General features: G+C 42.6%; 1 protein-coding gene across 2 annotated transcripts; it reads right to left on the bottom strand.

Moving 5' to 3' along the window:
• Positions 1 to 4261: 4261 nt before the first annotated feature.
• FUOM (fucose mutarotase) lies at positions 4262 to 67105 on the bottom strand. Of its 2 annotated transcripts, none has more exons than XM_073596927.1 (6): positions 66935 to 67105; positions 59986 to 60054; positions 55798 to 55868; positions 51309 to 51407; positions 14765 to 14838; positions 4262 to 4398 (listed from the first exon to the last, which is right to left on the bottom strand). In XM_073596927.1, the coding sequence occupies exons 1-6, from the start codon at positions 67017 to 67019 to the stop codon at positions 4332 to 4334; spliced, it is 465 nt and encodes a 154-aa protein (XP_073453028.1). In that variant the 5' UTR covers positions 67020 to 67105; the 3' UTR covers positions 4262 to 4331. The 2 variants fall into 2 exon arrangements, with proteins under 2 accessions (XP_073453028.1, XP_073453030.1); XM_073596929.1 differs by lacking the exon at positions 4262 to 4398 and adding an exon at positions 11854 to 11881 and having other exon boundaries at positions 66935 to 67104.
• Between the last annotated feature and the right edge of the window lie 77074 nt (positions 67106 to 144179).

Below are 144179 nucleotides of genomic sequence, written 5' to 3' on the forward strand. Positions count from 1 at the left end.
TTGCTGGATAAAAATGACTCAGCAATGAGGAGGCAGTGCACACTTCATTATTAAAGTGGTGTTCCGACCGAATTTATACTTTTTAAATAAAAATACCCCTATAATACACAAGCTTAATGTATTCTAGTAAGGTTAGTCTGTAAACTAAGGTCTGTTTTGTTAGTTTATAGCAGTAGTTTGTTATTTTATAAACTTACAGCAGGCAGTGGACATCTTAAGTGTGGGCATCTGAAGCCAGACTATATTTCTTCCTGGATCTCATCCTTGCAGATCTCACACATGCTCAGTGCAGCACAAGCAGTGTAATAGGTTTCAGGTCAGGTTTCCATAGCAACGGCAGTGTCAGAGGAAGTTGCTGCCCCTTCCCGGAAGGCATTGCAAACAGGAAATGATGCGATGAGGAGGAAGTGAAAAATGAATGCAGCAGATATACAGTAGGTGCTGAGAAAATAAATTTAAACATATCCAATTCCTTTACAGTGCACAGTTTAGTGAGGGATGCTGAAGAGTTGTAAAAGTGGGTGGAACTCCACTTTAAATTAACTACTCTGCAATAATATTATTGCATGCCTAATTGCCACATTTATATTTTGTTTGATCTACCAGAGAAAGCATTGCAGAGGATGTATTTACTGTTCACAAGGTTTCATTTGGGGAATCCTCCCCTCCCCATCCTGTTTTATATTGCATGCGAATAAAGAATAACTACATTAAATGGCCAGTTATTTAATTGTAGGTCAAGACATCATCTGCTTTATTCTCTTTTTCCTGGATACTCAAAAAGTAAGATATTGTGCCATAGCTCCATACTTGAGTGTTACCACTTACCCCACCACCACCACCACCTTTTCATGCTTCAGCACTTACTGTTGCATTCTACAAAATAACTAAGAATCCAACACGGAATGGGGAACCCCCTTCATATTAGCCACAACCATTATGCAAACCCAGGAACTCAAGCACAGGCATGCCAAATATAGGGTAAATAGGGAAAAATTAAGAAATTGTCAAGCTTCATATATCTCTGTTAACTGTCTTAGGTCTACCAAAAACTGGAATGTCTCTTTGTATGAACTGACCTTTTACTTTGAAAAAAACTTTGGTTCGCTTTGAAGCAATGTATTTTCATGTATGCATACACCTGGTCTTGAAGAAAGAATCTTCTCTATTTGCAGTGAACTAGGCTTGCTGGCTATTGAACCTCCAGTAATAGATGATATTGCTGTGGCCATGGATTCACCCAGAATACACCAAGGTAAGAAAATCAGCCTTACTTAAACAGATTACAAAAGAGGAATCATATTACAGTAAAACCTTGGTTTGCGAGCATAATTCGTTCCAGAAACATGCTTGTAATCCAAAGCACTTGTATATCAAAGCAATTTTTTTACAGGGTAAAATGAGAAGAGAGGCACCTATAAGTGTAGCAATAAGTTGCTAAATGTTGCACCTTCATTAAATGTAACCATATTGCTACACTTAGAGGCTCCTCTCTTCTTTTTTATACTCAGTTGTGACATGACACTACTCTTATATCAAGACATTGCTTGTATATCAAGGCAAAATTTATTAAAACATGTTGCTTGTCTTGCAAAACGCTCTCAAACCAAGTTACTCTCAAACCAAGGTTTTACTGTACAAGACTACAAACATTATATATTGAAAAGATCAGACCATTAGTTTTTGGCTTATAAAAACCTCCCCTAATATTGTTAGTAACACCTTTTTATCAAAGTTTGCCCACCACCCACTGTGCGGCAGGGATTAAAATACAAATTTTTGTTGACAATATCAAGAATATTGTAAGTCCTACATCTTCACCCTTGCTTATAAAGAAATCAGCAAATGCTAATTAGATAAAACAGATACATTTTCTTGTTTTAAAGCCTAAGGCATGCCATACATTATACAATCTTCTTTGTTGAAGGAAAGAAAATTACTCCATTCCCCCATCAACGCAGTCAACGTTGATGGATCTCTCCTGGGGAGCTTTTGTATTTTGCAGGTGGGACGCCTTTCCCACCTGCAAAACACAATGATCATTGCTGGAGGCTATAGCTGCCGGGAGCAACCACACCAAAATAATCCGACAGACTGGTTGTACTGAAGTCGATCTATAGATCGACTTCAGTACAATCAGCCTGCCTATAGATTGGTCGAAATTCAGCGAATTTCAATTCATCTATGGCTGGCTTAAAGTGGTACTTGTTCATTTTCAGGCAATCCCCTGTCTTTCATAATGCAATGTCTCCACTGTATATGCTTTATTTAAAAAATTCCGTTCTATACCTTATTTTATAGCGCCACTCAGCGCTCACTTGACCAGCCGCCTCTCCCCTCTCTGGATCTGACAGCTACAGTTGGAGGGGCTGAGAATCCCCCGCTGATGTCAGTCAGAAGGAGAGGTGGAGAGAGGCAGCCAGTCACATGAGTGCCGCTATGAAATAAGGTATAGAGCGGCATTTGTTTAATAAAGCATATACAGTAGAGACATTGCATTATGGAAGACAGGGGATTGCCTAAAAATTAACAAGTTATTTCAGCAGGAGGGGAGGGGCGGGTACTGGTATAGGCAGACAGACGGGGGAGGGGAGTACAGAGGAGAGCTGCAGATAGCTGCGGATGATGGAGGCATGTAAACTGACCACTGTGTCAGGGCCCAGCAGCCATGATAAACCGTGGTCAGTTTACAGAGGTGAGGGCAGAACCAGGCAGGATCAGCTGAGGTATTTCAGGTGATAGAATGGGCCAAATTACAAAGCACAAGCACTGTGCTGTTATTCATGCTTTAAAGGAACAGGATCCATTTTTTTAGGGTAACAAACACTTTAAGTGTAACTAAAATAGAAAAATCAGCACAAAAGGACATAACACACAATCAGTAGGATGTGTTCCTTGTGATTCTATTATTAGAAAACCTCCTCTGTCCATGGCCTCTCTCCTTACCTGTGTAAGTCTGGTATAAAAAAAAAAATCTTCATTGGCGGTAAGATGTGAAATTCTGGGGTTCCATGCGGTTTTACTTAAAAAAAAAATCATACAACAATAAATTGTATTATTGTGTATCATTTCTTACAGCTGAAGAGGACAGAGACCATCTGCATCATTCCCATCGGAGGTTCCAGCAACAGTTTCAAAGAGAACCTTTAAGAGTGCAGGCTCGTAAAGTCCTTGATGGTCCTGAAGAAGATCGTGATCATCTGCACCATGGCTGGAGAAAGCCATGAACAGACACATGCTTTATCTGCAAATTTATCTGTCTCAATACTACAAGGGGTTATAATTAAACATATGTTTTGCATACGTTAATCCGTGCAAAGCATCAGACTGAGACATATTGCAATAAAATTATTTTATTTTTTGGGATACATTCTTTTTCTCTGCAAACCTGCTTTAGTTATTTAGCAAATAGCAGAATAAAGCAGACACTTTCTACTAAACGTATATTTTCTTCAATGTCTACATAAAATAAACCCTATTTATTTCCATATGCTGTAAGCATTAGAACACTGTGTCTAGTTCATACAATTTGGTTCTGAGCTTTTGGTATTTTTCATGCACTGCAGGCAAGTGCCGCAATAACGTAGTTACTGCTCCCATTGGGATAATCTGCATCCCATCCCATGGTGCTTCTAGTCTGATACCTTTGAAGTAAGGTGAAAGGGTTGCTATGGCAACAGATTTCCTCTGAGTGACAGCACATCCAGCCAATGCTGACCTGAACACACCGGCTCACTGGGAAGGAATGTTTGTCATTGGTTGGCCTAATGTCTAGTGTCTGGATGCACTGCCACATGTTTTCATATTACATAACAGCTAGCAGGATGTTAACCCACATACACTAGCACAGAATGCACTGATTTAAACAATACATTTCAAGTATATAAAAAATATATCATATAATTGTATGTATGACATACAATATGCTAAATTTGATGACAACTGTAGCAAAAATGTATAGCCAATATACACTAAAACATTAACACTGATTATACCTACAGATGAAGATAAATGTAATCCTATTTTCCATCAAACCAGACATAGAGTAAGAATAACTCATTACTACTCCCCAAATCAAGGCACAGTGCACTAGGCAAAGTGCAGTAACCCACAGCAACCAACCAGACTTCACTTTGCAAAAGCAAATCCAGGCCAAGATGGATTCTAAATGGTTAATAGCCGTATAGAATTTTTATTTATATTTTAATGCCCTAATAGATATAAATAACAACTAAAAACACAAGCACAATAAAAACATTGCTTCATATTTGTATAGTATATATTTAATCAAGGTTACACATACAGATATTTCAGACATAAGTACAATGTCGTCAAACCAGATCACTGGGACAAAGAACACCTTTCTTTAATATAAGGTTTCCATAGAGAGCAGTTTCTCTGCAACAGACAAAAGAATAAGAATGTAAGATAAGACAGAGTCTACCATAATCTAAATAAAAACACAAGTAGTGTCGCAATTTGTTCTTTTTTTTTTTTTTTTTTTATGTATGTATTTTTGGTGATCTTTTTGCTCATTTAGGAGCCTATAGACAACAGGTTTTATTCACTGGATCTGACAATAATCATCTATAGAAGCTTTACCCCTAGGGAACCCTTGAAATCATTTTTCAAAACGTCTCAAGGAAGTCCTGCTAAAACAATTAATTGGGAGTCAGTGGGAAGAACATTCCTTACATCGGTGGTCAGTGGGAAGGATGCCCCATTGCAGTGGAGATCAGAATGCTAAAAAAGATCATTAGTTTACTGGCGCTGGCTCTGCCAAGTGTTGATAGACGCAAAACTATAAAAGGCGCCAACAGAGAGTCAATCAACCACAGCTCAAGGAACCCCTAGAAACCTCTGGAGGAACCTTAGGGTTCCACTGAACCATGGTTATGAATAGCTGGTCTATAGGGTACAACAGACATAGATGGCTATGGATCAAATGAAGGCATATTAAATACATACTGTAGGTTAGAAAACAAAGGATGAGGTTTACCATATGGAACAAAACTTTGAGGGCCACTATTTTCTTGAAACAAAGTATGGAATTAGCATCAGCCTCAAAATCTCAGCGCTAGATTATCCACTCCAGCTCCGGAAGTTTTACCCCTCTTTCTGACCAGGCCATTTTTTGCTGTTTGGCACTGCATTATTTAACAATTGCGCAGTCATGCAATGCTTTACCCAAATGACATTTATACCATTTTTTCACACAAATAAAGCTTTTTTGGTGGTATTTGATCACCACTAGGTTTTTATTCTTTGAAAATGAAAAAAAATGCTGATAATTTTGAAAAAAAAAAATCTGTATTTTTTCTGTTCTGTTATAAAACATACCCAATAAAAAAAATGTAAAAGAAATCAAATTTTTTCATAAATTTAGGCCAATATGTATTCTGCTACATTATTTGGTATAAAAAAAACCAAAATAAGTGTATATTGATTGTAGATGCTATGCCTTTCACGCAAACCAATCTATGGTACAGTGGAGCTGCTGGTCTAAGCGGGCTTGTTACCTTCACTCTCGACACCCCTGCTTTACCGGCACTGGGTCTAGGGTTCCGTTGAGTTTACCTCTGGACGATATAAGCACCAACACTTGAATACGTTTTCAATGCTTTATTGAACCAAGTAATGAAGTAGCATGAAAGAGGCAAGAGGGAAGCTTAAATACCTTTCTTTAGGATTCTTGAGAATGTCCTTTAAAGTTGAATATTGTAATCAGATGCACTCCCCTTGTGGGACACAATCTTTGCTCGCCTGGATAGGCCTCTCTCACTTGCCTAGCAGCCAGTACGTAGCACGAACAAAAGTCTCTGCCACAGACTTGCTTGAAATAAATCGGTACAATCCTCTGCCACAGGATGTATTAAACTTTACGGTGAATGTCAGACACAGTACCTGGACCTTTAAGCCAACCCGGCAGTACTATGCTGTAAAACTACTTTAGGATACGTCCTCCAACCGAGTCACCAGGCCCCTCTCCAGACCAGCACTCTGCATGATCCTTCCATGATGGGTCCTCCCCTGGGATCTTCTCGGTTGTCCAGCTTCTTCACTCTGGATAGACAGCTCAGGACCATTCCTCGGCTGCTGTGGTAGGCCCCAGACATGCTTCTGGGCCCACCCACGCACCGCAGTGGCGCAGGCCTCCGGAACGGAGGACCACGAGGTAGCACTCTAACACATACCTGTCGGCCAGGAGGGCCAGCAGGTGGCTGAAACGAACCCCAAAACATGGCGTCTGTCCCATAAATACCCTCTCCCAGAATGCAACTCGGAGGACCACCTCCACCGAGTTGTCTCTGGGACAGAGGAGCACCCATACGCTTCGCAATGTCAGCCAAGCTGGAACAGAGGCAAATCTAACTCCCCTAACTAGCAATTTACTAAATTTACCTATCAATTGGTAGATCATAAATCTACCAGCACTACAAATATAATATATATATATATATATATATATATATATATATATATATATATATATATATATATATATATATATATATATAACACCGTATATACTCGAGTATAAGCTGAGGCACCTAATTTTACCGCAAAAAACTGGGAAAATTTATTGACTCGGTGAGAAATGTGCAGCTACTGTAAGTGGAAAAGAGGGTCAACAATGCCCATTTGCAGCCTCACTGTGCCCATTTGCATGCCTCACTGTGCCCATTTGCAGCCATAGGTCCCCCGAACTTCAAACTCGGTGGTTAAGGGTTCCTAGATGCCCCCTAGCTGCAGCCAAAGGGTCCCAAAATGACATTGCTGCAGATGGACACAGTTGACCGACTTTGGGGCCCCGTATCTCGGACCCACTTGGTGCTAGGAACCCCAAATTTGGTATGCAAACCCTAGCACTACAACATACCGGAAAATGTCAAGTACTTTTCTGCAGCAGAGAATGACATTTTCAGAACTGAATTTGGGGCCCCATATCTTGGGGCTACTTGGTGCTAGGAACCCCAGCTTTGGATATGTTGTAGTGCTAGTGCCACTGGGGTTGCACAACAAATTTGGGGTTCCTAGCACCAAATTTGGTTCGGAAAATGTCATCCTTTGCACCAGAAAAGTGCTTGACATCCTTTTTAGAGATAAACACATGGAGACAGTGACATCGCCAATCACAGTGGAGCAGCCTTGGTTCCTCCTATCCTCTCAGGCGTTACAGATGCCACAGCCTTGAATTGTCCATATGGTTTTTGGGAGACCCAATTCCCTAGGCTTGGTGAGACCAACTATTTGGTCTGTTTAGCTGGTAAGGAGCCAACCTATTCACTTTGGGTATTCCATTATCATTGGATAAAGGGACTTTTTTCTCATCACAGTGCTAATTGCAGTACTCACTGTTGAAGTTTCTTTTTCCTCCTGCGAGTTCATTGAGACTTATTTTTATTATTTATTTTTAATTATTTATCACGCATGTTATTAAATCTCACTTGTGACTATCAGATTCACAACATTGTAACTGTAAATTATATTGTTTCATGTGTTAAGTTCAACATCGTTGTCTATGTGCATATCAGTGATGTATATTTGACTAATTTTGTATCACCTAGTGATTCAACTTTCACAAACACCAGCATATTTCACATGTGTCTGCTTTAGTTTTCTTGGTTTAGTTTGTTTTCACTTTAATATTTTAATAATTTATTAATTTAACGCTGCACTATTTATTTAATTTATGATTTTGGGTCTTGTATTGCAGACTCTTGGTGCGGGCTGCTCTTATATATATTTTTTTCTATCCTTGTTTAGTTAATTTAATTTTAGAGCAGCGTTTGGCCATCAGGCCCTCTTTTTCTACATCCCTGTTTACATTGACAGAACTCTGTCCTGTCCTCCTCCATGCCAATCAGTGGGTGCCAGCGGTCAATAATTTGTTGGCACCTGCTGATCGGCTTGTGCTGTGACTAATCACAGCACAGCCAGTGCGCCAGCAGCGTGCGTGTTCACCCCCTACCCGGGATTGCTGGATCATGTACTACATACGTGATCCAGAACAGGAGAGCCTCTCTGCTGCCATACTCCAACGTGAGGCAGTCGGCAAGTGGTTATTTTTGTTCTATTCTAACATTTTCTGTGGCAGTTAAGGCAAGCATATAGTTTTGAGGAATTAATCCATTAGCTAATAGGTTGAGGGTCAAGTAAAGGTAGGGTTAAGGAGTTAATTTTGAGCGTTAGGCTGGTCGTAGATGGGACAGTTTTTTTAATCAGACAGCTGGCTGACTGGGAAAAAAAAAAATGGACAGACTTCCCCATCCACAAAAGCGAGGTGGGTGGAGGAAACTTCCCCACTGTGGTATTAGATTCTGACAGTGGGGACTCCTCCGCTTGTCAGAATACACTGCTCAGTGTTGCAGCTAATTGGCTGCAGCCTGCCGATCGAGAAAATGTTTCCAGCATTCGTGTTAGACAGAAGTCAGTCATTAGATAGACTTCTTTTGAGTGGGAACGGCAATAGATGAATCGAAACTGGTCTAGTCCATCTATGGCCAGCTTTAGTTTGGGAGTCAGTGTAAGGTGGACAAATAGTTAAGTGTTTGATTAGCTGAAGTTTTAAAAGTTAGGCTAGAGTGGGTCCTCAAAGCATTTAATTTAAGGCCAGTTCACTATTTTTCAGTCAGGGGCCAAGTGGTGGGTGAAATAGAAGAAAAATAGAAGAAAAAGAAAAACTGTTTGTAATGTGCAGCCCTACAAAATGAACACAGCCACTGTCTCCTGGCATATAAAACAAACAGCTCTCTTCTTGCACTACAAGTAACAATAGGTCCATTAATGGTTGACGATTCTGCACTTGGAGCCAATTTTGTTTTCTGACATGATTTCAAGTGAACTTGTTAATGAATGTGATATTAACACAAATTATGATTCTTGTGATGGTAATGTAACTAACCTGCCACTATGCTGAATATTAACATAAGATGAATATGGTTTTGCATCTCTTGGCTGTATACACAGGAACAGGGAGGGAATTTGAAGGGAGTTTCCTCAAAGGCTAAGTGCTTTTTCACACTACTGTATTGTGCTAGGGCGTGCAATGTATATTACATGGAATAAAATGATGCGGTTCAATTTACTCTGAATGGTACCCCAGCACACCCTTCTGATGGATGTGTTGCAGCTCAACACAAGGCAGCACAATGATGTGTGCTGCGGTGTGCTGCCAGAAAGGCTAAATGCAACTTTTTGGTGTCTTAAGCTGCCCATTCAAATGATAAGACCACCTTAATGTAATACACGTTAATGCACGTGCGCTATTAGAGCTCAAAAATGTAAATGGACCCTGAGAATTCTGCTTTCTATGCAACTAACTAGCTGTTTCCTAGAAAAGGACAGCTGTAGCTATTCTGAGTATGAGAATAAAAAAATGAATTACATTATGTGGCTATTTTACACACAAAGAATGTTTAATGGAAAGCTTTTTTAGCACTGAATTGAACTTGACTAGGTTTGATTTTTGATTCAGAATTACTTGTCGCTATTGGATTCCTTTATTTTTCAAAGTGGCATGAAGACCATTCAAGGACAACTCTCTTATACAACCATTCTGTTTTCTTTTTTTTCTCTCTTTTTAACTTCCGTCATTTTTATTTTTAGAAAGTGAGATGACAAGTCAGTTTCACATAGTAAGCCTGCAGTAAAGAATGTCGTGAGCAATGATTCTTTTTTCACAGCCAATCACAGTGATCACATAATTTTGAAGTCTGTCCCACCTCCCAGTGTTAAGACTGACTTAAAGGGCCACTGGGAGGGAGCAGTAAAGGGTTAAATACAAACCAAATGTGATTAACCTTTTCATAAACTAGAAATCATTAAACTTTACTGCATAAACAGAAACACAAGAATTTTAAGGAGAAAAGCCCTGCACCAAGACTAGTAGCTAAAAGCCAATATATTTTTTTTTAGTTTTATAATTATTTTGCCACATTATTCACATAGTAAATTTATTACTGAACTTTGTTGTTTTGAATCCTCTTAAGATAAGAGACTATGGGTTTGATTTACTAAAGGCAAATCCACTTTGCACTACAAGTACACTTGGAAGTACAGTCGCTGTAGATCTGAGGGGAAGATCTGAAATGAGGGGAAGCTCTGCTGATTTTATCATCCAATCATGAGCAAGCTAAAATGCTATTTTTTAATTTTCCTTGCATGTCCCCCCTCAGATCTACAGCGACTGCACTTCCACTTTCAGTGCTAAGTTGAAATCCACTTTGCACTGAAAGTGCACTTGGAAGTGCAGTTGATGTAGATCTGAGGGGGACATGCAAGGAAAATAAAAAAATAAGCCCTTAGTCTTTGAGGAAACTCCTTTAGTAAATGCCTTTAGTAAATAACCCCCCATATGTATATAAAATAAGAAAACCAGATCCAGACAAAAACAACTTGCTGTATATTAGTATGCTCATGTTATCAATATGAGAAAGCATATTTTAGTATAAATAAATGTTAAACGCTGCTGAGATCTGACTACAGCTTGACGTATTAAAGTAGAATTTTTTTTTTTATTTTGAATTTTAAGAACATTCCTTCAATTTTCCAATCAATAGTGGGGTCAAAACGACATTTGTTTTCGACCGTAGTGACAAGAAAATTGAAGGAGCAGAACAGAAAATGTCTCTGGAACAAACACATTATTAACCACTTGACCACTGGGCACTTAAACCCCCTTCCTAACCAGACCAATTTTCAGATTTCGGTGCTCTCACAGTTTGAATGACAATTAGTCATGCAACACTGTATCTATATGAAATTTTTGTCCTTTTTTTCACACAAATAGAGTTTTCTTTTGGTGGTATTTAATCACCGCTGGGTTTTTTATTTTTTGCGCTATAAATCAAAAAATACTGAAAATTCGGTAAGAAAAAAACTCTTTGTTTCTGTTAAAATTTATTGCAGAGTATTGGCGAGTATTGGCAGAGTATTGGCAGAGTATTGACAGAGCATTGCAGAGTATTGCAGAGTATTGCATAGTATTGCAGAGTATTACATAGTATTGCAGAGTATTGCGGAGTATTGCATAGCATGGCAGAGTATTGCATAGCATGGCAGAGTATGGCCACTGAGCAGAGCTGTGGGCTGTAGTGCCCACAGCACTGCAAACAATCTCTCCCTCTCTCCTCTCACACTGTACCGATCGGTACAGAGAGGGGAGGGAGGAACCGGCGTCGTGACATGACGCCGGTTTGTTTACTCTCTATATAACCCCTCCCCTTACTGGGAGTACCTCAGTTTTGTAGCAAAGCAATATACGTGTATTAGAAGAGGGAAGGGACCTCTGTGTCCCATGATGTACTCCAAGAAAAGGATTTTACAGGTAAGCTGTTATAAAAATCCTATTTTCTTTATCGTACATCACGGGACACAGAGCCACAGTATTTACTGTATGGGATGTCCCAGAGCAATGCTATCTGAGGGGAGGGGACACAAACAAAGTAGGGTGCAATCAGACCTGAGGACCTATACTGCTGCCTGCAGCACACTGTGCCCAAAGGCGATATCCTCATGCCTTTCTACATCTACCTGATAGAATCTGGTGAATGTATGGACTGAAGACCAAGTTGCGGCCTTGCAGATTTGAGCCACGGAGGCCTGGTGATGCACTACCCATGAAGCACTAACAGCCCTGGTGGAGTGCGCTTTGATTAAAAAAGGTGGAACTTTCCTCTTCAAACCATAAGCTTGAATAATTACTTGCCAAATCCACTTAGCAATAGTAGATTTCGACGATGCCTGACCTTTTTAGGACCTTCAGGCAACACAAACAAAACATCCGTTTTCCGAATCTGAGCAGTCGCCTCCAAATAGATTTTGACCGCTCTCACTAAATCCAGAGAATGTAGGGACTTTTCTTCCTTAGAACAGGGCTCTGGAAAAAATGAAGGCAGAACAATATCCTGGTTTAGATGAAAACCTGAAACCACCTTTGGTAGAAAGTTAGGATGAGGACGCAATACTACTCTATCCTTGTGAATGATTAAATATGGCTCTTTACAAGAAAGAGCCGCCAATTCTGATATGCTTCTTGCAGAAGAAATGGCTACCAGAAAAACTAGCTTCCTTGTCAAAAGGACCAAGGGAATATGTTGTATCGGCTCAAAAGGCTGTTTCTGTAATGCAGACAGAACTAAATTCAAGTCCCAAGGGTTCAGGGGTGCTCTAACCGGTGGATTAAGCCGTGTTACCCCCTGTATAAAGCTTTGGACCAAAGAATGCGAAGCAAGTGGACATTGAAACAATACCGATAAGGCCAAGACCTGGCCCTTGATAGTACTCAAGGCCAGTTTCATCTCTAACCCCATTTGCAGAAAGGCAAGAATTCTACCTATGACATACTTTCTGGGATGCCAACCTAAGACACTGGTGAAAAAACTGAGGTACTCCCAGTAAGGGGAGGGGTTATATAGGGAGCTAAACTTCCTGTCTAGGGTGTGCCAGTGGCCATCACCTAAAGGTTCCTATATAACCCATACAGTAAATACTGTGGCTCTGTGTCTTGTGATGTACGATAAAGAAACTTTTTTTTCCAATCTGGATGGAGCTATAACCCCTGCCAGATTTTTTTTTTGCCATTTGTTTTCCATTTGGGATATTTACCTTTGCTTCCAGTCCCATAAGCAAAACAGGAGGTGAAGGGAAATCCCTGCAAATTAAGAGAATCCCTTGGGGCCCCCCAGGTCACCAGAACTAGTATCTCCATTGGCAGATATCCCCTCTATTATACTTTTCCCAAAATTTGGGATTTTCTTTTACTTTCACTTTCAATGAGAATGGTAAACAAGACAAATAGAGAGGATGAATCTCCCCAATAAGGACACAGACAGTTAAAAAACCTTAATAGGTGTTCTAATCCATCTCCACTCTATCCAAAACCATAATAAAAGTTTTGTTTTTAGCCTCTAGCAAACCGAAAAACCTGAATAACTCTTTGTCAACATATACGTGTCATTGCTTCTATCTGGGAGGATGAATTAAGGGAATTATGTGAATTTGAGATTTCCAACATCCCACTGACATGCTGCAGATCACATACTAAGACCCCCTTTCACACTGGAGACATTTTGTAGGCGCTAAAGGGTTAAAAATAGTTAATAGTTAAAAAACCCCTCCCCTGCAGTCCCAGTGTGAAAGCCCGAGTGCTTTCACACTGGAGCGGTGCGCTTGCAGGATGTTAGAAAAAGTTCTGCAAGCAGCATCTTTGGAGCGGTTTAGAGTGGTGTATACACCTCTCCTCCAGCACCCCTGCCCATTGAAATGAATGGGCACCGCTGCCGAAGCGCCTTCAAAGCGATTCGGTAGCGGCACTTTTCAGGCCCATTTAACCCTTTCTCCAGCCGCTAGCGAGGGTAAAAAGCACCCCGCTAGCTGCCGAAAAGCGCCGCTACAACAACGGTAAAAAACTAGCGGTGCGTTACCGCTAATGCGGCTCGCTGGCAGTGTGAAAGGGGTCTTACTATACACATATATAATGGCTAAGAGGAGATTCACAATTTTAGGGAACAAAGATATACATTTCCATCCACCTTAGTATGACCAAGAGTTTCCTGTAGTCATGCAGAAGAGGGGGATTCACACCAGTGGAGTCACTAGGGTTGGTGTCACCTGGTGCAGTAAAATTTGGTGTCCCCCTCCCTCCCTCCGGGGTCACTGAGCAATCCGGGGCACTGAGCAGGCTAGCGCATCAGCACAGCTCTCCCCCCCTGTGTAATCCCCCCCGTGTAATCCCCCTAATGTAACCACCCGTGTAATCCCTCTAATCTAACCCCCCCGTGTAATCCCCCTAATGTAACCCCCTGTGTAATCCCCCTAATGTAACCCCCCCGTGTAATCCCCCTAATATAACCCTCCCCCATGTAATCCCCCTAATGTAACCCCCCCGTGTAATCCCCTTAATGTAAACCCCCCCTGTGTAATCCCTCTAATGCAACCCCCCGTGTAATCCCTCTAATGTAACCCCCCCGTGTAATCCCTCTAATGCAACCACCCCCTGTGTAATCCCTCTAATGCAACCCCCCCTGTGTAATCCCCCTAATATAACCCTCCCCTCGTGCAATCCCCCTAATATAACCCTCCCCTCGTGCAATCCCCCTAATGTAACCCCCCCCGTGCAATCCCTCTAATGTAACCCCCCCATGCAATCCCCCCAATGTAACCCACCCCACCTCCCTGTATATCTTCCCTCCCTACATTTACAGACCTCAGATCAGCGTGGCTCTGTCAACACAAATGTCCCTCCATCTAGGCTCCTCCTCCAGTTGTGGATATACTGTCAGTGTACAGGAGGAGCCTAGGCTCCGTCGGCTCTGAGCTTTGTAATTGTGATAGGCAGCCGGCACCTCTCCTCGCTGCCTGTCACAATAATAGGCGATTGCAGTGCCGGTTCCCAGAGAACATGCGGGCACCGAGCACTGGGCTATGGGACTCCAGAGCTGTCTGCCTCTGCCTCACAATTCTTTCTCCTCCTCCCTCCCCGAACATTGCGGGGAGCTAAGGAGACACAGCAACAACAGCAGAGATACCAGGAAAAAGAGGAAGAGGGGAGAGCCGTGGCACCTCTCTCAATCCAGTGCCATGCCGGGTGTCACCCTCTGATGGGTGTCACACAGGTGCGGAACCCACCCCCCATTCCCCCCTAGCGACGCTACTGGTTTACGCAACAGCCCAGCATGATTGAAGATGGTTTGCATGTCAGATACAAAGACAAGAGGTAGTTTAGAAAAACTGCTTCCTGGAGATGTCTGTGAATACTTACCCAGTGGCCACAACAGCAAAAGCATTTTTTGCTCTCTCATAAAAAGAAAATCTTTCCACTTTTTCAAGGGGAGCCTGTAAGACATAATATTACCAGATTTATGGATCACTTTTTTAAAACAGATGATAGAAACAGAAGAGTGATGTTATGATGAAACACGTAGGGCAAATTCTACGCTTGTTAGGTTACCACCCACTAGGGAACGAGGAGGCAATATCCCAGGATTACATTGTTATTACAGTGCTGTTTCTTAGTAATACCGATTTATTTTGTTTACAAACTATTTTCATTAGTGAATAGAAAAACAGTACAAGTGACCCAGAGGGTCGTAAATATAGAAGCTAGTACTAAAGAGAACAAGACACTTTCAAGAAAAACAACCAAATTAATATACAAATATAAGCCATATAGCTATAGCATCACAGTACAGTATGAGGCAGAGACAAAGCATGTCATATACCACAGAACAAAAATAAAATAAAAAATGCATGAAATAAATAGCTTAATATATGGTAATATTGATCCAACAGAAGTTATGACAAAAAAAGTTGGCGGAAGGATTCCATTTGGCATCAAAGAGGTGCATTGTATCAAATAACATATGATGTATTCATTACATCAGCAGAACATAATTCACTCTATCAATAATAATGCCGCTTACAGATGATCGGAGATTCTGACAACTAAATCCTGGATTTTTTTTTTCCGACGGATGTTGGCTCAAACTTGTCTTGCATACACACGGTTGCACAAATGTTGTCGGAAATTCTGACCGCCAAGAACACGGTGACGTACAACACATATGACGATCGAGAAAAATTAAGTTCAGCCAGTGCGGCTTTTCTGCTTGATTCCGGGCATGTGTGGAATTTTGTGCGTCGGAATTGTGTACACACGATCAGAATTTACGACAACGGATTTTGTTCTCAGAAAATTTGAGATCCAGCTCTCAAATTTTTGTTGTCGGAAATTCAACAAATGTCTGATGGAGCCTACACACGAACATTTGTTGCCGGAAATTCCGACCGTGTGTATGCTGCATAAGAGTAAATGGTACAACAGTTAACTTCCATTGAAGAGCAAGGGCAAATTTTGCAAAGCACACAGAATGTATAAGTCGTTCCTCCTGGTGTGTGGCCCCAGGAATAGAATTAAACATTCAGCACATAGAAGAGGTCAATTGAGGTGTGTGGCCCAATATCTTAGCAGCCATCTCAGTGATCTTGAGGTTGTAATACATCACATGACCAAAACGTATGATAAAGTGTCCCCCGAGAGGGGCAACCCCAAAAGCATAGAGGAATTTAGGAGTATAGAGGGATTATAACGGTGCCAGAGAAATAGAGGAATGAGTGTTCAGATAAAATTACAAAAATACTTTATTAACATATATTATCACATGTAAAAAAACAGAGCATTAAAATGATGGGTGCAGTTCACAAATAAATTGATACAGAGCAAATATAATCGAGTGAGCCTGGTGAGGAGGGCCTTCAAAACAGGTGCTCAATTCCTACATGTTTCGCCAAGACATTGGCTTCCTCAGGGAATGGTATGAGCCTGTAGCAACATTAAAGATCTCTAGATAGAAACAAAAAACACAGTAAAGGACATAATAAAGTAAAAAACAAATAATATAATACATAGAACATCAGGTGGGGTGTGTGGCGGAACTGGATCCCCAAAGTGGCCAAAAAAACCCCCATCTAAGGACGTACCTGAAGGCCAGACACCCGGGGCGAGGCTAGGCGAGGGGCACCCCAACCAAGGGCCCAGGTGGGAAATTGGAAAATACGGGTATTTATCTAAAAAAAATAAAAAATCCAAACTCAATAAAAATAAACCAAGGGAGACTGATAAATACATATATGAATGATTACATACTCACAGGTATGTAAAAAGCAGGGACAATGGTTAAAAGATGGCTTACCCAGGGTAAAAAATGCAAGTGGATCAGAGATGCCAAAGGCGCTACCCTGTACGCATATAGGAGGCATGGGATAGGATTGTATTGATTTAGACAGCAGCAGAGTTTGTCACGTCCTATAATAGAACAAGTGGTGTTAGCTGGGAGCCAAAAGAAAAAGAAGACTGAGGTAGTCAGAGGGAATGTGAAACGGATCAAACTTACCCTGTGAGTATTTCACAATAGTGGACGCAAAGAGAGGCTTCTGCGCGTGCGCCCGTAGCAGCATCCCCGGAGCCTACAAGGTCCAAGATGCACCGCGGGTGAGTGCCCGAGTCACGTGACCCGCGTCGGTGCAGCCCGTACAGGACAGTGGAAGAGCGCTGTCAATCAATCGCGAGGACAGCGATTCCATGTACCAGGGCCGGATGGTAGGCGCGGGGCAGAGTGACACAAGCACAAGCACAGGAGCCTAAACTGGCAGACACTGGATAGTGCTGCCCTGGGCGTCCATACAGTCAACAACAGTGCAAACCCGGAGGCCAAGACAAAGGGGCCACAGCCATATCAAGCAACAGAGGGGAAGGCAAATAGGCACAGCGAGGAAAAAGGGGCAAAAAGCCACCCAGGGAGAGATAGCGCGGAGGAGAGCACCCGGGCACAGACACCCCGCCAGTTCCAGCACCCTGAGGGGATGGAAGGGGAGTCCCAGGCGCACAGCCCCATGCAGGTTCAGCCACACATCCCAACAAGTACACAGAAAATAAACAGGGACCCAGTTATTAAACAAAGAAAATAGACATTTGTTTAGAGAGTAGGGACAAAAATTAAAAATATAGGATACTTAATGCGTGTATAATTATTGTTTGTATGGCATCACAGAGTTAATGAATAATGCAAAACAAAAACATAAATGGAAGCATCTTATTAAAAATAAGTACAAGTTATCCATAACCTAGTCTTACATCCATGTTTCCTGCTGGTGCACAGTCTGCGGACCCTAAAATTGCCCCCATTTTTTTAGTTCAGGCTCCGGACTCTCTCCAGAGTCTGATTCCACACTCGCAAACCCCAGCTGTCAACGGGGATCTTCCACCCTCGATGTAATTAATTTATCGTCAGTACCATTAACTCACGATCAAATCAATCAATTTTGATAAATTCCTACTTATCAAGGACATTCATCTCTTTGCATGTAAGCTACTATACAAGGTAATTTATGACAGATCTTCTTCACACCCCACCTCCGTTGAATCTAACTCTCTCATACAGGAGGTTCCCACTTTGGCTGAGATTCAGGCTTTGGAGGAGTTGATGTCGTTATGGGAGGAGGGAGACACTGATGGCGACAATATGTCTGATCTCCCCGAATCGGGCGTTGTCGCCCTCGGTGCCCCCCCCCCCTCCTTCAAACCCAAATCTCGCAACTTTCCCAATTTATCTACCAAACCCAACATTTGGGCTTTTGTTCAACAAATTACCACTGCCATTGACAATATGGAATCTGTCTCCTTTTCTCCATCCAATCTATCTCCTGCCCTTAGCAAAGCATTAAAATCTCTCCAAAACCACCAGGGGCTGGTTATTAAACCAGCCGATAAGGGTGGTAATGTGGTAGTTATGGATGTTTCCTTTTACGAACGCATGTGCCGTGACATTCTTGACAATCGTGACTGGTATAGGCCCATATCGAAGTCACTTATCAACTATTTCACTCTTGAATATAACCAACTGATCTTTTCAGCATATCAAAAGGGTACGATCGATTGCAGCACGTGGAATTTCTTAAATGTTAGGGAACCAAAAACCCCCACGTTTTACTCCCTACCCAAACTTCATAAGTTGCTGACCCATCTACCGGGTCGGCCTATTGTTTCCGGATGCCAATGCCTTACAGAACATGCAAGTGCATTGGTAGACAAGTATTTAGCCCCCCATGTTACCTCCTTGTCTTCTTGTGAAAGACACCATTCACGTTCTCCGCATCCTCGATGGGAAACACTTACCTAAGGATGTTTGGCTAGTCGCTCTAGATGTAGAGAGCTTATATAACATCATTCTTCACGATAGAGGCATTGAGGTTATAGATAAACAACTCCGTGAGAGAGGCCCTAACTTTGACGCTTATGGAGATTTTGTTCTTGAACTTTTGAAGTTCATACTGACACGTAATCATTTTATGTTTGGTTCCTCTCACTTCCTCCAGGTACAGGGTGTAGCCATGGGAACCAAATGTGCCCCCTCATACGCCAACCTGTACCTGGGGAGGTGGGAGAGAGAACTCTTCGGCATGTCTAACTCGTTCCATCTCCTGTCCAAAGTTCTATCTTGGTACAGATACATTGATGATGTGTTATTTTTTTGGTCTGGCACTCGAGAAGAACTATCTCTGTTCATGGACTTTCTGACCATGAATTCCTACAACCTCAAAATTTACCATGGAGTGCAGTCAATCTCGGATTCACTTTCTTGATCTTCAAATTAGTCTGGACCCCAATGGCAACCTCTTCGGGTAACATCATTCTTCATGCCAGTAGTGCCCATCCTAAGCCTCTCCTTAAAGAGCATTCCCTTCAGTCAGTACTTAAGACTCAAAAGAAATTGCACCCTTGAGGCTGATTTTTTTCAAGCATCACACGATCTGTATTGTAGACTTAGAGATAGAGGATATAGTCATTCTCTTCTCAAGAAAGCCTTCAACAAAGCCAAAAAATTTGATAGGAAGGACCTAATTTTCTCTGACAAGCCTCCGGACACTCAGCAGCCTGTCCGGCTGATCACCCAATATTCCAAACAACATGCCCAAATCAAGGACATTCTTAATCAATTCTGGCCTCTATTAACCACAGACCCCATCATCGCCAAATATGTTAGATCATATCCGGATATAACATATCGTAGATCTTCTTCACTGAGAGATCGATTGATAACAAGTCATCATTCTGTTGACAAACAGTCATCGATCAGTATTACTGTGACCTTTCAATGTGGCAAGTGCGATGTCTGTGCCTTTGTCTCCAACTCTAGGGAACTTGTCCTTCCCAACGGATTGACTCATACCATCAGACATCAAGTCACCTGTGCCACTGTGGGTGTGGTATACTTGGCTCTGTGCCGATGTGGTTCCTACTACATCGGCAAAACCAAGCGACCCTACCAGGTTTGCATCAGGGACCATATCTAACCCTTGTTTAAACGTACTACCACTACAGCCATTAACCGGCATATTGCTACACAGCATAATTTTGACCCACACGTTGTCAGGTTCTCTGCACTTGAGCATGTACCCTTACATGCCCGAGGCGGGAGCACTGACAACAAACTATTACAGCTTGAGACCAAGTGGATCCATATTCTACAGGCTACAAAATTTCCCGGGGCTAAATGAACATATTGGCTTCAAACCTTTTTTATAGGGTCCTTGCACCTCTCGATTGAATTATGAATAGTTTGTTAATTTCTATCTTAGTTTGTAACCCAAACATATAATTCGTGTCTCTAACCTGAGTTCCTTCCCATCTTGGGTCAGTCTTTGGTTCTTTTCTCTCTTCCCCTCCCCCTTCATTCCCCTTTTTCTCCCTTACCTTATTCTCATTCTTTCCCCCTCTTGTTCTTCTCATTTCCCATTTTCTTCTCTTTTCTCATTTCCCATTTTCTTCTCTTTTCTTCCTTCAGCCATGGAATGTTATTTTGATCTCTTTACACAACTACTTTGTATGTGTTATGGATAACTTGTACTTATTTTTAATAAGATGCTTCCATTTATGTTTTATTTTGCATTATTCATTAACTCTGTGATGCCACCCAAACAATAATTATACACGCATTGAGTATCCTATATTTTTTCATTTTTGTCCCTACTCTCTAAACAAATGTCTATTTTCTTTGTTTAATAACCGGGTCCCCGTTTATTTTCTATGTACTTGTTGGGATGTGTGGCTGAACCTGCATGGGGCTGTGCGCCTGGGACTCCCCTTCCATTCCCTCAGGGTGCTGGAACTGGCGGGGGGGTCTGTGCCCGGGCGCTCTTCTCCGCGCTCTCTCCCCCCAGGTGGCTTTTTGCCCCTTTTTCCTCGCTGTGCCTATTTGCCTTCCCCTCTGTTGCTTGGTATGGCTGTGGCCTCTTTGCCTTGGCCTCTGGGTTTGCACTATTGTTGACTGCATGGACGCCCAGGGCAGCACTATCCAGTGTCTGCCAGTTTAGGCTCCTGTGCTTGTGCTCATGCCACTCTGCCCCGTGCCTACCATCTGGCCCTGGTACATGGAATCGCTGTCCTCTCGATTGATTGACAGCGCTCTTCCACTGTCCTGTACGGGCCGCACCGACGCGGGTCACGTGACTCGGGCACTCGCCGTGGTGCATCTTGGACCTTGTAGGCTCCGGGGACGCCGCTACGGGCGCACGCGCAGAAGCCTCTCTTTGCATCCGCATACTTGATCAGCTGCGCTGATCAGGTGTGGTGGGCGTACATAGGCAGGCCTGTCCTTCTTTCCACCTGGACATGAGGAACGCCTGTCACTATTGTGGAATACTCACAGGGTAACTTTGATCCGTTTCACATTCCCTCCGACTACCTCAGTCTTCGTTTTCTTTTGGCTCCCAGCTTACACCACTTGTTCTATTATAGGACGTGACAAACTCTGCTGCTGTCTAAATCAATACAATCCTATACCATGCCTCCTATATGCGTACAGGGTAGCGCCTTTGGCATCTCTGATCCACTTGCATTTTTTACCCTGGGTAAGCCATCTTTTAACCATTGTCCCTGCTTTTTACATACCTGTGAGTATGTAATCATTCATATATGTATTTATCAGTCTCCCTTGGTTTATTTTTATTGAGTTTGGATTTTTTATTTTTTTAGATAAATACCCGTGTTTTCCAATCTGTTTTTGAGTATATCCCTCCAACTTTCTTCAGGTGCTCCTCTTGGATTATACTTACTTTAAATTGTAAGTTACTGCGGCTATGCTAGCCCTATTTATTCGATGTGGTGATAATTATCCCACTCATCTGGCTATGTTCCCATTTCTTTTCCTTTTCTTTTCTACATACACTATTTAATAGTACTATATTTGATCGCCAGGTCTTTTGTATGCCCTCTGCAGTCATAGATACGGTGTGACCCACCTGGGCCCTTGGTTGGGGTGCCCCTCGCCTGGCCTCGCCCCGGGTGTCTGGCCTTCAGGTACGTCCTTGGATGGGGGGGTTTTTGGCCACTTTGGGGATCCAGTTCCGCCACACACCCCACCTGATGTTCTATGTATTATATTATTTGTTTTTTACTTTATTATGTCCTTTACTGTGTTTTTTGTTTCCATGTAGAGATCTTTAATGTTGCTACAGGCTCATACCATTCCCTGAGGAAGCCAATGTCTTGGCGAAACATGTAGGAATTGAGCACCAGTTTTGAAGGCCCTCCTCACCAGGCTCACGCGATTATATTTGCTCTGTATCAATTTATTTGTGAACTGCACCCATCATTTTAATGCTCTGTTTTTTCACATGTGATAATATATGTTAATAAAGTATTTTTGTAATTTTATCCGAACACTCATTCCTCCTTTTCTCTGGCACCATTATAATCTCTCTATACTCCTAAATTCCTCATTGATAATCTGGGATGAGGTGCTGTACATAGTGTAGCCTTTCTAGTCATACCTCCTTCCAAAAGCATAGAGGTAATGAATTAGGGAAAATAGCATTGATATGGACAGGAGTAGAATACCATCTAGTTAAAATTTTAAAGTGGAAGTAAAGGCAAAACCTAACTATAAACATACTCTCAGCCACATTCTAAGCCTAATCAATCTAGGCCCTGTAAAGAAAAAAAAAATCACTATACTTACCTGTTCTGCAGCCACTCTGATCCAGTCTCCCACAGCACACGCTGTGTGCAGGAGAAAGCTGATATTGGCTAGGAAATGCCTGGGAGGCGACATCACCCATAGAATTATTATTATTATTGGGGCTTCTGGTATCGGCTGCTTCTCCTACACACTGAAGCCACTTCTGACAGCTCAGCCTGGGGCAGGACCAGAGCGGCTGTAGAACAGTTAATTATAGTGTTTTTTTCTTTACAGGGCTAGATAGATTAGGCTTAGAATGTGTCTGAGACTGGGTTTAGTTAGTTAGGCTTTGCCTTTACTTGCTCCATCGGACTTTTTCCATCAGAATTTCCGACACACAAAGTTTGAGAGCATGCTATAAAATTTTCCAACAACAAAATCTGATCCTTTAAATTAAATGTGTAGACAAATCCGACGGACAAAGTGCCACACATTCTCAGAATAAATTAAGAGACGAAAGCAATTGGCTATTGCCCCATTTATAGTCCCGACGTACATGTTTTACGTTACCGCGTTCGGAACAATCGGATTTTCCGACAACTTTGTGCGACCGTGTTTATGGAAGACAAGTTTGAGCTAACATCCGTCAAAAAAAATCCTTGGATTTTGTTGTCGGAATGTCCGATCAATGTCCGACCGTGTGTACGGGGCATAACAGTGAAGGATCTAGTGCATGCCCAGAGATTGTCAATAAATTCATCCCAATCCTGTGGAGTGCATTGTAGGTTGCAATCCTCTTCCATTTGCGCTTATAAGGAAGGGACTCAGGTGCTAAAGCACTAGCTAGGGAACTGTCAATGTCAGAAATTAAACCCTGTCCCCTGGGAGAAGAACCACATATACGGTCATAAAATGTTTTTGGAGATGTAGGAGTAAGGACATAAAGAAAAGCATAAAAGTGTCTAAGGCCCCTTTCACACTGGGGCAGGGGCGGCGTCGGCAGTAAAGCGCCACTATTTTTAGTGGCGCTTTACCGTCTTATTTGCGGGGTATTCGGCCGCTAGCGGGGCGCTTTTAACCCCCGCTAGTGGCCGAGAAAGGGTTAAAACCACCCGCGAAGCGCTGCTGCAGCAGCGCTTTGCTGGTGGTATAGCCATGCTGCCCCATTGATTTCAGCGGTGGAGGAGCGGTATACACACCGCTCCAAAGATGCTGCTAGCAGGACTTTTTTTTACCGTCCTGCCAGCGCACCGCTCTATTGTGAAAGCCCTCGGGCTTTCACACTGAAGAGTCAGGGTGCTTTGCAGTGTTGTAGCGCCTGCAAAGCTCCCCAGTGTGAAAGGGGTCTAATTTGAAGGTATCACAGACATTCCTGTTGAGGAATGTTCATGAATTAGCAACTTTTTTCAAACTAGATAAAAGTCAACCCATCCTGCAATGTGGCTAGTTTAACCAGGTTATGGACTTTCCCCCAAGGGAACCACTGATCAGTAGGGAAAGCTGCAGACCCTTCCGGTCACCCTTTTTTGGTGACCAGAAGGGTCACCAAAAAAGGATGTCAATGTCGAGGCTGGGGAGGCCAGATCAAACTTAAATTTATAACTGGACCAGAGGCCAGTTATAAGGGGCCAGAGGCCAGCGATTGAGAGGCCAAAGTAATGTTTTGCGCGATATAGAAGAAGAACATAAAATACAAGAAAAGTAATATAGGTTTACCATGTAGGCCTTAATCTGAAGCATTTTCGAAAATCTGTCGGCCAGAAAATAAAGGAAGGCCTAAACCCCCATGGTGTTTAGCGAGATAAAGTACTTAAAAACGTAGGGCGTTTGTCCTGCCAGATAAATCTATTAATATCAATTTGCATTTATACTGATTTCAATAAACTTTATGAGCGTCTGGCTCTTTTTTTGTCTCCCCATGTATGCTTCTTTGATCATGAAGTGACACATATTATGGATGGAAGCAGTGATACCCCTGACTTACTGCCCAAATTTGTCAGATACTCTCAAGCATTATATGGACTTCTCTATATCAGAGGGTTATACTCTTGCGGTAAGCACATATTTATTGCTTTTTTTTTACAATCTCCTTTGCTCAATTCTTCACAATTTTGATATTTACAAGCAAGATTTGTATTTTTTAACCACTAAAGGACATTGATTTAACATTATTTATTTATTTATTTATTTATTTAAACTTTTTGTTTTATTTGCATTTTGGGTGATTTGGTTACACTCATTGGTTTATTTATGAGTTTTTGATCATTTGGTGTTTCATTTGTTTTGTATTTGTTTTTTGTAATTTGCTAAAGTACTAAACTAAAGAACTAACATTAGCCTGCCAGTAAAGGGAACATATTTAGAAGACTTCTGTGTAGTTATGATTAATGATCTGTTTCTTCATTCTATATATACCAAATATTGTGTTACCCAACTGAACTTTTTTAATGTATATGTAGGAGGTAAAATCTCCTTCCACTTACACAAGATGTTTTTAAATGAGATAGAACACAATTCACTGTGTACAATACTGCAAAAAGAACTTACTGAAAACTAATGCTGGCCATACACTATACGAAAAATCGGCCAAAAAATCGTTCATATAGATACTTCGTTTTTCGGCAAGTTAATGGGCACAAATCGATAATCGTTTGTGACGTTTTTGTGGAAAAAAAACGAACGGGAAGTTTGGAAAATTTCTGCCGAACGTACCATAAATTGCAAGGTTAATGTGTTTCCCGTCCGAACTGTCTGCACTAGGTATATGTAAAAAAAACGAACATCGTTTGTGGTCACGGTCGAACGTTCGTTTTTCGAAAATGTGTTTGGCCGATTTTACGTATAGTGTATGGCCAGCATTAGAATATGTGGATATGACCTACTTCCTATAGATGGTTCTGGAAACCATCTACACCAGGTGGGAGCAACATGTGAAGCAGGTAGACACTTTTTCTGAGTGCTACCATTCTCCATTTGAAAAGCCAGCCAACATGGAAGTCTATCATGGAAGCCTAATTCCCTCTTGTGCTCCCCTATCCTCATCTCTCCTTTCAAAGCAACTTGTCAAATAATCAAATTGGAGTGGACAATATTAGAAGCAGTCTTGCACTGCACAATTTATTTCCTGACAGTAGATGGACAGTGCATTAATGTCCAACTATTCTCTAAAGTACCCTCCTACAGTCTAACCAGACAACTGTCTCAGAGAAGCAGGGGGAACTTGCATACAGTATTTTTATCAGGCTCAGCATGGCAGAGAGCAACTTGTAATATAAAACTATAGCACAAGCCTTGCTCTGTGGTTCATTGCGCACATCCTACTTACTCGGCTCTGAGTTGTGAAAACCTCCAATGGTTGTTCTGAATCTTCTAAAAATATGTCAGTATCCCCGCTATTCTAAGCAAACCGATAAATCAAAGCAGCCAGCACAGTCTGTTGATAGCCAAACATAATAATACAAAACTCCAAAAGTTGCGGCGCTTAAAATGACAAGTAATGGTGAGTCCAAAGTAGAGGAGATGAATATACCAGTCACCAACTTTAGTGCATGTATACAAAAGCACTCAGCACCACATGCATGTTATAATAACCCCAGGCACATCTTGCATATCCAGATTCAAAGCAATATTCTCCCACACAGGCCAATAGACGGTCTCCAGATAATATTTATCCTCAAACAAACTTCTCCAGGATCTCACATCAGATGTAAGGCATTCGGCGTATCGCAGTACCCAGTGAAGGAAATAAGTGACCAATAGTGAAGCCCGCAATACCATTTAAAAACAATTTTATTGTAGTAACTTACAGTTCAGATTCAAGGGTGCATGCATCACAAGGAATGATCGGCTGCAGCATTCAGCGCGCTGGTGTCAACCTGCCTGACATGTTTCATCCCAAACAGATATCATCAGAGGCGTGATGATAGGCGCCTCTGATGATATCCGTATATTCATCTCCTCTGCTTCGAACTCACCGTTACTTGTCATTTTAAGCGCCGCAGCTTTTGGATTTTTGTTCTGAATCTATATTCCAAGCACTGGTATACACTCCAAGACTTGCCATGTGTTACTTTTCATGGCAGGAAGTTCCTGTTCTTTTAACTTTAGTTTAGCCTAGAGAATAATGGGTGACACATACCATATGACTGGAAACTCCCCTCTAGTGGCTGTCACCCTAGCACACGCTCATGGGTGCCTATCCTAAAAATATGAAATCCCTTCAAAGCTATAAAGTTGCAGAGTAAGAACCTCCACTGTAAGTGTGTCATGTGATAACAGAGTTAGGTACCTGTTAACTCTTTTTCTAGGAGTCTTCAAGGGCAGCATCTGAGAGATAGGGCTCCTCCCACCTGCAAACAGGAAACAGATTTGTCCACCATTATAAAAAGTTCACTTCTACCTGCATGCCTCAGTGATATCAAAGTACTGACGGAACAACAGGTAACCTAAATACCTAGATTTTGATTTAAATTGACACTTAGGGCGAGAATGAGTGCTGCCCTGGAGGACTCCTAAAAAAAAAGAGTTACCAGATACCTAACTCTGATTTCTCAAGTCATCTTCAAGGGCAGCATCTGAGAGGATGTAGCAAGAAATACTAGGAAGGGATAAAAGCCTGGAGCACTTTCTTACCAAAAATTTCATCCTGACTGGACAGGCGGTCGATACGGTAGTACCTTACAAAGGTTTTGAAGCTCGACCATGTCGCTGCCCTGCAGACCTGCTCTGGTGTTGACTCTGTTCTTTCTGCAACCAAGGAAGCCCAGGCCCTGATAGAATGAGCTTTGATCCTGCTTGGGGGAGCAAGGTTTTGCACTTGATAGGCCAAGGTTATGGCCAGCTTGATCCATCTTGCTATTGTGCTTTTTGAAGCCTGTTTTCTTTTATTAGCCCCTGAATGTGAAACAAACAGGGTTACGATCTCCGCTACTCCTTGGTTCTCTCTAAGTAGGCTATAAAGATCTTCCTGACATCCAGTTTGGAATATGTTTCCCCTTTTCTTCTGTCCCTAGAGGCCGGTTGATAATATTTTGTGACCTATGAAAAGCCGAAGGGCCTTTAGGTAAGAAAGCCCGATCTGGAGAAAGAACTATTTTGTCTAGCTAAATTGAGCAATATGGCTCCATCGTAGGTAGTGCCTGGATCTCGCTCACTCTCCTAGCTGATACCAAGGACCCTAACAGTACAGTTTTAAGCACCCTTAAGAACCCTTTCAGGACCATAGATAGGTCCCATACTGGACACTTCTTGTTCCTTATTGGTTTTGATTTCCCAATGGAATAAAGGAACCCTTTTACGAGTGGGTTATCTGCTAACTTAATGTCGAAGGAGGAAAGGGTCACTACTTTGACCTTTAGAGTATTATGCGAGAGGTTTTTATCCGCCCCCTCCTGAAGGAAGTCTAAGACTGTGGGAACAACTCCCCGCTCCGTTCCCCCTTTTGTCTTCGCCTCAGGCAAAAAACTTTTTGCAGACTTTTTCGTATATATAGCCCTGGTGACCTTTTCCTGCTGGCCTGTATGGTGTTTGCTACCTTATTTGACAGCTCCTTTTTTGCAGCATTACCCTTTTCGCAACCAGGTGGAAAGTTTCATCAACGTGATGTTCGGGTGGCTAAATGGTCCCTGTGTTAGGAGATTTAGTATGTCTGGTAAACTCAGGTGTGGTCGTCGCACGCTCATGTTTTTGAGATGGCTGAACCAAACTTTTTGGGGCCAGTGTGGGGCAATCAGGATGACTGTTGCTGTTTCCCCCTTGATCTTTTGAATCACTCCGGGAATTAGGATGGTCGGAGGGAAGGCAAAGCATAGATGGTATGACCAGTCTTCGTTGACTATTGACGCAAACAGGTCCACCTCGGATGTCCCCCATTTTTGGGTGATCCAGATGAGAGTCACTCCGGCTCAGATAATCCGCAAAGGTTATTACTACACCCCTCAGGTTTACTGCCAAAATGGACTTTATGTTCGCTGCTGTCCAAGTCAGGATTGTATCCACCAGAGTCAGAAGAGGTGGTTTTGTTCCTCCCTGTCTGTTGACATATGCTACAGTGGTGGCATTGTCAGACTGTATTTGAACATCTTTGTCCTGTATTAATGATTGGAATGACTTCAGGGCTTGTTCCACCGCTTACAAATCTCCTATGTTTGAGAAGGCTCAGATCCACTAGGAATTCCATTTGCCTTGCGTTAGGTGCTCCTGGTCTTGGGTTAGGTAGATTTTTATTTCCTTGGAATCTATCACATAGCCGGGTACACCACCGATTGGCTTGAAACTAATTGGGACCATAGTTTTTTTTACAAGAAACCCATCTAAAATGGACATCAGAAATTAGTTTGGGATCTAAAAATTTCCACACATGGATGCACAGTTAGTCGCCTAATAAAAGATCTAGGGGGACAGCAACAGGGTTTGATAAGAACACACGATTCACATTGAAAGCAATGGAGTCGGACCAAGAAGGGCGGTATTTATTCATCAAGGGGTCCTTATTTAATACCGACTATACCTTGGTGAATGTATACTGTCCTAATACACGTTCTTCTGCTTTCCTGAAAAGGGTCTTAAATAAATTAGAGGGTTTTAGAGAGGGAAGATTAATAGTGGCGGGGGATTTTAACTTTTAGACATATGCAATTCGGTTCGTAACAAATAGATTTTCATACATTCAGGTCAATCTGAACATCCGAACAGCTGAAAGAACCAAAATACGAAAATTATGAAATTACGAATAAGCAAAACAATGAACACGCAAAAATACGAACTTAGGGACGGACAAACTTACGAAAATACGAAACTCTGAAACAGTAAAAGAAAGAAAATGTCATCTATAATGAATGATTTACATTTCGTATTTTCAATCCTTTGTCTGTTAATAATTTCGTATGTTCGTATTTTCATTCGTGTGTTCGTAAATTTGTGTTCTCGAATCGTTCTTTTGAATGGACAGTGTAAGTGTATCTTAATATGTATGTTCGTAATTTCGTATGTTAGTAATTTCGTGTTCTCGAATCGTTCTTTCGAATGGGCAGTGTATTAGTGAGTTATATATCTTACTTAATATCTTTAGCCAATCACCTTATCCTTTTGTATCTGAATTACACTGCATTCCTGAATCTTTTTAGATTCAGTTGAGGAGGAGACTAAGTCAGGTCTCGTGACTGAGGGAGTGGACTGTAGTAAGTAGAAAACCTTTTTAGAAAAGCAAGCATAGGATTATTATTCTTTATTTCCTAAGAAAGTACGAATCAACGAAAAAGGCAATCTCATAAAAGTAACAACTACTAAATTACGAGTAGTGTACCGAATAAACGAAAACTATTATCTAACAAAATTACGAATTTCAAATCAAAGAAAATTAATTACAAATCATTTCGTATCAAAGAAAATATAACTGTCACGAAAATACGAACGAGTCCGAATATGAAACCTTGCGTCTTACAAAATTACGAATCAGACTAACGGAATTACGAATCATTTCGTATCAAAGAAAATATAACTGTTCCAAAAATACAAACGAGTCCGAATATGAAACCTTGCGTCTTACGAAATTACGAATCATTAGAATAACGGAATTACAAATCATGTCGTATCAACGAAAATATATCTGTTACGAAAATACGAACAAGTCCAAATATGAAAACTCGTGTCTTACAAAATTATGAATCGTTACAAATCAATGGAAATGTAAAGAAACAAAACGAAACAAATTTGTTGTGCAGATGTCTATTAACTTTGTCTTTGACCCAGCTCTGAATACTCAACCTACCTCTCTGAGGTCAGAGGCAAAATATTTAAAGGCAATTAAACATAAACTTCATCAACAGCAGTTAGTAGAGGCATGGAGAATTTTATATCCCAGAGACAAAGATTTTACATATTATTCTTTAGTACACTTGTCATATTATAGAATTGACTATATCTTGTTAGATCATCAGCTCTTAGAAGGGTTACAAAAGACAGAAATAAAATCAATAACCCTCTCAGACCATGCTCCAGTGGAGGCAGTCTTGGGGTTAAAGGACATCCTGACTGGACAGAGGTCTTGGAGAATAGATGAATCTCTCCTACACGTTTCTAGGAAAATTGGGGATCTAGAGAAGGAAATTAACTTATTTTTTAAAGAAAATAATAGAGACAATATTGCTCTGACTGTACTCGGGGAAACGCATAAAGTTTATATGAGGGGGAGGCTGATAGCAGAGAGGGCTAAGAGGAAAAAAATATGGCAAGCCCAGAAACAATCCCTTCCACAAGAAATCCAGGCTTTGGAACAGTTACATAAAGGACTACACGAAGATCAAATAATGGCTACATTAACAGAAAAGCGAGAGGCATTGAGGGACTTGATGGAGCAAGATACTAAATGGGTATTCCAAAGGACTAAGTAAAAAGTACTATAAAAATTGGGGAACAAGCCTGGGAAATTGTTGGCAGGGGTAATTAAACATAGAAGTAATCTGAATTATATAGCAAAAATGAAAGATAAGAAGGGGGAACTAAAACATTCTACAAAAGATTTACAAAGATTTTTCAAGAATATTATCAATTGCTGATGATATACAACTTAGAAGAAATAAAATAGAGCAATATTTAGAAAAGGCAAAGTACCAGTTATATTATAAGAAGGATCTATTAAGTTGGACATAGAAATCTCAAAAGAGGAAATAGAACAGGCAATTAAAAGCACCAAAGCAGGTAAAAGCCCAGGTCCGGATGGGTATACCTCACTATACTATAAAACATTTATAGGAACTTTAGCTCCCTACTTTCAGCTATATATGAACTCTATAGGGGGAGGTGTGGAGATAAGTATACGTATACGATACGTGTGTACGAAGACCTAGGGGCCCATATAACCCTCCTAGCTAAAGAAGGTAAAGATCCAACACTGTGTGTCAGCTATAGGCCAATATCCATGATCAATGAAGATATAAAGATCTACGCGAGGATATTGGCTGAGAGGCTGAAGCCCTTTATGTCAAAATGGATAGAAAAAGATCAAGTGGGTTTTGTCCCTGGGAGGGAAGCTAGGGATAATGTAATAAGTGCATTACTTTTAATCCATGGAGCCAAAAGGGGAAATAAACCATTATTATTTCTGTCAGTAGATGCCCAAAAAGGCCTTTGACAGACTGGACTGGGAGTATATGCATTGAGACATGCTGGCATAGGTCCACGTATGTATAAACGGATAGAGGCACTATACTCCAGACCAACGGCTCAGGTACGGGTTAATGGGACCCTCTCAGGTACCTTTGCGCTCTATAGTGGTACACATCAGGGATGCCCACTTTCACCTTTACTTTTTGTCCTTTCTCTAGAACCCTTGCTAGCAACTATAAAGGCAAATCAGGAAATTAGGGGTGTGGAGGTGGCCGGACAAGAACATAAGGTTTCTGCATTTGCAGATGACATGATGTTATATGTCTCCAACCCTAGACAAACACTTCCAAATATTTTATCGAAATTTGAAAAGTATGGAGAAATTTCAAATTTAAAGACCAAAAGAAGACAGTGATATTGAATGTTTCTGTTCCCCTAGCAGAATGTAGAGATCTTAGATCTCTATATCCTTTTGCTTGGAAGCAGAAGCGGATCCATACCAGGATAATTACTTGCCTTTGTTAAATAAAATTAAGCAAGATTTGAGGGGATATCCGGCGGATAAGCGGTCTTGGTTTGGCAGGATAAATGTGATTAAGATGTTGACTTTACTGAAAGCCCTATATGTTTTTCAAACCCTCCCGATAAACATCCCAAAGGCCTACTTTAAAACTCTTAGAATATTGATTAGGAGATTTATATGGAAAAACAGGAACCCTCGCATCTCCATTGGGATATTGGTTAGACTATATTTCCAGATTTTGAGAGGTATCATGAGGCAGCAGTGCTACAAAGGACAATTGACTGGATTCAGGGTACCTCAGAAAAAATGGGTATCATTGGAAGAAAATCTAAGTGGAATATGCCTGGGTCAAATAATCTGGGTACCAAGACAATACAGGGGCCTTCCCGGGGATGCAGCTCTAAAAAAACATTTAGAGCGTGGGATAGCCTGTTTAAAAACAGGCTATCGCAATATAGCAGTCTGTTTATGCGCCTTTCGGGTACGAGCTACTTCCCACCAGGGAAGGAGAATAAGTTATACCTGAGGTGGACATTTTTGGATATTTAAAGACTAAAAGATGTTCTGAATGGGAATGCCCTCTGTTCAATATCTGAATTACCAGAGAGATACGGTGTCTCACCCTGAGATGTTTGGAGATATAGGCAACTCCAACATTTTGTGGATGCCCAAAACCCCTTTGTTCTATCAAGGGAGTTTAGCCCATGGGAAAGACTCATGAACAAGGGGGTGATAAATGGGATATCCAGTATATATGGGATGTTGATTTCCCCCCCGGGCCCTGGGCCACCATGCCTTCTTGAGAGTTGGGAACTTGAATTAAATCAAACCATATCAGAGCAAATGAAATGTAAAGTTATAGATTATATATAATAGATGCTAGGATAAAAAAAATGAATTATAAATTGTTAACTAAATGGTATTATGTCCCAGCAAAACTTCATAAGATCAACCCAACAGTATCGTTGTGTTGGAGGGAGTGCAGGCTTGAAGGAACACATGTCCATATATGGTGGCATTGTCCCCTGATTCAACCATTTTGGAGAGAAATATTGAAAATGATTAAGAAGATTAGTGGTGATGAGATCAGGCAGGATCCCTGGCAGTGTCTGTTCCACGCCACAGGCGAGACAAGGAAAAAATAGAAAGCAGCAGTGCTTCCATTTTTGTTGAATGCAGCAAAAGCCCTAATACCGAGACAATGGAAACGAAAGAAAATCCTGTTAATAAAGGATTGGTTCAGGGAAGTAGATAATACTAGATTGATGGAAGAACTAATATCTTTGCAAAATGATTCCAGACAGAGATTCTATGGAACTTGGAGAGGTCGGCTTGAGTTTAAATAATCTGGGACTTACTTAAGCTATATGAGGAATTAAGGTATTGTTAGAGGGGAGGGTTTTTTTTTCTCTTCTTACTGCACTGGGGAAGTGGAGTTTAAAGGGGGGGGTATAAATAGAATTGAGGAAGGAAGAGGGGGGGAAAGGTGCATGGAATTAGGGTGGAACTAAGGTGGAGGCCTTTTGTGCAAGCATCTCTAGGCCCACCCCCTAATCTAATTTAATGAAATATTCTATAACACTTTAGGTTCACATGGTTAAAAGGATCGGGGTAAGTGGGATGTGGGTTTTTTTTTTCTTTCGTTTCACTGCACTGGGGGAGTGGAATTTAAAGGGAAGGAAAGAAAGAGGAGATAGGCAGATTTGGGGAAGGAGGGAGGGGTGGGAGGGGGTGCACTGAATCAGGGTGGAACTAGGGTGGGGGCCTTTGTGCAACCCTCCCTAGACCCACCCCCTAATTTAATTTACTATAGAAAACAAGTGCACAATGAACAGCCATGTCCGTAAATATTAGAGAAGGAAAAGGGGTAGTACAAAGTATTACCAAAAGGGCGGACTTTTTAGGCTAAGAAACAATGGAAGAGAGACAAACTATAAACAATCAAATTTATTAATTACATAGAATAATCAAATTGAATAAAAGTATGAAAAATATAAATCTATGCTTAAGTGCAGTGAGCCCTTGTATGTCTATGCGTTTCGCCACTAGGCTTCTTCAGGACACAGCCAAAAGTTCAAAGACGGAAGCAGATAAGAGAATATGTTTTTCTATCTTGGTTTAGGATACAAAGTCATATATAGCCACGATAAGATGAGCGATATATTTAGAAGCTATGAATCAATCCAATACCGCTGAATACATAAGCAGGGGCAGATGGAAAATTAATATTCCTGGTATACAAGAGGCAAAAAAGAGGGCCAGAAGGCGTCCAGTCAAAAAAAAAATAATTGGGATTTTTGTACTTTTATGATTCACCCTAGTTCTTGCAGATAGCTGATGCTTGTCTAAAGGTTGCTCACCAGGGTTTCCGCTGAATTTGCGAAGTTTTTGTCAAGGGTAAAAGTTCAGTTTTAAGGCCATATAAAAAGATGCATATAGACTAGAGCTGCACAATTATTCGTTAAAAAATCGTGATCTGGACCCCCCTGACGATCTCTATTGCAGAGTTTGCCGATTCTTTCATATAACAAGTGGAGAGACTTATCCGCTCACTCAGCTGTCAAAAGAAAACATCCGGGCAGTCTGCCAAGTTTTTAAGAAACATTGTAACTAACTCTTCCTTCTTAGATAAAAGAGATAAACTTCTGTGTGGAAAAAAAATCCAGGCAGTCTGCCAAGTTTTTAAACAACGAGTAAATGCAGGAAGTTTAACCACTTAAAGGCTAAATCTTTTTCTGACACTTGTTTCTTAAGTTAAAATCAATATTTTTTGCTAGAAAATTACTTGTAACCCCCAAACATTATATATATTTATTTTAGCAGAGACCCTAGGGAATAAAATGTCAATTGCTGCAATATTTTATGTCACTGTATTTGCCCAGCAGTCTTTCAAATGCAATTTTTGGGGAAAAAATACACTTCAATGAATAAAAAAAACAACAAAACAGTAAAGTTAGCCCAATTTTTTTTGTTTTAATGTGAAAGATGATGTTACCCTGCGAGAATCGTGAGAGAATCTTGATCTATCTTCTAAGAAAAAAAATCTCATTTTAGCCAGAATCGTGCAGCTCTAATATAGACTATACAGTATTTGAATATAGTGCCATAGCAAAACAAGGCAGGTATAAGGTACCGAGTGATATTAAGTAATGGTAGGCTGAAACATAGGCCATACTCCTGCACATAAAATGTGCTGCAGAGTATCATGTAAATGACCTGGCTGCCTCTGCAGCCCTGGCCTGGGATCTACTATTGTATAGAACATAAACACTATGATATAATACAGTGACCCCCTGTCTTTAGTGTAGGTACGGCCTCCTTTATTGTGCCATAACATGAAGACCACCTGTACTTTAGGGATGTCTGCATAAACACAATACCAATTGCTATTGAGGAGATAGGTGATATACTGGATTTCCCTGTGATAGAGGACTGGAACCATGTCCTATAAAGCTACCAGTGTCAGGCCCAGAGAGTGTATCTGGTAATTCCTGAATGTGCAGGCTTTGATTGTCTGCTGGATGAAGCCTCTAGAGCAGGGATGTCCAAACTACGGCCCTCCAGCTGTTGCGGAACTACACTTCCCATGAGGCATTGTAAAACTCTGACATTCACAGACATGACTAGGCATGATGGGAGTTGTAGTTCCTTAACAACTGGAGGGCCATAGTTTGGACACCACTGCTCTAGAGCAAGTTCTCCTGGGCAATCCATATATAAGGACAGATACAGTGGTGCAGCACAGTGGTGTAGTGGATAGCACTCTCGCCTAGCAGTAAGAAGGGTCGGTTCGAATCCCAACCACGACGCTACCTGCCTGGAGTTTGCATGTTCTCCCTGTGCCTGCGTGGGTTTCCTCCGGGTACTCCGGTTTCCTCCCACACTCCAAAGACATGCTGGTAGGTTAATTGGCTTCTGTCCAAAATTGGCCCTAATATATGAATGTGAGTTTGGGGACCTTGGATTGTGGGCTCCTTGAGGGTGGGGATAATGAGTGTGCGATGTATGTGTGGAGCGATGCGTAAAAAATTGACGGCGCTATATGGGTACCTTAAATAAATAGGGATAATTGTAGACACGCACACTCACTCAGGTTGAACTGGATGGACTGGTGTCTTTATTCAACCTTACTATGTAACTATGTAACTTTGTACAGATACAACTTGAGTATAATCAAAGAGATGCATGCATAAAAGGAACTGGCTAGTGCTCTGTATAAATGCCCAATCATGTAGAACCTTCTGCAAAAAAGCCTATTCCCTACAGAAAGTATTTAGAAATATCACCAATATAAAGAGTAACCATCTGTGAACTTCATCTATAAAAAGGTATGGGACATCCCTTAAAAAGGTACCCTGGTCTGGCTACTGCCCAGAGGGCTGATCCTTAAACTATGCACACACACCTGTTGTCTGTGTATAAAGACAGCCAAATGCATATAGTTGGAGTTAAAGCAGTATACATATAATAAAAAAAACTCCCAAATCATGGGGCCACTTGTGTAGCTGAGGCCCATGCACAAAAGTAGATTATTAGAGGTTTCAAATAAAACAGTCACAGATAGCGAATTGACAAAAAATGACAAAAAGCCTTGATCTGCAACAAACAGAACCTGGTTGAACATCCGCAACTAGATGTCCAGTACCTATTTGTCTACTTCATGTGTATGTCATTGTTCATGTCCAAACAATATCATAAATATAAACAAAATAGCACATTGAGACATAGCATACTGCTGAACCATCAGAGAAGCCTCAGCAGCCAAGCCTCCTGGGCCCTCCATGTACAACTACCATCTGAATATATTCAAAACGTATGCAGTAGAAAGAACTGAACCCCATATTTATTCTTTTGTGTTTTATCATAATGAAGTGTTTTGTATAACGCACCATCATACAGAAACTTCTGGAGCAAAACCTGCTACGAAAAGAAGGCTATTAGAAACATCACATAGAGTAAAAGTTTGTGAAATGCGCAGACACAGTTAGCGAATTTCACATATAAATGTTCATTTGCAAATAAAGGATACCTAGTAGAACTACAGCCACTAGAGATCCTTCCCCCAATGTATCCATTTCACGTGTATGTTCATGATAGATAAAATACAGACATAGAATACTAGCATACTGGAGAACAATGAGTTGAGAGTCATGGTGTATTCATCTAAGGATACCCCCTTATCCGCAATACATTTGCATTTGATGGTTATGCCATCAAGCAGACAGTAATGCCGCTTACACACGATCTGAATTTCCGACAACAAATGTTCAATGGGAGTTGGAAATTGTTGTCGGAAATTCCAACCGTGTGTAGGCTCCATCGGACATTTTTTGTTGTAATTTCCGACAACAAAAATTTAATAGATGGTTCTCAAATTTTCCGACAACAAAATCCGTTGTCGGAAATTCCGAGCGTGTGTACACAATTCCTGTGCACAAAATTCCACGCATGCTCTGAATCAAGTACGAGACGGAAGCACTCGGTCTGGTAAAACTAGCGTTCGTAATGGAGATAGCACATTCGTCACACTGCAAATTTTTAAATCTTTTAATGCAGCACATTCTCTTCTTCTTTATAATGCTAGAATAATGAAGTTGTTTTGCTGCTGATATTCACACAGAGTTCTCACAAACTGATTTCTTTATTATTTCTCGTGATCTCATGAATAATATTTTTTATTTTTTTCGTCAGAGCTCCATAATAATGTTTAGAATTTATTTTTATAGTGATCTTTTTATATTTATTTTTTTATCCAGATCTCCTGCTTTTTTGGGTTTTTTTTTTTTTTTATACAACCCCTGGCAAAAATTATGGAATCACCAGTCCCTGAGGATGTTTCTTCAGATGTTTACTGTTGTAGAAAAAAAGAAGATCACAGACATGGCCAAAAACTAAAGGCATTTCAAATGGCAACTTTCTGGCTTTAAGAAACACTAAAAGAAATCAAGAAAAATAATTGTGGTGGCCAGTAACAGTTAGATTTATAGAACAAGCACAGGGAATAAATTATGGAATCACTCAACTCTGAGGAAAAAATTATGGAATCATGAAAAACAAACAAACAAAATAACACTCCAACAAATCACTAGTACTTTGTTGCACCACCTCTGGCTTTTATAACTGCTTTCAGTCTCTGAGGCATTGACCTAATGAGTGATAGACAGTACTCTTCATCAATCTTTTCCTCATTACCCCCTGAAATGATGCTTGGATGGCTAAGCTCCAGCCGCATAACTACTCCTTGTCTACATACAAGGATAAAGGGTTTTTCCTTTAACTTAGAGTTTGGGGCATTGGTGATATCCTGAGGTCTTAAGTTCTCTCTAATTATTCCATTGAAACTAGAAGTTTTGGAATGAGCGGCCCTGTAGCTATAGGATAAAGCCATAGTTGCTGTTTAAGACTAAAGAGAAAGCTACCTATAGCAAATCAAAATGCACGTAATAAGCCTAACAGGATCTGATATTTCAATTAAAAACCTCCTCTTCCTATTCTTTTTAAGGTCATTCTGGGGACTCAGCAGGGTCGTCCTCTCATTTGGGGGCCTTTGCGGAGCTATTTCTGAAGCCGGGGGAAACCATCATATCTGCTAGTTGGCCAATCGACGGCCACTGCTATTTTATCAAAAGTATTTTTTCTTTTTATTTAACACAAAAGTTTGCGCATGTGCACATCTTTTGCACTTGTTTTCAGTCTTAAAGGACTATCTTACTGGTATGTATGGTGGACATTGTTGGATGCGTTGCTGTGAAACGTTCCTTTTGCTCTGTATAATGCTATAATATGCAAATTGTTCTCATTTGTTTTTTCAGAATGTATCTTCCACATACATAATATTTCTCTCTGCAATACGTCTCTGAAGAAGGGACACTGTCCTGAAACATGTCAGGCTTCTAGAGAAACATGTGTCTATAGATGGAAGTATACAATAATCATATGAAAGAAAATCCAATGCATAAGCATTTTTGTAGAGATTTATGTCGAGTATATCTTATTTTTATGTTTTTTCAAAATAAATAAGATTTTTTACTTAAATGTAATCGTTCTGTTCGCCTATAAAGTCCCACTGTACTGGGGGGTACATAAGTTCCCTATCTTTAGGGTCTTTTCCTATGCATCTTCATCAATCTGGCTCCAGCCTTCTCTGATTGCTGTTGCCAAATCATCTTTGCAAGTTGGAGCCTTGTCATGGACCATTTTCTTTAACTTCCACCACAGATTTTCAATTGGATTGAGATCCGGACTGTTTGCAGACCATGACATTGACCTTATGTGTCTTTCTTCAAGGAGTTTTTTCACAGTTTTTGCTCTATGGCAAGATGCATTATCATCTTGATAAATGATTTCATCATCCCCAAACATCCTTTCAATAGATGGGATAAGAAAAGTGTCCAAAATTTCAATGTAAACCTGTGCATTTATTGAAGATTTCATGACAGCCATCTCCCCAGTGCCTTTACCTGACATGCAGCCCCATATCATAATTGACTGTGGAAATTTGCATGTTTTCTTCAGACAGTCATCTGCATAAATCTCATTGGAACGGCACCAAACAAAAGTTCCAGCATCATCACCTTGCCCAATGCAGATTCGAGATTCATCACTGAATATGACTTTCATCCAATCACCCACAGTCCACGATTGGCTTTCCTTAGCCCATTGTAACCTTGTTTTTTTGTGTTTCGGTGTTAGAGATGGCTTTCTTTTAGCTTTTCTGTATGTAAATCCCATTTCCTTTAGGCGGTTTCTTACAGTTCGGTCACAGATGTTGACCCCAGTTTCCTCCCATTTGTTCCTCATTTGTTTTGTTGTATATTTTCTGTTTTCAAGGCATAGTGCTTTTAAGTTTTCTGTCTTGACGCTTTGATGTCTTCCTTGGTCTACCAGTATGCTTGCCTTTAACCACCTTCCCATGTTGTTTGTATTTGGTCCATGTTTTAGACACAGCCGACTGTGAACAACCAACATCTTGTGCAACACTGCGTGATGATTTACCCTCTTTACCTACATACTAACAAGCAGATTTAATCTGATGCAGGTGTTAGTGTTTGTAATGAAAATTTACAGGGTGATTCCATAATTTTGTCCTCAGAATTGAGTGATTCCATAATTTATTCCCTGTGCTTGTTCTATAAATCTAACTGTTACTGGCCACCACAATTATTTTTCTTGATTTCTTTTAGTGTTTCTTAAAGCCAGAAAGTTGCCATTTGAAATCCCTTTAGTGTTTGGCCATGTCTGTGATCTTCTTTTTTTCTACAACAATAAACAACTGAAGAAACATCCTCAGGGACTGGTGATTCCATAATTTTTGCCAGGGGTTGTAGTGATCTCCATAATATTTTTTGTCGTTTTGTGTGTCAAGTTACCACAGCACCATTATTATCTTGTATTTTTTAACCTCAAGGAGGTTGGTTGGTGTTGGTGTCCCTTGTTAATTTGACATTGTATTTTAGAAATGTACCTGCCTACTCAGAAACAAACTGTCCTTTTTGAAGTAAAACACATAGGAAAGTATTTGTGGAAAAAAATAGATATTTATTAGGGGGTCTTAACAAAATAAAGAGGAAGGCAACGCTGGATAAACGGGTGAAATTGGTGAAGCCTTTGTACCCCAGGACACACATCAACTATTTTACATGCAAAATTGGTGGCCTGAGGAGTCCATATAATAGTGAGCACAATCTGGTCCAGGACTCCAAGAGATCAGGAACAGCAGCAGATGACATATATGTCCCCAGGCTGCGGTCATACAGCAGCCTGTGTCTTTTGTCAGACCAGACCATCACTCTCTTGTCTTCCTTACATGCTTCCTTCCAGGCTGTGGTTGTGGTGTTGGAGTTGTGGCAGGAGGTGGAGGAGGAGGACGATGGCCAAACTCACAAACCTGGCTTTTGCTTGTGAGTTCGTCCCTGTCACTTACTCCCGCCACCTCCTGGCTGCCATTTTCCTCAGCCTCCTCCTGGCTGAGGCTTTCCGGTGTATGGAAAAGGAGCATAGTTTAAGTTTTTTGGTCATCAATCACACGCAATTTTCAGCTCATGACTGTTAAAAGAAGGGGCGAGAACAGGGTGGTGGGACTTTAAATGAAGCATATGATGACGATAAAGTACAAATGGTGAAGTAATTGGAAGGATTTTAATAATTGTCATGAGGTACAGTCAAATATAGAACATGTAAAATATACAATACATAGCATTTATAGCATAATAATGTAAAACATAAAATGTTACAAGTTCATTGTCACATTGTATAATAGGCTATAACTTCCAAAATTTCACCAAGAAAGGTAAGGGTAGAAGTTGGTAATACATAGTAATCCTTGCACAGCCTATGACCACAAGATCCAAACCAGAAAGGGTAAAGAGGGTAAACATAATATCATGGGTACTAATTGGTAATCAAAACGTGTGGCAGCTCAACGCGTTTCGTGACTAGGCGGTCACTCGTCAGGAGCAAGCACATGATGAATCTGGGGGTAAGATTCATCATGTGCTTGCTCCTGACGAGTGACCGCCTAGTCACGAAACGCGTTGAGCTGCAACACGTTTTGATTACCAATTAGTACCCATGATATTATGTTTACCCTCTTTACCCTTTCTGGTTTGGATCTTGTGGTCATAGGCCGTGCAAGGATTACTATGTATTACCAACTTCTACCCTTACCTTTCTTGGTGAAATTTTGGAAGTTATAGCCTATTATACAATGTGACAATGAACTTGTAACATTTTATGTTTTACATTATTATGCTATAAATGCTATGTATTGTATATTTTACATGTTCTATATTTGACAGTACCTCATGACAATTATTAAAATCCTTCCAATTACTTCACCATTTGTACTTTATCGTCATCATATGCTTCATTTAAAGTCCCACCACCCTGTTCTCGCCCCTTCTTTTGATATACAATAGGGATGGAAATGTGACCTTACCAGGCCACAATTTCAATTAAAGTCCCAAGGGATGGACTATCAGCCTCACCAGGCCAGATGTCCTTAAAGTCCCTACCCCCTTGCCTTTGCTGAAAAGCTCATGACTGTTGTAAATTGAATGTTAATAAATAGAAAAGACTATCATTCTGACCCTAGCATTTTTCATTCTTGTCCCAATCATTTTTGCCCACTACTGTCTATTGATATGTAAACCACTTTGGTAAATCAGAAATTAGTGATCAATAATAACATCTAGTTAACATCATTCATTTTTGGACAAGAAATATGTTGAACAATGCCATACCAGGCTCAAGCTGGGCTCCTCCATTTCTTCCTGGCTGGAAGGCCCAGGTTGGACGTCGGAAGCCTCAGCTGGGGTGGAAGGAAGCGTTGAACGAAGAGTGGAGAGTGCTGGCCTGGGTTCACTCTGGTCTGACAGAAAATGCAGTCTGTCATAGTACCACAGCCTGGGGACATAAACGTCATCTGCTCCAGCTCCTGATCTCTGGGAATCCTGGACCTTCTTGCGCTCCCTAATATAAGTGCTCCTCAGGCCACCAATTTTGGCCTTCAAATAGGGGATGGTTGCTGTGGGGATCACCGGCTTCACGAATTCCAGCAACTGATACAGCGCTGCCTTCCTCTTTCTTTTATTATTATAAAAGGGGTGTTTTACCTGCCACAGACAGAGCAGCTCCCTGTACATATCAATGAATATGGGGATAAAGTATTGATCGTTGAAGTGATCCATTTTCTCTGCAAGACACAACACAAGACAAACCCTAATGTCAGGCTAAACTCTCCTAACCTTGTCCCAATATAGGCCTCAATCTATAAGCAGTACTGGCCACTGATGCACCAAGTTAAAATTGTACCTTCATTATCACAATCGGCGCTTCCGCTACTCCTTCCTCCGCTCACAGATCGTACGTACGACGCACGCGTGTTACGCTTTATATACACTGCGCATGCGTGAAACTCCGCCCGCCCCTGACCTTCTTTCTAGTCTCTTCCCCACCCCTTCTCTTTCGGTGCAGCGGGAGAGCACATGGCGGAGACAGAGCAGGTGCATGATAATCTCATCAAGGACAACGAAAGCCACAAACGTTCCTATCCAAGAGGAGATATAAGGCCTCAAATATGTCCTTTGTAGAGATGGTGGACATCTTGAAGAGGGCCGACTATGATGGGAAGTATGGACCGTACCCAAACCCAAATGTGAGAAAAGCCAAGATCATGACTAAAGTTGTGAAAAGTCTGCATAGTAATTTTGGGGTACGACGTTCCAAGGAGCAATTGAGGAAACACTGGTCAGACCTGAAATTGAGGGAGCACGATCAGTACAAAAGAATCAAGAGAGAGTTCTGCAAAAAAGCATTTGTCGTGTGTTCCTATTATTATTATTACTTGCATGCTGCTCCATGTGCTTTTCTTTACTGTTGTACTGTTTAAAATGGCAAGTTTCAGGTTTGTGGGCACAGTTATCGTTCGTAGTAAACATCGTTTGTTCGCCCACTAATACGATGTTTTTGGCAGATGTAGGTTAACTACATTTGGTCATGCCTATTTATATTAAAAGAAGTTTAGTACATTGTTGTCTAGATGGGTTTGTAACTAGAATGAAATGCAAACTTGATTCAATGTAAGGAGAGGACACCCGGTAGCTGTTTACACATCTGGACGCAGGGGTACTAGTGTGGGACACCAGAACAAACTTTTTAGGGTGTCCCACACAAGTGCTCCAGTGGATACTAGTGGTGTCTCCATGTGTGAAACTTGACCAAAACAGGGAAGTATTGCAGCTTTATAAAAGGGAATGAAAAATGTCTTCAACTTGGAACTCTGCCAAAAAAGACAATTGTACGACACTTCCAAGCAATGTTTCATATTCCTATTTCTGGCCTCAAATATCTGTGTGCTAAGTATACCTTTTTTTTTATTCACATAGGGGAGAAAAGACTAAGGACATCAAAGACACCAGGGACCCACAACCTCCTAAAGAAGGGGAAATCCCCACACCACAACCAGAGGATGTGGAGGAAGGAGAGGTTTACGAAGTGGGCGAAATAGTAACCATAACAGGTGAGTGTCTGAGAACACAGCTTCAGGTAATAGATGTATGCCTGCATATTTATAATACATGGTGTGTTTTTTTAAGTTTAGGTGATGTGGATGTTGTGGAAGAAGAATCTCATTTCACAAGTGCAAGTACACACGTCCTCATCAGGGAGATCATGGTGTGCAATCAGTGATGTGGATGTTGTGGAAGAAGAATCTCATTTCACAAGTGCAAGTACACACGTCCTCATCTGGGAGATCATGGTGTGCAATCGGGATTTACAGAAGATCAAAGAAGACATCAATGATGTTGAAAAAAGACTCAAAAACATCATTGATATTTTAGGCAGAATCTAAAACACACCAAAATTAGTCAATTTGTTTATATTTTTATTATTTTTCTAACTTTTTTTAAGTATATTGAAAGCCAAATTTTGAAGATGCACACAGTGTGTCAACATGTGCTATCTGCCATCACGGGATATCAATGTACATGTTTTGTGGGTGCAACCCCTTCCTCGCAACTAAAGTAGCTGAGAGGAAGGGATTGCACCCCGAAACAGGTCCATTGATCCCCTATGATGGGAGCTAGCACATGTTGACATTATGCATGGGATCAGGAGGGAAATCCCCATTTTGACTCTCAATTTGTGTGCATCTTCAAAATTTGGCTTTCACAGGGGTGACATCACCCCATCTGATGAAGGCAAGATCAACACAGTTTGGACATACTAATGTCTGATATTGCCTTTAATTTATCAAAGTTGAACTTTGTAAGTTCCTGAGTTGTGTATTGTTTTATGGTTTTAAACATGCCTGTCTAGCCCAAAAAAGGATATTTCTACTGTCAAACAAAAAAATGTTATTCCAAAAATATGTTGGTTTGTTCAAAAACCCTTTTCTAAAGCACATGTGAATGTGCACAGAGTAAAAAGTTTTCTACTCAACAATGTGTGGCTTCTTCTTTCAATGCTCAATACCAGTTTTTTGAGTAAGTTGGTGTTTACAGTGACAATGGGGGTTATTTACTAAAGGCAAATCCACTTTGCACTACAAGTGCACTTTCAGTGCAGTTTCAAGTGCACTTTTGCAGTGCATTTGTAGTGCAAAGTGCATTTTCCTTTAGGAAATAACACCTACAGCGCTTTAAAATTAGCCACAATCAGGTCATTAAAGGGGGCTCCCGGATTCTGATAAGCCCCCCGCCCTTGTCCTCATCAACATGGGAACAAGGTGCTTTGGGGTGGGGGGGCTGCCCCCCTGCCCCAAAGCACCCACCCCCCCATGTTGAGGGCATGCGGCCTGGTACGGTTCAAGAGGGGGGGCACTCGCTCATCCCCACCCCTTTTCCTGACCGGCCAGGCTGCGTGCTCAGATAAGGGTCTGGTATGGATTTGGGGGGCACCCCCACGCCATTTTTTTTCGGCGTAGGGGGTTCCCCTTAAAATCCGTACTAGACCCAAAGGCCTGGTATGCTCTTGGAGGGGGAACCCATGCCGTTTTTTTATTTAAAATTTGGCGTGGAGTTCCCCCTCAAGATTCATACCAAACACAGTGCCTGGTATTGGCGGGGATCCAAGTATGCTCTTGGAGGGGGAACCCATGCCGTTTTTTTATTTAAAATTTGGCGTGGAGTTCCCCCTCAAGATTCATACCAAACACAGTGCCTGGTATTGGCAGGGATCCAAGTTGGACGTATGTTGGCTTCAAGTCGCAGGGCAAAGTTGGATCCAAAGTAGGCAGCACAGTGGTGTATTTATTTATTTATTTCAGGCAATAGCGCCGTCAATTTACGCAGCGCTTTACATATACATTATACATTCACATCAGTCCCTACACCCTCAAGGAGCTTACAATTTAAGGTCCCTAACTCACATTCATACATACTAGGGACAATTTAGACAGGATCCAATTAACCTACCAGCATGTCTTTGGTGTAGTGGCAGCACAGTGGTGTAGTGAATAGCACTCTAGCTTAGCAGTAAAAAGGGTCGCTGGTTCGAATTCCAAGCATGACACTACATGCCTGGAGTTTGCATGTTCTCCCTGTGCCTGCGTGGGTTTCCTCCGGGTACTCCGGTTTCCTCCCACACTCCAAAGACATGCTGTTAGGTTAATTGGATTCTGTCCAAAATTGGCCCTGGCCCTGGTGTATGGGTGTGAATTGGGGACCTTGGATTGTGGACCCCTTGGGGGTGGGGTGTGGGTGTGTATGGAGCACTGTGTAGATTGATGTCGCTACATGGGTACCTTAAAATATATAGTGGATGGGCATCTTGATGGGACGCAGTGTGTGGGGATGGGGACAATTGTGGGCGCTCACTCAGGTTGAACTGGATGAACTGGTGTCTTTATTCAACCTTACTAACTATGTAAGGACAGCTGTCGTGTCGCACCAGTGTGAACCCGGCCTAAGGCTGGGTTAACACTGGTACGACATACGCTCTGACTTTGGAAGCACGTGTCGCGTGACGTGTGTAAATCAATGGTTTCCTGTGAGAGCTGTCTTAACTGGTCCGACACAAGTCGGTCCGACTTTGAAAATGCTCCCTGCACTACTTTGGTAGGACTTTGGTCCTACTTCAGCCCACTGACTATCATTGAAGTCGTATCAAAGTAGGATCCTTGTCCTAACCATCCGACTTGTGACATCCGACATGGTGATTGCAGCAGCAGTAAAAGGAATTTATGTCACACTGGGATTGTTTTCATTGGTCAAAGGACAAGTCAGACTATCACAAAGTTGGATCAAAGCAGTATCCTGTTTATTCAAATGGGAAGGATGTAGGACTGATGTCGCAGAGCAAAGTAGGATGACAGTCGTATGACTGTCGTGTAGTATCAGTGTGAACCCAGCCTAATCCTTTTAGAAATCTTTTGCCAAAGATTTTTGGCCCAGATGGCTGTCATTTTGCCCTCACAAGAAGCACATGCTTAGGGAGGGAATGCAAGCCGCTGGTCTTATCCTTTAAAAAAACAATATGATACAACATCGCTGCTACTACTAAATAGCATTATTTGCATAATGGTTTGATAGGAACAGAGGTGGCCTCAGCATGCTCTGGCTTACCCTTGGAGCTGTCCTGGCTTGCAGGCTCTGCAGGGCAGGATGGTGCAGCATCAGACATGGTCATCTTCCATTGAACATCCAACACATGCTCCGTAAAGCTTTTTTGCCCCTGCTCCAGCCCCACCCCCAACTGCCCTGTCACTAGTATGGGTGGCCACATACCTTCTGATAGTGTGCTCTGTCCCCCCTGCTGCAGAAGGTGTCTGGCTCAAAAAAAATTTAAAGAGGCTTGTTCTCAGTTTCAAAAAACGTTGCCTAAAGCAGAAGTGATGTCACTCGCTGCAACCAATCAGGATGCACACAGAAGTGACACAAGTGGAAGTGTGGCATACCACACATCTGTTCATACCTCCACCGGGATGGTGCCAGTCAGAAGTGCGTCGGAAGTGATGATGTCACCGTGACCCAGGAGCAAGCAAGACACCGCTATCTTTGTCAACCCTGTGCTCCAGACCGAACATAGCAGCTGGGAGCCAGTGCCTGGGGGAAAAAAGAGAGTAGATGCTCTTCTGCCTCCTGGCCCTGCAGCAATGAGACACTCAGGGAGCTGTCGGGCCGATGCTTACAGATGGGGAGATGGTTGCTTACCCCCAGTGGTAGCAAAACCTCAGGCAAAAAGGACGGAGTAAGCTCGGACGGGGAGGCCCTTGCAACTAGCACAGAGCCTAGAAGAAAATAACAAACTGCTTGTTGCTCCTGTTGGTCTGGAGGAAACACAAGAACTGAGGGATGCAGGTAGGAGTGAACATTTTATAATGGTGGACAAATGTGTTTCCTGTTTGCAGGTGGGAGGAGCCTTATCTCTCAAATGCTGCCCTGGAAGATGACTTGAGGAAATAGGTTTCTGTTGCATCTCTGTGTTGTTCCCCCTAGGTGTAAAGTCAAAATATTTCCCTGTCTTTGCCCAAGATCACCCGGAGGCAGTTGGGATATCTTTGTGGCATGTACAGTCATAGGTTTTGCCACATTGGTGACAGATGAGTAAACAAAGCTAGATACCAAATTATCTAACAAGATATAGTACATAAACTCTCAGAGATAAGGGCATGAGATGGTCAGACTGTGTAGTCACATCAGGTACAGTAGAAGTACAAGGCAAGAGGGCAGGTCCTTACAGATGTATTTTAGGTAACCAGCTGAAATCAAAAATTATTTTTGTAAGGAATACAGAAGTCAACTAATGATACTTTGCTTTGTAAAAAGGTAAACTATGTGGCATGTTCACCAATGCCAGGAGCATGGCGGACAAGATGGGTGAACTAGAGATACTGTTGTACGAGGAGGATTTGGATTTTGTGGGAATTTCAGAGACCTGGTTCAACAGCTCTCATGATTGGCTGGCAAACATTCAAGGGTATACCCTATACCGCAAGGATAGAGAAGGTAAAAAAGGGGAGGGGTAACTGGAGACAGATCTCCTATCACAATTTGGATTAGCAGCAAGGATGGGAAGTGTTATCATAATGGGGGATTTTAATTATCCAGACATAGACTGGGCGGAGGGAACCGCGCATTCATTTAAGGCTCGCCAGTTCCTTAATGTCTTGCAGGACAATTTTATGGGTCAGATGGTAGACGCACCAACTAGAAATAAAACATTACTGGATCTACTGATTACCAACAATACAGACCTGATCACGGATGTGGAAATACGGGGCAATTTAGGTAACAGCGATCACAGGTCAATTCGTTTCAGTATAAATCACACAAATAGGAAACATAAAGGGAATACAAAGACACTGAATTTCAAAAGAGCCAACTTCCCTAAACTACAAACCTTGCTAAAAGGCATAAATTTGGATAAAATATTAGGAAAAAAAAGAATACGGAGTAGAGATGGGTTTGCTTTAAGAGCATATAAAATAGGTTCATTAGCCAATGTATCCCATTGGGTAATAAATTTAAAAGAGCAAACCAAAGTCCCGGATGGCTTAACTCCAATGTAAAAATGCATATAAAAGCAAAGGAGAAGGTCTTCAAAAAATACAAGGTTGAGGGATCATCCTCAGCATTCAGACTTTATAAAGAATGCAACAAGAAATGTAAGGGTGCAATTAGGACAGCTAAGATAGAACATGAAAGACACATAGCGGAGGAGAGCAAAAAAAAATCCCAAGAAATTCTTTAAGTATGTAAACAGTAAAAAAGGGAGGACAGACCATATTGGCCCCATAAAGAATGAGGAAGGACATCTGGTTACAAAGGATGGGGAGATGGCGAAGGTATTGAATTTATTCTTCTCCTCAGTCTTCACGAGTGAATCGGGGGGCTTCAGTAACCAAAACTGCAGTGTTTATCCTCATGTGACAACACAGGAAGCACCTCCATGGTTAACAGAGGACAGAATTAAAATTAGACTTGAGAAACTTAACATTAATAAATCACCGGGACCAGATGGCTTGCATCCGAGGGTACTTAGGGAACTCAGTCAAGTGATTGCCAGACCGTTGTTGCTAATTTTTACAGATAGTCTACTGGCTTGCATTCGAGGGTACTTAGGGAACTCAGTCAAGTGATTGCCAGACCGTTGTTCCTAATTTTTACAGATAGTCTACTGGCTGGAATGGTCCCAGCTGATTGGAGAAAAGCCAATGTAGCACCAATATTTAAAAATAGCCCAAAATACATCCCTGGGAATTACAGACCAGTTAGCCTAACATCAATAGTATGTAAACTCTTGGAGGGGATGATAAGGGACTATATACAAGATTTTAGTAACAAGAACTGTATCATTAACAGTAATCAGCATGGATTCATGAAGAATCGTTCTTGCCAAACCAATCTATTAACGTTCTATGAGGAGGTGAGTTGCCATCTAGATAAAGGAAGGCCCATAGATGTGGTGTATCTGGATTTTGCAAAAGCATTTGACACAGTTCCCCATAAACGTTTACTGTACAAAATAAGGTCCGTTGGCATGGACCATAGGGTGAGTGCATGGATTGAAAACTGGCTACAAGGGCGAGTTCAGAGGGTGGTGATAAATGGGGAGTACTCAGAATGGTCAGGGGTGGGTAGTGGGGTTCCCCAGGGTTCTGTGCTGGGACCAATCCTATTTAATTTTTTCATAAAGGATCTGGAGGATGGGATAAACAGTTCAATCTCTGTATTTGCAGACGATACTAAGCTAAGCAGGGCAATAACTTCTCAGCAGGATGTGGAAACCTTGCAAAAAGACCTAAACAAATTAATAGGGTGGGCGACTACATGGCAAATGAGGTTCAATGTAGAAAAATGTAAAATAATGCATTTGGGTGGCAAAAATATGAATGCAATCTATACACTGGGGGGAGAACCTCTGGGGGAATCTAGGATGGAAAAGGACCTGGGGGTCCTAGTAGATGATAGGCTCAGCAATGGCATGCAATGCCAAGCTGCTGCTAACAAAGCAAACAGAATATTGGCATGCATTAAAAAGGGGATCAACTCCAGAGATAAAACGATAATTCTCCCACTCTACAAGGCTCTGGTCCGGCCGCACCTGGAGTATGCTGTCAAGTTCTGGGCACCAGTCCTCAGGAAGGATGTACTGGAAATGGAGCGAGTACAAAGAAGGGCAACAAAGCTAATAAAGGGTCTGGAGGATCTTAGTTATGAAGAAAGGTTGCAAGCACTGAACTTATTCTCTCTGGAGAAGAGACGCTTGAGAGGGGATATGATTTCAATATACAAATACCATACTGGTGACCCCACAATAGGGATAAAACTTTTTCGCAGAAGAGAGTTTAACAAGACTCGTGGCCACTCATTAAAATTAGAAGAAAAAAGGTTTAACCTTAAACTACGTAGAGGGTTCTTTACTGTAAGAGCGGCAAGGATGTGGAATTCCCTTCCACAGGCGGTGGTCTCAGCGGGGAGCATTGATAGCTTCAAGAAACTATTAGATAAGCACCTGAATGACCGCAACCTACAGGGATATATAATGTAATACTGACACATAATCACACACATAGGTTGGACTTGATGGACTTGTGTCTTTTTTCAACCTCACCTACTATGTAACTATATGTAACTATGTAACTATGTAACATTATTCACGTACTGAAAAATGGGGATCATTAATGATCCAGGCAGCTCCAATCTCAAGAAGCATGTACCAAAAAAGTTATCTTTACTTAAGGGTGACAAAACACTTGGTGGCAGTGGGTACCTCACCTCACATCCAGCTTTGCACAGCAGTTTCTTGTACTCATCCCACACTGGTACTTTCAGGCCTTTCTCTTTATCACTGTCCACAAGGTCCATCACAGCAGCCTGCCAAAAAAGAAAATGAACAACAAATCAAAGAGGCACAACATCTAAAACACAATTCATTTATGAAAGAGACTGAATGAAGAATTAACATGGTGGCCATAAACAGCCCAAATCTGCCCTCCGTTAGATAACCAATAAAACAAGTGGACAGATTTGTGGAAAAATCTGTGTTCTCCTGGTTAGTGTGGTAAGTTTTTAATAGGAAAGCAGGAGGGACTGGCAAGAACACCAGGGATTTCACATAAAGGAAGCAATACAAAGAGAACAGGATACCATTTCAAACAAGTACATGATACAGCAGGCAGGAATATGAAATGTTGGGGTAACAAACACAAACGTTGGGGCTACAACAGCAGATCACAAGGAGTTTCTCTTCTGTCAGCCAAGAACAGAAAGCTGAAGCTTCAGTGAGTACAGGTTCTCAAAGACCAGGAAAATGTAGCCTTGTCTGTTGAATCTTGATTTCTATTGAGTCACACAGATTGCGGGCCAGGGGCCATAAGAACACTTTTGATATGTGAAATAATGGGAGATTTGCAACATGAATGTGCAGCTGAAAATATGCAGAAATTATTTGATGCAATCATGTCAGGGTGGAACAGAACCTCAAAAGGAATGTTTGTGGAATGCGAAATCCATGCCATGGAGAATTGGGGCCTGTTCAACACAGGCTTCAGCTTGTATAAGAGCAGTGTGAACAACAAGCTTTTACAAAGCATTTGCAGAACTGCCAGCAAGATTTGAAGCATTTAAAGCAGCCTACAGATACATTTAAAAAGATAATCTTTTTAAATCTTAAAAAGATTTAAAACCATTACAGGTTCACTTTGATATTTTCTAACTTTCAGTTCATTTTTTCCATTTTATTTTTGACAGAATAAAAAAAATGATCTTACCTTTAATATTTTCTTCTTTTTAGTTTTTATTTTTACAGAATAAAAATGGATACTTTACATAAAAGACTAATACGTTCCTACAATTCCTCCCATATGCATAAAAAACTAAAAGTGGCTTAAATCTCAAAACTGACAAAAATAGAAGGCTATGGGTTGTTCATGGCTTGTTCCTTTAAATCTTTACCTACCCTTATAGCAGCAATCATATTAAAGCGGAGTTCAACCCAAAAGTGGAACTTCCGCTCATCTGATTCCTCCCCCCCTCCGGTGACACAGTTGGCACCTTTCAGGGGGGAGGGGGGTGCAGATACCTGTATTAGACAGGTATCTGCACCCACTTCCGGGAATAGACTCCCGCGGGAGTCACGCCCCCTCCCGCACCCCCCCCCCCCCCCCCCTCGCGCATACGCAGTAGGGAACAGGGAAGTGAAGTCGCATTGCTTCACTTCCTTATTCCCTTACAGAGAATGGCGGCGGCAGCAGCCGAGAGCCGAGCTATCGATCGGCTTCGGTTGCCGACATCGCCGGACAGCAGGACAGGTAAGTGTCCGTTTATTAAAAGTCAGCAGCTGCAGTATTTGTAGCTGCTGGCTTTTAATAATTTTTTTTCAGGTGGACTCCCTCTTTAAAGAATGTTTTAGAGTAAGATTCTGAGGTTTGTTAAATGTTACCAAAAATATAAGCAATATTGTAAGTTATTAAATTACCTTTAAAGTGGATGTAAACCTGATTCATGAAATTTGAGCTGGGCACATATATCTGCAGTGCTTTTTTATCTCTCTTCAAAGCCCTAAGTCCCATGGCTTTCTAAGGCTCTGTTCTTCAGCATGATAACTTCTGACAAGTTCTCTGACAGCTGAGATAAAACCAGCCTGAATTTTGTGTCAGGGTGGGTGCTACAGATTAGCAGAGAGCTGGTCTATTCACAGCACAACTCTGCAAGTCTCTGCCTATGTGGAGGGTGGTGTGTGCGCTTTTCCTCCAATCAGCTGTCTCACAGTGTATAGCAAGTATCCACACATACAGGGGAACCAGGAAGAGAAAATTCTAACAGGACGTGCACTTTCTAAACAGTATATAAATCTGAAGACAACAGATATACATGTAAAACTTATGTGGGGAGATTATTTTCATCTCTGTGTATCATCTGAGGCTGTTCACTTCACTGGGTATATGTGAGGGTTAACATCCACTTTAAGTCTTAATGTGTGTTCACTTTGCTTTTTCCAACTCTGTCAAAAAATTTAGACAAATTCTTCTGAGAGCGTTCGGTACACCATTTGTATACAGAAACCTGTCCTGCTTCTGTGGTTGGCTTATTGTTTTTTCCCAGAAATTTGCACACAGGTAATAATGAAGACAGGTCCTATTTTTTTCAGAACAGGGAAATATACATGTCTCAATAAAGTGTCTCAAGTCCTAACAATCTATACTGTTGCAACCCATACATTTATGTGACTACAAGGAGTCCAGTGGTAAAACACCACTGAAAAAATTTGTTATATGAGATCACCAGGTTGTAAAAGTAAATAGTCTTTATTGATCTCTCAAAACAGGCAAACACAAATAGCTTTCTTCAGCAAAAGTAAAGCAAACAGTCCATAGTCAAGGTATAGGAAAATCAAACAACAGGCTCATTGCCAGACTCTTGGTTCCACACTGGGGTTTAGGGTGCCACAAAGTTCACAGGGATTCACCAATAAGCGTTTCAGTTGTCAGAGAGTTCACACTTGTTCACAGCATGTGAACCACTCCACTGTTTCCTTCCTGCTGCTTTGCAAGGCTGCTATTGCATGTGGTTTAACCCCTTCGCCACCAGAGTCCCTGTAATGAGGGTTTGGAGGTTCTTTCCTCCAAAAACTCTCCCGGTATCCTGTACATAAACACTGCTGTTGCAGGACTACAAAGAACGAGAGCATGTTGGCTGAATAGGAACTGACAAAGAAAATAGGACAGTCTTGTAGTGCCATAATGGTACATATTTTTTAATCTAAATATTGCACCTAGAGAGTAAATATTTTTTTCAAAGCAGACAACTTTCACTTAATTTGAGAAGTTAGGTAACATTTTAGGATTTGGGCAATGGGAAGTATAACTCATACTGATGCATTGAGAGAGAGGGGTCAAAACTATCTGAAATGGGTCAAATAGCTTTGTACACTCCAGTAAAGTTTTGACCCTTTTATAAAACCATGCTAAGTTCACCAAGGGAATACAAGAGTTTGTCTTTTTTCAACTTCACCTTAACCAACCATTTTTCCATTCCATTTTGACCATACCAAAACAAGCCACATTTAGAACTTTGGAAATGTTTTCAAACATTAGAAAGGTGATAAACAAAGTATATCCAATTAGAATTGTTGGCCTTTTCAACATATTTGAATAGGTATACATTATATTTGTTCAAATGGTGCTTAGTGATAAAAGGTGCTACACTTCAAAAAAAACAAAAGCAAAATTTGTTTTCATCAATTTATACATACATTTTTGTCTATTTAGATCATGATAATGGATACAATATGTTAAAACGTTTATGTTTACGAGTAACGCGGTTAACGAGCGTTGTGAAAGACGAGCAACTTTTTTTTTTTAATTCTGACTCGGTTTGCGAGTATTGTCTTGCAAAACGAGCAGAATTCAAGCTAATGGGGTGTGCAGTACCGCATTTGGCCAGAGGTGCGGGACACTCGGAACGGTTCGGAGCCGTTCGGAAATACTCGGAAATACTCCGTTCCTGATGGTTTCCGAGCCTTTCCGTGTTCAGCCGAGCTGTCCCCGAGTATTTCCGAGGCTCTCCGGCGCCACCCCCACCTCTGGCCACATGCGGTATTGCATGTAATAGAAGTCAATGCGGAATGAATTATCTTTGTTTCCATTGACTTCTATGGGAAAACGCGCTTTGATATGTGAGTGCTTTGGATTACAAGCATTCTCCTGGAACGGATTATGTTTGTAATCCAAGGTTCCATTGTACCTATTTTTTTCATATGACTGTATATAACCAGAGTGCAGTCTCTATATCTTCCTCTATCCACAGGTTTGTGTGTTTTTTCTTCAATACTATAAAAAATTCTGCACTCTTTATTAAAAAGTTAGCCATTTGATCCTTTACAATTGTATGTGCTGGCATACTGGATTCCAAAGGTGGCATACAAACTTCAGTACAACACCTTTAAGGCTCATTTACACTTGCTTTCTAATGTGGCAATGGACACACTTTTTAAAGCGCTCTGAATGCCAATCAAAGCACTTGTCACTAAATATAGTGGTAAACTTACAGTCCTGTTTACACATATATGTTTCCTTTGCTTCAAAAATTATACCCCATGTCGCTTTGTTGGGCAACAGGCATGCAAAGTTTTACTTTATTATAGTATTTTTTTGACAGTTGGGTTTTGTAAATGTTTTTTTTTTTGCTGTTTTTGTATACATCTGCAAAACTTTAATAAAAAGAATTTACCAAAATAGTTTAAAGGTCGCAGACTAGCACTTACAGGTTCAGGGACATAGGTATCCATTGGGAAAAGTTGCAAAATGGCCTCCAAAAGTCTAGGGATTCCTAAACCTAGAAAATACACAGAGATCATGTGGTTTGTTATACTTATAGTTGTTTAATGACCAACCATTGCCTGGGTACGCAACAATAAATATTTCATTGGGCCCTATTTTAATGGCATTCGTTTGAGCATCTTTTACTGCAGCATACTTCAGATAATATGCCTAAGTTTCATAGGTGTTGATTTACTAAAACTGGAGAGTGCAAGATCTGGTGCAGCAGTTTTTTTTTGTCAAAGCTTAATTGAACAAGCTGAAGTTAAAAGCTGATTGGCTACCATACACAGTTGCACCAGATTTTGCACTCTCCAGTTTTAGTAAATCAACCCCACTGTGATCTAACAAAAGCCCTCTTTAAGTAAGGTGTAGCTCTAGGTTTGTAAACCAACTGAACTGACCGGGACTGAGGACATGATGTGAGAATGGGACTGTGATAGCAGATCTGTACATGTGCATTTGCGCTTGCACGTTGTGAGTAGGTAAGCCCATTCATTTTATTGTGCTGCACTACCTACAAGAAACGTGGGCAAATAGGTCATCAGCTCCCCTCTCTCCACCATCACCACCACATGCTGCGGCAGCATACAATTTGGCGCTCACGAAAATCATTAGCCACAGGTGCCGATGTCATTAAGAATAAATTACTCCACTGCATGTCTGTTAAAGTGCAGCACGCTCCCCTGTGGGTGGAAATATGTGGGATTTTGAGTGGTTTTCCCAGCTGCAGAGATGGGAACCTAGCCTAAGAGGAGAGGGGGACTGTGATGTGAAGTATCCGAGTCATCACACAAACATGCGATGCAGGCCACTGCTAGAAGAAAATGTTATTTACTGGACCCACTGTGAATTTTAATTCAATGTCCCTTCTTTAGGCCATAGGCTTAAATGATGGGCTGTCTAATCCACCTAGCAAAGGCAGAGCAAGAAGCAGAGAGCCCCCTGCGGGTAACTTCAAGAAGTATAAAAAAGGAACTGCCTAAAAGGAGGCTGTAGCTGAGAGCTAGGTGTGTACCATGTCCAGACAGTGGAGAGAAAAATTCCTTGGGATGTTTCAGAGCAATACATAGGGAGGGGAGCTCTCAAAACAACCTTGTCCTTGTGTAACACTAAGAAAGGCTCTTTACAGGATAAGGCAGCTAACTCAGAGACCGTCTGCATAGAAGTGACAGCAATGAGAGAGGCCACCCTGCAAATTAGTCAAATAAAAGAATATCCCTAAAAGGTTGGAAGAGATCCCAAAGAAGCAGGTTAAGCTCCTACAGCATCACAGGAGAATGTACAGGGGGAGAGATGTGTGCAATAAGAAGCCTACGGTCTATTAAAACAGAATGGCCAAGGCTGAGATTTTCCCTTTGATGACACTGAATAGCAAATGCTAATTTAAATAAGACTGAAGAGAATTGACAAGATGTGTCCTATGGAGTACTTTCTTAGATTAAATTTCCTGGTCTTGCACCAGGCAAAATACGGTTTTCAGTTCCGATAGTAGACTTAGTGTAAAGTCAACGTCCTAGCCCTCAAGAGGGTAGAGATAACAGCATCCATTAGGCCTTCTTAGGACCCGGGCTTCAATAACAATGTTGTTAAAAGCTAGAGACCATGAAGCAGGATGGAGGACTTGCCCTTGAAACAGATGGTATGGATGATGCAGAAGGACCCCCAGAGTGTCTGCCAGGAAGTCTGAGTACTACATCCCCCTGGACCAGTTCAGTGCAACGAGAATCACTGGAATGCCCTGCATCTCAATCCTGCAGAGCACATAAAGGAGAAGCACAAAAAGCGATGCTCACCAGAGCATCAACTGCAAAGGCCCAAAGATCCATGTCTGGTGTCCCTCAAATGCGTAAAGGGTTTGGAACACCTCTATATAGAGAACGCTCCCCTCTGGATCCAAACTGAGAAAGTCCACCTGACAATTTTTTACACCTGTGATGGGAAAGACAGATGGAGCCAGAACATGTAGTTTTGCCCAAGAGAGGATCAAGTCATTTGAGTAGCCTTGGCATTGTCCGACCAGATTCATGTCAGGTGAACTCACAAATGAGGGGTCTACTGTTAAAATGAAAACTGTATGACTCTGAGTTCCAGGATATTGTTGGAAATAGGGGCCAAAGAAGCCTCTGCATATGGACGTAGAAGAGGCTTGTCCTGGAGACATGGCAAAGTGTACCCACCAAACGTCCCATACAACAGCATATGACCACAGGTAAAAGTTGGTGGTGACCAGAGGGATCTATTAAAATGGTGGTAATGTCTCTTGCCATGCACACAAGACCTGGCAAAGTGGCAGGACTGCAGAGGAAGAAATTCCTTAAAGGCTAAGTTCACCTTTGTTCACTTTTTTTTCTGAATTCCAGCCCCCTATGTACCAATATAGCATTAATGTACTTATTTTGCAAAAAGAAAACAGCTTTCCATTTATTTTACAAACGCTTACCTCACTCTCTTCACAGCTGTTTAAAAACACTGCTCGATTATTTCTGCTTTACTTCCTGGACAGACTTTAGGTCATGACACAAGAAGGGGTTGACCAGCTGAGGGTAAAATGCAGGGGGATGTGCTAATAAGATCAGCTGGTCAACTCCTTCCTGTGTCATAACCTGAAGTCTGTCCAGGAAGTAAGTAATCGAGCAGTGTTTTTAAACAGCTATAAAGAGATGTGCATAAAAAATGGAAAGCTGTTTTATTTTTGCAAAAGAAGTATACTAATGCTATATTTCATAGGGGGGGGGCTGGAATTTATAAGAAAAAAGATGGTAAACAAAGGTGAACTTAGCCTTTAAAGAGGTGTTAAAGAGGACCTTTTGTTTACTGGGTCCTCGAACACAGGATTATACTCCACAGGAATCATTAGCATGTGGGTAATACGAGAGATTGCAGGGTCCACGACAGAGACTGTTTATTTATGCATGAAGCAAAAAATTTTGGAGTAGCAAACAGCTTTACAAGGTGATGCCAGTCATCATATAGGATGGGCTCTAAAACAACTTGACTTGGAGGGTATTAGCAGGCTTGAGTAATTGTAGGGACCCCATGCAGGACACCATGGGGTGAGCAGATTAAGGCTGCTGTAATGCTAAAGAAGAGCGTACAGCATCAAAAAGAGTAGCAATGGTATCCTTAAAGTGGATATAAACCCCATTCATGAAATCTAACCCGGGCACATATATCTGTAGTGTTTACTTATCTCTCTGCAAAGCCCTAAGTCCCGTGTCCTCTGTTATCAGCATGATGACTTCTGACAAGTTCTCCAACACAGGAGATAAAAGCAACTGAAATTTTGTGTCAGGGAGGGTGCTATAAATAGTTTAGCAGAGAGCTTGTCTATTCACAGCACAGCTCTGCAGGTTTCTTTGTTCTTCTGCCAATGTGGAGGGGGGTGTGTGCCTTTCCTCCAATCAGCTCACACACAGTGTATGTCCAGACTGCCCTATCACTGCTGAAACAGAAAGAAACATTTCTAACATGTGCACTTTCTAAAGAATATAGAAAGCTGAAGACAGCAGATATACATGTAAAACTCATGTAGGGAGATTTGTTTCATCTCTGTGTATCATCTGAGGCTGTTCACTTCACTGGGTATATGTGAGGGTTCACATCCACTTTAAGCTTGGATGAGATTTCAATAGAAGGTGATCTGACTCCTCAGTGTCCATATGGATACTCCAGCCTCCATGCACCTCTGCATGACAAATACCTTTTCTTGTCCCAAATTAATGTACCTGTTTCCAATGTTTGTCATGTGGAGGCACAAGAACATTCTAAAGAGTGATAACCTCTTTATGAATTCCCTAGTATGTTTTTTTTCCAGAGATTGCTTTTTTTAAGATTCTGCTGAAGCTTTGTGTAGCAGTACTGCTTGGACCTTAGAAGAACTGGATACACTCTAAATGCTTGTCCAAAAAAAAATACGTTTTATGGACTGTACACATCTATGTTGTTTCAAGTGCTTTAATATGGCTGCATTCACCTTAAGAATGGTGGAAAAGTTTAATGAGGAGGATAAGGAAGCTAAAGCTTACATTTTAAAAAAATCACTTATCTCTTTACATAATAGGTCAACACCAAACAGATGTGCAAGTTAAGTAAATATAAATCACCAAGAAATGGGTAAACTTAAAATTTACCATCTGCTCGAATAAGTTCTGGTCCAGAACGGCTTATTGAGGACACTGGGAAATTGGCATCTGCAAGAACTGAGAAAGAAATGTAAGGATCACAAAAGCATTGAAACTAATTGGTGTCTATATTTTATATATATATATATATATATATATATATATATATATATATATATATATATATATATATATATACACACACACACACACACACACACACACACACACACACACAATACACACACACAATACACACATATACACATACACCACATACACATACATACACAGTATTTCACAAAAGTTAGTACACCCCTCACATTTTTGTAAGCCCGGGTGACAAAAGGAAGCAGATGTAGTGGGTGCAGTCGCAACCCCCCCCCCCCCAATTGGCAAAGCAGTGATCCCTTAGGTAGCGGTGCTGTGACAGGGAGAGGAGAGCTGTGTACACAGTGTCTGTGTATCTCCCCGCTCACCCCCCTCATTTCTCCTGTCAGCTGAAGTTGAACAGAAGAGAGCGGCTCTAATCGGGTTCCCCTAAGCACTGCCCGGCTTCTTGCCTGCTCTGATTCCCTCCCCATTTCCCCATTGGCCACGGCAGAGGGCCAATCAGAACATTCTGGGGGGGTGGGCATCATGGGAAACATAGTCCCGGAAGATTGGCGGCCCCAGTGTGTCCACAGACAGCAGGCTACAGTCCCCCAGCATGCATGCACTCTGGGGGGGGGGGGGAACCTGGAACACAGCAAACAGCAGAGTGCTACAGGAGAAGAGAAAAAGAGAGGACTGTGCTGGGGGAGGGCAGATAGAGTCACGCTGTACCCGCACCACCAGAGAGGCAGCCACGCTGTACCTGCACCACCAAAGAGAGAGCTACGCTGTAACCACACCACTAAAGAGAGAGCCACGCTGTAACCGCACCACCAGAGACAGAGCCAGGCTGTAACCGCACCACCAGAGAGCCACGCTGTAACTGTACCACCAGAGAGAGAGCCACGCTGTAACCGAACCACCAGAGACAGAGCCAGGCTGTAACCGCACCACCAGAGAGAGAGCCACGCTGTAACTGCACCACCAGAGAAGGAGCCACGCTGTACACGCACCACCAGAGAGGGAGCCACGCTGTACCCGCACCACCAGAGAGGGAGCCAGGCTGTACCCGCACCACCAGAGAGGGAGCCATGCTGTACCCGCACCTCCAAAGGGGGAGAAAGACAGGGCCACTGCCAGGGCACAGACATGCTACATTACTGACTAGAGTCAGCCTGGGCAACCCAAAGTGAGCGAACATCCAGCTAGAGGGATTACTGCTGTGGTTTCGCTGTGTCTGGTAAGAGGGCCTGTTGGCCATTATCCATTACTGTTCCTACAGACTGAGCCGTGCCTAACCTGCTATTCTCTAGGCCTTATTGACCGCTACAGCGTCCCTCTCTGTCCTCTTCCTGGGGTGTCCCTCTGTCCTCCTCCCGCGGCGTCCCTCTCTGTCCTCCTCTCGCGGCGTCCCTCTCTGTCCTCCTCCTGCGGCGTCCCTCTCTGTCCTCCTCCCATGAAGATGACAGGGCGGGTCTTAAAATGGAAGGGGTGTGGCCTTGACAGGAAGGGGTGGGTCATATTTAAATTAGGGGGTGTGTGAGTTTAGTCAGGCTTAGGGCAGCACAAAACCTAAATACACCACCGAGTATACCCCTAAGTGAAAATGTCCAAATTAGGCCCAATTAGCCATTTTCCCTCCCTGGTGTCATGTGACTCGTTAGTGTTACAAGGTCTCAGGTTTTAATGGGGAGCAGGTGTGTTAAACTCGGTGTTATCGCTCTCACTCTCTCATACTGGTCGCTGGAAGTTCAACATGGCACCTGATGGCAAAGAACTCTCTGAGGATCTGAAAAAAAGAATTGTTGCTATACATAAAGATGGCCTGTATATATATATATATATATATATATATATATATATATATATATATATATATATATATATATATATATATATATATATATAATATATACATACATATACAGTATCTCACAAAAGTGAGTACACCCCTCAATTTTTTGTAAATATTTTATCATATCTTTTCATGTGACAACACTGAAGAAATGACACTTTGCTACAATGTAAAGTAGTGAGTATACAGCTTATATAACAGTGTAAATCTGATGTCCCCTCAAAATAACTCAACACACAGCCATTAATGTCTAAACCGCTGGCAACAAAAGTGAGTACGCCCCTAAGTGAAAATGTCCAAATTGGGCCTAAAGTGTCAATATTTTGCGTGGCCACCATTATTTTCCAGCACTGCCTTAACCCTCTTCATCATGGAGTTCAACAGAGCTTCACAGGTTGCCACTGGAGTCCTCTTCCACTCCTCCATGACGACATCACCGAACTGGTGGATGTTAGAGACCTTGCGCTCCTCCATTTTTCGTTTGAGGATGCCCCCCAGATGCTCAATAGGTTTTAGGTCTGGAGACATGCTTGGCCAGTCCATCACCTTTACCCTCAGCTTCTTTAGCAAGGCAGTGGTCGTCTTGGAGCCGTGTTTGGGGTTGTTATCATGTTGGAATACTGCCCTGCGGCCCAGTCTCCGAAGGGAGAGGATCATGCTCTGCTTCAGTATGTCACAAGTTCCCCATCAGCCTTGTGATTGACAGTGTGCAAATTCCATATCCGCTGTTGGACTGTGGAACCCACCCACTGCTCTTCACTGCCAATCACAGAAGAGGCTGAACTGATGGGGAACTAGTCTTTCAGAATTCCCCATCAGTATCCTCCCACCCCACAACAAAACTCCTCAGCTGATGCACCCACCTGCAGTGCCTTGAAAAAGCATTCATACCCCTTGAAATTTTCCACATTTTGTCATGTCACAACCAAAAAACGTAAATGTATTGGGATTAGATGTGATAGACCAACACAAAGTGGCACATAATCGTAAAGTGGAAGGAAAATGATAAATGGTTTTCAATTTTTTTTACAATTAAATATGTGAAAAGTGTGGCATGCATTTGTATTCAGCCCCTTTTACTCTGATACCCCTAACTAAAATCTAGTGGAACCAATTACCTTCAGAAGTCACCTAATTAGTAAATAGAGTTCACCTGTGAGTAATTTAATTTCAGTATAAATACAGCTGTTCTGTGAAGCCCTCAGAGGTTTGTTAGATAACCTAAGTGAACAAACAGCATCACGAAGGCCAAGGAACACACCAAACAGGCCAGGGATAAAGTTGTGGAGTTTAAAGTTAAAGCAAGTCGTGTTAGGGTATAAAAAAAAATCCCAAGCTTTGAACATCTCAGAGAGCACTGTTCAATCCATCATCCGAAATTGGAAAGAGTATAGCACAAGTGCAAACCTACAAAGACATGGCTGTCCATCTAAACTGACAGGCCGGGCAAGGAGAACATTAATCAGAGAAGCAGCCAAGAGGCCCATGGTAACTCTGGAGGAGCTGCAGAGATCCACAGCTCAGGTGGGAGAACCTGTCCACAGGACAACTATTAGTCATGCACTCCACAAATCTGACCTTTATGGAAAAGTGGCAAGAAGAAAGCCATTGTTGAAAGAAAGCCATAAGAAGTCCCATTTGCAGTTTGCGAAAAGCCATGTGTGGGACACAGCAAAAGTGGAAGAAGGCACTCTGGTCAGATGAGACCAAAATTTAACTTTTTGGCCTAAAAGCAAAACGCTATGTGTGGCGGAAAACGAACACACCATCCTGACCGTGAAACATGGTGGTGGCAGCATCATGTTGTGTGGATGCTTTTCTTCAGCAGGGACAGGGAAGCTGGTCACAGTTGATGGGAAGATGCATGGAGCCAAATTCTGGGCATTCTTAGAAGAAAACCTGCAAAAGACTTGAGACTGGGACAGAGGTTCACCTTCCAGCAGGATAACGACCCTAAACATACAGCCAGAGCTATAATGGAATGGTTTAGATCAAAGCATATTCATGAGTTAGAGTGGCCCAGTCAAAGTGAAGGCCTAAATCCAATTGAGAATCTGTGGCAAGACTTGAAAGTTGTTGTTCACAGACGCTCTCCATCTAATCTGACAGAGCTTGACCTACAGAATTTTTCAAAGAAGAATGGGCACTCTCTAGATGTCCAAAAAGACTTGCAGCTGTAATTGCAGCGAAAGGTGGTTATACAAAGTATTGACTCAGGGGGGCTGAATACAAATGCACGCCATTTGAAATGATGAGAAATGATGACAATCTCCTATGATAACAATACTATGCTGAGGGCTGAGCCCCCTTCCTGTGGACCCATCCATCTCCATCCCAGCACCTGACGCCCTTTCCAGTTTCCATTTCCATCTCTGCTCCTGGAAAGTCCGGACCATTAGGATCTCAAAAGCCCTCTTAGACCCTCTATAACGGGGGGTCATGGGGTTCTGGTAAGCGGCCAGGCTCTCACTGTTGGTGGTGGTCCTACACATCTAAGGCTCCATGCGGTTGAAAGACCCGTGATTGCTATTTCACCTTTTTTTGGGTTCTTTTTATGGACTATTTTTTAACCATTCACAATGATTTTCTAATACATTTATTTTGTTTGGACTTTATTTTTGACATTTATTTTTGACACTTGTTTGCACTGATTGTGATATATTAGTGCACAGATGGTTTATGCATTCACTAATACTGGTTGTATTTAATGCTTTTGGTGTGGCATTTTGGCCACACATTCATTAATTTATATAGCGCGAGTCATTCAATTTTTTCTTATAGGAGCTATATCGCTGTGTGCAGTCCAGAGGAAGTGCCAGGAAAACTCCATGGACATGTATAGACATAAACAGTGCCCAGCTAATCAAGAAGGCCAAAGACTCATGAACCCACAAGAGGCCAAGGAGAAGATGGAAGTGTCACTAATAGGGATGAGCTCAGGCACGTTCAGACACAAGTCCAACAACGTCTGAGCTATACACCCAAGGAGCTGTCAAAGCTGACAGCCAATCACAGGCAGAGGAGGCATGCTCTGCAATGCTGCCGCAGATATACAAGGGAAGTGTATCCGTGTGGCTGCAAGGATGGGTGGAGGGGAGGTGGGTAGATGCCTCCACCGCCTATGATTGGCTGTCTGGTTTGTCAGCTTCCTGGGGGTATAGCTCAGATGGGTTTGGACTCCTGTCTGAACATGCTTGAGCTCATCCCCATTGGTGACGTTTCCATCTTCTCCCTGGCCTCTTGTGGGTTCAGAAGTCTTTAGCCTTCTTGATTAGCTGGACACAGTTTATGTCTATACATGTCCATGGAAGCTTTTTCTGGCACTTGCTCCGACTTGATTTGTGTCTGGACCCACCTGAGTCACCAATAGAGCAATGAGGGAGCAGTGTTGAAGGGGTGCACCTTAAAAGACAAAGGGGGTTATTTACTAAAGGCAAATCCACTGTGCTCTACAAGTGCACTTCTAGTGCACTTGGAAGTGCAGTTGCTGTTGATCCGAGGGGGACAAGCAAGGAAAATAAAAAACAGCTTATTTGCTTGCACATGATTGGATGATAGAGATCAGCAGAGCTTCCCCTCATGTCAGATCTTCCCCTCATGTCAGATCTTCCCCCTCAGACCTACATCGACTGCACTTCTAAGTGCACTTGTAGTACAACAGTGGATTTGCCTTTTGTAAATCCACCCCATAGTGTGCCACAAAGTGCAAATGCATGGTGCATATGTATACATTACAGCAAAAGCTTCTGGGAGGTCAAAGTGTTTTTTGGCTTTAAATATACCATTGAAAGTGCTTTTTATACCTGTTCTATAAGTGCAAAATGACCCATTGCTCCTGCTTGAGATCTTTCCTCTGCTGATCAGTGATCATTGTTCTCTCTGTGAACTAGAAGGGCTCCTTCACACTAGTGGCTGGAGGCAGTATAACCCCCCAACCACTGCCTCTTTAGACCCCTTTCACACCCAAAACGCCCTGCTCATTCGAATGAATAGGCAGTGCTTCCAAAAAGAGCATGCAAAGCACTTTGAAAGTGCTGCAAAACGGGAGTTTTTAACCCCTACATTGGGGTTAAAAGTGCCCCAATTAAACAGCACCAAAGTGCGCCAATTAAACAGCGCCAAAGCGGCCGCAGTGTGAAATGGGTCCAAGGCCGGGTTCACACTTATGCGAATTGGATGCGGATTTTACCACATCCAATTCAAATAACAGAAGAGTGTGCCCGGCTCTCAATGGAGACGGTTCACACAGCTCCGGGGCTGCTGCGGTACGCACTGGAAAAGGGTCCTGTGCGTCTTTGGCTCCGTTTCAGGTCCGAATTCAGGCAAAAATTCAGACTTGAAACGGAGAACGGGGACAAAAAGGTCTCCCTCTATATTATGGAGATGAGGAGAGTGGGAGGTGTTCTGTAGTCTTATCCTACACACGTTATACATAATACTAACAATTCTGGTGCTAGCAAGAGCTTGCCAAACTCATTAGTATACAGGAGTGAAATACTCCCTACATTCCCTTTCCAACTGGATGAGGAAGGAATCTTGTTCATCCAGCTAGAAACATGGAAGTAGGTGTCTTTCTCACACATCTTCCAAGGGTGACAAGGCCCCAAGTGTGACACGGCCCCAAGGGTGACAACACTGCTCCTCCATAGATAAAGTACAGTGAGCGTTGTCAACCAAGGATAGGAAGTGTATTACATTCCCCATACATTCCCCATTATAGAAAGATTTCCTTTATGCAATATGCTGTCAGTCCTGAAAACTAAAAATCTAATTTTCCAGGGACACATATTCAAAACCCGAGAAGGTTCCTACAATCAATGAGGAAGAGGTGACATTTCTGCTCAGAAATCTCTTCCCCTCCTCTGTCTGGGCTCTGCTGGACTCTGCTGGACTCTGAATGAAGACTCCGAGCCTAGAGCTCCCCCTGCTGGCCGCACCTGGCACTGCGGCTTTGTGCTGTCACGTTCAGCATTTACGAAGCGACAATTCCCTTCCCCATTGGAGTCTCACCGATCTCATCCCCGTGCCCCATGCGGGCCAATGTGTACAGCAGCTCCGGGGACAGCACGGACGGTATACCCTTCAGAACAACCATATCTGATCGCTGTGCTGTCACAGACTACAGGAACCCGGAAAACCGGCCTATTCCCAGCATGCTTTGCACCGGCCCGCAGACACACGATGTTAGCTACATATTTACTTGTTAATCCGTCCTGGGTGACGTCATAGTCTGTATCATGAACATTCGCCAATGTTTTTGTTTAAAATAAGTTTCCCCTATTTTCTCTTCTTTAGGGCATCTCAGCACTGCTAATCCTCTGCAGCCTCTTCACAACCACTTCCTATGTAATTGTACAGCAGCCACTTTTGCTTGTTATTTCTTAGGGCAAGTTTCCTTATGTAGATCATGCCTGTAGCCCCTCCACTGGGAGAGCATGTGACAGGGTGACAAATGGGAACAATCAGGAGTCATCCTATACTAGGAAGTTCATGGTGCAGTACTCCAATGGCAGGATCACCAAGTGTATTCTCCCCAGCGTTAGCAGTCAGCCATTGGACATGTATCCTTATGTGCAGAGAGCGCGCTCATTGTGCGCTGTCACCCACAGATCCAGGTCACTGCAGAAGGGAGCCAGCAGGAACAAGCTCCCAATCACACCATAGACCCCAACCACAGAAACCACGTGATCAGTCACTGCTTGGCATTTAACTCCTACCTAATAATGGGCTGCCAGGTGGCAGTGGCAAGCAAGGGGTTAATGAGAGCTGTAGTTTGAAAAAAATGTAAAGTGAATTCAACATGTTGAAGCTTAAAGTGATTGTTACCCCAACACTTCATATTCCTGATAGGTGCCTGCTGTACCATGTATGAGAAAGTCTCCTGTTCTCTTTGTATTGCTTTCTTTATGTGAAATCCCTGGTGTTCCTGCCAGTCCCTCTGCTTTCCTGTTAAAATCTGACCACACTAAGCAAGAGAGCACAGTGTGGTCAGTTCTCTAGCCATGCTGGGAACTTTGTATGCTCTCCTCCAATGATCAGACTTGTCCTGACACGCCTCTGCTGCACAGCCATTCCATAGTTGCCAACATTGTAAAAAAAAAATGTGGGACACTTTTGTGGCTGTAGGTGGAGCCGTACAATAATTAGGGGGCGGGGCATTCGTTTGTAGGCGTGGCTTGGGGAAAACATACAAGTGTGGCGCGCGAAGCGCGTCGCGGCGGGAAAAAGAGCGTGGTTTACGTGACATAGTGGGCGTGGCTTAAATGGGCTTGGCTCAAGAGGGTGTGGTTAGAGTCTAAGATGAATGAGGGATGGAGAGGGGGAGAGGGGGAGGGGGATTAGAGGGGGAGAGGGAAATGACGGGACAGCAGCCCCAGATCCTACACAATAAAAATATGTGTATTCTAGAAAGTTTAACAATCAGCAGATAAAGATACTCCAAACACCTGGTGTTAGCACTTCAATCATCCCGGTACCATGGTTGTTATGGTGTCAGGATGATTGAAGTGCATTATTTCTATTATTACATTGTAATATAAAATGAAATCATTCAACTCACCATAATGCAGAATCAGTGGGATCCCTGAGCGTGTCACTAGCCACGTCGCCTGCCACCAGCCGTCCTTCCTTGCGTCAGATGTCCCAGCAGAGTCCATCCTTGCATCAGGTGCCCCCAGCGGAGCCCCCCTTACATCAGATGTCCCCAGCGGAGCCCCCCTCACACCAGGAGTCCCCGGCGGAGCCCCCCCTCACATCAGGAGTCCCCGGCGGAGTTCCCCCTCACATCAGGAGTCCCCGGCGGAGTTCCCCCTCACATCAGGTGTCCCCGGCAGAGCCCCCCCCCCCTTACATTAGGTGTCCCCAGTGGAGCTCCCCCTCACATCAGGTGTCCCCAGTGGAGCTCCCCCTCACATCAGGTGTCCCCGGCAGAGCCCCCCCTTACATTAGGTGTCCCCAGTGGAGCTCCCCCTCACATCAGGTGTCCCCAGTGGAGCTCCCCCTCACATCAGGTGTCCCCAGTGGAGCTCCCCCTCACATCAGGAGTCCCCAGCGGAGCCCCCCTCACATCAGGAGTCCCCAGCGGAGCCCCCCTCACATCAGGTGTCCCCGGTGGAGCCCCCCCTCACATCAGGTGTCCCCAGTGGAGCCCCCCCTCACATCAGGTGTCCCCAGTGGAGCCCCCCTCACATCAGGTGTCCCCAGTGGAGCCCCCCTCACATCAGGTGTCCCCAGTGGAGCCCCCCCTCACATCAGGTGTCCCCAGTGGAGCTCCCCCTCATATCAGGAGTCCCCGGCGGAGCCCCCCTCACATCAGGTGTCCCCAGTGGAGCCCCCCCTCACATCAGGTGTCCCCAGTGGACCCCCCCTCACATCAGGTGGACCCCCCTTGCATCAGGTGTGTGTCCCCAGTGGAGCCCCCCTCACATCAGGAGTCCCACAGCGGTGCGCCCCCCCACCTCAGAAGTGTCCTAAGCATGGCTAGAACCCCCGCCCCTTTCCATATCAGACTGGCAGCGGGGCAGGGGGTTAGGAGGGGCGAGGTGGAGCAGGGCGGAGGGTGGGCGGCGACGCAGGGTCTCCATCTAGCCCCCCCCCAGCCGTCTTCCTGAACTTCAATAAAATGGCGGCCGGCGGAGACAATGTCCCGCCGGCCGCGGACCTCTAGCGGCGGCGGCGGGTTCGAAAATCGAGACCGGATTTCTCGGGACATTACCCGGGACACCACAAATTGGGGAATGGAGTCCAAGTCCCGGGACAGTTGGCAACTATGCCATTCACTGGGAAGCTCAGTGTACTGCAGCTTCTCCTCCCCCAGCTCTTAGGCATCTGAGAACAGAGGAAATGTGATCACTTATAAAAAAGCAAAAAAGGGATTTATAATGGTTTTTTTTCATCTATACACAACTATTTTGCCTTTCATTTCTATTTCAAACTAAATGGGTTGTTTTACAAAGTGATCATTTACAATCACTTTAACCACTTGCTGACCGCTGCATGCCAATATACGTCGGCACAATGGCAGCAGTGGGCAAATGAGCGTACCTGTAAGTCCCCTTTAATTGGCGGGGCTAGTGGGCGGCGGGAGGGGAATTTGCAGCGAGGGGGTTGTGCGAGGGGGTTGAGGATTTGTGCTGGGGGGGGGGGATTTGTGCTGGGGTCATTTGGCGAGTGAGAGGATTTGGGCTATGGGGGGGGGGGGGTCGGGGGGACATAGATTTGAGCTGGGAGGGGAGATGGAGGGGTGGAATTTGGGGGGGGGGTGGAATTTGGTATGTTTGCCCCCAGCACTACGCCAGTGTGTGGGCTATTTGCCCACACTGTGATGCACAGGTGTACTTTGTATTCCCTTCCAGGTTCCAGGCAGTCCCATTCGATTTAATTGCGGGTGCACGGCATGTCTGTGTTTGGGGGCCGCACTCACATGGCTGTCAAATTTAGAGCAGCAGCTGTGTCCCGATTGAAATGAATGAGACTGCCTGCATGAGGATGCATTAAACGTCTATGTATCCCTGTGCAGGAGTCCTCGGCTAAGGTGTACACCATAGTATGCCCGTGTGAATGAGGCCTAGGTCCCTCTGCCATGGTGACAGATGGGACTTGTAATCTTCTATTCACAAATTTATATGGGGAAAATGGGGGGGGGGGGTGAGAGTGGGAGCTGCAGAATGGCACCATGCTTCATTTTACACCCTAAGCCTGGGTTCACACTAGTGCGAATCGGATGTGGGCTTCCCCGCATCCAGTCTGCATGACAGGAGAGCGTGCCCAGCTCTCAATGGAGCCAGTGCACACATCTCTGTGGTGGCTGCAGAGCGGATTGCACAAGGATCCTGTGCTTCTTTGGCTCGGTTTCAGTCCGAATTAAGGCAAAAATTAGGGCCTGATTCATTCCTGAAATGGTGAACAGGGACGCACCAGACCCCTGCTGTGAGCCACTCCGCACTAAGTGTGAACCCAGCCTAATGATGGCTGTAACATGAAACATGTTGTTGGCTGTGTCAGAAAGTGGAACTAGCCATTAAAGTGTTACTAAACCCACAACAGTAAAATCAGTCTGTATGTGCAGTAAAGCATTCTTGTTATACTCTGGGGAACCTATGGGGTTTATCCTCTTCATTGTGTAAAAAGGCTGTTTGATCCTGTCTTCTCTGATCCTCCCGTCCTTCCACGGACTCCTAATAAAACAGAGTCTATGGAGTCAGGCTGCACATGCTCAGTTTGGTATGTATTGTAAGAGAGGTATTTTTTCTTAGGAGGATGCATGTGATCAGCACTGTCCAGACAGAGGGTCAGGGGTTTTGCAGTCACATAGCAGTCAGAAAACTCCTCCGACAAGCTTTAACCAGTGCTTGGCTGGACACTGATAGAAGTCACAAGACTGCTATATACTGCTGATGAGAAAATGTATTTAGCAGTTTATATTTACTAAAAAAAATTTAGTATGTACTGTGGGAGACCAGTTATAGTGAATGCAGGATCCTGGGTTTAGTAACACTTTTAACCACTTCATGCCTGCGATATAGCCGAATGACGGCTACAGCGCAGGCCTTAATTGTCGGAAGGGCGTCAATAGACGTCCTTCCATGCATGAGTTGCCTGCGCGTCAACTGAGGGGAGTTAATAAGACTCGGGTGATCACAAATTGAAGTAAGGGGCGGATCCTGGCCCCTTTCCACGTGATCAGCTGTCAGCCAATGATAGCTGATCAGGTGATGTAAACAGAAGATCGGTAATCTGCTTTTTTGAGCTTGATGATGTTACAGCCTCTGCCAATGGGAGCAGGCTTTGTATTCATTAATAGAATACATTGTTTGCTGTGATTGGCTCAGCGTGGTATGGCTCCAGCTCCAGCAAGAAGAAGGAAATATGAAGCCTCGGAAGGGGAGGTCGTCTTATGCGGCAAAAACTGTAAAAAAAATGGAAAAAATTAGGGTGGTCGTCGTATATGCCGGTCGTCTTATACGCCAGCAAATACGGTACCTGTTTGCAAAATTTTATAACAAACTATAAAACTGTTTTTGTTTTTGTTTTTTTTTAAATTTGGGGGTTTTTTTCGTTTTTTAGCAAAAAATAAAATACACAGCAGTGATTAAATACCACCAAAAGAAAGCTCTATTTGTGGGAAAAAAATGATAACTATAATTTCATTTGGGTACAGTGTGGCATGGCCGCGCAATTGTCATTCAAAGAGTGACAGCGCTGAAAGCTGAAAATTGGCCTGGGCAGGAAGGGGGTTTAGGTGCCCAGTAAGCAAGTGGTTAAGGAAGATATTAAAGAGCAATTCCAGGTATGGATACATAGGTTCCTGTAACTATGTACTGTATATACTGTACCATACCTTGTTCATCGCCCTGCCTCCCTATCTCATAAAATCAGGGATAAAAGCAAGGCATTCTCTGAATGGTGCCCATGCCAAATGGCCATTTTTTTGTGTTCAGAATGCATCAGGCCAGCCACTTGGCATGGGGCCAGGAAGCACATGGTAATCACTGCAGTAGCCGTGTCTACTTCAGTGATTTTCAGCTTCCAGGGGGATCAGTCAGGTATGGTACATGCAAGTTGGACCGATGTAACTACTATATGTATAAAACATAAATCAGTTTACTTAAAAACAAAGCTGTGCAACCGCTGGAGACTGTCATGACTGAGCAGCCCTACTAGTAGGAATGAATGAGGCTGCTGTGCACATGCGTGGAACAAGGGGGAGCTGGGTCCATTTTGCAGATGAGATCACTGTTGAAGGGTAATATAAACCCAAACCGCTGTAGTGAAAGGCAACTTGTGTGAAATTGTTCTGTAAGGAAGCTCTATAATTTGAAGTGATTGTGAAGGCAGAAGGTTTTTTATCTTAACGCATTCTATGCATTAAGATAAAAAGCCATCTGTGTGTAGCAGCCCCCCAAATACTTACCTGAGCCTCCTCTCGATCCAGCAATGTCCACGAGTGCCTCGGCCACCCGGGACTCTCCCCCCTGATTGGCTGAGACACAGCAACGAAGCCATTGGCCCTGCTGCTGTCAATCTACGTCAGTTAGCTAATAAGGAGAGAGAGGGGGTAGGGCCAAACCACGGCTCCACGTCTGAATGGACACACGGAGCTGCAGCTCAGCTCGGGTTCCCCCATAGCAAGCTGCTTGCTGTGGGGGCACTTAACAGGTGGGAGGGACCAGGAGTGCCAGCAAGGGACCCGAGAAGAGGAGGATTGGGGCTGCTCTGTGCAAAACCACTGCACAGAGCAGGTAAGTATAATATGTTGACTTTAAACTTGACTTTAGTAGCACTTTAACTATTTGCAGACTTTGGGCGTGCTACACAAACCCTAAAAAAAATAATTATTGTACACAGAACATGTGTAGCATGTGCAGTCTCTGCCTTGTTGGGACCCCCCTTCCCTCTCCAAATATACTGTAATTGTTGGCTGTGATTAATCAAAGCTGGCAATACAATACAATAAACTGAGAGAAGTCAGAAGCTCTAGCTGTGTGTGTTTATAAACAACACTGCTCTAGATTACAAGTATACAAAGATACAAATTATCATATTGTTACATTTGTATCTTTCTGTTGATTGGCATGATCTGTAAATAAAGTCAGTTTTAGCAACCTGACAAGTAAAAAAAAAAAACCTTTTTACCTTTCTATTAATAAAAGGTTCCTCTTTTTAACCCTTTATTAACCCTTAGTTTACTTTAATCAGCCCTGATTAACCGCTTAACGACTGATCACTGCAGATATACTGCGGCAGGGCAGTCACACTGCGCCAGATCAAATACCCAATACGTGATCCATACCGTGCATCGGGGTAGAGAGAGCCCCTGCCGTCCCAGCTGTGCTGTGATTAGCTGCCGGCCGCTGATTGGTTGCTGGCGCCCGTTGATCGGCTCCGGGCATTAACAAAGAGAGCCCTGTGTAGGTAAACAAACACAGGGCTCTCTTCTGACAGCAGCAATGTGCTGTTTTTTTCTTTCTGCAAAGCATGAAGTAAAAAACAGCACATTGCTTAATAAAAACAGCACACACAGTAACACTTGTTAGGCACACATTTAACCCCTTAATCGCCCTGGATTGTAACCCCTTCCCAGTGTAATTAGTACAGTGACAGTGCATATTTTTAGCCCTGATCACTGTACTGGTGTCACTGGTTACCAAAAAAGGCATTGCCTGTATCTGTCTGACCCTTTTTTGACAATAAAGATGACATCGAGATAATTTGGAGTTCCAGTGTGCGACCAATTCCTTGTCTTGTTCGTCTTCCACGGTGGAGAGCCGAGGTCTGCACCTGTGATCCATCCTGCACCTGAGTTTGCCTGTGTGTTTCTCTCTGTTCTTTGCTAGGACACATAGAGCATTGACTGGCCCCACCCCATTTGTCCTGCTGATTTATTTGTTTGTTTCTATGTTAGTAACTATTATTATTTAAACTTTTTTTGTTTTAATATTTGTACACATTTAACATAGATTTACTTTAAAAAAGCGCAAAATGAAAAAAAAACACTTTTTTAAAATTTGTAAATATCTTTGCAATGCTTTTTACCAGAATCATAATTTTAGTTCCATTTAAAGCAGGACAAATTACACAATAAATTGTGTACTTTTTATCTGCAGTAACACTATTTATTTTTAAACAAACACTGCTCAAAAAAAGAAAAAGTGTATTTTGTTTAGTTTTGTTGCAGTTTATTGTTTAGGGATTGCCCAAAAAAAAAAAAAAATTTGCAAGACAATATCAAGCCTTGTTTGCCCTAAAAAAAAAAAAACAATATATGTATTACCTTGTTATGTTTAGTAACGACAAAGTTGTTGCCAAATAAACAGGTCCATAGCAGATATCCAAAAATTGCTCTGGTCTAGGGATGCACTGATACCACTTCTTTTAACAATGATACTTTTTTTTAGTACTCGCCGATACCAGTTACCGACACCTACCGCAACTGTTTTGTTTACACTTCAGCTGTCAACAATGGTATAAAGCATTGAAAAGTTATTTACAAATTGAATAAACATTTTTTTTTTTGACGGGTGATGTCAGCAGAACGTGGCTCCTCCTCCCCGCTGATGAAGTCCCGTAGGACGTAACACGTACAGGAGGAGCCACGTTCTGCTGACATTACCCGCTGCCATCTGAACGGATCATGTATCACGGAGAGCTGCTCGGCGGTAATTTTAAAAAGTTTACACACAAGATGAACAAGCTTGTAAGTTTTATTCAATAAATAGCACATCTACGCATTATGACAGAGTGCACTTAGATTGTGTTTTTATGTTTTATGCCATCGGGATGACGATCTTCTGAAAGGGCTCAGACTGATTACCATCTGCCTCATTTTTTCCCCTTGTGAGTGGGAAAACTGCTTGTTTGACCTTTCTATGACAACAGAGGTCAACTTATTGAGGTGAGTGAAGGACAGGTTGGTAGTGGATCTCTTCTCACTGGGAGTCTGATGTGCTCATATTGGTTTTCCAGCACTGGGATATTGTCAAGGACATCTTTCTGCTGTGTCTGTCTACTCACCGTTGGATATGGACTTTTAATTAACACATATATGCGCTCCACCTATTTGTATTTATATGACTTTTTACATACTTCTCTATAATGCCCCGTACACACGGTTGGACTTTGTTCGGACATTCCGACAACAAAATCCTAGGATTTTTTCAGACGGATGTTGGCTCAAACTTGTCTTGCATACACAAGGTCACACAAAGTTGTCGGAAAATCTGATCGTTCTAAACGCGGTGACGTAAAACACGTACGTCGGGACTATAAACGGGGCAGTGGCCAATAGCTTTCATCTCTTTATTTATTCTGAGCATGCGTGGCACTTTGTCCGTGGGATTTGTGTACACACGATCGGAATTTCCGACAACGGATTTTGTTGTCGGAAAATTTTATATCCTGCTCTCAAACTTTGTGTGTCGGAAAATCAGATGGAAAATGTGTGATGGAGCCCACACACGGTCGGAATTTCCGTCAAGGTCCTATCACACATTTTCCATCGGAAAATCCGACCGTGTGTACGGGGCATAACAGTGGTGGACTCCTATGGTGTTTTGCATCTTTAGCAAGGAAATCTCCACTGACACTGGCCCCGTTCTTGTCTATGGGAAATTACTAGGAGAATGGGGCTACCTGCAAGGCGTATCTGTGCTTAGTTTATCTGTGCTAAGTTTATTGCTTTACAGTGTATGATCCAAGTTGGGAATGTCGTTAGACTAAAGTTAGGGACCATGCTTTGCAGAGGTGCTTGGCGTGGCAGTGTGGCTTCAAAGAAGCCCAAGAAGTCTGTTTTTAAAGCAGAACTCAAGGAAACAAAAATTATCCCTGGCGGTGGGGCTGTGCCCACACTGCTATGGTTAATTGCTCGTTTAAGTCTGGGGGATTTGGAAAAACAGATTTGTTTATCTGATCCTCCGCTCCTGCAGGCTGGTCCTTGCAGCTTCTTTTGCATTCTGACTTTCTAACATCTGACATCATCAAGATCAATGAAGGGTTCACAGCCCTGCACTGGACATGAGGACATGAAGGACAGTCCACTGCTGGAGCATAGGGAAGAGCCATTTGTTGGGGGAGCTGAGGTAGGGTGAGTAAAAGTGCTTTTACTGCAGCCCTAGCCTAAGTAATTTGTTAACCCTTGCAGTGCAGATGCAGTCCCTACATTTTACATTTTAATTTTCTTGGCTTTAAACTCGGTTCACACTAGTGCGGGCCATGCAGCCCACGTTTGCTTGGGCACGGCTGCTCTGCCATGTGAAATACACAAGAAATATGCATGCACCTTTTTAAAAACACGGCTGTAGGGATCGCGCTGTTGGGCTGAGATGCATGGGGGTGTCAATCAGAATGAATGGCAGCCTCGCGTGTCTCACAAGAGCAGTGCGATTCGGTTGCGGGAATTGATACGATTCCCACACCTGCAAAGCACAGTGCGGGCTAGTGTGGACTTAAACAGTTTAGACTTCCATTTTGTGCTGACTAGTAAGTGCTCTGGGAATTTATTTTAATGGTTCTGTTTAATGCCCTGCCCATTTGCACCTTTCATTTTCTAGTTATGGATCTAAGTGGTTGCCATTTTACTTTTTTTGTGGGATGTAGTGCAGATGCACATTGGAGGTTGTCAGCTGCCATTAAAGTGGTAGTAAACTCATAATTGGTAAATCCGCTGACAGGCAGGCTTTTTATAACAGAACAGACTCTAGAGGTCTCTTCTGTCATACATGTCCCCCCTGCATGTCAGCGGGTAATGTGATCTGAGCTGCGCATGCTTTTGTGTGCCACAGTAACGTCACATCGGCCCAGCCAATCAAACGCCCAGAGATGCAAAATTTGTAACAAAGATCGGGTGAAGATGGAAGCAGTGGGAACTGGGGAGAGCCCTGACAGCGCTTCGCTGGAGGGCTCCGTTTTTTTAGGTAAGTCTGACATAATATACTAGTATGTGGTGCATACTAGAACATTATGGCTTAAACCTGCAGGTGGGCAAATTATTTTAATTGTAAAAGAGAAATTATTATCGCTTTAAATCTGGACTTTTGATGTATTACAGGATCTTTGTGAAGGAGGGGCTCCCTTCAAGGCATACCTACTCTCAGTTTATTTGTTGCTATATACATCTCTGGATGTAAGCTCCGTTAGACCAGAGTTAGGAACCACACTTTGCAGAGGTGCCTTGGCATGGCAGTGTGGTTTGTTTTAACACAAACTGTTGAAACTGTTTAGACATCCTTTTTTAGCTGACTTGCTGGGGAATTTGTATGGTTCTTGGTCATATTCAGTCAGGCGGCTAGGGAAGGGGAGCTGGGGATTTTGTAAACAAGTATGGTTTTATTTGACACTTCAGTATTTCTTTTGACATTACTGTTTGAGGCTAGAGATGAGTTCAGGTGTTCCCTGAGCTCACCTCTGTCCAAACGTACTCTTTCTTGGTCTAATCATCTATGTCCCACAGCACAGCCCCACAGCACACGGAAATGGACGCCCAAGCTCATCTCTGAGGGTTATATTAAAGCTGAACTTCACCTTGTAGTTAGTGGAACAGTAATAGGATCATAGGATAATAAAGGCAGTCTATCTGAAGACTAGCTGTTGAACGTGTCACTGGTATCCATTTATATATTTTAGCTATATAGTTGCTGCTAGTAACAAACAATCCACCGATTCACCCCACTGCCAGACTTCATACATCACTTTCAAAGACAATGAGCAGTCTTTTGCTGGTTTTGTTTTTGTTGCTTTATTGGGGGGTACAACTTGGATAGGGAATAGGGATATGGGATGCCTATAGAATCTATAATTGCCATCATATTTTAAGATTTAAGCACAACAGCACTTGGTTAGAGCCAGAAGATTGGATGCGCATTTATACTGAATATGAATCTCCTCCTGCATCTCCATGCAGGCTGTTGCTTCTCCTCTGCTTAACCTCCGCAGACTATTCCTTCTAATGCCCCGTACAAACGGTCGGATTTTCCGACGGAAAATGTGTGCTAGGACCTTGTTGTCGGAAATTCCGACCGTGTGTAGGCTCCATCACACATTTTCCATCGGATTTTCCGACACACAATGTTTGAGAGCTTGCTATAAAATTTTCCGACAACACAAATCCGACACACAAAGTGCCACGCATGCTCAGAATAAATAAAGAGATGAAAGCTATTGGTTACTGCCCCGTTTATAGTCCCGACATACATGTTTTACGTCACTGCGTTCAGAATGATTGGATTTTCCGACAACTTTGTGTGACCGTGTGTATGCAAGACAAGTTTGAGCCAACATCCGTCTGAAAAAATTCTAGGATTTTGTTGTCGGAATGTCCGATCAATGTCCGACCATGTGTACGGGGCATAAGAATTCTCCACCCATCACCGTGTGAAGGATGAAGACATCACTTTTGACCTTGTAAAAATGATGGTCTTAGAACTCTTTCCCCTCATGCACAAACTTGTTTTCTCCTGCACAAACTTAATGTTACTGAGTTTAAAGTCATGTCACATCTTCTTCTTTTGAGAGATAAGGACCCACTCTGAATAAGTCCCTAATCAGGCTCTGATTGCTCGCTGCCACCTGGCCTGAGGCCTGCAGTACCTCTCCCTGGAGGCCCAGTAGTTTAAAAGCATGTCTTTAAGTGGTGGACTACTACTCCCAGCCAGCCCAACTTGCAAATCCTGTGCCCTCAGCCCACATTGACACAAATCCCCACAGTCTCTTCTCTGATCCAGGACTCCTCATCATTCACCGTGTGACTGATGAAGACTTTGCTAATGACCGTGTAGAAGCAAAGTGCCCTCACAGCTCTCCCTGGGCCTCCTCCTGCGATCGGTGCAACCACCCCAGATGGCGTTGTCCTCCTGCTGCTGCCTAGTATTCCATTCCTCACTTCACTCAGCCGACAACTCTCTCCCAGTGGCATATCACCTCAGCTTATATAGGAGGCCCGCCCCCTGCCAATGCCAATTGGGGATTGGTCAGGGCTGCCTGCCACTCCAGTTCCAGGCCCAGCCCCTCTTCCAGAATCTTGTCTCTGGAAGCAGGGGAGGCGTCCCAGAACTAGAGCACAGGTGGTCACACCCACTGCTACTCTGACCACTCCCAGCCCCTAGATCAAAACAGACAGGCCTAGCCTGCAGCATAGGCCTGCCTAAATTTACCTGTGCTGACTGTCCCTAGTAGAAAAAACTATTACTAGCACCTGCCTATTGGTAGAGGGTGCTACAGTATTAAAGGCCTTCATATTTTCTATGTTCACTTGAGGTTATATCCTCTTCATTTTCTGTACAACAGTTTGTTTCTTTTTCTGCCTTTCTTTCTCTCCTGCAGGCATGAAAAAACATATACAGTAAAACCTTGGATTGCGAGCATAATTAGTTCCGGAAACGTGCTTTTAATCCAAAGCACTTGTATATCAAAGTGAATTTCCCCATAAGAAATAATGGAAACTCAGGTGATTTGTTCCACAACCATTTATTTATAGGTCTTTCAGTTTATAGTCTGAATAAAAAGATTACAGCAATGTGATAGGTTGTGTAACCATAAAATGTCCATTCACAAATGGCAGCCTCCACCAGAGGATTAGAAGCAAAATCCAGAAGGAGCTACAGAGTATAAAAGAGAAGAGAGGTGCCTCTAAGTGTCGGTTCACACTGAGGCAGCATGATTTGCAGCGCGACTGCCTCAGACGACTTGAACACGACTGCAGCGGCGACTTGCAAAACAACTTCTATATAGAAGTCAATGCAAGTCACCTCAAGTCGCCCCCAAAGTAGTACAGGAACCTTTTTCTAAGTCGGAGCGACTTGCGTCGCTCCAATTAGAACGGTTCCATTGTACAGAACGGGACGCTACTTGTCAGGCGGATAAGTCGCCTGACAAGTCGTCCTAGTGTGAACCGGCTCTAAGTGTAACAATATGCTTACATTTAATGAAGGTTTAACATTTAGCAACTCACATGATTGATGATTAAAACAGGCACACCTAAGTATGTAGGCATCCGGGGTAAAGCTGTCCACATAGACCATCCTCCGCACCGCTGGCTCTCACCGCTGTCAGTGTGCAATCGTGACCAGAAAGACTACCCTGAAAGTGAGGCTTGAAGCACTCGTGGAGCACAGAGTGGAAGGGATGATGTTGATGGCGGTACGGAAGATGGTCTATGTGGACAGCTTTACACCAGATGCCTGCATACATAGATGTGCCTGTTTTAATCATCAACCATGTGAGTTGCTAAATGTTGTACCTTCATTAAATGTAACCATATTGCTACACACAGAGGCGCCTCTAAGTATGTATTTAAAAATTTTGCTTGTCTTGCAAAACGCTCTCAATCCAAGGTTTTATTGTATTCACACGCAAGTTCATATTTTCATGACTACAAATGTTTTTTTTTTTCTATTTTTATAGTCCTGATCTTATTGAATAACAATATATATATATATATATATATATACAGTATATACAAAACCTCTGTTATCTGTTAATATGCTGCCAACATTTTGCAGGCTTTCAGCTTCACTTCTCCTGTAAATGTTAATCTTGCCAAATAGGGAGGATCAGGAGACAGTAGGGAGTAGGACCAAGCTTTTACAGGAGAAATACAGATTTGCATATAAATGTAGATGCCTGTATCTCTGCAGCTACTGTCTGTTTTTACATCAGATTTTCATGGAAGGTAACCTCCACTTGTGCATGTTTTCAGATGCTTTGCTTGAATTACACAGGTTTTGAAAGATTTGCTTTCAGATCCGTATTCAAAACCCCCAGAATAGAGTGGTGTTTTAAAATGCAGTGATGGTACTATGAGGATTTGTGTCATACTTTTGGTGCCATTAAACCTGACATTTTAAGGGATGTGTTTATAGGTAATGCCCCCTTCTGAACATTATTCCACTGGCTAGATATGCAAAATGAAAGCAGGAGCATGTGACAATAGATAAAGTACTCAGCAGTCTGTCAGTGTTAGTGCTTATTCACACATGCATTGATATCCTGTGTTTAAGCTGCATTTAAGCAGTGTTTTTAAAGCCTTATAACTGCCCTAATGCTGCAGGAATTACCCTGGTACAACCACTTCAACAAAATGAAGCACAGGTACGTGATTTTGCGTGAAGTGGTTAAAAAGGGGTCAAAATCTTTAACAAGTAACTATAAACCTGTTATGCCCTGTACACACGATCAGAAATTCCGCCAGCAAAAGTTGGATGTAAGCTTTTGGTCAGAAATTCAGACCGTGTGTATGCTCCATCAGACTTTTTCTGGCAGAATTCCAGCCAGAAAAAGATTGAGAGCAGGTTCTCTATTTTTCGGTCGGAAAAAGTTCCTATCCGAAAATGCGTTCGTCTGTATGCAATTCGGACACGCAAAAAATCACACATGCTGGGAAACAATTCGACGCATGTACGTCACCGCGTTCTTGACGTCACCGCGTTCCTGACGGTCGAAAGTTCAGAGAACTTTCGTGTGACCGTGTGTATGCAAGGCAAGCTTGAGCGGAATTCCGTCGAAAAAACCATCCAAGTTTTTTCTGACGGAATTTCTGATCGTGTGTATGGGGCATTAGTTGGGAAGATACTGGAAAATGTAAAGTGAATGTAAACCCACCACTCATGACTCTCAACTATTGCCATTTTTCTTATGTATATATATATGTACAGTGCCCTGCACTATTCACCCCCCCCCCCCCCCCCGGCATTCGTGTTTTGTTGCCTCACAACCTGGAATTAACATGGATGGTTTGAGGATTTGCCTCATTTATTTCACAGAACATGCCCACAACTTTGAAGATGTTTTTTTTTTTATTTTATTTTTTTTTTATTGTGAAGTAAACAACAAATAGGACAAAATAACAGAAAATGTCAATGTACATAACTATTCACCCCCCTGAAGTCAATACTTTGTAGAGCCACCCTTTGCGGATATCACAGCTCCAAGTCACTTTGGATACGTCTCTATGAGCTTGCCACATCTTACCACTGGGGTTTTTGCCCATTCCTCCTTGCAAAACTGCTCCTGCTCCTTGAAGTTGGATGGTTTGCGCTTGTGAACAGCAATCTTTAAGTTTGACCACAGATTTTCCATTGGATTGAGGTCTGGGCTTTGACTAGGCCATTCCAACACATTTACATGTTTCCCCTTAAACCACTCAAGTGTTGCTTTAGCAGTGTGTTTGGGATCAATGTCCTCCTGGAAGGTGAACCTCTGTCCTAGCCTCAAATCACACACTAAGTGGTAGAGGTTTTGCTTGAGAATATCCCTGTATTTAGCACCATCCATCTTTCCCTCAACTCTGACCAGTTTCCCAGTCCCGACTGCTGAAAAACTTTCCCACAGCATGATGCTGCCACCACCATGTTTCAATGGAGGGTGTTCTTTGGGTGATGTGATGTGTTGGGTTTGCGCCAGACATAGCGTTTTCTTTGATGGCCAAAAAGTTCAATTTTAGTCTCATCAGACCAGAGCACCTTTCTCCATAAATTTTGGGAGTCTCCCACATGCCTTTTCGCAAACTCAAAACGTGCCATTTTGGTTTTTCCTGAAAGTAATGGCTTTCTTCTGGCCACTCTGCCATAAAGCCCAATTCTATGGAGCGTACGGTTTACTGTCGTTCCTTTGTACAGATACTCCATTCTCTGCTGTGGAACTCTGCAGCTCCTCCAGGGTTGCTTTAGGTCTCTGTGCTGCCTCTCTGATTAATGCCCTCCTTGCCCGGTCCGTGAGTTTTGGAGTGCAGCCGTCTCTTGGCAAGTTTGCTGTTGTGCCATGTTATTTACATTTTGTTATGATAGATTTGATGGTGCTCCTAGGGATCATCAAAGATTTGGATATTTTTTTTATAACCTAACCCTGACTTGTACTTCTCAACAACATTGTCCCTTACTTGTTTGGAGAGTTCCTTGGTCTTCATGGCAGTGTTTGGTAAGTGGTGCCTCTTGCTTAGGTGTTGCAGCCTCCGTGGCCTTTCAAAAAGGTGTGTGCAGTATATGTAATGACAGATCATGTGAGACTTAGATTGCCATAATTTCACTAATTATTCGACTTCTGAAGGTAATTTGTTGCACTAGAGCTTTTTATGGGCTTTATAACAAAGGGGGTAAATACATACGCACAAGCCAATTATCAGTTTTTTATTTCTGAAAAATAGTTGTATGTATATATTCTTCTAATTTTACTTCACCAACTTAGACTATTGTGTTATGATCCATCACATATAATTCAGATTAAAAAAAAATTGAACTAAAGGCTGTAATGTAACAAAATAGGTAAAAAGCCAAGAGGGGTGAATACTTTTGCAAGGCAGTATATACATGCCTCCTGCATGAATCCCTACCTTTTAAAAATCACCCCCTGCTGCACAGCGAGCCCTGAAAATCTCCGAAATCCATGAGTGGGTTTATGCGCCGGAGCTATGTGGGCGGAGTCGTGACGTCACTAGACTCCTCACCCACCTCTACATTCTCCTGATTCCAGGCAGCATCGCAAAGATAGCAGATCAAGCTCACGGCCCCCTGTGACTTCTGCGCATGTGCTACACAACACAGGCTGTAGGAATAGCTGTGAGGAGCTAAGAGAGGGGGATGATGATGCTGGGAAAGTACACTGAATGTCTCTTTCATTCTAGTGCATGAGAAAAGGAAATGAGCTGTCACTCACAGCAAGGGGGAAGAATGGACTGGTATGTCTCTGTCTGTCCATTTTTATCTCACTGAAAGAAGATAAGAGGATTGCTCAGAGCTGGATTAACTCTTCGTGGCAAGACTGGGCACAGAAGACATGAAATCATATGCTGTACCAGGTACAAGCCTTAATTAAAAAAAATTTGGGGGGGTTTGCATCAACTTTAAGCAAAGGGCAGCATGGATTCATGAAACAAAACACAAGTTAAAGGCGCAGAAAACTATTCCAAGAAAACATATACCTGTTAAGAACAAAATTAATATATAGTCTATAATAGGAGATAGAGCCAATCCCCAATCAATAGTCCATATGGCATGTATATTGTATAATGCAGCAGTCTTTAGGTGTAAAATCAATTGGCTAAGGGCAGCCACCAACGTAGGAACAGAAGCAGATTCCAGCAGCAGCTGAAAATAAAAGAAGGAGAGGTGCCTCTAAGTGTAGGAGTATGGATACAATTTAATGAAATTAAAACAAATGGCAACTCACAAAGGTGTGAGATTATCAGGCACATCAGTAGAGGGGGCTATCCTGATGGGTTATCATCAGTAGAACATAACACCGTCCAACGGCTATCAGCGTGTATAATATTCCCTGCTAGTAGGAAGTTGGCCTTAAGATGAAGTTGGTTCCAAAGTGAGGCTTGAGGCGCAGGTGGAAAGCAGCGTGGGGGGGTGATGACATCACTGGCATGCAACGCGCTTACTAACTGTGAATGTCCCGGCAGTCACGCTCCTTTATCAAGCTTAATACTTGAACTAGCTTGTGCTACATAGGAGGCATTAGCTTATGTGGTTCTTGCTCCCTACTACAGCTCCAACTTTACAAGCAGTTCCTCTGCATTGCACTCTGTTTGATGCTCTGGAATGGTGGGTCAGCAAGCCCAGACTGTGATCTACCAGTCACCTGGCCGCGAACTACTGGTTGCTGACCCCAGTCTATGGTGATCAGTGGTGTATCCCAAGCTTCAGTGTTGGGATCCTTACTTTTAGTCTGGGATTAAAAGTATAATTTTAGTGTTTGCAGAGGACACCAAGCTATGCAGTGGAATAACGTCCTTACAGGATGTCTCCGACCTACTAGCTGACCTTAATGCACTGTATAATTGGTCTACTATGTGGCATACAGTATGAGGTTTAATGTTGAAAAATGTAAAGATATGCACTTGGGGGCTAAGATATGCACGCATCATAAATACTAAGGGGAGTACAACTGGGGGAATCATTGGTGGAGAAGAATCTGGGTGTACTGATAGATCATAAGCTTAATAATAGCATGCAAGATCAAGCAGCAGTTTCTAAATCAGGCAAAATCCTTTCTTGTATTAAAAGAGATAAAGACTCCAGAGAGAGAGAGACATAATTTTTCCCCTGTACAAATCATTAGTAAGACCTCATCTGGAATATGCAGTTCAGTTTTGGGCACCGGTTCACAAAAAGGACACTGGGGAACTGGAGAACGTGCAGAGAAGGTCAACCAAACAGATAAGAGGCACGGAGGAGCTAGGCTATGAGGAGAGATTAGAGGGACTGAATTTATTCACTAATGAGGAGATTAAGGGGGGATATAATCAACATGTATAAATACATAAGTGGTACATATAGTGAACTTGGTGTTGAGTTATTCACCTTAAGGTTGCCACAGAGGACAAGGGGGCACTCTTTACGCCTGGAGGAAAAGAGGTTTAATCTACAAATACAGAAAGGCTACTTCACAGTAAGAGCTTTGAAAATGTGGAATAGACTCCTTCAAGAGCTGCTTCTGGATAGCTCAGTAGACTGTTTAAAAAAAAAGGCCTGGATTCTTTCCTAAATACATAAAATATAACTGGATACTAATATTTATAGGTAAAGTTAATCCAGGGAATATCCGATTGCCTCTTGGGGCATCGGGAAGGAATTTTTCCCCCACTGGAGCAAATTGGATCATGCTTTACTGTTTTTTTTTGCCTTCCTCTGAATCAACTGTGGGTATAGCATAGTGTATGTCCACTTTAATACTGGGTACTTTTACCCCCTTACTGACCAGGCCAATTTTCAGCTTTTCACTGTTACACTCTGCATGACAATTGTGCGGTCTGCTGGTGCAGAGTGATGCCCCTAGCTGCCAGGGGAAGAACTTCTCCAGTGAGAGTGGGGGGGAAGCCAAGGGGGAGGAAAGGAAGATTTTGCTGGTAGGGGACTGAATTCTCAGAAGGACAGAGAGGGCAATCTGTCACAAGGACCTGAAGTGCCAAACTGTATGTTGTTTACCGGGCACTCGGGTTCGGCAGATCACGAATCTGGTGGACAGATTACAGGGGGGGGGGGGCTGGGGAAGATCCGGCTGTCATGGTGCATGTTGGCACCAATGACAAAGTCAGAGGAAGATGCAGTGTCCTAAAAAACGATTTTAGGAATTTAGGGGCTAAATTGAGGAATAGGACCTCCAAAGTAGTATTTTCAGAAATACTACCGGTACCTCGAGCCACACCAGAAAGGCAGCAGGAGATTAGGGAAGTGGCTGAGGAGCTGGTGTAGAAAGGAGGGGTTTGGGTTCCTGGAGAACTGGGCCAACTTTTCAGTCGGTTACCAGCTCTATGGAAGGGACGGACTGCATCTAAATGAGAAGGGTGCAGATCTGCTGGGAGTGAAGATGGCTGAAAAGTTAGAGAGGCTTTTAAATTAGGCGACGGGGGGGGGGGTCTAGACATAGAGATAGCCAGTGTGGAACATATTTCAGTGGGTAGTATTGGGGGCATTAGTGGTAGGTTGACTAAAGCACCTAAACCCGTGGTAAGTATAGTAATAAGTCCTATTTGCAACCTCAGAACACCCAATAAGGAGATAGCATGCGTTCAGACAAAACTACAAGGCATGTTCACTAATGCCAGGAGTCTGGTGGACAAGATGGGAGAACTAGAGCTGCTACTCTATGAGGAGGAATTAGATTTAGTGGGAATTTCAGAGACCTGGTTCAATAGCTCTCATGATTGACTGGCAATCATTCAAGGGTATTCCCTATATCACAGGGACAGGGAGGGTAAAGAAGGGGGAGGGGTATGCCTGTATATCAAAAATGATATACAGGTGAATGTGAGGGATGACATTACTAATGGAGCAAGGGAAGAGGTGGAATCCTTATGGGTAGAGTTACAAAGGGAGGAAACCAAGGAGATAGTAATACTGGGAGTATACCTGTATATCAAAAATGATATATACCTGTATATCAAAAATGATATACAGGTGAATGTTAGGGATGACATCACTAATGGAGCAAGGGAAGAGGTGGAATCCTTATGGGTAGAGTTACAAAGGGAGGAAACCAAGGAGAAAGTAATACTGGGAGTATGCTATAGGCCCCCTAACCTGAGGGAGGAGGGGGAGAGGGACCTCCTATCACAGTTTGTAATGGCGGCAAGGATGGGAAGTGTCATTATAATGGGGGATTTTAATTATCAAAAAATAGACTGGGCGGAAGGAACATCGTATTCGTCGAAGGCTTGCCATTTCCTAAGTGTCTTGCAGGACAATTTCATGGGTCAGAGGGTAAATGCACCAACAAGAAACAATGCGTTACTAGACCTACTGATTACTAACAATACAGACTTGAACGTGGATGTAGAAATACGGGGCAACTTAGGAAACAGCGATCGCAGGTAAATTACTTTCACCATAAATCACACAAATAGGAAACATAAGGGGAATACAAAGACACTGAATTTCAAAAGAGCCAACTTCCAGAAACTACGCTCCTTGCTAGAAGATACTAAATGGGATAAAATCTTAGGAACGAAGAACACGGAGGAAAAATGGGTGTGCTTTAGGAGCATATTAATTAAGGGTATTCGCCAGTGCATCCCAAAGGGTAATACATTTAAAAGAGCTAATAAAAGCCCTGAGTGGCTTAACGCCAACATAAAGATTCATATAAAAGCAAAGGAGAAGGCCTTCAAAAAAATACAAGGCTGAGGGGTCATCATCAGCATTCCAACTGTACAAAGAATGTAATAAGAAATGAAAGGGTGTAATCAGGGCGGCTAAGATAGAACACAAAAGGCACATAGCGGAGGACAGTAAAAAAAATCCCAAGCAATTCTTTAAGTACTTAAATAGTAAAAGAGGGAGGACAGATCATATTGGCCCCATAAAGAGTGAGGAAGGGAATCTGGTTACAAAGGATGGTGAGATGGTGAATGTTGTGAATGTATTCTTCTCCTTAGTCTTCAATGTAAGGTTTATCCTCATGACACGACACAGCAATTACTCTCATGGTTAACAGAGGATAAAATTAGAAACAGACTTGAATAACTTAACATAAATAAGTCAACGGAACCAGATGGCTTGCACCTGAGGGTCCTTAAGGAACTCAGTCACGTAATTGCCAGACCTTTGTTCATTATTTTTAAGAACAGTCTACTGACTGGTAAGGTACCAGCTGATTGGAGAAAAGCCAATGTAGCACCAATCTTTAAAAAAGGACCAAGATATATCCCTGGGAACTACAGACCAGTTAGCCCAACATCAATAGTATGCAAGCTCTTGAAAGGGCTGATAAGGGACTATATACAAGATTTTAGTAATGAAAACTGTATCATTAGCAGTAATCAGTAATCATTTCATGGATTCATGAAAAATCGTTCTTGCAAAACAAATCTATTAACCTTCTATGAGGAGGTGAGCTGCCATCTAGATGAAGGAAGGCCCTAGACATAGTGTATCTGGATTTTGCAAAGGCGTTTGATACAGTTCCCCACAAACGTTTACTGTACAAGTTAAGGTCTGTCGGCAAGGACCAAAGGGTGTGTACCTGGATTGAAAACTGGCTACAAGGGCGAGTTCAGAGGATACTCGGAATGGTCCGGTGTGGAAAGTGGGGTCTAAGCAGGGCAATAGCTTATCTGCGGGATGTGGAAACCTTGTAAGAAAATCTGAACAAATTAATGGAGTGGGCAACTACATGGCAAATGAGGTTTAATGTAGAAAAATGTAAAATAATGCATTTAGGTGGCAAAGCATGAATGCAATCTACTCAATAGGGGGGAGAACCTCTGGGAGAATCTAGGATGAAAAAGGACCTGGGGGTCTTAGTAGATGACAGGTTTAGCAATGGCATGCAATGCCAAGCTGCTGCAAGCAAAGCCAATAGAATACTGGCATGCATTAAAAAGGGAATTGACTCCAGAGATAAAAACGATAGTTCTCCCACTCTACAAGACTTTGGTCTGGTTGCACCTGGAGTATGCCGTCCAGTTCTGGGCTCCAGTCCTCAGGAAGGATGTGCTGGAACTGGAGAGAGTCCAGAGAAGAACAAGCTAAGAAAGGGACTGGAGGATCTAAGTTATGAGGAAAGATTACAAGCACTGAACTTACTCCCTGGAGAAGAGACGCTTAAGAGGGGATATGATTTCAATGTACAAATACTGTACTGGTGACCCCACAATAGGGATAAAACTTTTCCGCGAAAGGGCATTTAAAAAGACTCGTGGCCATTCACTAAAATTAGAAGAAAAATGTTTTAACTGGAAACTGCGTAGAGGGTACGGTAAGAGCGGTAGGAATGTGGAATTCTCTTCCACAAGCAGTGGTTTCAGCAGGGAGCATAGATAATTTAAAAAAACTATTAAATAGGCACCTAAATGATCATAACATACAGGGATATACAATGTCATATTGATTTAAAAGCGCACACACACAGGTTGGACTTCTTGGACTTGTGTCTTTTTTCAACCTTACAAACTGATTTTAATTTGTTCATAAACGACCTGGAAGATGGGATAAACAGTTCAATCTCTGTATTTGCAGACAATGCTAAGCTAAGCAGGGCAATAACTTCTCCGCAGGATGTGGAAACCTTGCAAAAAGATCTGAACAAATTAATGGTGTGGGCGACTACATGGCAAATGAGGTTCAATGTAGAAAAATGTAAAATAATGCATTTGGGTTGCAAAAATATGAGTGCAATCTATACACTGGGGGGGAGAACCTCTGGGGGTCCTAGTACATGATGGGCTCAGCAATGGCATGCAATGCCAAGCTGCTGCTAACAAAGCAAACAGAATATTGGCATGCATTAAAAAGGGGATCAACTCCAGAGATAAAACGATAATTCTCCCACTCTACAAGACTCTGGTCCGGCCGCACCTAGAGTATGCTGTCCAGTTCTGGGCACCAGTCCTCAGGAAGGATGTACTGGAAATGGAGCGAGTACAAAGAAGGGCAACAAAGCTAATAAAGGGTCTAGAGGATCTTAGTTATGAGGAAAGGTTGCGAGCACTGAACTTATTCTCTCTGGAGAAGAGACGCTTGAGAGGGGATATGATTTCAATATAAAAATACCGTACTGGTAACCCCACAATAGGAATAAAACTTTTTCGCAGAAGAGAGTTTAACAAGACACGTGGCCACTCATTAAAATTAGAGGTTTAACCTTAAACTACGTAGAGGGTTCTTTACTGTAAGAGCAGCAAGGATGTGGAATTCCCTTACACAGACAGTGGTCTCAGCAGGAAGCATCGATAGCTTCAAGAAACTATTAGATGAGCACCTGAATGACCGCAACATACAGGGATATACAATGTAATACTAACACATAATCACACATAGGTTGGACTTGATGGACTTGGTGTCTTTTTTCAACCTCACCTACTATGTAACTATGTAACTATATGTATGTAACACTGTACCCAGAAGAAATTATCATTTTTTTCACACAAATAGAGCTTTCTTTCAGTGGTATTTAAACTCCACTGTGTTTTTATTCTTTGCTAAATAAACAAAAAAAAGACCGCAGTTTTGAAAAAAAAAAATGTTTTTCTTACTTTCTTTTTTTTTTTTAAAACTGACAATTTTTATTTATTTTCAAAATTTCCCAACAGAAAAGTTATAGAAATCATAGACCTGGCGAGTTGTCAACATAAATTATGGCCAGTGATAAAACTCGGTTAAGACATGCAAATTGTATATCCAAAGACGGTATATGGTATCATCAGTTTGATTAAGATTCAGAATTTCTGTATCACAGCAGAGTCTTACCTGAAAAAGTGTGTGTTGGCGAATGGAGGAAAAGGGGAATATAGGGGGAGGGTTAGGGAGAATTAGAAAAGCAAGAGAGTGCGGAGATGGCCAGATAAAAAGTAGTGGGAGAGAAAAGATAGGAGAGGACAACCACCCGCCGTAGGACCTCTGTACCGCCCAGGGACACCAACCACATGCAACCTCCCCAAGGTTCTTCAGGATATCAGGTTGTAGGGGCCTCTAGCATATCCCACAGCTCCCACACTCGATTGTGTGTATCGAGGGTGTTATTTAGGGAAGCTGTTAGATATTCCATCCATTTAACATCTCTGATCCTGGAGTGCAGTTCAAACAATGAGAGGTGTTCCCCCCTTTTCCATTTCAGGGCTACCAAACATCGCGCAGCTGTTACCACCTGGGCTAAGAGCTTTTTAGACAGTTTAGAGAAAGAAGGGGGTGGGAGGCCCAGGAGGAACGTTTTAGGGTTGAAGGGCACCCAGGAACCAAAGATGGAGTGGAGTAAGGAGTGCACCGTCTGCCAGTAGGGGGCAATCAGAGGGCAGGCCCAATAGGTATGATATAGCGTCCCCACAACTTTACAACAGCGCCAACAGCGGGAATTGGCAGAGGGGTATATGGAGTGGAACATGTCAGGGGTTTGGTACCAGTGGAATAAAATCTTGTATTGTTTTTTTTAGAGAGCGTGCAGATGGAGCTCTTAGAGGCCTGCGACCATATGAGCTGCCACGTCTTCAGGGGTATATCGTTTTTCTTACTTTCTGTTTTAAAATTTTGCAAATAAATAACCTTTCTTCAGAAATTTAGGTCAAAATGTATTCTGCTGCCTTTCTTTGGTGACAATAACCCAAATCTGTATATATTATTAAGGCCCCATGCACATTGGATGTTATAAAAATGGCAGTAGCTTTGCAGTGAGTTTTTCAGCGCTTTTGAGCATTATTGCAATGGTATTTTTGAGCTTTTTTTGAGCGTTAGTGTTTTTTAGCAAGAAACCACCTCTCTGTTCTTAGTAACTCCCACTTTCCCACAATGCATCTCTGCAAAGCCTTTGTGTATTGTTTAGTGGCCATTTTCAGAGCAGAGAGGGTACTAGAGGAGAGAGGGAGCACTGCATTGTTCAGGAGCTCTTTTGATTTTTCTTGCTGCTATGGATCCTGTGATTCAGAAAACTGACGAGGCTAGGCTACTGATTCTATTAAGGATGGTGTGCAGACAGACACCTGGAGGAGAGAAGCAGCCATTGACGACGATTCTGGACCCATCCTTTTCCCATATAACATTTGTATCATTTTTTTTTTCTTGATAAAATGAGCTTTCTTTTGGTGGTATTTCATCAACACTGGGTTTTTTACTTTTTGCTAAACAAAATAAAAAAGGCAGAAACATTTGAAAACAAATTATTTTTCTTTGTTTCTGTTCTAAAATTTTGCAAATAAGTAATTTTTCTCCTTCACTGATGTGTGCTGATGAGGCTGCGCCGATAGGCACTAACAAGACTGCACTGATGACGTGGCACTGATGAGACTGCACTGATATGCAGCACTGATGGGCAGCATTGATGGCACAGATGGGCAGCTCTGTGCTTACGGATAGGGCTGCACTGCTAATCAGTGCCCTGATTATCTGTGTGCATTAACCCTTTAGGATTGCCGGTTACGATCTGTGATTGGCTGTGTCTGAAGGATACAGCTATCACAGAGCATGCCAAATGGGCACCCCAGGGGTACTAGAGAGCAGAATTACATTTTTGTAAATGGAATGTTTAAATATTTTATACATGTTTTTTTATATCACATTGCCTTCTATTTTTTCGAGTATTTATGTTGAAATAGTATAAAGTTTTGTTTATTATACATTTAATTCTAGGTTTCTGGCAACAGGACAAACGTTTGTTTCATTGCACCATTATTTTCTCATGGGTGTCTCCACAGTGGCCAAAGTTTTCCAGGAAACCTGTTTGGCAATGTAGGAGGAGCTGCATGAAGGCATGATGCCTGTGCCAAATGAAGACATGTGGGAGGAAATTGCAGATGAATTGTGGGAAAAGACACACTTCCCCAATTGCATCGGAGCCCTCTAAGGGAAGCATGTGAGGGTAAAAAAGCCTCTGCATTCTGGCTCTTTGTATTTTAATTATAAAATATATTTTCCTGTTGTTCTCCTCGCACTGGCCAATGTAAATCTACGCTTTGTGTGTGTGAATGTTGGTGCATACGGGAGCCAAGGAGATGCACGCATCTTCAGACTATCTGCCTTGGGACGTTGCCTGCATGAAGGATGCCTCAACATTCCCCCAAGTAGGCCTCTACCTTGCATAACGGAGCCAAGTCTGCCAATGGTCTTTGTGGCGGATGAAGCGTTTGGACTTGGGGAGAATTTAATGCGGCCATACAGTGATTTAAGACCGAACCAAATTATTTAATTATCGCCTCAGCCGTGCCGTCGAGTTGTAGAGTGTGCCTTTAGCATCCTCACAGGAAAGTGGAGAGTCCTGCTGTTCTTTATGCAGTTGGATGTTGAGAACGCCATTAAAGTGGTACTTGCCTGCTGTGTCCTGTATAATTTTCTTTGGGACAAGGAGACAAGCACCGGAGAACCAGTGCCAGCAAATCCAAATCAGCGTGTACAGTTCATGGACTTAAGATCTAGTACACGGGTTATGACCATTCGCAACCAGTTTGCAGATTTTTTTGTTTCACCGGACGGTGAATTGTCATGACAGGATCAGTATGTGTGATGTTATCTTTTTGGTTTACATGTTTGCATCAGAATTAAAAAACAAACCTTCTTCTTTCAATAAAAAATGTACAAATTTTACTTTTGTCATTTTGCCCTTTTACAGTATATATATATTAGTTTCACCATGCCATGCTAAATGCTTACCTGATCCACACACAGATGAAAACATTTTCACTGCCCTTCTGTGGGTGGTACAGATATGCAGTTGCCCATGATAACTACATAGCTAAACTACAAACAGATAGGAACATTTTACTTGCTGTCAGCTTCAGGTACTGCATGTGTTTGCGCCACACAGAGGAAAAACATATTTGTAGTGCGCTGAAGTGTAATTAAAAAAAAAAACTGAAAATATAAAAAAGACTAGTTGCTTAAGAATAACTTATTTGGCCTCATGCACACTGGACGTTATAAAAACGCCAGTAGTGTATATAGTACCTGAACTAAATAAAAAAAATAACATCACTTATAAAATGTATAAGCAATTCTTTTCAAAATATCAATTAAATAATTACCTATGTACACTTTTTATTTCAAAAACAAGTTCAACAATAAAAAAATATTTTTTCCCCTTACAACTGCTGATAATGAAGAGAACAACTCTGAGTTTGATGGAGCAACAGTTTCCCTTGTGTACGCATGCCTGCTTGGCACATAAACAGAGGATTGGGGCCCGGGTAATGAGGGAGCAGATAACTCCTGAGAAGAATGTGTGGGTGGGTAAACATAAGATGGCTACTCATATGAATATGATGGTGGGGCTGGCCTTGGGGCTGGGGGTTAATTATGTGTAGGTTGTGGGTGGTGATACAATGATTCCTGTACATGGGTAGGTGGGGGTAGGCCAGAGTTTCTCAACTCCAGTCCTCAGGGCACACCAACAGGTCATGTTTTCAGGATTTCCACTATTTTGCACAGGTGATTTGATCAGTTTCACTGCCTTAGTAATTACCACAGCTGTTTCATCTGAGGGAAATCCTGAAAACATGACCTGTTGGTGCGCCTTGAGGACTGGAGTTGAGAAACACTGGGGTAGGCGATGAGGAGGAGGGGGATGGTAATAAGGTACAGTATCTGTCATTCCTGAGGTCCCTGGGTACATGGGTTGACCTGGAAATGCAATGCTTGGTATTGCCAGTGCTGGTCTGCCACTTTGTTTGGCTGCATGATACATCATGGCCACAGTATACATGCTGTCCATGCACTGGGTTTCTAGGTCCCCTCCAATGTCCTCCAGAACATGATACTGGTTCCTTAGATATGTGGAACGTGCATTTTTAGGATCTAAAAGTGGATCTATGCTCTGCCACTCCTGCCGTACTTCATGCAGCAGTGCCAAAATGTCCTGCTCTGTTTGCACATTTAGTCTTCCACCCCTCTGACGCTGGTTACGACCCCGTTCATGACCTCTGGAAGACATGCTGCTGCTCTCTGTCTCCATCTCGAATTCCTGAAAAAAAAGTTGAATTAACATGTCCATATAGATTGAAATATAGATTCATAGATAGAATAATCAATCAATAGAAAGATTGGTAAATACATAGATTTAATACATAGATATAAAATGTAGATAGTTGGATTGATAAGTACCTGAGCTCCTGGAACATCTCTGTGTTCAGGGTTAGGTACAGGCAAGTGGTGGGAAGCTGCACTGGTGGATGGTGTTAACTCTGATGGTGATGGATTGTATGGAGCATCTTCCTCCACCTCCCCCTGAGCCTGCGGCTGCGGCTCCCTCTCTAGCACGGGTAAAATAGATGTTGTTCTGAAAATCCACCACAAAAATTAAAAATTATAGTTTTTAAAATGTATTAATAAAAAAAAAAAAAAACATTAAAAGGAGAAGTATAGATAAAGCTTGTTAGGCTCTACTTCTCCTATGGATCATAGGAGTGCAATTCATTCTGCACTCCTGTGACCCGTTTCCACAGAGAGCGGCTGAAATCTGCTCTCTGATGACATCACAGAAGTTGGTCCAAGCACCGCGTCATCCTGACAATGGAGTCTGTATCCGCCAGGTGCAAGGACTGATGCCCGGCTCATCGAGGCGCTGAGAGCCTTAGCCGGCCAGACACCGCACCCTCCATTTAAAATGAGATAATGATATAGAGCTATATGTTAGGAATAGAGAATGAACTAATTGTTCACCTACACAAATTGTAATATTTTTAATTAAAATTTTTTGGCATAAAAAATAAAACTTTCTTTATCGTACATCACGGTACACAGAGCAACCATAATAATGACTATATGGGTTATACACTACATGGGTTGGGTTGGACACTGGCAGATAGTCAAACAGGAAGTCCTCCCCTATATAACCCCTCCTACACAGGAAGGACTTCAGTTTTTTCTCCAGTGTTTGTAAGGTGGAATGGTCACTAATGTGACACAGGTGCTCTTGGAGCATACTTGTAGGTCTGGACAGTTCTATTTAGGATCATGGACTTCATTCGGATCCATTTGAAAAAGCTATCAGCCAAAATGGAAGGAGAGAAGATTCCTTGAGGTTTTGCCTGTCATGCAGCCTTATGGCGCTGAACCCTGCGTAATGGAACCCTGTGCAGTGTTTGTTCTGACCAAGGTGCTTTCCTGCAGGGTACTATACAGGTCCAGGGGAGTGGACCCCACATTAAGGGGGACCCAGTCTCTGAAGGTCTTTTATGAAAAAGCTTGCCGTAATGGGTGAAGATTGGACTCCTGTCCTGTCTGCATTTTTGCAATTTCTCTTTTAACCACTTGCTGACTGCCGCACGCCACTATACGTCGGCACAATGGCAGCGGTGGGCAAATGGGCGTCCCCTTTAATTTGCGGGGCTAGTGACCATGCCCTCTCGTCCCGCAGACTTGATGTCTGGCGGTGTCTGCGATCGTGACACGGAGCGGCATAATGGGAAGATGCCTATGTAAATAAGGCATTTTCCTGTTCTGCTTAGTGACATGACAGGGATCTACTGCTCCCTGTCATCGGGAGCAGTGATCGCTGTCATGTCAGTGGTAGCCCATCCCCCCACAGTTAGAATCACTCCCCAGGACACACTTAACCCCTTGATCGCCCCCTAGTGTTTAACTCCTTCCCTGCCAGTGTCGTTTACACAGTGATCAGTGCATTTTTATAGAACTGATCGCTGTATAAATGACAATGGTCTCAAAATAGTGTCAAAAGTGTCCGATGTGTCTGCCATAATGTCGCAGATCGCCGGAATTGCTAATAAAAAAAATTAATAATAAAAATGCCATAAATCTATCCCCAATTTTGTAGACGCTATAACTTTTGCGCAAACCAATCAATATACGCATATTGCGATTTTTTTTTTTTTTACCAAAAATATGTAGACGAATACATTTCGGCCTAAACTGAAGAAAAAAATGTGTTTTTTTATATATCTTTTGGGTATATGTATTATAACAAAAAGTAAAAAATATAGCTTTTTTTTCAAAATTGTCACTCTTTTATTTGTTTATAGCGCAAAAAATAAAAACCACAGAGGTGATCAAATACCACCAAAAGAAAGCTCTATTTGTGGGAAAAAAAGGTTGTCAGTTTTGTTTTGGTGTAATGTCACACGGCCGCGCAATTGTCAGTTAAAGCGACACAGTGCCGAATCGCAAAAAGTGCTCTGGTCAGGAAGTGGGTAAAATCTTCCGAGGATGAAACCGTTAAAGAAAAAAAAAAGAGAGAGATCTGTCTGTTCTCCCAGTGGTTACTGGGGGTAGTGTGCTGTTTAACCACCTCAATACTAGGCACTTTCGCCCCCTTCCTTCCCAGACCAATTTTCAGCTTTCAGCGCTCTCGCACTTTTAATGACAATTACTCAGTCATGCTACGCTGTACCCAAATGAAATTTTTATCATTTTGTTCGCACAAATAGAGCTTTCTTTTGGTGTTATTTATTCACGACTCCGTTTTTTTTTTTGTTTGCGATATAAGCGCAAAAAGTGTAGAAATTTGGAAAAAAAAACAATATTTTCTTCTTTCTGTTTTAAAAGAAATCCAATAAAATCGAATGTTGTCATAAATTTAAGCCAAAATGTATTCTGCTACATGTTTTTGATAAAAAAAATCCTGTTAAGTGTATAATAATTGGTTTGTGTGATCTCGGACATATGTACTCAAATGATCATGTACAGATGTGCGCAGGTGATCACGTACATATGTGTGCAGATAATCATTGGGACATGTGACTTTAGTGGGACATATGTGGGGGACAGCTTTTTTTATTATTTGAGGACATGTGTTTTGGGGACATTGTGTGGGGACATGTGTGTTTTACATTATGTGGGGACATGTGTGTGTTTTACATTGTATGGGGACATGTGTGTTGACACTAGGTTGGTGATCAGTGAGTAAAAAGCTGTAAAAAATGGCTCATACTCACTGATCATCAGCCGGCTGCAGCGATTCCCTCTCCTCTACTCAGCGACAACTTCCATGTGATGAGAGCTGATCGCCTAGCAACCGGCTGTGTTTACATCACATGACGGCTGTGATTGGACACGGCCGTCATGTGATCAGGAGGGCCAATCACAGAGCCCTCCTGCCGATCTGAGATGCGCTGTGTCCGGGTGACACAAGCGCATCGGGATCGTGCCGCCGCGCGGGCATGCGCGCGCGCGATCCCGCTCCTTCTGAGGGACGTTCCTGAACATCCACTCAGAAGGAGAGAGCGCCCACCCGGCGGTTTATGTACATTGGCCGGGTGGGAAGTAGTTAATCATGCAGGCTCGCTCAGTATGGCCTATATTTATATAGGCAGGAAGTGGAAGGGCGGCCATGTTGACATGAGGTCCACAGCTTCAGCAGGGCCTCTTGAGACATAACACCAGCCCATCCATCAGTGATCATCAGTGCCCTTCAGTGCCAACCATCAGTGCTACCTCTCAGTGCCCATCAGTGCCACTTATCAGTGCCCATCAGTGCAGCCTCATCAGCGCACATCAATGAAGGAGAAAAATTACCTGTTTTCAAAATTTTATAAAAACTATGAAACTGGGGTTTTTTTCATAATTTTTGGTATTTTTTTGTTTTTTTAGCAAAAAATAAAAATCCCAGCCGTGATAAAATAGCATCAAAAGAAAGCTCTATTTGTGTGAAAAAAAATTGACAAAAATTTAATTTGGGTACAGCGTTGCAAGACCGCATAACTGTCATTCAAAGTGTGACAGTGCTGAAAGCTGAAAATTGGTCTGGGCAGGAAGGGGGTTTAAAGGGGTTGTGAACCCTATTTTTTTTTTTTTTTTTTTAATAACAAAGATGTAATACTTACCTCCACTGTGCAGTTCGTTTTGCACAGAGTGGCCCTGGTCCTCCTCTTCTGGGGTCCCTCAGCGGCGCTGGTAGCTCCTCCCCACATTGTATCCACGATGAAGAAGGCTCTCTTAAAGTGGACTCCCGTGCGGGCACGCTTCTGAATCCTGCATCTGTCTCCATTCACACAGAATGCGGGACTCGGCCCCGCCCCCCCAGAACGGTATCATTGGATTTGATTGACAGCAGCAGGAGCCATCGACTGTGCTGCTATCAATCTATCAAATCAGGACACAAGACACCAGCTAGATCTGGTGTGATCGTTCACACACCCCTATCTTTTTTCCTGGGATTGCTCAGCTGGTCCCAGTTGGATGTAAAATCCTTTGCAATCTGCCTCCAAATGTTATCCTTGTGTACACGATCATTGTGTCGTTCATGTGACACATCCCACAGTCCTTCGTGGGCTTGTATAGCTGCGATCCAATCAGTCTGTGAAACGTCACTTGCCATGAGGTCCTGACAAGACAGAAGAAATGAATCACTGCTCAGGTAGACCTGATTCCAGGTGTATGTTAGTAAATCCTTCAGAGGAGGGGAGTCCCAGGTGCTGGCTAAATGCAAATTGAAGCAAGGTTTGGAACAGGAAAATCTGGATGCCGCACACCGAATAAAGTTGAAAAATCTTCTTTATTGTAAAACTTGGATCATCAAAAATACAGGACAATCAGGCAGATAGTACAGACACAGCTGACGCGTTTCGCACTCTAAATCGAGCGCTTACTCATAGCTCCATGAGGTCCTCACCTTACCACAGCTATACTCAAAATGGAATTACACCAAACTCAGACAATGAGTCTGGATTTGCAAAGCACGTTGGGAAAATATTCCTGTATGTATGCAGCAAAGCAGACTAGGAAATGTAGGAATTTACAGAGACAATGATAAAGTAAAGCACACTGGGAAATGTTTCTGTATGTGCACAGCACAGATCACAATAAAGTCTGCTTTGCTTTATCATTGCCTTAGTAAATTCCTACATTATTTATTTATTATTTATTACATTATCCTGCTTTATCATTGCCTTAGTAAATTCCTACATTTCCCAGTCTGCTTTGCTGCTCTTGCTTGTGACTTGCTGTGTACATACAGGAACATTTTCCAAAATTACTCCGTTTTGAGTTTAGCTGTAGTACAGTGAGGACCTCATGGTAAATTACTTTTCACAAACTGATTTGATCGCAGCTGTACAAACCCACAAAGAACTGTGGGATGTGTCCCATCAAAGACACAATGATCTTGTGCATAAGATAACATGCACAGTAATGCAGTGCGTTTTTGGTTGAAAATTACATGCGGTGTTGATCATGCACCAGTGTGAACCCAGGCTATGGTTCGATGAATGACACCCCCAAAACTGAATGCAAAATGCAATGCGCTTGCAAGAATCGCATTGCATGGGTATTCACACCAATGTGATGCGATTTTGGTGCGGCAAGAAAAGGGGTCCAACAGCATTTTGAAGTGAGTGCAATGCAATGTGAGCCATACAAAATTTATGGCTCAAATCACATTTCACAGACATCGCATGTGAACTCAGGCTTAAAAAATCAATGGGATCAAAGACGTTAAAAAAATGCTGGTGAGAAGCGTTTTTATCGACGTTAGAGCGTTTTTACAGCTGAAAAACGCCTCAAAGAACCCGCTAGTTTTGGGTATTTTTACAGCCCAAAAAAACTGATAACAGCCTAAGAGTGCATGGACACACAGGATAACATGATCGGAAGTGTATTGACTAGGGAAAAAAAACGTCTGACACCAAAAAAAGCAGCTGTAAAAACATCCAGTGTGCATGAGGCCTAATGCCCCGTACACACGGTCGGATTTTCCGATGGAAAATGTCAAATCGGAGCGTGTTGTCGGAAATTCTGACCGTGTGTGGGCTCCATCGGACATTTTCCATCGGATTTTCCGACACACAAAGTTGGAGAGCAGGAGATAAAATTTTCCAACAACAAAATCCGATCGCGTCAATTCCGACCTTGTGTGGCCTGTTCCGACGCACAAAGTGCCACACATGCTCAGAAGAAATTTCGACACAGAACAGCTCGGTCAGGTAAAATTGGCGCTCGCAATGGATACAGCACTTTCGTCACGCTGCAATGTTAAAAATGGTTTAATACAGCGCACTCTCTTCTTCTTTATAATGTGAGAAGAATTAAGTAGTTTTGCTGCTCATATTCACACACACTTCTCACAAACTTATTTTTTTGTTTTTTTCTTGGGATTCCCTGAATATATTTTTATTTGTCACATCTGACAGATTTTTTTTTTTTTTTTTTTTTTTTGGTTTTCTTTTTTTTTTTATTTAAAGCCATTTTTTGTTTAGATTTTATGTTTGTATTTTTTCCAAGGATGATCTTTGTTTAATGTTATTTTTAGTTTTACTCCAGACTATTTTTGTGTGTGTTTTGTGTGTCAAGTTACCACAACACCATTGTTATCTTGTATTATTTAATCTCAAGGAGATTGCTTGGTGTTGATGTCCCTTGTTAATTTCACATTGTATTTTTGAAATGTACCTGAATCCTCACAAACAAACTGTCCTTTTTGAAGTAAAACACACATAGGCAAGTATAATTCAAAACAAAAATCCTTTATTAAGGTCTCAGAACCAAACAAAGAGGGAGGCAACACTGGATCAACAGTTGAAATTATCGAAGCCTGGGACCCCCAGGGCAGACATCAATTCTTGAACATCAAAATTGGTGGCCTGAGGAGTCCATATGTAAGGGAGGGCAGTCTGGTCCAGAAGTCGCAGAGATCCAGAAAGCAGCAGATGACATCTGTGTCCCCAGGCTGTGGTACCACAAGAGGCTGCATCTTTTGGCCGACCAGACTGGATCCAGGGTCCTCACTTTCTGGTCTTCCTTCCACGCTTCATTCCGGGCTGTGGCTGTGCTGTTGGAGATGTGGCAGGAGGAGGAGTAGGACCTGGAGGAGGAGGAGGACCTGGAGGAGAGGGAGGAGGAGGAGGAGGACCTGCAGGAGGAGGAGGAGGACCATCTGTGAGTTCGCAAAGGTGTGTCTGAGATGTAATTTGGCCCCTCATACCTTTATTAAGAGCCTCCAATATGAGCGACTCACACATGAGTTGTTGTCCCTCCTCCATCCTCTGCATTTTAGAGGCAATGATGGCAGCAATGTCCTCCTCCACGGTGTGTGGTGCTCCCAGGGCCTCTGTAGCCCTCCAAAAGAGACCTATGGCAGCCTCCTCTAGGGCACTCCTCCTCCTGCCACTTTTTCTTTCCAGGTGTAGGGGAGGGACCTGCAGATCAGGCAGCCGGCTCGGCCCGGCCACCTCCTGGCTGAGACTTCCCTGTGTATGAAAAAGGGACATGGTTTTAGTTTTTGCTTCATCAATCACAATCCTAAATTAATACTCCAAACTAACATCTAGTTAACATCATTGATTGGACAAGCAGAAATATTTAGAGGAATGCTATACCTGGCTCAAGCTGGGCTCCTCCACATGTTGTTGCCTGGAAGGCCCAGGTTGGGCGTCAGAAGCCTCAGCTGGAGGGGAAGGAAGCGTGGAAGGAAGACTGGAGAGGGATGACCTGGGTTCAGTCTGGCCTGCCAGAAAATGCAGCCTGTCATAGTACCACATCCTGAGGACATAGATGTCATCTGCTGCTCCGGATTTCTGTGAATCCTGGACTTTCTGGCGCTCCCTTACATATGTGCTCCTCAGGCCACCAATTAGGATCTTCAAATATGTGATGTCTGCCGTGGGGATCACCGTCTTCACAAATTCCAACAATTGATCCAGCGCTGCCTTCCTCTTTGTTTGGTTCCTGTAATGTGGGTGGTTGATCTCCCACAGACAGGGGAGCTCCCTTAACATATCAATGAATATTGACATGAAGTCATTATCTTGTAATAAGATATCCATGTTCACTGCAAGACGCAACACAAGACAAAGCCTAATGTCAGACAAAACTCTCCTAATCTTGTTACAATATAGGCCTCAATCTAGAAGCAGTATAGGCACAAGTATGTCTCTTACCTTCGTTCTTACGATCGGCGCGTCCAATGCTCCTTCCTCCGCTCACAGATCGTATGTAATACGCACGTGTGTTACGCATTATACACACTGCGCATGCATGTAACTCCGCCCGCCTCTGACGTTCTTTCTAGTCTATTCCCCGCCCCTTTTTGTTCGGCATAGTGGGTGAAGAGCACATGGTGGAGTCACAGCAGGTGCGTGCTAATTATAGCAACGAGGAGGAGGAGGAGGAAAGCCCGGAGACAGAAATGTCCCGATCCAGAAGGAGAAGATTTAGGGCCACAAATATGTCCTTTGGGGAGATGTTGGAGATGGTGGACATCCTGAAGAAGGCCGACTATGATGGAAAGTATGGGCCTTACCCCAACCCCAATATCAGAAAGGCCAAGATCATGGCGAAAGTGGTCAGAAGTCTGCACCGGAATTTCGGGGTACGACGATCGAAAGATCAGCTCAGGAAGCGGTGGTCGGACCTGAAATTAAGAGAGCCCGAGCAGTACCGAAAGATCCGGAGAGTGCTGCAAAAAAGTAAGTAATTGTGCTGTGTTCCTATTCTTTTTGTCTTTATTACATTCGTGCTGCTCCATATGCTTTTCTTAATTGTACAGTTTAAAATGTCAATTTTAATGTTCATGGGCCCATTATTCGTTCGTATCAAACATTTTTTTTTCGGCCTCTAAAACACCATTGTTTAGGCCATATGCATTTTCCTACATTTTTTAGGGCCTACTTGGATGCAAAATATTTGGTTGTGTAGATGGCTTTGTTACTAGAATGAAATGCAAACTAGATTCTGTGTAAGGAGAGGACACTCAGCAGCTGTTTTCACATCTGGACACTGGAGCACTAGTGTGGGACACAAGAACACCCTTTTTATTAGGGGGCCACACAGGTGCTCCAGTGTATACTATAGGGGGGTCTCCATCTGTGAAGCTTGTACAAAACAGGTAAAGTATTGCAGGTTGACAAAGGACACTAAAAAAGCAACATCTTGGAACTCTGCTAAAATTGACAATTGTACCCCACTTCCAAGCAAGGTTTCCTATTTATGGTTCTGCCATCAATTATCTGTGTGCTAATTAGACCATTTTTGTTTTACATAGGGGAGAAAAGACTCGGAGGACACCCCTCATCTGAGGAGACCAGAGATCCCCCACCTCTGGAAGAAGGTGAAATACCCCCAACCCAAGCGGAGCAAGAGGAGGAAGAAGATGTAGTGGAAATTGGCACCACAACAGGTGAGTGTCTGCGACCACAGACTCAGGTAAGAGATGGATGCTGGCAGATTTTTGATACCTGTTTTTGTTTGGTTTCTCTCTTTTTAGGTGATCGTGATGTTAGGGATCGAGATCCTTTCACATCAGAAAGTGCCCAGATCCTGATCGGGGAGATCATGGGGTGTAATTTAGAATTGGAAAACATCAAGAAAAAAATCAATGATGTGATTCAAAAAAATAATAACATCATTGATGTTTTGGAGCGAATTTAAAGCCCCACAAAATCACTTTTTTTTTGTGTGGTACAATGTTTAAAATTTTTTAGCAATGTTTCGAAAAGCCAAATTTGGAGGATGCACACAGTGTGCCAACATGTGCTATTTGCCATCACGGGAGATCAATGGACGCGTTTTGGGGGTGCAACCCCTTCCTCAATAATAAAGTAGCTGAGAGGAAGGGGTTTCTCCCCAAAACACGTCCCTTGATCCCCCGTGATGGCAGCTAGCACATGTTGACATTCGTAAATTGCTGTGCATCTTCCAAATTTGCCTTTTCAAGGGGTGACTTCACCCCATCTGAACACAATATCAAACACAGTTCCTAAATACTCATGTCTGATATTGCCTTCAAGTTTTACCATATGTGAACTTTGTAAGTTCAAGATTTTTGTCTTTCTTGTTGGTTTTACACAGGCCTGTTTTATCGTAAATGGACATTTCTATTTTTGATAATGCCACCCCAAAAATTGTTATACAACAAACATGTTGGTTTGTTTTAAAAACCGTTTCTAAATGCACATGTGATTGTGCAGGTATTAAAAAGTTTGTTAATCAAGAATGTGTGGATTATTGTCTCAACGCTACAACACTTTTGTGGTGATGTAATTGCTGTTTTCTGAGAAAATGGTGGTTATTTCCTAAGGGCAAATCCTCTGTGCACTACAAGAGCATTTTCATTGCAGTTTCAAGAGCACTTGTAGTATAAAAAGTGTCTTTGCCTTTAGTAAATAACAGCCAACAGTGCTTTGTATAAGGTTACACAATCACGCCATTTTCTGGACTCAACACATTTCTGTCAGGGTCAGCTAAAACAAACACAAGCAGTAAATGTCCACAAAGATTTTCTTTTTTTGGCTTTTTTATTTGAAAAAGGCTTCACAAATTTGCAGGCATATTGATGGCCCCCCTACCCGCAAAGAACTCCAGGTATCGTAACCGGACATCACGGGCACTCAGGGAGGGCAAGCCAGGACGGCCGCTTTCAAGCGCCGTCAGTGTTGTTTCAGGTATCACTCCGCCATATGGATAGGTGTCAGAAATAGGCGGAACCGGCTGGCCAGGATTCCAAATGTGTTCTCCACCACTCTTCGGGCTCTGGCCAGCCGGTAATTAAAAACCCTCTGTTCCAGGGTGAGGGTCCTCATAGGGAATGGCCGCATAAGATGGTCCCCCAGCGCAAACGCTTCATCAGCAACGAACACGAATAGGAGTCCTTCCACATTGTCCTCTGGAGCTGGCAAGTCCAAGCTGCCATTCTGGAGACGCCTGTAGAACTCCAGCTGGGCGATGACTCCACCATCGAACATCCGGCCATTCTTCCCCAGGTCCACATACAAGAAGTCGTAATTAGCCGACACCACCGCCAACATCACAATACTATTGAACCCCTTTTAGTTGAAATAGTACGACCCCGAGTTGGGTGGTGGGATGATGTAGACGTGTTTCCCATCAATTGCCCCTCCGCAGTTAGGAAAGTCCCACCGCTGGGCAAAGTGGGAGGCCACAGTCTGCCATTCCTGTGGCGTGGAAGGAAACTGTTGAGGAAAAAAAAAATAAATCAATATTTTTGCTCAGAAACATGGCAAGCAGATTAGGCACAAACATTCTGGGGCAACCTCCAGATAGCATTTATTAAGGGGAATTTAACAACACCAAAGTATAAGGTACACCTATCATATTCCCCCTCCCCCCCCTCTCATGGGCCATTTCTAACATTATGGGGGGTGGGGAAATCTTGGACATGTAACCCTCTTCACTTCATTGAGAGATGAATGCCTAAATACAGGGTATATCTTGGAACAGCCCCTCCTTAGTTACACTATTTGCAGTCCACTGGACAGGTAAGAAGTGTCATAATACAAAGATATAAATACACACTGTACACATTTGAGCACATTTGAACATTCTGCTATTACCTGTCTCAAGATAATAATAGGATATAAAAACTTCAAACTGTACCATTTGAAAGTATACAGGCAGGCCCTTGCACTACATGCTTTGGGGAATTCATCCATACATCCATACATCTGACCACAGAAGAGGTAGGTATAGTGTGTATGGGTTTAAAGCATTTAAAGCACAAATCACATTTCAAAACAGTTTAGGGGGTGTTTGGGGTAAAGCACTACTATGGAGCTGATAAAATACATTGTTAAGTGATTACATTAGGTGAATATAGGGCAGGAGAACATGCTGGGGAGGTTATTGAAGGCAAATATGTATGAAGGACTAAAAAATTAATTACATACAAATCCAGCATGCATGAGGACAAAGGGGACATTCACAGCATATTCCAATCATGGTAATTAGGGAATGAGGAAAGAAATACAAGATATTAGCAAACATTCAATACAATAAAGTGTGATATTAAAGGATAAAAATCTTACCTTCATATACTCCTTCTGCAGGACCTGGATGATGGCAGAACAGGTCTCTGGGATAATGATCCCCAGAGCCTGGGGGGAGATGCCTGTCGAGAACTTCAAGTCCTGCAGACTTCTCTCTGTCGCCAAGTACCGCAGGGTAGCGACGAGCCTCTGCTCCGGAGTGATGGCTTGCCTCATGCTGGTATCCTGCCTGCTAATATAAGGGGTCAGCGAAGCCAACAGACAGTGAAACACGGGGTCCGTCATCCGGAGAAAGTTCCTGAAATCATCAGGATTATTCTCACGGATCTCACGGAGCAAAGGCATATGACAGAATTGGTCACGCTGAAGCAACCAATTCTTGGTCCATGAACTCCTCCCCTCCCTGTTCATGGACTGGACTTGTGTCAAGGTCAGGACCCCAACACCAAGCCCCCGCACAGCACGAACTCTACGAGGAGTACGCATACACAACATGGCTAGAAAACGGTCGGCTGCTCAGAACGAAGTAACAGAATGCACTGAAGAACAGCAAGGCCTGTGAAGAGCGACCTGAAAAACAGCAACGAGCGGGCAAGATCACACAGAAAACTCCAATAGGAACTTACTGCACGCACTGAAGACTAGATGCAAACCCACAAGCACAAACTGAACTGCAGAAAACGATCTGAAAGCCACGAGTCTGAAAAAGCACGAATCGTCTCTCACCAAACTTTTGCTAACACGAGATTAGCAAAAGCAGCCCAAAGGGTGCCGCGCTTGGTTCTGAACTGGCCTTTTCTAGTCTCGTCGTACGTGGTGTACGTGACCGCGTGGTTGGCTATCGGAAATTCGGACAACTTTGTGCGACCGTGTGTACGCAAATCAAGTTTGAGCCAACATCCGTCGGAAATAATCCTAGGATTTTGTTGTCGGAATGTCCGAACAAAGTCCGACCGTGTGTATGGGGCATTAGTCTGTAGGAAAGTTATAGAGTCCACAAACGATGGTATATATATATATACGTATGAACTGACAGCCATCCCATTTCTTGAGGCCTAAAAACAATTTTTTGGAAAGTGAAGAAATTGTTTTCACAGTGGCGGTGATCAGGGACACTGACTGGCGACAGTATGTTAAAAAAAAAAAAAAAAAAAGATTTTTTTTTTTAACACACTGTGACTAGAGCAATACAGTGATGCTCATAGTAATGATCAGGATTCGTTGTTCTTTTTTTACACATTATGAGCGCTTATACCAATGAATTTTATTGGTATAAGCAACTATTTTTACTGAATGAAACTGATACATTCAGTGTCTTTTGTTGCGATTAGCTGTGATTGGCTAAAGCTAATCACCTGGTACAAATGGGCTGTGATTGGCCCAGTCTGTACAATGTGATCACTTTGACCAATCACAGCTAGCAACACAATTGTTTACAATGGATAGCATGAAAGGAAGCCATCCATTGTATACAACTGTCATGTGATCTGCTGTGATTGGTCACAGCGATCACATGACACTGGCAGTGGGCTGGTATAGTGATCAGTCATTGGCTGTGTCTGGTGGCAGATCATGCCGCTGAGCAGCCCCGCGGCCATGTGAGTGGCGCCTTCTGAGAGGACATCATATGATCTCCACATCGAAGGAGGAAATTGCTGATATGGACAATTTCTATTTGTGTGTGTGTGCATGTCTGTTTTTTTTTTTCTATGTTGGTTGAACTGGATGAACTAGTGTCTTCTTTTCAGCCAGATTAACCCCCCTGGCGGTATTCCCGAGTCTGGCTCGGGGTGGATTTTACATACCAAAAGCGGTATCCCCGAGCCAGACTCGGGCTTGCATCGCAGGATCCAGGAAGAGATTACTTACCTTGTCCCCTGGTTCCTGCGATGTCTCCCCGCTGTGATCGGCGAGCCGCTGTGTCTCGCTCGATTCACAGTGCCGAGCTCCGTTCCCTGCGAGCGTTGCGACGCACGGGGACGGAGTTCGGCGGTAAATTCAAAAGTGAAACACATAGTATAGATACAGCATACTGTAATCTTACAGATTACAGTACTGTATCAAATAACTACACATCCCCTTTGTCCCTAGTGGTCTGCCCAGTGTCCTGCATGCAGTTTTATATATATAAAACTGTTCTTTCTGCCAGGAAACTGGAGATTGTCCATAGCAACCAAAACTGTCTCTTTACATCAAAAGTGGTTTTAGACCAGCTAGAAAAAAGCGATAATAAATTATAATCACTTGCAGAATTGAGCGATAGTGATTTGTGGGGAGATCCGTCATCAAACAATAAAAGTAATAAAAGCTAAAATTCTGCAACTGTGCAAATTTCAGTGTTTTTGATTTGATTACATTATTATATAATTTTTATTATTATTATATTATTATGTGTTTTAATTATTTATAGTTATTTATTATATTATAATTTTTTATTTCGTTTTTCAAACGTCATCATACCCGGGATGTCTACTAGACTCTTGTTTGGACAGATTTAAGTGAACTATTCCTAAGAATTACAGGCCTACAATATGAAACGCCATATTTCTGTGCAAAATAATTGTACCGCTTTCAGCACCTAAAATCTGAAATAATCATACCGCCAGGGAGGTTAACTATGCAACTATATGTATCTATGTCATTTATAAAGTGTTTGCTGGGTGCTGGGGGAGAGGCAATGGAGGTTCCTGTATCCCACAATGCATAGTTACATAGTTAGCCAGGTTAAAAAAAGTCCATCTAATTCAACCAATAAAAGGAAAAAAATGAACTGGGAAATAATAGAGAACTAGGACAGAACAGCTTCAGCCGCTTCCTGTTTGTACAGAGCAGCTGTGTGATAAAACCATTTGCTTCTGTGTGTAGGCAAAAGCATGAAGCCAGCCAAGTGTACTGACAGCACCAGTAAGGAGCCTAGACATTGAGCATTATTCTCTGTGTCAGCAAGTGTCAGTGCAAGCAAGTGACCGTGACAATTTTCCAATGATGATGAGCTGGACCAAGCCAGGTGTCAGTCAAAGAGATCAAAATATATCAATCCATCTTGTAGAGAAATCACAAAAAATATCACACCACAACCTAAACACACTTCATAGCAGATCATTTCCTCTACATAACATTGTGATGTGTGACGGGGGATAATTTTTGGCATGGCATGTGTTACACCTCAGTTCACTGTCTTTTCAGCTTAAAGGGGAGCAGTTGGGGGGATGTAGTATAAATGCCACTCAATTGTATGTTTTTACTGCGACCTGACCTAAAGGTTTTTGTCATTCAGTTCTATAACCTTCTAGTCTACGAGAAGCCATGACCTAGCCTGGTTCACTAAAGTTTAAAGGAGAAGTATGGGGTTGTGAAAAAAAAAAAACATCTATACTCACCTCCATGCTGCAGCATTGGTCTGATGCTGCAAGCTGTCCCCCACTGGCTCTAAGCCTGATAACTGAGCGATCACATAGTCACTGATCGCTCAGTTCTTGGTCCGCTCTGATCAGAGAACGGTGATTTTCAGGCTCTGCTCTGCCCTGCCAACACTAACTGATGCGCTGGGTTAGAGAGGGGGTGGAAGCAGCTAGCTCATGCTCTCAGCTGCACACTAAGAGGCTGAGCCAGCTGTTGATCAGGTATCTAGGTGGATCTTGACAATATAGTTGGGATCCTTCTAGAGCAGGGGTCTTCAAACTACGGCCCTCCAGTTGTTCAGGAACTACAATTCCCATCATGCCTAGTCATGTCTGTGAATGTCAGAGTTTTACAATGCCTCATGGGATGTGTAGTTCCGCAACAGCTGGAGAGCCGTAGTTTGAAGATTCCTGTTCCAGAGCCTGGAACAACTTTGTGGCATCAGGCGACAGTGGGCTTTGGCTGATTTTGGGTCATAGGAGAGCACAAATAAGCTTTGGCCCTACTTCTCTTGAAAACTCATGTCCTTATGTATACATATCATAGGTGTGCGCAGCCTATTGCATTAGGGTGTGCACCCCAAAGCTCAAACACACATGCCCTTCTCTGCAGCCTCAGCTGCACTGCACAGTGAATACATGGGAAGTGCTCTGTGCTGAGCGGCTTCCTGTTCACTCACATACCAAAGCATAGTAAACACAATTTACTATGCTTCAGTAATGAATGGACACAGTGACTGTGTTCATTTAGAAAAGGAAGGGGCTGGTAAATTACATATTTACTAGCCCCTTTCCCCGCACTCCATCTTGAAACAGCAGCAGCAGCAGCAAGGGGGAGAGGAGAGGAGGGAAGCCAGCAGCACTGCGGAGCCAACAATATGGGGGAAGCCCGGACAGTGGGGGGAATCGGCACCGCACATAGTGATTAGGGTGTGCCAAAGCACACCTGGGACATCCCCTGCGCACGCCTATGATACATATCCACTTCATATCATTTCTCATGTTAGACTGAAATCCACAAATAGGATTTCCTGTTATATCTAACCGAAGACTTGACAGCTTGCAACTGTGAAAAGAAAAAATCCTAAACGTGCACCTATAGGCAAAAATTTTAAAAATACACATATCATGCTGATTTACCACTAGCATTAACCTCCCTGGCGGTATGATTATTTCGGATTTTAGGTGCTGAAAGCGGTACAATTATTTTGCATGGAAATTTGGCGTTTTATATTGTAGGCCTGTAATTCTTAACAATAACACACTTAAATCTGTCCAAACAAGAGTCTAGTAGATATCCCGGGTATGATAAAGTTTGAAACACAAAAACATAAATTATAATATAATAAAAAAAAATAATAATTAAAAAAAATTAAAATAAATAGTAATAAAATAAATTTCCACACGATTCACTATCGCTCAATTCTGCAAGTGTTCTAATTTACTATCGCTGTTTTCTAGCTGGTCTAAAGCCATTTTTGACGTAAAGGGACACTTTTTGGTTGCTATGGACAATCTCCATTTTCCAGGCAGAAAGAACAGTATATGCAATATAAAACTGCATGCAGGGCATGGGCCAGAGCACTGGGGACAAATGGGATGTGAAATGATTTCATACAGTACTGTAATCTGTAAGATTACAGTACTGTATGTGTTATGATTTTTACATTTTTTTGAATTTGCCGCCAGGCTCCGCCCCCGTGCGTCGCGCCGCTCGCAGGGAATGGAGCCTGGCACAGAGAGGCTTCGGAACAGGACACAGCCCGCGGACACTGCGGGGGACATCGCAGGATCCCGGGGACAAGGTAAGTAAGGAGGCACCAGGATCCTGCGATGCAATCCCGAGTGTGGCTCGGGGTTACCGCTAATGGTCCTGAATATTAACCCCGAGCCACACTCGGGAAAACCGCCAGGGAGGCTACGACAGTTGTTTTTGTTTGTTACTAAATTCCCCTTGTGATATAGTTTTTTGACCCGTTGATCCTGCCAATAAAGTCATACATTTTCACTTGCTGTAAAATAGTGAAATAGTGAAATCCCACAGTAGCATTGTCATAGTTTTAGATGTATTTGTAGTTTTAAATGTACTTTAACTAGGAGACTCCACTTAACACGTTTTAAGCTGTTTTTGAACAGTTAAAGCAACACTGAAAAATTTGCTTGACAACTTGGTCTGTTAAAAGAAGTAAGCAAATAATAGATCTACATGAAAAATCAACAGGTGATACAATTATGACATATGTCATTTTTCTATTTTGCCCATAGTTTAATTTAACTCCAGAAATAAAAACATACAATTTTAGTAATTTTGAGTAGGCTTGAGGTGACTGTAGCCATATTAGTGTACTTACAAACAAACACAACGGAGTACTGTCTGTGATACTTTTATAATTTGCATTAACATTTACATTTTCAGGATAAGCTTTCACCCCAAAAGCTTGTCCTGAAAGCTTGGATGTTAGAACAAATAAAAAAGCATCACGGGCAGAACTCAATTTTTTTAGTAGGGTTTTTTTTAGTAGGGTTTTAATTGAGTAGGGGAAGGATAGAGCCTATGTCCATTTTTTATTACTGTCTGTGGCCCTTATGCAGGTTTTCCATTTCTTCCTGTTTTTGAATGCTTTGTATAAAACCAACAGGGTTCTAATCCTCCCTCACGCTATACAAACCAAAAAAAGTTTTTGCTAGAGTTACACTAAAAAATGTATGGGTTCTGGAAGTCTTTATTATCTTAATATGCTATAAACCAGATTCATCTGTAGCAAGGTTCGCCAGAAGTCCAAAAGATAAAAAGATAACCCTGCAGAAGACAAAATATACACACATACATATATATATATATATATATATATATATATATATATATATATATATATATATATATATATATATATATATATTTTTTTTTTTTTTTTATTTATATATATATATATATATATATATATATATATATATATATATATATATATATATATATATATATATATATATACACACACACACACACACACACATTAGTTACATAGTAGGTGAGGTAAAAAAAAGACACAAATCCATCAAGTCCATCCTATGTATGTGATTATATGTCAGTATTATCTTGTATATCCCTGTATGTTGTGGTCGTTTAGGTGCTTATCTAATAGTTTCTTGAAACTATCGATGCTCCCCGCTGAGACCACTGCCTGTGGAAGGGAATTCCACATCCTTGCCGCTCTTACAGTAAAGAACCTTCTACGTAGTTTAAGGTTAAACCTCTTTTCTTCTAATTTTAGTGAATGGCCACGAGTTAAACTTGTTAAACTCCCTTCTGCAAAAAAGTTTTATCCCTATTGTGAGGTCACCAGTACGGTATTTGTAAATTGAAATCATATCCCCTCTCAAGTGTCTCTTTTCCAGAGAGAATAAGTTCAGTGTTCGCAACCTTTCCTCATAACTAATATCCTCCAGACCCCTTATTAGATTGTTGCCCTTCTATAGTATTTAATATATATAGGAAGGCCGGTTTACCGGCCTGAAATTATGGGAGGAGCCCGGAGGGTATATAGCCAGACCATCCACAATGGTCTGTGTCAGTTCCAGTGCGCGGTAGCTCACATCACAGGGCTGACTCTTCCCAGCTCACCTCATGCTCGGCAGTCTGTGCATTCAATCGCAGGTGCACTCCGGCTTTTCATTCGTGGTCTTCGTCGGCGGTTCCCACTCACGGTCGCAGGTAGTATCCAAACTTTCGTGTCATGTGCAAAATCTTGCGGTTTATTATGCTTCTTATCCTGCACCCCTTTCGTGAAAAAACCTGCCCCGGAGTTGTTGTCGCTCATGTCCCGACATCATTCGGCACAGGCATAGTACATTCGTAAAGTTCCTTCTGACAAATATACGATTCATTCGTAGACCCAAGCCTCCAGTCACTGTCGGTCGTTCTCAATATCACTCGCAATAGGCTTCACTGGTCAAAAAATTCATGCTCCATGGGGTTGCCATCTCATTCATTAGGAGATCAACATATATCGTTTGTATAGGTTTCTGTGGCTGATTGAGGTGTGGTTGAGCCCACCTGGTGCCTTCTCTGCACTTGATTAGCCTGGGGGGATGGGTGGTTGATAGGTGTTCAGTTTCACAGTAAGGGATGGCATACACTCTACAACCAATTTGTATCAGATACTCCTTACTACCGATTTATATCGGATTAATTTAATATGTTTTACAAACTGATTCATATCAGATGCATTGCAGAGGCCGACTCTACCAACTCACTGCATGTCCTTCGAGATTGGTCGTAGGTTTTTATCAATTGTCCCACACTCACTGTCGCAGGTAGTGCTTTCCTGCTACCGAACCGTTACTTTATGTTCCCCTTCGTAAACCACCTACAACTTCGTAGGTCTTACTCGGTTATTCGCACACATCCGTACTTACTGCCTTTCTCCGTTCCTCATTCGAGCCCAGTCGCATCCGCGATGTTACGACTCATGACAGCCTCCACTCGGCACCACTGGTATCTTACCGACTAGGCGGTAAGAACCGTACGAATAAGCACAAGTCACCTTCGGGAACAAGTCACTTACAACGAATGTAGTCGCAACATCGGCCCTATGGTTTAGATCCTCAGCAAATCACAAGCCCCTTCAACCACTAACACCGTCAGCCGATCCGAGTCCAGTCGTAGCACCGGCTCAACGATTCGGATCCGGAACACAAACCCCATCGTCACCTTACATCCACAACCAATCTGAATCTAGTCGCATAATCAGTCCAGTCGCAGCACCGGTTTAAAGATTCGGATCCTTGGCAATACAAACATCACCAACCGATCCAAGTCCAGTCGCAACACCGGCTCAATGATTCGGATCCTCAGCATACACAAGCACTCACCAACAGTGTGCTTCTTTCATCCGACCGATCCGAGTCCAGTCGCAAAACCGGCTCAATGATTCGGATCCTCAGCATACACAAGCACTCACCAACAGTGTGCTTCTTTCATCCCACCGATCCGAGTCCAGTCGCAAAACAGCGGCTCTGCGATTCAGATCTTCAGCATACAAGCACTCACCAACAGTGTGCTTCTTTCATCCCACCGATCCGAGTCCAGTCGCAAACAGCGGCTCTGCGATTCGGATCTTCAGCATACCAGCACTCACCAGCAGTGTGCTTCTTTCATCCGACCGATCTGAGTCCAGTCGCAAAAGCGACTCAATGCTTCAAAACTTTAGCATACACAAGCACTCACCAACAAGTGTGCTTCTTTCATCCCACCGATCCAAGTCCAGTCGCAAACAGCGGCTCTGCGATTCGGATCTTCAGCATACAAGCACTCACCAACAGTGTGCTTCTTTCATCCCACCGATCCGAGTCCAGTCGCAAACAGCGGCTCTGCGATTCGGATCTTCAGCATACAAACACTCACCAGCAGTGTGCTTCTTTCATCCGACCGATCTGAGTCCAGTCGCAAAAGCGACTCAATGCTTCAAATCTTTAGCATACACAAGCACTCACCAGCAGTGTGCTTCTTTCATCCCACCGATTCGAGTCCAGTCGCAAACAGCGGCTCTGCGATTCGGATCTTCAGCATACAAGCACTCACCAACAGCGTGCTTCTTTCATTCAAACCAATCCCAGCCCAGTCGCATACCGGCTCAGTGATCCAAGACCCCCGGCACAGCAAAAACCCCACCGCACATTCCAAATCCAGTCGTAGCACCGGCTCAACGATTCGGGTCTCTCACTACAAATACCCACCACCTATTTTTCCAATGCCGCGCACGGTTTTCCTACATAATCAAATTTCAAAAAAAAAAAAAAACTCTTTTACTTTGTAAATCACCGCAAACATTTACGAAATGGCTTCATACAGCCATTCATCTTCCGTAGCAACACGGCTACTCATCGATTTCTCCAACCCTTCCCCCTTTCAGGTCAGTAGAGTTCTTCAGTTGATCCATCCTGCAACAGGTGTGGACAGTATCTTCCTCAGCTTCCCGGTCGACCCAAGTCTCGACCTCAAAAAACTAAAACTCCACTACTAGGACTTCAAGGCAGGTGCGTAGCATAAAAAAAAAAAAAAAAAAAACTATCCCCTCCAACTTTAGAAACTTGTCTAAAACAAACATACGCTTTTCCCCCCCTATCTTAGCGGACACCATGTCGCAGGCCAGCAGCGAGGACCTCGCCTCCACCCCGTCGTCACCTGGGGCAGACTCAGCAAACGACGACTTACAGTCTCTCAGAGCTTGGACCATCCCCAAGCTTACAGCTGAACTACGGCGCAGGGGAATACCTTTCCCTGCGACTGCTAGGAAAGCTGAGCTTTTCAGCTTGCTATTTCCTCCGCCAGCGGCAGCCCAATCGGGCACCCAGGCATCACTACAGTCAATCTCATCAGCAATCACTCAGCTGCACTCCTTGGTGACCACACTATCGGCAGCAGTCACTGATGTCCAGACAAGAGTGGGAACCCTGGAGGTACATCAAGCTGCACCCTCACCATCTACAGTAACCACCGCCACCCCCATGCCTCTCCTTACAGGTACGCCCGACATCTATACCTACGTCCTCCCCGCACATCTCGTCCCAGCAGGCATCAGGAAGGACATCATGGATGGGAAGGACATTAACTTGGCATCCCTCCTTATCGCAGTACACGACCCAGCCGAAAACAAGTCCTATGCGTGGGGAGACGTTTCCGTCGTCCTAAAGGCCAAAGACCATAGGCTTACCCGCAAACTCAATATTGCGGAGTTCGTACTAGCATTTGGCATGTTCAGAGACGTGCTATGCATGGTCAACCCCAACAGGAGAGAGGAGCTGGACCTATACCTACACGCAATAGTAGATCTAGGTTATAAATATGGGGGATGCTCCTTTTATGACTATCACAGGTCATTTTCAGCAAAAGCAGCAGCTAGACTTTCCCAGTTTCAAGTAAAAACCAACTGGAGTACCATCGATACAGAGCTGTTCTGTCGCCATTTCGCTGGCCTACGTTCCCCACTCTGTACCAACTGCCAGTCGTCCACCCATATGGCCAACTGGTGCTCCGAGTCAGGTGGCAGACGCCCCCCCAACCCTCCCTTCTTTTCCAGCGTCACTCGTCACTCAACGGCATTTACTCAGCCGGCTCAGGCAGACAGATTAGGACGACCCATCCAGGCACTAGGGGGAGCAGCCATATGCAATAACTTCAACTTTGGGGGTTGTAACTTCCCCCACTGCAAACTACTTCATGTCTGTCTCACATGCCACAAAGCTCACCCCAGGTACGCTTGCGCTATGAAACAGCCTAAACCCGAATGACTAAGCCGAGTGCACGTCGGATGGCTCGCGTTTTACCTCGCCTCACACCCAACACCTTCACTGGCAGCCTTTCTCATCCGGGGATTCACGACAGGCTTTCACACCGGACTTATCACACTCCCAAACACAACTCACGAATGCAAAAACCTGCTTTCAGCCGCTACCGACGAGGAAACCATCACCACCCTGCTGCAAACAGAACTAGACCGGGGATACATAATCGGCCCCTTTACACAATCACCTTTTTCTGTATGGAGAGTCAGCCCTATCGGCCTTGTGAAGGGCAAGTTTTCAAATAAACTTCGTTTAGTTTATGATTTGTCCGCGCCTCATTGTTCCCATATACCCAGTTTAAATTCCCTAATACCTTCAGAAGAGTTTACACTTAAATATTCAACGGTAGACTCAGCTATTCAATCCATCATTCTCGCAGGAGCAGGCGCCTGGTTGTCTAAAGCAGACATCTCGGACGCATTCAAATTGTTGCCAATTGATCCGTGCCTATGGCGGTGGCACGGAATCAAATGGAAAGGTCTATACTATTTCGCCACCAAGTTAACGTTCGGCTCCAAAAGCAGCCCGTGGCTATTCGACACTTTCGCTCAGTCTCTTTCCTGGATTCTCTCACAACATGCGTCCTGTCAGAAAGTGATCCACTACTTAGACGACTTCCTACTCATAGAGAAACCCAACGAGCCCCCAGTTGATCTAAACAGCCTCAGAACAATCTTTCATAATCTTAACGTACCTTTAGCGGATAAGAAGGTAGAAGGCCCGGCACAGATCGTCACCTTCTTGGGTATCATACTCAACACTCACACCATGCAAGCTAGTTTGCCTCCCGACAAATTGACCCGCATCAGGACAGTCATCCACACATTTACTAATACGCAAGGCTGCACAAAAAAACAACTGCAATCCCTCCTTGGCATGCTGAACTTTGCCATAAGGATCATCCCTCAAGGGCGATCCTTCGTCTCACGTCTCCTGGTGTTCCTTTCCCAGGTACAAGACCCCGACCTAATATTTAAACTAGACAAGGCAGCCGTAGCTGACCTAGCCATGTGGGACGATTTTCTAACAAACTGGAACGGCATTTCGATGTTTATCCCATCAGCGTCTCCCACTTCACCCCAAATAATCACGGACGCCGCAGCCTCCACAGGTTTTGCAGCTATTTTTGGCCACCACTGGTTCGCAGCACCATGGCCGCCAGAAATACTCTCGATCCCCGGGTTCAGTCAATCCTCCTCGATGTTTGAGATTTACCCCATTGTTGCAGCAGCCCACGTCTGGGGCAACAACTGGGTAGGACAAACAGTGACATTTTCCACAGATAATCTAGCCACAGCCTCTATTATAAACAAAGGTCGCTCCAAGTCCTTGGCCATCATGTCCTTCCTACGCAGGCTGGTGCAACTCTCACTACAGCACCAATTTAATGTCCTCTGTGTTCATATCCCCGGTAAATGCAACACTTCGGCCGACGCGCTATCTCGCTTTAACTACACAACCTTCTTTTCGCAGGAACCTGGAGCCGACCCGACCATGTCTGCTATCCCACATTGGTCACAGCTAACCCTGGATTGAAGCGACATCTTCATGACGCCACTAGTCTGATTAACCAGTCACTATCTCACAATACCCTGAAAGGCTACCATGCTGCCTGGAAAAGCTATCACAGGTTTCTAGAGGCTAACCCCGGGGCTATACCAGGAGATCTCCATCATATCCTGGCCTTCATTTCATACTGCCACACTCAGCTGAAGTTATCCTACAACACTATTAGACTCTACCTAGCTGGCATCCAGCATTTCACCTCTTTTCTAGATCCTAACAAACCATCTTTGTTCGCTACCCATGCGGTCAAGGCCATCCTCCGAGGCATCCACAAGCAGAAACCCCAAGTTAGCGGTAAACGCTTACCAGTCACCAGTGCCATGTTTCGAGACATGTCCACCATACTCTCACGCTCACCTTTCGGTTTTTTGCCCAGCTTGGTCATCCAAGCTGCCATCTACCTGGCATTTTATGGCTTTCTACGACCCAGCGAATTCACAGTCAGCAGCACCAGTCATAGGGCCTTACGCAGACGCCACCTCACGCGTCACCACAGCCACTTCACGATACACCTGGAGGTGTCCAAAACACAACAGTCCGGTCCAGGGGTTGACATCAAGCTCTTCAGAACGCACAACGCCTGGTGCCCCGTAGCCATCCTAGATAGTCTATTAGCCCATTTACTTGATCCCTCGCAGGACAGCCCATTGCTGCCGTTCCCGATCAGCCCGCTTAGTACCAACCAGTTCACTACTCACGTCAGGATCCTTCTGCGCAACTTAGGCCTTGACCCCAACCGTTATTCTGGACATTCTTTCCGTATTGGAGCAGCATCAGCAGCCTCACGAAACGGAGTCCCGGACCACGTGATCAGGAAAATGGGAAGGTGGAAATCCACCTGCTTCTCTCGCTATATTCCCAATCCACAAGTAGAAATGTCACGAGCCTTTTGCAAGCTCGCTCTGTAAGAAGACCATAAACTTAAATAAAACATTACCTCCCTAAACCAAGTCTTTTTGCGCCCTTCTCTGGCATACCGCCCAGCAGATCTGGGTTTACCATACAGCAGGCCAGGGCACACTTCAGGTCTATTTATGTTGTTAGTCTTGTGACGTGTTTATGTGTTTCATATCTATCAGGACGGAGGGCTCCGACCATAAATAGGAAGGCCGGTTTACCGGCCTGAAATTATGGGAGGAGCCCGGAGGGTATATAGCCAGACCATCCACAATGGTCTGTGTCAGTTCCAGTGCGCGGTACCCACCCACCCATTCCCCTTCTCAAGGCACTTCTCTTCAAAAAATTTCTCTACAGAAATATCCATTACTTTCTTAAGGTATGCGCCCTTCTCTGGCATACCGCCCAGCAGATCTGGGTTTACCATACAGCAGGCCAGGGCACACTTCAGGTCTATTTATGTTGTTAGTCTTGTGACGTGTTTATGTGTTTCATATCTATCAGGACGGAGGGCTCCGACCATAAATATATATATATATATATATATATATATATATGATAAACATTTATTTGCATCATTCAAGATCCAGGTTGTTGCAGCAGAATTGTTACATCTGCTTTGGACAACGCAAGCCTTCCGAGAACAATAATCTTCATGTAGAAGCATTTAAATGCAGCTCTGGTCTGAGACTGGGGAATAACAAAACCTTACAGGACAGCATATAACTAATGACACCAACGTTAGAGTGGAAAAAGCCAGGACGTGCAGCAGCTGCAAATGCAAAAAAAGGACCTCTGTGTCCCCCTTTTCTTCTGCACCATCCCCTTCCTCCACTACTAACCCATCATATTGATAAGAATGTAATTTGATGGAATCTTCACTTCTTCTGCAAATGTAAGTTGTGGAGTCAGTGCAGCTGTAAAACTTGGGGTGGGGGGGAGCAGATATGAAGAGGGGAAGTAGAGAAAAGAATGGAAGAGGGGGTGGGGAAGGGGTGAAATGGTTAAGAGAAGCCGGCTATGTCTGCTCCTCTGAATACGCTTTTCTCCCAGCAGGACCCATGCTGATCTGTCTTTGCTTCAGCTTTTTCAAATGAGTTAATCACCGTTTGCCAGAATGTAACGTTTTGCAACCATTGTCCCCCATGAAGGCTTCAATTTGGGTATACATTTATTATTTTGACCTTTGGCTGGCAGGGGGACAGACTTCAAAGAACAGTTGCTTTCCCTGCTAGAGAGAAGCTTTGTGCAGACATTTCAATGAGAGGTTTTTCTATACTTGGTTAAATAAAAGAGAAACGTTTAGTCTCTGAAGTTGAGTGGGGAAACACCTCCAGATCTATATTCAATGAAAATAAAAATCAATTAGTCTCTGGGTATGAGGAGCAGCGTGAAGGAAGGGCCGGGATTATGCATAAATGGTCTTTAGAAAATAGAGAAAAGTTTCTCTGTAATCAAATCGTGCATGGTACACTTCTGAAAAAGGCCGCCGCGTCTTTGTGCATCCAGCGCAGGTATTGTGGAGTCTACAGGCTGCTCATTTTCTACATGCCAAGCAGAAAGTGAAAGAAGTGCCTCAGATTGGAGTAAAGAAACTATCTATAGAACTTTAAATATGTATTCTGACTGATCATTTACTACTGCTAAATTCACATTTTAAAGATGTATCTGATAAGAACTACATTGAATAAACCTACCTACTCATTAAAAGTGTAAAGATATCATAGAACTATTGTTCGGTAAAGTCATTTATAATTTAAGCTTACAGTGTATGCAAATCCTACATCCGTTTTTAGTACGTTTGCCATCATGCCTCACTGTATACAGTTTTTTGTGAACCTATTGCAGAGTTTCTTATTTGAGATCTGCCACTTTCTGTTGCATTCTGACAACACACAACACTAGGACACCCACTTAGCAGCACAATTGTCAGCCTCAGAGAGGCAGTTGCTTAAGCTGGCCATACGCGGCTCAAATTTTTGCCGATTCCTACTGAATTGGCCAAAGTACCACTTTAAAGCGGTGTTCCGCCTGGGGGAAAAAAAAATTAAAAATTAGTGGCTACAAATACTGCAGCTGCTGACTTTGAATATATGGAGACTTACCTGTCCAGGGAGTCCATGATGTCGGCACTCCAGCCTATTTTCATATCAGGTGTCTGGTGCTGTCGCCGCCATTCGTCGTAAGGGAAACTGGCAGTGAAGCCTTGCGGCTTCACAGCCGGTTCCCTACTTCACATCCGCAAAGCGCGCTGCGCTTTTTAACTGGCCCGGTGGAGGAGGAAGCAGGCGGAGAACCAAAACTTCCAAGGGGCGGCTCTGTCTCCCGGAAGTGGGGAAGGGTACCTGTCAAAAAAATGTGGCACCGAGGGGGGGATGGAAGCAGATAAGCTTTTGGGTGGAACTCTGCTTTAATCACTTGCTGACCGCCCGCCAGCTCATATAAGCACCAGAACATACCTCTACATCAGCACTGTCTTCTGGGTTCAGGGCACACACGCGACCCTGCCCTGGCCGACTATCTCTGTAATTGGACACAGCGGGATTTTGTCAACAGGTTTCAACCAATGATCCATGGCTGGGACCTGCTGATTGGCTGTGCCCAATAACTGCCCAGAGCCCTGTGTTGACAATCAACACAGGGCTCTGTACAGAGGGAACAATCTGTGTTTATTCTCGCTGCAAAGCAGGAAGGAGGAGCAAACAGATATTTAGTAAAAAGCAGCACGTTACACATATTAACACTTGTTAGGCACATACTTAACCCCTTCCCAGCCAGTGTCATTATTACAGTGACAATGTATAGTATAATCACTGATCACTATATTAGTGTCACTGGTGATGTCAGTGTCAGTTAGTCAGTTATTGTACCTCCCAGCCAGCATCAGTTAGTATCAGATTTCCCACCGCACCAGTCCCACCATAAGTCACTGATCGCCGCCATAACCAGTATAAAAAAATATATTAAAATTCCAGTATATATACCATAGTTTGTAGACGCTATACCTTTATCACAAACCAAATATGTAGCAGAATACATTTTGGCTTAAATTTATGAAGATATTACATTTTTTAAATTTATGTTTTATTGAATACAACTTGACAGAAAGTTAAAAAAAAATCAAACTTTTTAGTCTTTTTTTTTTTTTTTTTTTTATATAGCAGAAAATAAAAACCCCAGTGGTGATCAAATACCGCCAAAAGAAAGCTCTATTTGTGTGAAAAAAATGATATAAATGTCATTTGGGTCCAGTGTTGCATGGCCAAGCAATTACCAGTAAATTAGCTTAGTGCTAAATATCAAAAAATTACCTGATCATGAAGGAGGTAAAACCTTATGGTGGTCAAGAGATTAAAGTACCAGAACCACCCAGCTCAGCAAACTTTGATTTAAAAATTGACTCCAGTCACTGTTTGGGTAGTTAGACAGCCGCAGGTGAGGAACTTAAACATGTATGGCAAACCTTAGTGTTCTTAGCAAATGGCAGTAGTAATAGTTATTGGCTTAAAGCAGACTTTTACCCTAACTGTGAAATGGTTTTCCTTCACCTCCTCACTCCTCCTTCTCTTAGCAATGGACCCGGCACGTGCAGATGAGCCACAGGGCTTGGATCTCGAGAGTGATCCGTGAACCGCATACTAGCACATTATGAAAGACTTACCTTAAAATGAAGCCCTCCAGTGGCACGCTGTCACTGCTGCAGAGGCTTACATCTTCACCCGGTCTTCCATCTTCACCCGGTTTCTGATTGGCCGAGCCGCATGCACGCGGGAGTCTTGCCTGGGCACACAGCTCTGAAGGAACGGCACGAGTATGCTGTTCCTTCTGAGTGCATGCGATGGTGACAGAATGTCTCTTAAAGTGGTTGTAAACCCTGTTACACCACTTGTACCTACAGGTAAGCCTATAATAAGTCTTTCCTACACGGTTTAGGAGATATTTACCATACAGGCTTGCGCAATGTCATCGGTGCATGCGTACTGAAGAAATAGCTCGCTCGTGCGTTCCTTCAGCAGCGTGCCCTGACCAGCGGCTCCCGCGCACATGCACGGGAGTGATGTCATCACGGCTCCGGCCAATCACAGCTCGGAAGCCCGTAGCCCGTGAGCCCGAAAATGACTCCGGGACACATGTCACCGGTAACATCGGTGTGCGGGGCCGCTGTAGCAGCTTCAGTCTAGGGTAAGTGTGTCATAATGAGCTAGTATGCGATGCATACTAGCTCATTATGCCTTTGTCTTACAGGGTTTGTTTTTTTGTTTTTTGTTTTTTTTTCCGGTTTACAACCACTTTAAACAGTGCACATTTAGGATATATTAATTTTACCTACAGGTAAGTAGGGATGGGCGAAAGGTTCAAGTCGAGCATTGCCCGTTAGGGTGTTCGCCGAAAACCTGAATTTTCTGTACGTTTGGCAGGATCTTCACCCGCTGATTGCACAGTCAATAGGTAATGGTAAGGAATGTAAAAGAAATTGCTGGAAAAAAATAAAAATTGGGGAAAAAACAGCGTGGGGTCCCCCCTCAAAATCCCTGGTATGGATTTTGAGGGGAACCCCACGCCAAATTTTTTTTTTTAAACGACATGAGGTCCCCCTCAAAATGTCATACTAGACTCTTATCCGAGCATGCAGCCTGGAAAAAGGGGGGGGGGGTTGAGCGAGTGGGGGTCTGCAGGCAGGGGGCTGATCGAAATCTGGAAGCCCCCTTTAACAAGGGGCCCCCCAGATCCCGGCCCCCCCATGTGAGTGAGTATGGGGTACTTTGTACTCCTACTCATTCACAAAAAAAGCGTCAAATATAAAGACAATAGCCAGTTTTTGACAATTCCTTTATCAAAATAAAAAAACAATGTCCCCTGATGTAGAGCCATCGCCTGCCACACCGCCTGGTATGGTTTGGTACATTTTGGAGTGGGAGTTTTTTTCTTTTCTTTTTTTCTATTGCCGGCAATGGCTTGCAACGAGTCAATTTAAATGTCATTTTCTTTTCTTTGTAAATATCAGTTTTGCTGCAGCAGGTTCTATACACAGAACAGATGCACTACTTTACAGGCAGACTAAGCGGACCTCCCAGGTACTATATTTAAAGGAGTTTTTCATTTTTATAGTTTCACTTAAACTACTTCCGGACCGCCTTCCGCACTTTTACTGCAGCAAGGTGGCCCAGCTGCACAAAACGATGTACCTGTATGTCACTTCGTGCAGTAGCCTCTGGGGGCGTGCACCAATTGGCCAGAGGAGCCAATCAGAGGGTCAAGAGATTGCGTTGTCCGCCAGCCACCCTCAACCGTTCCCCAAAGAGGCAGGATTGCGATCTGCCTATGTAAACAAGGCAGATCGTCCTTCTGACAGGGGAGAACATAGAGATCTTGTGTTAGTACAGTAACAGTGCATATTTTTAGCACTGATCACTGTAATAAAGTCACTGGTCCCCAAAAAAGTGTCAAGTGTCAGTTAGGTGTCCGATTTGTCCACCGCAGTCCTGCTAAAAATCGCTGATTGCCACCATTACTAGTTACATATAGTTACATAGTAGGTGAGGTTGAAAAAAGACACAAGTCCATCAAGTACAACCTATGTGTGATTATGTGTCAGTATTACATTGTATATCCCAGTATGTTGCGGTCATTCAGGTGCTTATCTAATAGTTTCTTGAAGCTATCGATGCTCCCCGCTGAGACCACCGCCTGTGGAAGGGAATTCCACATCCTTGCCGCTCTTACAGTAAAGAATCCTCTACGTAGTTTAAGGTTAAACCTCTTTTCTTCTAATTTTAATGAGTGGCCACAAGTCTTGTTAAACTCTCTTCTGAGAAAAAGTTTTATTTCTATTGTAGGGTCACCAGTACGGTATTTGTATATTGAAATCATATCCCCTCTCAAGCGTCTCTTCTCCAGAGAGAATAAGTTCAGTGCTCGCAACCTTTCCTCATAACTAAGATCCTCCACACCCTTTATTAGCTTTGTTGCCCTTCTTTGTACTCGCTCCATTTCCAGTACATCCTGCCTGAGGACTGGTGCCCAGTACTGGATGGCATACTCTAGGTGCGGCCGAACCAGAGTCTTGTAGAGTGGGAGAATTATCGTTTTATCTCTGGAGTTGATCCCCTTTTTAATGCATGCCAATATTCTGTTTGCTTTGTTAGCAGCAGCTTGGCATTGCATGCCATTGCTGAGACTAATATCTACTAGGACCCCCAGGTCCTTTTCCATCCTAGATTCCAAAAGAGGTTCTCCCCCCAGTGTAAAGATTGCATTCATATTTTTGCCACCCAAATGTATTATTTTACATTTTTCTACATTGAACCTCATTTGCCATGTAGTTGCCCACCCCATTAATTTGTTCAGATCTTTTTGAAAGGTTTTGCAAGGAGAAGTTATTGCCTTGCTTAGCTTAGTATCGTCTGCAAATACAGATATTGAACTGTTTACCCCATCCTCCAGGTCGTTTATGAACAAATAAAATAGGATTGGTCCCAGCACAGAACCGTGGGGAACCCCACTACCCACCCCTGACCATTCCGAGTACTCCCCATTTATCACCACCCTCTGAACTCACCCTTGTAGCCAGTTTTCAATCCATGTACTCACCCTATGGTTCATGCCAACGGACCTTATTTTGTACAGTAAATGTTTATGGGGAACTGTGTCAAATGCTTTTGCAAAATCCAGATACACCACGCCTACGGGCCTTCCTTTATCTAGATGGCAACTCACCTCCTCATAGAAGGTTAGTAGATTGATTTGGCAAGAACGATTCTTCATGAATCCATGCTGATTACTGCTAATGATACCGTTCTCATTACTAAAATCTTGTATACAGTCTCTTATCATCCCCTCCAAGAGTTTACATACTATTGATGTTAGGCTAACTGATCTGTAATTCCCAGGGATGTATTTTGGGCCCTTTTTTAATATTGGTGCTACATTGGCTTTTTTCCAATCAGCTGGTATCATTCCAGTCAGTAGACTGTCTGTACAAATTAGGAACAACGGTCTGGCAATCACTTGACTGAGTTCCCTAAGTACCCTCGGATGCAAGCCATCTGGTCCCGGTGATTTATTAATGTTAAGTTTCTCAAGTCTAATTTTAATTCTGTCCTCTGTTAACCATGGAGGTGCTTCCTGTGTTGTGTCATGAGGATAAATACTGCAGTTTTGGTTACTGAAGCCCCCCTTCCCTTGTGAAGACTGAGGAGAAGAATAAATTCAATACCTTCGCCATCTCCCCATCCTTTGTAACCAGATGTCCTTCCTCATTCTTTATGGGGCCAATATGATCTGTCCTCCCTTTTTTACTGTTTACATACTTAAAGAATTTCTTGGGATTTTTTTTGCTCTCCTCTCTTTCACGTTTTATCTTAGCTATCCTAATTGCACCCTTACATTTCTTGTTGCATTCTTCATAAAGTCTGAATGCTGAGGATGATCCCTCAAACTTGTATTTTTTGAAGGCCTTCTCCTTTGCTTTTATATGCATTTTTACATTGGAGTTAAGCCATCCAGGACTTTTGTTCGCTCTTTTAAATTTATTACCCAATGGGATGCATTGACTAATGCCCTTATTTAATATGCTCTTAAACCAAACCCATCTCTCCTCTGTGTTCTTTGTTCCTAATATTTTATCCCAATTTATGCCTTTTAGCAAGGTTTGTAGTTTAGGGAAGTTGGCTCTTTTGAAATTCAGTGTCTTTGTATTCCATTTATGTTTCCTATTTGTGTGATTTATACTGAAACTAATTGACCTATGATCGCTGTTACCTAAATTCCCCCATATTTCCACATCCGTGATCAGGTCTGTATTGTTGGTAATCAGTAGATTCAGTGATGTTTTATTTCTAGTTGGTGCGTCTACCATCTGACCCATAAAATTGTCCTGCAAGACATTAAGGAACTGGCGAGCCTTAAATGAATGCGCGGTTCCCTCCGCCCAGTCTATGTCTGGATAATTAAAATCCCCCATTATGATAACACTTCCCATCCTTGCTGCTAATCCAAATTGTGATAGATCTGTCTCCACTTCCTCCCTCAGGTTAGGGGGCCTATAGCATACTTCCAGTATTATTTTCCCCTTAGCTTCATCCCTTTGGAGCTCTACCCATAAGGATTCCACCTCCTCCCTAGCTCCCTCAGTGATGTCATCTCTCACATTCACTTGTACATTATTCTTGATATATAGGCATACCCCTCCCCCTTTTTTACCCTCTCTATCCTTGTGGTATAGGGTATACCCTTGAATGTTTGCCAGCCAATCATGAGAGCTGTTGGGTCTCTGAAATTCCAGGTCTCTGAAATTCCCACAAAATCCAAATCCTCCTCATACAACAGTATCTCTAGTTCACCCATCTTGTCCGCCATGCTCCTGGCATTGGTGAACATGCCACATAGTTTAGACCAGTCACATATTGTCCTCGTATTGGGTGTTTCAAGATTGCAACTAGGACTTGCTACTATACTTACCTTGTGTTTATGTGCTTTGGTCAACCTACCACTAATGCCCCCAATACTACCCTCTAGAATATCTTCCATGCTGACTATCTCTACCTCTAGACCCTCCCCCCCATCGCCTAGTTTAAAAACCCCTCTAACTTTTTGGCCATCTTCATTCCCAGCAGATCTTCACCCTCCTCATTTAGGTGCAGTCTGTCCCTTACTAGTAAAAAAATTAACTAAAAAATTCCATAAAAATATCCCATAGTTTGTAGACGCTATAACTTTTGCGCAAACCAATCAGTTTACACTTCTTGGGATTTTACCAAAAATATGTAGCAGAATGCATATTGGCCTAAATTGATGCAGAAATTTGATTTTTTTTTTTCAATTTTTTTATTCGATATGTATTATAGCAGAAAGTAAAAAATATTGTTTTTTTCAAAATTGTCGCTCTTTTCTTGTTTATAGTGCAAAAAATAAAAACCGCAGGGGTGATCAAATACCACAAAAAGAAAGCTCTATTTGTGGGAAAAAAAGAACATCAATTTTATTTGGGTACAGCGTCGCATGACCGCACAATTGTCAGTTAAAGTAACGCAGTGCTGAATCGCAAAAAATGGCCTGGTCATGAAGGGGGTAAAACCCTCCGAGGCTGAAGTGATTAAGAATCATTAACTGCTTCAGCCCTGGAAGATTTGGCTGCTCAATGACCAGGCCATTTTTTGTGATTCGGCACTGCGCCACTTTAACTGACAATTGCGTGGTCATGCGATGTTGTACCCAAACAAAATTGACGTCCTTTTTTTTCCCACAAATATAGCTTTGTTTTGGTGGCATTTGATCACCTCTGCGGTTTTTATTTTTTGCACTTGAAATTGCACTGAAAGTGCACTTGGAAATGCAGTCGCTGTAGATCCGAGGGGGACATGCAAGGATAATAAAAGGATAATAAAAAACAGCATTTTAGCTTGCACATGATTGGATAATAAAATCAGCAGAGCTTCCCCTCATTTCAGATCTACCCCTCAGATTTACAGCGACTGCACTTCCAAGTGCACTTTCAGTGCAATTTCAAGTGCACTTTGCACTTGTTTTTGCACTTGTAGTGCAAAGTGGATTTGCCTTTAGTAAATAACCCCCAATATCTTTTACTTTTTGCTATAATAAATATTCCACATTTTTTATCAAAAAAACAAATGTTTTCCTCAGTTTAGGCTGATATGTATTCTTCTACATATTTTTGGTAGAAAAAAAAAATCGCATTAAGCGTATATTGACTGGTTTGTGCAAAAGTTATAGCAAAATACAAAATAGTGGATAGAGTTCTACAAAATAGTAGATAGATTTATGGCATTTTTATTATTTTTTTTTTACTAGTAATGGCGACGATCTGCGATTTTTATCGGGACTGCAACATTATGGCGGACACATCGGAAACTTTTGACATATTTTTTAAACCATTGGCAATTATACAGCGATTAGTGCTATAAAAAATGCACTGTGTAAATGTCACTGGCAGGGAAGGGGTTAACACTAGGGGGCTATCAAGGGGTTAACTGTGTTCCCTATGTATGTTTCTAACTTTGGGGGGATGGGACTGTCTAGGAGGAGAGAGAGATCGGTGTTCATACATAGTATGAACACACGATCTGTCTCCTCTCCCCTGAAAGCGAGCGGTGACGGGAGCCTGGCGGGCACTCCCCGGGCACTCGCATCGGCTCCTGGCACAGGCTGCAGGCGCACACGCCCCTTTTGGCCAAAAGGCGAAGCGACATAAGGTAACATCGTTTCACCCAACCGTGCCATTCTGTCGCAGTAAAACTGCAGCGGCTGGTAGGCAAGCGGTTAAAATCACTGCTTCTGTAAAATTGATCTTTTAAAAAAAAAAAAAATTTGCATTGATACATGTCCCCAGGGCAGTACCCAGGCCCCAATACCCTTTTTATGGGTGATAACTTACATATCTTCATAATGGGGACTTTTAATTTTTTTATGTTTGGGTCCCATAGACTTTAACAGAGTTCACGACAAACTTTTTCCCTGTTGGGGCAAACCGAACAGGGAGGTGTTTGGCCCAACACTACAGGTAAGCTTTATTAAAAGGCTTACCTGTAGGTAAAAATAAAATGACATGGTGTATTACCACTTTCAAGTGTAGAGGGGGGCACTGCAAAGGTTTTTTTCTTCCAACCCAGATTTGGGCTTTAAACATATTTACTTAAAGTATCTACAGTGGTATAGTCTAAAATAGTACATTTGCCTATTTCTGCAAAAAACATTAGGATACAAGGTTGCCTGGGCTAAACAGTAACCTTGTGAGCTTTCACCTGCTTACCAATATGTAAATCAAAATTTTATCTTTACATTTCGAGTTGCAGCTCTTTTTACAGGAAATAGCACAGCTCTCTTATTATTCATAAAATGTAGGAATCTATTTTAATTTAAGAGTATGGCTATACAGATTGTGTGCCTTTTTTAAAATTTGACCATAATAGGTAGAGTCACACCGATCCCATTAACTAAATAATGTTTTTAAATAAAATGATTGATTTCCTATAGATCCAGGAGGTCTAATATATAACAATTTTCACAGCCCTTAAGTCTAACCTGCTTTGCCAAAAAGTCCCTTGTCTTTGTGGGTTTGCATTGTTTTTTTTTAAATGTGGGCATGGGAGAATCGCTCTTAAAAAGTTTTTTTAAAAAAACATTCTAGGCTGTTTCTATCAAAACTCCAGAGGTGTGTTGGAGCTCCCCTATCAATCAGTACTATGTTCTAGTTTTAGTTGAATATCATGGGCTTGAGTCTATAATGCATAATTCTACATTCGCTGCAATCTGTTAAACTTTCATTCATTTTTTGTTGTAGGTAGGGGGCAAAATTTTTGAGATTAATAAAACTAAACTCCTATGTACTAGTGTCGTCATATAAGCTGCCAGTAGGGATGAAGGTAAAGTAGTGGGAGCCAGTTGGACTCTATCGCACTTCATAGTGCTCTCAGTCTAAAGGCTCCTACACACTATAAGAAAATCAGGCGTACATTTTCATTCAAAGAATTTTCATACGATTTTCGTATAGTGTGTACACAACTTTCGATTCCGAATTTTCATACCAAAATTCCAAAAGGGACAAACTCTTCTAAAAGGGAAAACATTTTTCTTGTATGGGAACGGAATGAACAATTTTCGTTTAATGTGTACCGTTTTCGTACGATTTTCCTCCAAGAAAAATCAGAAAAGAAAGACTGCGCATAATCAGCAACAATACACACAAAAAAAAAGCCTGTGTCGTACAAGAATATTCGTAAGAATTTTTGTACGAATTTTCTTTCATCGGTTCCGATTTGCTGTGAAACATCTAGAAAAATCGGACAAACGTTCGCCTGATTTTCCTATAGTGTGTACCCCACTCAGGCCCCTTTCACACTGGGGCGGTGTGGGCGCCGGCTGTATTTTTAGCGCCGCTTTACCGTCGTTTTAGTGGCGGTATTCGGCCGCTAGCGGTGGCGGTTTTACCCCCTGCTAGCGGCCGAGAAAGGGTTAAAACCACCGCAAAGCGCTGCTGCAGCAGCGCTTTGCCGGCGGTATAGCCACACTGCCCCATTCATTTCAATGGGCAGGAGTGGTATACACACCGCTCCTTCGATGCTGCTAGCAGGACTTTTTTTACCTTCCTGCCAGTGCACCACACCAGTGTGAATGCCCTCACGCTTTCACATTGGATTGTGAGGAGAGGCTCTTTCAGGGAGCTTTGCAGGTGCTATTTTTAGTGCTGTAGCGCCTGCAAAGTGCCCCACTGTGAAAGGGGTCTTAATGCTGAGACTCTGCACACAGGCAAAGAGAAGAAGTTGAGTGGGGAAATTACTGAGGTGTCCGTTTATGAAGCAGTGATCAGCGGTGATCCCGAGGATCACCGCTGATCACAGTCCATAAACAGTTTATGAAACAGTGATAATCGGGGGAGAACATGTTTGAACTTATTCTCCCGCCGATTATCTCTACACACAGAGAATTCTCATGAATGACACAGTAAGGGCCAGTTTATGAAGCGGTGATCTCACCGCTTCACTGGCGATCGGAGTCAGAATTCACACTCCCAGGTTCACCAGCTCAGAGGTGGTGAATCGGGGAGTGAAGAGGAAATCTGGGGGGATCTGAGGGGGAAGGAGGAAGATTTTTAACTTCCTTATGCCTCGTTCAGACCCCCCAACACTGTTAGCATGTCCCCCTGTCATATTTATGTGTATACATATATATACATATATACATATAATGTGTATATGTATATATATATAATGTGTGTGTATATACATGTATATATAATGTGTGTGTGTGTGTGTGTATACATATGTATATAATGTAGGGGACTCATTATTTTATTAACATTAATCGTCCGTGTATTGAGCGGTGATAATTTATCACCGCTTAATAAACTGACATCTCTGTATTTCTGGTGCTGTAATCTCGTAAAGTCTCACGAGATTCCAGTATCAGGGGACGTTCTCCACTGTTTGAAGCATTTGTAGATCTCTTCACTCCTCCGAAGGTGAAGCGATCTACACCGCTTCATAAACAGGCACACAGAGGAGAAAGATCTTCACTGTGAATGCCGGAGAACGAAGCAGTGAATAGATTTCACTGCTTCATAAACGGACACCTTAGTGTGATGATGCTCCTGTACAACAGTTTGGCTTATGGAAGAGCAGCGACCAATTTTATTGCTTACCTGCCTGAAAGAAAAGTAAGGTAACTGAACAAAATTACCAAAAACCTCTTTAGTTAGACTTTGTCAGTTCCTACAAAAAGTTATTTTCACCATGTTTTTTGCTGTCTAACTTGAATTCAACTTTAAAGTGAAGCTGTGGGCTTGCCATGCCTGGTAAAGTGGTCCAGGTACCTAGAGGTGTCCACAGATTAATTCCAGAGCACCCCAGAATCCTTCAAATTGGGTCGTTCCAAAACCCAATTAGCTTCCTCCCACCACTCACACTTCCCTACTGGTTAGTAAACCATCTTTCAGTATAGCATAAGCTCTGCTTCCCTTTCATAAAGTTGTCCACTAATTTACCTTGTATCCTTCTGGGACTTTATAAAATTGATAAACTGTTGAATTTCGTATATTTAAAATCATAGTACTTTATTGTAAAAATTTGTGTTTAAAACATGAAAAACATGCCTTATATGTAAATTGTTTAAGAAATTGTTATAATAAATATTTTCAGTTTAATGAACATGCAAACATAAATTTTTTGGTGCATGGCAGTCTTGGATCAGTCCACTCCTTTGGGCCCTTGACAATACATACATCTATTTAGGGACGTGGCAGGTAATACAATAACATTTACATATAGATACAACATTTATTCATGATCAGCAACGATATTTATTAATTTGTCCTAATATATCTTAGAGATACAGTACACCTTCTCTTGCCTTTGCACCAAAGAGGGCTTTGATTAATTATAATATGGTAATATATATATAGATGTATATCTATATAGATATCTATCTATATAGATAGATATATAGATATCTATCTATATAGATAGATATCTATATATCTATATATATAATGTTTTATTCTCCTTATTGTTTTCAATGTATATATTTGTATTGTATATTATTTATAACTTCAATATGCCACTATACCTACTTAGTGTAGAACATCATAAATTATCTCTGTCTTCCTGACAAAGTCAATCACGAAATGTGTTAGCAGTCTGTACCTCCTATGGTCACCTGTCTACAATGCAAGATACAGTATGATGAATGAAGGATGGTTATCATATAATTTATACTTACCCAGATACAGTATGTATCTGTAAATTGTGCACAGGTTTTAAAGGGGTAGCCCCCAGAGTTACCAGAACAATCAGAAGTCATTCAAGCATGGAGGGTTACCACAACTGTTAACATTGTAATTGTTCACAGGAATTTATGTTTTAAACACAAATTTGTGCAATAAAAGGCTATGAGGGGAGAGGGGGGAATTAACTAAAACTGGAGTAGACTAAATTTGGAGCAGCAGATTTTCAGCTGTCTACAAGTGTATCTTTTTTTTTGTTTTTTGTTTTTTGCCTGAGATTACCGCTTTGGCTGCCCATGTAGGCTTTAATATGGGCCTAGATACATTTTACTGCAATTTTATATATTGCTGCCAATAAAGCAACTTATGCTTATAGCCAGTGACAATGTACTTGGGTATATTTTCATTATAATAGGCTACACATTTTTCCTCTTGATTGGAACTGTATTAATGGACATTTTGGTATATAAAAAAAAAACTATTACACACAAAAAATCTTCTTGTAATTCCAGTGTAAGGTCACATTCAAGGACCTGAATTTGAATGCCTGTATCTTGTATAGTATGAATAGTTATTCATACAATTAAGTCACGCAATGCAAATATAATAATCTTGTTTGTTCAAATAAGCAAAATTGTTTTCCTTGGTTAAGTTTTGAATTGTTTTTAGTAAATGTTCTTTGCAGTGAAACTTTCAATGGGGAACTAAGCCTTCAGGACGGAAATGGGTTGATTGACAGCTTTAGCGGTTCTCAGCTCTTGTTCCAACTTTCACAGCAATCAAGAGTTTTCTGTTTTCCTCACACTAATCGCTTATTAGTCTTCACAGAAAGAGGTGACAAATGCAAATAAAACAGCCTTATAAGAGGTTATAATGGGCACCGCATGGACCCATTTGTCTCTTGAAGCTTTTAAAAGAGCTGTTAAAAGACCAGGCTTAAACACCCAGTAAAGAGAGTAAGAACTTTTCAAGGCTGTTTATGAGGGATAGGAGGTTCGCTGTGAGGGTGAAAAAAAAGCCAGTACTCATTTGATCCACAGAATCTCAATAAATAAATAAAAGTCTTCTACGCTGAAGGAAAATAGCTTAGCTTAAAGTGTAACTAAAGGCCAAACTTTTTTGTTTTGTTTTGGATACAGCAGGGTTGGGTTAGAACCCCTGTCAGTTTTTATTACTGTCTGTGCCCTGGTTAGGGAGATTCACCCTTTCTATTTGTCCTGCTTAGACTTCATGTACACTGCTGCTGGTAAACGGACGTTTTTGGAGCAGTTGCCCCTGAACTCTCCTCTATGTTATCTTATGTTTACAGTCGTTTCTAGGCAGTTGAGTTTAGAAGCATTTTTGGAACACAAAAAAATGCGTTCAGGAAGGATGTTCAGAGGCATTTGAAACGCCAAATGTAACAGCCTGTAAACGCTGCTAAACGCGGTAACTCGCATTCAGCAGCGCTTTATTTACAGGCGTTTTTCATTTTAACAAAAAAAATTTTAATTTTTTCTTTAAAAACGCTTCTAGTAAATGTGGCTAAACGGATGTTTTTAGACATTGGTTTCTAGCTGTCAAGTTAATTCGTTCAGGAGAGGTTAACCTCCCTGGCGGTATGATTATTTCGGATTTTAGGTGCTGAAAGCGGTACCATTATTTTGCATGGAAATTTGGCGTTTTATATTGTAGGTCTGTAAATCTTAACAATAACACACTTAAATCTGTCCAAACCAGAGTCTAGTAGATATCCCGGGTATGATAAAGTTTGAAACACAAAAACATAAATTATAATATAATAAATAAAAATAAATAATTAAAAAAAAAAAAAAAATAGTAATAAAATAAATTTCCCCACAATTCACTATCGCTCAATTCTGCAAGTGTTCTAATTTACTATCGCTGTTTTCTAGCTGGTCTAAAGCCACTTTTGACGTAAAGGGACACTTTTTGGTTGCTATGGACAATCTCCAGTTTCCAGGCAGAACGAACAGTGTATATCATGTAAAATTGCATGCAGGGCATGGGACAAAGCACTGGGGACAAAAGGGATGTGAAATAATTTCATACAGTACTGTAATCTGTAAGATTACAGTACTGTATGTGTTATGCTTTTGACATTTTTTTGAATTTGCCGCCAGGCTCCGCCCCCGTGCGTCGCGCCGCTCGCAGGGAACGGAGCCTGGCACGGAGAGGCTTCAGAGGAGGACGGAGCCCTCGGACACTGCGGGTGACATCGCAGGATCCCGGGGACAAGGTAAGTAACGCCGCCCCAGGATCCTGCAATGCGATCCCGAGTGTGGCTCGGGGTTACCGCTAATGGTACTGAATTTTAACCCCGAGCCACACTCGGGAAAACCGCCAGGGAGGTTAAACAATGTCCCGTGTACATGAAGCCTTAGCATTATCACTGAAAATGAAAGTAAAAGAAAATCTTAAATTTTAGGTTGTCCTCAGAAAAGTAACAGAGGAAAAATCTTACAAAGGAGACACTAGCTCTGGTGACCTGGGGGTCCCCAAGGAATTCCCTTAATTTGCAGGGATTTCCTCTCACTTACTGTTTTTGCTGTGGGACAGGATGTGAAGGGAAATCTCCCCCATGGGTTACAGATGGCAAAAAACGACTAGGGTCATAATCTTCCCTTACCCTATCCAAAATAACAAAAAAATATATATTTAACAAAAGTAGATGGCCAGTAAGCCCTCTTTGTTGGCTGGAAAGGGCTGAGTGTTGGTGCAGAATTAGACCTTAATTTAAACATTTGTGAAGATCCATGTCAGTTTCTTTTGCAAAGTCCAAGCATACCAAATCCACATTGCTGTAGTGTATGTTTAATGCTTTTCTAAACATATGCAGGTTATCAGTTCTGATGTTATTTTTTTTGTCACATATTCTTGTATGTGGTCCCTTTATAACCACTAAGCATTTAAAATGTTTAGAGATATAGTAATGGGTAGGAGACTTGAAAGACTTTGTTAGTTTCATGCCTACCTATCGAAATCATGCCAGCCATTCAGGCTGAACTCCAGGTAAAATTAAAGAAAATCAATCAATACAGACTAGCATTGTTATGATTAGAGGGTAAGATCACCTGGGACCATAGCTCAAGTTATAGCAGCTAGTGCAATGACTAACCAGGTGTACCCGGGTACAGGTCCTCACAGATGCGGATCTAAGGAGCCACCCGGTCTTCTCCAGAGCCACTGGTGTTATGGATATTGCGCTGTGTGGCAGCCCCAAGGTTGTGGTTCTCTATCACACCTGTGCGAGCATAAGTACCTCAGGTGCCTTGGTAGTAAAAGTGATGGTTTGGCCCCCCACAGAGCCCTGATTTCAACATAATTGGGTCTGCCTGGAATTACATGAAGAGACAAAAGGATTTGAGGCTGCCTACATCCACAGAAGATTTGTGGTTAGTTCTCCAAGATGCTTGGAACAACCTACCTGCTGAGTTCCTTCAAAAATTGTGTGCATAAGCCAGAGGCATAACTAGAACCATCAGGGCCCCAGTGCAAGAAACCATGCCCGGGGCCTGGGGCCGGAGCCTCAGCTGCACAGAATGAATGGACAGGAATAGCTATGTACAGAGCTTCCCATTCATTCACAAACTAAAGCATAGTAAACACAGTTTACTATGCTTCAATTATGAATAGTCCATTCAGAAAAGGAGGTGGTCGGAGGGGGGCACTGTGAAAGGAGGGGGGCAGTGTAACAATAAGGGGGCAGTATGATAGGGGGCAGTGTAACAGGAGGGGGTGTATGACGGGGGCAGTATTATAAGAGGAGTGCAGTATAACAGGGGGGCAGTGTGACAGAACAAAGTTACCTGGGAAGTGTGACGGGGGTTGGGGTGAAGGGAAGAGGGCAGTGTAACAAGAGGGGGACAGTGTGATAGGAGGAAACGGTATGATGGGGGGTATTGTGAAATGAGGGGGGCAGCGTAATGGGAGTACAGTATGACCGGGGGGGTGTGACAGGAGGGGGGCAGTATAATGGGTGGTATTGCGACGGGGGGGGCAATGTGACAAGTGGGGGGGGCAGTGTGACAGGAGAAGGGTACCTGGGAAGTGTGACAAGAGGGAGGCAGTGTGAAATGAGGGGGACACTGTGAAAGAAGGGGGCAGTGTGACAGGAGGGAAAGTGTGGCAAATTGGATCATACTTTACTATGGTTTTTTACCTTCCCCTAGATCAACTGTGGATATAGGATTGTGCATATGGGATTATTATTTTTTCTTTTTTTCCCTTTTATTGGTTGAACTAGATGGACTTGTGTCTTTTTTCAACCTGACTAACGATATAACTATAAGTATTGTGTTTAACTAGAAGAATTTATGCTGATTTGATGCCAAAGGGTATTTACACCAAATATTGATTTGGTTTAGATTTTTCTTCTGTTTGCTCACTTTGCATTATATAAATTGATCAAATAAACAATTAAAATACTGTATATATTTCTGAAAGTATTCATACTTTACAGCATTTCTTCACTGCCTAAAACTTTTGCACAGTACTGTATGCTGAATTTGAATTGCCCAGATCAGCGACATGCTTACTTCATGATAACCGACTCTGACATCTAGACTAATGTGGACCAAGAGGTACAAAATCTGGCTGGCATACCGGCATAATATAAGTATCCAGTGAGGCATTTGCTTTGCATGCCCAAAACGAATGGCATATGCTGTCTGTTTGCTTTACTGCATTCTGAAAGCTTGCAGTGTAAACATCCCTTTAGCAAGCAGTAGTACCCAGTTAATATTTTTTCACTTAGGAATTGTATTTATGGTCAGAAAATTTTGAAACTACGCAAAACCCCAGGCTTTTTTAAATTAGTTTTTTTTTTTGCTTTCCATGATTTGTTAAATAGCACGCATGCAAGCAATACAATTGCAAACCTGAACTCGGATTCTGATTTCATTTAGAACATTCTTGTTTGAACATTTTTTTTTCAGCAAAAAAATCTTGCTTGGTAATTATTGAAATAACAAAAACCTGGACCTACACAGTTATCAGTATATTTTCTAATGTATACCAAGGGTAATTTTTGTCAAATTAAAAATAGAAAACTTTTTAGGTGCAACTTTGAAACAAATTTCTTACAAGGCAATACTTCCCCCTGCTGGGGCCTTTTAGAAAAGAACTGTGAAAAGATGAGTGTTATTTCTGTCAAGGAATCAAGAAATTAGAAATTGAACATCTAATTACTGTGATGCAAAAAGGTACTATAAAAATACATGTAAAAATAAAATATGTGCATATATTGTCCAAACTAAATTCAATCATTTCTCCCACATTTTTGGGGCATATTTATTAATCAGCAAATATGACATTTACCATACATTCACAGGAGGTTAATTATTTCCTGTAATTTAAAATACATGCACCAAGAAGATTCACATGCAGTCAATGTTTAACCGCTTCCGGACCAGCCATCGCAGTTATACTGGCTCCCCTGCGCGAAACCACGTAGCTATACGTTGGCTCACGGGGTCCCGGATAGCAAGCGCGCACGAGCGCCTGCTGCACATCGGGGGTGCCGATGCTCGTGGCCGACGGTCGCGATGACCGCCGGCCACGAGCGATTGTAAGCAGGAGACACAGAACAGGGACTAGTGTGTGTAAACGCACAATTCCCTGTTCTGTTCTGACAGGAATGACAGATCATGTGTTCCTATTTTCTAGGAATCACAATCCGTCACTTCCTCTAGTTGGTCCCCTCCCCCTTCAGATAGAATCACCTCCCAGGCAACACAGTTAACCCCTTCACTGCCAGTGACATTTTTACAGTAATCAATGCATTTTTAATCGCACTGATCGCTGTATTAAAGCTAATGGTTCCAAAAATGTGTCAAAATTGTCCGATGTGTCCGCCATAATGTCGCAGTCATAATAAAAATCGCAGATCGCTGCCATTACTAGTAAAAAAAAAAATAATAAAAATGCTATAAATCTATCCCCTATTTTGTAGACGCTATAACTTTTGCGCAAACCAATCAATATACGCTTATTGCGATTTTTTTTTTTTTTTACTAAAAATATGTAGAAGAATATGTATCGACCTAAACTGAGAAAAAATCAGCTTTTTTTGAAAAAAAAATGGGTATATTTATTATAGCAAAAAGTACAAAATATTGTGTTTTACAAAATTGTCGCTCTTTTTTTGTTTATAGCGCAAAAAATAAAAACCGCAGAGGTGATCAAATACCATCAAAAGAAAGCTCTATTTGTGGGAAAAAAAAGGATGTCAATTTTGTTTGGGTACAACGTCGCACGACCACGCAATTGTCAGTTAAAGTGACGCAGTCCTGAATCGCAAAAAACGCTCTGGTCAGGAAGGGGGTAAATTCTTCCAGGGCTGAAGCGGTTAATGAATATCACATTTACTGGTTTATAAATATGCCTCTATATCTTTAGCCTTAGTAAGATGTGATGTTATTGTGATCCAATATGGACTGTAAGCCCCCATTCACATCGCAGCCTATTGCCTGCAATGGCACTGTCCCAATCAGTGCGATGCAACACAGATTTCCAAAAGTAGTTCCTGCACTACTTTTGGTGACTTTGGGGGCGATTTCAATAGACATCTGTGCATGAAGCCGCACAGCTGTCTTTTAAATCACCCCCGACTCGCACTGAAATGCGGGTTTGAAATCATGCGAGTTCAGCTGACCTTGTTAGATTTCAGCTGAACTCGCACAATTATAAACCTGCTTTTAGTGTGAACGTACCCTCATGTATTATTTTGATCAACAGATTCGTGTAATCCTTAACCACTTCCCGCCCGGCCTATAGCAGAATGACGGCCGGGCAGTGGTTCAGTTATCCTGACTGGGCGTCATATGATGTCCAGCCGGATAACAGCCGATGCGCGCCCGTCTGACACACCGCTATACCGATCTCGGTAAAGAGCCTCCGGCGGAGGCTCTTTACCATGTGATCAGCCGTGTCCAATCACGGCTGATCACGATGTTGACAAGAAGAGCCATTAATCGGCTTTTCCTCACTCTTGTCTGACAGATGGAGTAGAGGAGAGCCGATCGGCGGCAGCCCCCCCTCAGCCCCCGCAGCCCCCCCTCAGATGCCCACACTGGACCACCAGGGAAGCCCCCAGGACCACCAGGGAAGCCCCCAGCATGTGGATGGCCAGGTACATCCCCCATGGCCATCCACATGTAAAAAATATGCCCAAAATATGCCAGTCGGTGCCCACAAATGGGCACTGACTGGCACCTCTGTGGCAATTTAAAAAACAGGGATGCCAGCCATCAGTGTCATCAGTGCCACCTATCAGTGCCCATCTGTGCCCATCAGTGCCCACCTATCAGTGCCCATCCGTGCCACCCATCAGTGCCACCCATAAGTACCCATCAGTGCCACCCATAAGTAGCCATCAGTGCTGCCTACGAGTGCCCATCAGTGCCTCCGAGTGGCCATCAGTGCCGCATACCAGTGCCACCTATCAGTGCCCATCAGTGCCGCCTATCAGTGCCCATCATCAGTGTCCATCAGTGCCACCTCATTGGTGCCACCTCATCGGTGCCCATCAGTGCAGCCATATCAGTGCCCGTCATTGAAGAAGAAAATGTACTTATTTACAAAAAAATGTAAAAGAAACAAAGAAAAACTTTTTTTATTTGTTGCGCAAAAAATAAAAATAGCAGAGGTGATCAAATACCACCAAAAGAAAACTCTATTTGTGAGAACAAAATGATAAAAATTCTGTTTGGGTGCAGTGTAGCATGACCGCGCAATTGTCATTCAAATTGCGACATTACTGCAATTGACAGTGCTGAAAGCTGAAAATTGGCCTGGGCAGGAAGGTGTCTAAGTGCCTGGTATTGAAGTGGTTAAAAATAACAGAAAGAAAATGCCAAAGAGCAAAATGAAGATGAAATACAATTAGACAATAATTGCAGATAATAAAACAAGAGGGTTGATAGGGAATAAGGTATGGAACATCCAACTGCGAAACAGGAGACATAATTAGCAGAGAAATGTTTCCAAACAAAATTGGAATATGTATCTGCATCCAAACAGGCCCAAGTTTGATTATAAGTACTGTATGCTGTCCGATTTGGGGCAAGTACAGATCTTCTTTTTTTTTTTTTTTTTTTTTTTTTTTTTTTTTTTTTTTTACGTATAACTCTTTATTCAAAGGTTTTTCCAAATATAAACAATCATGTAGAAAAAGAAGACAAACAAAGAAATAAACCTATTGCAAAACCAACTTCGCTAAGCATATACATCTAATAGGCCAACATTGACACTTATTAAATTTATAAACTAAAGATATAAACTAGAGATAGGAGATGAATATAAATTAATACGCCACCTTAATGCAAATTCACTTCGAATCAAATAATAACCTCCAAAATATGTTGATATGCATCGATTACTGCAATTGTTAACCTATATGCTTATACCTTATCTTAACTACTTTAAAATGAAAAACCTTTCTCCTGACCCAAGTACAGATCATAACTGTACACGTCAGAAAGACCTAGTTCAATACCAGCCTTGTCCTTGGACAGCTTGCATGCAGAGAATTTTCAAATGGTCAGAGTACCAAGTGAACCTGTACAGTGTATGTGCACAGTGTTGATGGCCTACACCACTGCTGCTTCTACAGCTAATGTATGACCACATCCACAAGCTGGGAAAGGGAGAGGAATCTTTCCCTGCATGGCTATCATTCTTTATAAGCCAGGCCAAACATAGTTTGCTTTACCGTACACAAGAAGCCATTACTTTAACCACTTCACCCCCGGAAGGATTTGCCCACTGCCTGACCAGGCAATTTTTTGCGATACAGCACTGCATCGCTTTAACTGACAAATGCGTGGTCATACAACGTTGTACACAAAAAAAATTGCTGTCCTTTTCTTCCCACAAATAGAGCTTTCTTTTGGTGGTATATAATCACTTCTGTGGTTTTTATTTCTATAAACAAAAAAATAGCGACAATTTAAAAAAAAAAAAAAATTTTTACTTTTTGCTATAATAAATATCCCCCCCCCCCCAAAAAAAAAAAATTCTTCATCAGTTTAGGTCAATATGTATTCTTCTACATATTTTTGGTAAAAGAAAAAATCGTAATAAGCGTATATTGATTGGTTTGTGCAAAAGTTATAGCGTCTACAAAATAGGGGATATATTTATGGCATTTTTATTATAAATTTTTTTTTTTTTTTTACTAGAAATGGCAGTGATCAGCGATTTTTAGTGGGACTGCGACATTGCGGCGGACAGATCGGACACTTTTTTGGGACCATTGACATTTATACAGTCATCAGAGCTATAAACAGCCACTGATTACTGTATAAATGTTACTGGCAAGGAAGAGGTTAACACTAGGGGGCGATCAAGAGGTTGAGTGTTCCCTAGAGAGGTGTTTCTATCTGTGGGGGGAGTGAACTGACTGGAGTAGACAGATCGCTGTTCCTGATCACTAGGAACAGCAGATCTCTCTCTACTTCCCTGATCCCCATTTTGGCTCTCTGAGGAGCGATCGCGGGTCGCCGGCAGACATTGCGGCCGCCAGCCACGCGCATCGACTCTTAAAGCGGCCGACATACACCTATGGTGGTTTGCGCAGCCATGCCAACCTGCTGCATTATGACGGAGGCTGGTCGGCAAGCAGTTAATTTGGAATGGTTTCTCCTATCCAATAGTTGTCATTTGTGGCAGCTCTTTCTAGGGAATATTCTCTACAGGGCTCCCAGGTTAAGGTGGTATGGTTCTATTCTG

This window comes from Aquarana catesbeiana, linkage group LG08 (assembly GCF_042186555.1).
Source record: "Aquarana catesbeiana isolate 2022-GZ linkage group LG08, ASM4218655v1, whole genome shotgun sequence".
NCBI lineage: Eukaryota > Metazoa > Chordata > Amphibia > Anura > Ranidae > Aquarana > Aquarana catesbeiana.

Excerpts from the sequence above, each read along its gene's own strand:
- FUOM (XM_073596927.1), bottom strand. The coding sequence starts at position 67,019 with ATGGTTGTTCTGAAGGGTATACCGTCCGTGCTGTCCCCGGAGCTGCTG. Across the intron at positions 55,869-59,985 it reads AGAACTTATTCGAGCAGATG|GTTTAGGAATCCCTAGACTT; the intron begins GTAAATTTTAAG and ends TGTATTTTCTAG. Across the intron at positions 4,399-14,764 it reads TTTGCTGTTGTGGCCACTGG|AGAAACTGCTCTCTATGGAA; the intron begins GTAAGTATTCAC and ends TGTCTGTTGCAG.